Raw genomic sequence first — 138,545 nt, forward strand, 5'->3', positions numbered from 1 at the left:
TGTTTCAACGCTGATCACATACATTGTCACGCCCCAAAATTGATAAACATGGTTAACATGTAATCAATAGCATCGTGAGAATCATTAGCATATAAAACAGCATTATGTCATAAGCATTTATATGCATTTTGAATTTTGGAAAAATTGCTTGAATTGACACTTTGTGAAGGAAGTTCAAAATTCATGTTGAAACTGTGCTGGGAGAAGTTTTTATAAATTACTAGGTTCCAAATTATGAATTTATATTATTTTTCCAAGATTTTTGGAGTTTATTTTCTTGGGTTAAAAGTTAGTGCCAATTTCAAAGTTTGCTGATTTCAAATTTAAATTGCGACCAAACAAAAACATATTTTCGTGATATTCAACTTGCAGTATGTTCGTGGTGATTTAAGCGTTCCAAAATGTATTTTTGAGTAATTTTTGAACTTGGGGAACTATTTCTTTTTGAGCAAAACATTTGAACTTGGAGTTTAAAACCGTCTCACGCGTGGGCCCCACCCATCAGCGTCTTCTCTCACCTCCAACCCCTCTCTCCTCCACTGGTTGGGCGTGCAGGTGCCACACGCCACGTCGCTGCCAGCCACCGGCCGCCGCGGCCGAGTCACGCGAAATCCCTATCCTACCCCGCTCCGCTCCTCCGTTTAAACCCCCTGGCCGGCTCCTCCCTTCCCCTTCCCCATCCCAAATCCTACGTTCTTTTTCCAGTGCGCCTCAACCACCATTGCCGCTCGGCCCAAGCTCGCTGCCGACTGGAGAGCCGTCGCTGCAGCTCACCTCCGTCCGTTTCCGCACCGCGCGCACGCCTTCCTCCACTCGGCGGACCTTCCCAGCCACCCTAGCGCCATCCCCCTCGCCTCCTCACGCAACGCCGCCGCTGCCCGACCTCGCCATCTGCCACCGCCTGACCTCGCTATCCGCCACCACCCGCCGCTGCTCGCCGCCGCCCCACCCCCGGTCGCCCGTTCGCCAAGCTAAAGTATAAAATGGATACTCCTCGCCTTGGGGGAGCTCACCGGCCGATTTCCCCTCGCCGGAACCTCGCCGCCGGCGAGGAATCGCTGGTCAAAGGTCGCTGGCCGGCCATATTGACCTGGCCAGGTCTCTTTTGATCTCAGGCCCGCTTGTCAGCCTCTGCTGCTAGGTGGAAACGCGTAGATCCAGAGTTTCCCGAGGGCTTTTGTGCAAAAATATTTTGAAGATTTGTTTTAATCGGCTGAGATCTTGTAAAACGTGTAGAAAATTCTGTAGATCTCGGGAAAATGTAAAATTTGTTTTGTTAGTCTCCTCTAGTTTAGATCTAAAATGTTGTTTTGCATATTATTATTATATAGAATTAGTTATGCTTTGTTTTTGAGAAAGTAAGTTAATTGATTAGTAAATTCTATACTGCTCTAAAAATGCCAAATTAAATTTTGTTAAACTTCTTATGAAATATGCTATCAAATGGTGCAGCTTGTTCTAATTAATATATACTATTTGATAGGATTTTAGTGTGAGTTATTGTTCTTTGTCTGCAAGCTTGTTTAATTCATAACTTTTATTTGAAAAGTGATAAAATGGCAAAACTATTTCTTTTAGCCTTATTTTGAAGTGATTTGTATGGCTTTTAAGATTTAACTTGTTTAGAGTAGCTGAAAATTTTCATGCTCATAAATAATTCTATAAAATTAATTTTGCTGCAAATCCAACTTTCATGATTTATTATTGATGTTCTCTGTATGCTCAAATTAATTCATCATTTATGCTTGCTGTATAAATTTCTTGTTGATATTCTTACTTAGGTTTTCTTGCTTAAGTGCTAGTGATGCTTGGTTATTTTTGTTAATAGCTCGTGTTTGTGTATCATTGCATGTTGTTCATTCACTCTTCATTGCATATCATCTCATGCAAAAACATGGCATCATGCTAACATACGCATCCATTCATCCGAAACACCAGAGAGCGAGCCTGTTGAGTCCATCGAGATCATTGAGCCCGAGCCCGGTGTCGAGTTCATGGTTGAGTCGGAAGAAAACCAAAGCAAGCAACTAAGCATGTTCTTTTTGCCCACCTAATTTGATTTATTTTAGTTATCTCATTTGGGTATCTACGGTTATATATTATATTTATTTATTGCATTATTGTACCTATTCTTATGCATTACCCTTCCTTGATTTGTTATCCATATCCTTGTCACATGATAGTTTGGTTAACTAATTAATTTGACTAATTGCTTAGCCATACTTAGATTATGCTATAACTTAAAGGGAAAGAATGGGATAGGATCACGCTACACTCACTTTGTTATCCTTAATCATATTTGTTTGGTTATGATTATGTTAGAAAGATGGTTTCGTGGTTTGAGCGGAATGGTAAGGCCTACAGAAAGGAGTCTTGGAGGCATAGTCCGCCCGAATCATTTAAGGACCATCCGTGGATGACTTAAGTTTTGAGAAATTTATCGTGCTACCACATATTCAATCATGGTAAGGATTAGCCTCTTACCTCCTTTGTTTTGATCATTGAGGCACGGTCCTAGATGCATGGCTATGGGGCTATGTAGAGAGGTCTAGAGGTGTTCCGGATGGACCTAGGTGACTCTCCGCGTAAGCTAGGCGCGATTCTCAATAGTTGAGGCTTGTTGGGAACTGTTCATGCGAGTACCCCCTCATCCAACTTGGCCGGTTGATTGAGCCACATGGTCGTTGCGTCGTGTGGGTAAAGAAGTATACCCTTGTAAGGTTAATAATCAATTCGAATTACCGTGCTCTCGGTTATGAGCAAGCTCAATTTCCTACGAACTCTTCGTAGAGGTTTCATGTATGATGGTTATGGTTTCATGTTACCTTTTTTTATCAAGCACTTGTTCCTTCGTTAATCAACTAAAATTTGTGTTGGGTTAGACAAGATTAATTAATTTTGACTAGAGAACTAGTTATTAGAATGATCATGCTTATGCAATAATTATTTAACTTTAAAGCTTCACCCTTGCTGAGCCTTCTTTACATGATCCTTGTTTTATAATCATTTTATAATCACGTAAATCTTGCAAGTACCTTTGTACTCATGTTGCTATAACCTTAAGTTGCAAGTGAGCTGGAGCTTGTGTTTGGTTATTTCTATCCCGCCATTTCCGGTGTGGGAGAGGAGTGAGTTATTGTGGTCACAATGGTGTTCTTAAGCAAAGATGCCGTTGTCTAACCGCGCTTTAGTTGTTTTATATGCTGCGTAGTTAGACTTGTGTGAGAGCATGACGGAAATATCAAACTTAAATTTATATCTCTTTTAATATTATTCATAAGCCCAAGATTTGTAATGTGGAGCTTGAACCTTTATTTTTATATTTGAACCTCCCTTGTTATGAATTTGTAATTCTTAATGTTGAACCTTATATTATGTAAAATATACTTTCTATGGATCTTATGGTAAGGTGCAAATTATATGACGGTACGTGTACTTATTCTTGAGCATGTGGCAAGCATGTACCGGGACTATCGGATTTGATATCATTTTAGATGAATGAGGTGTCGGTTGTCAAAGCCTCTAAACGTGGGTTAGCACGTGGCAACATTCCTAAGCGAGTACGTGCTGACTCTAATCTTAAGGATGATGACCTCACGATGATGACCGATGGTTTGCTTAAAATGATATTAAATTAGGTAATTTTTATATACATATTTTCAAAATGAAGCAGTACTTCACACTGGCTTTCCTTTCCAGATAAACACATAGGACTAGATAGATCGCGTACAGGACAAAAAGGGATCACGGCTATTACAGATTCGATACACATGAGCATCCTGGATTTCTAGGAAGGCAGCAATGCAGCACGGCGAGAATTTAGATCGACCTGAGCACATGGAGACTATGCAGACGGGTCCGGGGACAAAAACATCTTCAGCTTCATGCCTGATGCTGCCAAGGTCGTCTGCTAGCTTGGACCCGCGCGGTGAAGTCAGGACGGACAACGGAATGGTGGGTGGTTGCGCACGGCATGGCCGCTACCGGTGCTGGAAGTGGAGGAATCGACGGTGGCGGCGGGGGAAGACGGCGGAGTTGGGTTGCTTACGGCCGCGTGGGGGTTGTTGGGTTACCGGTTCTCTGGCCCATTACCGAGATGTCACGGGTAGAGCAGGCCTTGGAATCAATCGGCCGAACAAGTTGGTCTGTTGCACTCAAGGCCCACTCGGAGGCTTGAATTTCGGCCCACGCGTGCTGGCAAGCAGCAAGGGGAGGGATGATGATCCCCGTGATATCTTTTTCTTCCATAATACGAGGACGGACGGGCCCATGCGCACGGACGGCTTGTTTATCGATTGTTTGCGAAAATCACCAGAGAGAGATATGGATGCTAAAAAAACGAGAAGAGGGAGAGTGCATATTTTTTTTATACAGTATAACTTGGACGCCAACAACATACGCACACTCACCCTATAAACACACGTACGCAAACCCTATCTCTATGATCAACTTCGAAGACTTAGCCAGCAAATTCTCGAGAATGACGAAGTCACCACAGACGTCTCGCTGTCGATCATAACGTCGCCTGCCACTGAAAGCATAAAGCCATTAAATTTTAAAAAATTTGCTCCCACGGAAAGTCGAACCCACAACCTGAGATGCTACTCTTGTAACTATTAGGCTACAGACTCTTTCGCAGGAAGAGTATATATATATGTGCACCAAAATAAGAAATCTTGATTAGCAAGCCCTGCATTTACTCATGCATTTCAAATTACAATTACGTCTTTTAAAATTACTACAATTAAGAAGCACGGGTGACTATACAGCTCTTACTAAAATGTAACGAGTTACTTCCTCCGTCACACAAAGACCGTTTATTTAGCCTTCAAATTTTGTCCTACAAAATATTCTTATAGATTGTAGTAAAGTTCATTTAATTAAAGCAATATCAAATACCAATAGATTATTACATAGAGAAGGCCATCGAGCCAATCAAATGCTTAAGTAGATGTTACTTTTCAGGTTCCAATGCATTTGTATTTATTAAGGATCTTGGGAACGAAATAATCAGCACGGTCTTCAATCACAACTGCTATAGTTAATTAGAGGTAACATGGTTATTTTTTAATATGTCGGAAATTTTCTAAACGAACATGGAGAAAATATTATATAGCTCGTACTAAAATCTATCACCAAAGTGCGTTACTAGGAAGAAGAGGGGGGAGGGGGAATTCGCTGTCTCGATTTTTCCATAGAATCTTATTACCGATCCAATACGTTTTTTTTTAATGGCTTAGAAGTTACTCCCTCCGTAAAATATAAGATGTTTTGATTTGTCCTAAATTAAAGTAGTCTAAGTTTAACCAAATTTATAAATAAAAATATTAACATCTAACACATAAATATTTTATAATGAATCTAATTATTGTAATTTGATGTTTAAAATATTACTACTCTTTTTTATAAATTTGATCAAATTTAGAATAGTTTGATTTAGAATAAATTAAAATACCTTATATTTAAAACAGAGGGAGTAATCTGTTGATCAGATGACGACGAGACATGATAATGTTGTACCAGCTACAGTCCACGCAACGAAAAAGGCTTAAGAAAGACGCAGCAGGTAACCAAATCTGACAGCGACAGCCGACACGCCGCCTGCTCCCACACACTATCGACGAGCGAGCACCGAAGCCCGGCGTCACCCGAGCTCTGAGCGGCAACTTTCGCGTTGTCACTCTCACTGACTCCATGACTCGCACACTGACGAAGTGACGAGAAGTCGATCGAGCTAGGGATGTACGCAAGATAGAGCAGCAAGCTTCTTGCTGCCCAGCCCCAGAGGGCAGAGCGCGACGATCTCCCACTCCACGCCTACAAAACGGCACGAAGACGATCGAGCAGCCAAGCGGCATCAATTCATTCGCACAGCCTCTTGCTCATCTGCTCTCCGAATCTCCACAGTTGTGTGTTCCCTCCTCCTCTGATCCTCCATGGAGAACATGCTCCACCTGACCCCGGCGCACGCGTCGTCGATCCCGGACGGCTTCCTCCTGCCGGCCGACCACCTCCGGCCGGCGACCGCCGCTGTTGCTGTCTCTCTTCCCGTCATCGATATGTCCCAAGGCCGCGACGAGGTCCGCCGCGCCATCCTTGACGCCGGCAAGGAGCACGGATTCTTCCAGGCTAGTTGCCCTCCAGGCCTTTCCTGCTAATTTACTTCCAGGGATATTAGTTATTTACTAGTCCCAACTCCCAATTTGCATCACCTGCAGGTGGTCAACCATGGCGTCCCCGAGCAGGTGCTGCGGGACATGGAGGCGGTGTGCCACGAGTTCTTCCAGATGCCCGCGGCGGACAAGGCGGAGTTCTACTCGGAGGACAAGAGCAAGCCCAACAGGCTCTTCTCCGGCACCAACTACGAGACCCTCGGCGAGAGGTACTGGCGGGACTGCCTCCGCCTCGTCTACCCCTTGCCCTCCGGCGACACCAAGGACTGGCCACACAAGCCGCAGAGGCTCCGGTAAACCATGATCATTCAACTAGGCCGACGAATGCATAGCTTAACTTGATCAGATTTGATTGCCTTCAGCTGTTCGACATGCATCATCGATCTGCATGCTGCAGGGAGGTCGTCGGGAATTACACCGCGCTGGCAAGAGGCCTGGCCATGGAGATACTGCGCCTGCTGTGCGAGGGCATGGGGCTCCGGCCTGACTACTTCGTCGGCGACATCAGCGGCGGCCGCGTGGCCCTCGACATCAACAGCTACCCGCCGTGCCCGGATCCGAGCAGGACGCTGGGCCTGCCGCCGCACTGCGACCGGGACCTCATCACCATCCTCCTCCCCGGCGCGGTCCCCGGCCTCGAGGTCGCCTACAGGGGCGACTGGATCAGGGTGCAGCCCGTGCCCAACTCCTTCGTCGTCAACTTCGGCCTGCAGCTCGAGGTCGTGACCAACGGGACGCTCAAGAGCGTCGAGCACCGCGCCGCCACCAACTCGGCGGCGCCGCGGTTGTCCGTGGCGACGTTCATCGTGCCGCTGGACGACTGCGTCGTCGGCCCCGCCGAGGAGTTCGTCGGCGAGGGCAACCCGCCGCGCTACCGCACGCTCAGGGTCGGCGACTTCAAGCGCATGCACAACGTCGTCAACCTGGGCTCGTCGCTGAACCAGATTACCAACCTCAAGAACAACCAGCAGAAGGAGATTTGAAGCAAATTAATTAAAAACCAGGGCAACTAGTCCTTGACAAGGATTTGCCTTAATTAAGCTTCCTCGATCGATCGTCATGCCAAGCTTATTTCCATGTCCCTCAAGTGTCCACGTGTATCTCTCGGTCACATCTCTATCTAGCTGCTGAGCATGTGATACGTACGAGAGACGACGACGGCACGACGCAATAAAAAAAAAAGACATGCAAGTTGTGTGCTATTGTTTGTTATATAAGAGTCAAGGTGTTAAAAAGTAAATAAACACGAATTACCTATATGGATACCTATATGGATCATTGTCAAATGTCCTACTTATTATATTACACACACTCTCATTTTTATACGGCAGTTAATATATATGGTTGGATTACATTGGCCAATTCACTGTAGTAGTGCTTCCAAATTAAACTTTTTAAAAGGACAATTTAAAAAATACAAGTGCGCCCAAATTTTTCAAGATCTTAAAAGTTTAAAATTTTAAGACCTTACGCTCTCAAAAGCGACTATTGCTCCAAATGTAGTAATACTCTATGTAGCCAGCTTTCATCCCCCAAGGGCCTATTTGGCGGGGCTCCGGCTCCTTCAAAAACGGCTCCAGCTCCGGCTCCGAGCGGCTTCTCTGGTGGAACTGAAACCGTTTTGGAAAATGTTTGGCAAAACAGTTTCACCCTATTTTTATAAATGGATTGAAAATGTCAAATGTCCAATATGCCCTTAGTTATTTTTTATTTTTCCTCCCATTCTTTTCGCTTTTATTTTCTTTCCTTCTATTCTCTCTCATTCTTATCCGTCCTCCTCCTGTGCGCCTCCTTCTTCCACTGGCCGGCGGCAGCGGCCTCCGCCTGCGTCTCCTCCTCCCGCCGGCCTTGGCCCGCGCCTCCTCCTCCCGCCGCGCCCCGTCGCGCCACTGCCTCCACGACGACCACAGACTGCGCCTACTCCGTTGTGGCCGGCGGCGCCTAGCCTCCTGCCCCGCCCCGCCGCGCCACGGGCTCCGCGTCGGTCACAGGACGCGCCCCCGCTGTGGCCACTGCCGCCCCACCCCGCCGCAGCACGCGAAGAGGCCGCGAGGAGGTGCAGCGTGTGCGCGGGGGGGGGGGGGGGGGGGGGCAAAGGTGCCAGGCGAGATGGAGAAGCCGCTCTCTAGAGCAGAAATTCTGGGGCTCCACCGCCGGAGCTGGATGCATGCACCCCGTTTGGGAGGGCTCTAGCATAAGCCGGTTTTGGAGCCGCTCTTGGAGCCCTGCCAAAGGGGCTCTAAGACCAATTCCAGCAGGATTACCTATCTCTTAACCCAAATTAGGGGAAAATCGCGTGGGACCCAGCACTATTGGTACTGGGCCGAAGCCCCGTTCCCAGCGGTGTCTCGCTTCCGCCTCCCCATCCGGCTAGCGGCGGTTGCTTCCCGCGCGCGGGCGGAACAAGAAGGCGGGCGAAAGAAGGGACGCGCGCGGGCGGAAGAAGTTTCTCGGCCTGATCTGGATGCCCCGACAGCCGAATCTCTAGCTCTTCCCCTTCTTCGTTCTTCTCACGCTGAAGGTATGTCTCGGTGCCCTCCGTGCCCCCCCTTTTTTTTCTGATTTGTATGGGCTGCTATCTCGATGCTCTCCGTTGTGATCTCCGTGTGTATGGATCTCCGTGTGTATGACTGCAGTCTTGCTGTTCTTTCTTGCAATACTTGGTGCGTGCTCCTTCTGCCTGAGAGGGAAAACCTTTAGGTTTACAATGACATGGCTTCGAAAGCTTTGCGTGAACGCAGGGTAGGGACTTCCAGAGTGTACGACGATGTATTATTGGCGACCACCATTGCTTGTATCGGCACAGAGGAAGAAGAGAACAAACCTAACCCGCGTCGAGGTTCAATTGTAGGACACCGGACATTGCACGAGATAGATACAGTGGGTATTGCCGTTTGATGGAGGACTATTTCGTTTCCAACTCTGTCTATGGTGAAAACTTGTTTCGCCGTCGGTTAGTGTCCAACTATTTGCCCAAATTGTGTACCTTCTCTTCGTCCTTATCTTATTATGGTTTCATTGTCTTCACAGGTTCCGAATGACAAAGAATATGTTTGAAGATATTAAGGACGCTTGTGATCAAGCAAACCCATACTTTAATGGAGACAAAATGCTGCAGGAGTTTGGGGCTTGGCTCCAGTGCAGAAGGTAACTGCTGCTTTGCGCATGCTTGCATACGGAGGTCCAGCTAATATGTAACACCCTAAGGTAATTTTCCCTAATTTTAATGAATTTATTTGGGCTTAAATAAAATTTCTAGGGTTTTTCTCTAATTTATCTTGCATTTAAAGTAATTTTATAACGCAAGTAATTAAAATTTAATATAAGATCAACTTGTTTGTGCATTCATGCTGGAGCATTATTTTATTGTGTTGAGTGTATAGGGTTTGAATTCAAATTCTTTTGAATTCAAATATAATTGTTTGAATGGTTAAGTGTGGGAAAAGACAAGGAAAAGAAGAAGCAAAAGAAGGCAGCAAAAGCTCTTGGGCCGGTCCTTTCCTCGCGGCCCATCTCTTTCCCCTCTCTCTTTTTCCCTCCGCAGCCCAGCAGCCACTTCCCCCTCCCTTTCCCCCGCGTGGGCCGCGCCAGCCCAGCTCTTGCCGCGCTCAGTCCAGTCGGCCCAGCGCACGCAACCTCTCCCTCGCTCAGCCCACGAGCGTATTGCCCCTTCCCTCGCTGACGAACCGGACCCACCTGTCATCGCCCTCCTCCCGCACCCCCGTTCCCGCAACGGCCGCGCCGCTGCACGGCCGAGATCTCCGGCTCTTCCCCGCCGCAACCATACCCCGAGATCCCTGGCCCTGCCCTTCTTATTCCCCTACGCCACCCCTTGGACCCACCTCATCCCACCAGCGCCGCCCCAAAACCCTAGTTGCGCCCGCTGCCTTGCCTCTGCTCGGAGCAGAGCCCCCGCCGCCGCGGGCACGCCGCTCCACTGCACTCTAGCCCCGACTGGACCCCGCAGGAGCTTCGTCCGAACACCAGGAACCTCCCCGAGGCCGCCTTCTTCGACTCCGGCCTACACAGCAGTCGGAATTTTACGGAGACCCGCCACCGCACGACCTTCAAGCCGCCGGTGGAGATCCAGGGACCGGAGGGACACGCCACCGCCCGAACCGCAAGCTCCGCTCGAGCGCCGCCGCGATCATCACCCGGAGCTCGACGCCGACCCTGCTTTGCCGCGCGTCCGGTTAATCCCGGCCTCGGTGAGCCACCTCCCCACCTACACATCGCCGCCCCACCTCCCCTCTCCTTTGCGCTAGTTGTTTTGGCCCGCCTGCGTGCCCGCATAGTCCTGGCAGCCCGATCCGTGATGGATGCGTAAGATTAGATCGCGCTGAGAGTAGATCAGAACCGCAGGATCCAGATCCAACCGTCCTGATTAGAACATACCGTTTCAGCCAGCCGTTTTGCTAAAGAGCCCCTGTTCTTTTGAAGTATAAACCCGCAGTCCACCCCGTAGTTCAAAAATAATTGCAAACAAGTCCTTTTCTTCCTGTTTGACCCCCTGAGCTTTCTAGAAATTGTTTCTCAGCCCTAGTCTTGGAGCTTTTGCAGGCTAGCCCCTGTGTCTACCCTTTAATTAGGTTTTAGCCCTCAGTGTTTGCACAAAACCCCCTAGTTTTCCTGTTTTCTTACAGGAAAGCCCCTGGACCTTGTTTGAGCCCTAGATTTCGCGTCTTAGCTCCGTTTTAGGTGATTCTTGCGCTCACGCGATCGTTGTAACGTGTAGAATCATTCTAGCATGGTTTGGTGTGCTGTTTTTATGTAATATTGTACTGTTTCTTATCGTTTGTCCTTGTTTGCATGTATGTGTACGTGTTGGACCATGTTTTGGCGTCGTGATCGTGAGTAGACGCGGAGCCTTTGGACGAGTACCAGGAGCAGCCATCTTCCGAGCAGTTCGAGCAGCAGCCGGGAGAGTACGAGGAAGGCAAGTATAACATGAATATCCTATCACTTTTAAATACAATTTCAAACTGCATGTTAATTCTGTATGCCTATAAGGATTTCCTAGCCACCTTTATCCTTATATATATATCCTTGGGTTGCATTGTGGTTAGTTTTGCTAGGTGCTGTGCTCTCACATATGTTGGTCCTTTTTAATTAAATCTGATTAATGGATATATGCAACTTAATTCTGAGAGTGGCCCTCTGTGCTGTGTGCTTGAGTGGCTCACATCTCCTTAAAAGATATTTTGTTAGAAACATGGTTTAGGGGGCCAGCACGGTGCATAGTGCTTGGTTGGCCACTCTCCATAAGGACCGGTTCATAGAGCGACAACCTGGGACAACCGCGCAACCACAAGACTGGAATGGGACGGTCTTGACTTACTACTTAGGTCGTGTTGGTTCGGGAGTAACTTACCTGCGTGGGCAAGAGGGGTGGTAAGCTTCAATGGTCCCTGCTCCTCCGGCTTGGTCTGTGCTGTGTGTCTTGTACCCCCGGAGGTGGGCCCATCGTCGCTGATCCAGAATCCTTAGCGGTTATACCTTACCAACGTGATCCTTTGTAACGGTCTCGTAGTGTGCTTGCTAGCCATCTCACCTAAGGAAGTGTGATGAACAACTAGCGCAGCTCACGACTTGTGGGTAAAGTTGTGCAACCTCTCGAGAGTGTAAAACTGATATATCAGCTGTGCTCGCAGTCATGAGCGGCCCAGATCCTCCGTCTGATTAGTGGGTTGTACCTTTGGTGGTTTGGCTTGGTTTTCAGTAGTCTCATGATTAATTCTGATTAATTATTATGTAACGGGGGTTATGGTAATTCATCCACTTGTAGTAATTAGCTTTCATAAAAATTGCCAAGATTAAAAGCTAATGCAGTTGAGTCAGCTAACCCTAGAGCCTCATAACTCGTGTTATACTTGTTGAGTACAAGTTGTGTACTCACGGTTGCCTCTTCCTCTCTTCTGTTCTCTTTGGGACATCTTCGACTGCTGCTCAGTACCAGGCGACGTGGAGGATTACATCAGCGGACTCGACGATTTCTAGGCGTTGTCTCCCAGTTGACGTCCCTGTGGCGCCCCGCTCTTCATGTATTTATTTTACGCTTCCGCATTCCTTGAACTGATTCTTGATTCAGTTGTAATAAAGATATTCATTTTATAATTTATACTCTTTTATTCGTGACATGCGTTGTGATATCTTGATAATCTGTTGTATATATGCGTGACTTGATCCTGGCGCATATATGATTGCTCGATTTATGTTCTTATAAATCGGGTGTGACATAATAGCCTAGATGAGTACCTTCAGATGGGAGAAAGCACCATAATTGAGAGTGTCAACCAGTTTACACGGACCATTGTTGAGCTATACGGTCCTAGGTACTTAAGGCAGCCAACAAGAGCTGAAATACAAACGTTGTTGCAAGTTGTTGAAGCACCTGGATTTCCAGGAATGTTGGGTTCGATTGATTGTATGCATTGGGAGTGGGAGAGTTGCCCTACCGCTTGGCATGGTCAATATAGAGGTCACTTTAAAAAACCTACCCTTATTCTTGAGGCAGTTGCTAGCTACGATACATGGATATGGCATGCTTTCTTTGGACTTCCGGGATCATTGAACGACATCAATGTGCTACATCGTTCACCAGTGTTTGACAATCTTGCAGCGGGTAATGCTCCAGAGGTTCAATTCAATGTAAACGGTAGGGAGTATAACATGGGCTACTATCTGGCAGATGGTATATATCCCCCATGGGCTACTTTGATCAGTGGTATTCAACAGCCTGGAACTAATAAGCACAAGGAATTTGCGAAAAGGCAAGCTGAATTTTGTAAAGATGTGGAATGGACTTTCGGTATTTTGCAAGGACATTATGGAATCATCAAAGGGCCAGCGAGCCTATGGGATCAGGTCGACCTAAAGTACATTGTTGATTGTATCGTCATACTACACAACATGGGTATCGAGTACGAGAGAGGATTGCCTCAGCTGCTTGCAACGGACTATGAAGGTGCGACGGATCCCAGATTGGGCAATGACAATACAAACGTGCCGGAGCTAGCATTGTTGATGGAGAATCACCGTAGGATCCAGAGCCGACAAGGAAATGAACAATTGAAGCTTGATCTGATCGAGCATATTTGGAGCAAGTACGGAGATGCGGCCAACAATTAGTTTAGCTTATGAATGGATTAATGTATGAAACAGGAAGTCATGTCGCATTTCCAGTCTGTTTAGATTATTGTGTATGTGTTTCAATGACCATCAATATTTGTATCGATTCTTTCTATTCTGAGATTTGAGATTTCAATCATCTGGTTGAATGACATTCTTTTGCTAGAATCAATTTGTTCAGGTTTGAAAACGACATTGATGCAGTGGCTTGCCAAATTGATTCAGGCCTGGAAATGACATTAGCTGTAGCGTTAGCATAGGCTTCTCAAATTTTGTGTCAATTCTCAAATTTACACAGGTTACTGCCTGGAATTCATCATATTTACACAGGAAGCGCAGCTGCCATTTATAACAGGTTTTTACAGGTTCGTTGTAGCAGGTTCCTTGCAGCAGGTTTTTACAGGTTGCACAGAAAGTTCAGTTGACAGAGAGTTCAGTCACAAAAATACACCTAACAGCAACACTCAGGCACCTTCAGACAAGAATGTTGACAACAGAATTCAGTTATAAAATACAGCTAACAGGAAACAACAAATGGAAAACAAGCATTGTTCTCACGTACAGAGATCTGATACAAAGATACAAGGCTGCCAAGCAGCCCTCCCTTAACTACATGGCTGTCAAGCAGCCCTGACTTAACTAAGATCAGATGAACCCGCGCCACTTGCAGCCCTCGCAGCAATCTCCTTCTGCTTCCTAATGTAGTAATCCCTGACCCATGGTGACATCTTCTCAACATCAAGACTCATGACCTTATCTTCTCGGTCTTCCTTTTGCAGGTTCAACAACTCAGTTGCTATCTCAAGTTGTTTTTCCTGAATCGAAACATGTTTCTCCTGCAGGGCAAGCTTCCTCTCAGCACGTGTAGCAATCGCCTGGGCTTCCTCAATGGTTGCAGCCTCTACTCGTGCATCATACTTGGACCTATCTTCATGAATCTTTTGCAGCACGTCTATGTATGCTGAGCTACTAGAAGAAGAGCCAGCAGGGCTAGTGCGCAACCTTTTTTGCCTTGTCTCTTCCAATGGGCCGGGTAGAAACATTGGAACCCCCAGTCCCCTCTTGGCCACTAGCCCCCGGTGAATCCTGAGTCACATCATGGACAGAAGCCTTGTTCTTGGTGCCTTTGTTCCACTCCTTCGCTAACCAATCATTCCATTTGGCTGAATGGCGAAGAATTAACCAACAATGGATCAGCTTGAATGGGCTTCCAGCGATACCTGCATACATTTGCAGAGCGTCCTTCACCTACACATATATAATATAAGGTTAACAATCTCACTGCAGAAACTATGAACTATGAACTATGAACTAAAGAAACTATGAAAGAATTACCTTGTCATCTTCACTTTGACCACTTTGATTGCGCCTAACAATCTCACTATAGAAGCCACAAAAGCGGGCGGTGTCTTTCTGGATGTCTCCCCACCTATGTTGCAGAGAACTGAGAGACCTCACAGTGGGATTCCGACTAACTTCATTGTAATAATCAGAAATTCTGGTCCAATATGACTTGTATGTCTGATTGACCCCAACTGCAGCATCCTTTGACACATTCAGGTAGGCAGAGCACAGTGCCTCATCTTCATCTTGAGCAAAATTCTTGGACCTCGACACAATACCTTTCTTTTTTCCTCCAGTAGCCGCCATACTTGCGGCCTCTCCTGACTGAAATAGAGGACCATCGATCGATGCACATATATGAATATTTCAAACCAACAATGAGAACTACATATATACATACTTGGGCATCCTGCTGTTCAACATTCACAGACACATCCGGAGGGGTGCCATTCATAGCAGTGAGGTCAATGGTGGGTGTGTAATTCACTTCACCATTGAACTGGCCCTGAGAACTAAATTGGCTCCAGAATTGATCCATGACGATTCTACAAAAGGCACTAGCACAACATAATCATGTACACAACCAGGGAAATCACCTAGATCTGAGAGAAAAATCACTATTTTTTTGGGGGAAAGGGCAGAGCAGTGGGCATGCATACCAGGGTGCGGCTGCTTCCGGACCCGACGAAGAGTAGGGGTTGGCCTTTGGCGCTTGGCACCAGCCTCCTCGCCGTCGACCTCCCGGCTGATGAATCCACCGAAACCTAGGACGCGAACGGGTCAGAGAAGGCGGCGCGGTACAACAGGGACGGCGCGAGTGCGGAGGAAGCAGGAAGAGGTTGCCGTGGGGGAAGAGGAGGGAGAGGCGAGGGGGGAGCTCGAGCGAGTCGCGAGGAAGACGAGCGTACCAGGGAAGAGACGAGCGAGACCGTTGGCGAGTGGAGAGGTTGGGGGAGAGAGAAAAGCTCGTAGAAAAGGGGGGCCGCTCGGGGGGGGGGGATGCGGTTTTTGGGGAGACGATGGGAGATCTGCTGGAGGAGAGAATAGTAGCAAATCTCCTATAATTTGGGATAAAATATTGGATGGGGGATCTGCTGGAGTTGGTCTAAAGCTGGTGTTAAGCGCCACATGCAATTTTTTGTACAGAACATGTCTGAGCGTATTTTTCATTAAAAGGAGAAGTTGGCTCCACATGCAACTTGGAGAAGGGAGTTGCTACTATCCAGCAATTGGTTTTTTTTTAGCCTAGATTTCAGTCGGTTTTCAACCGATCGTAAAGTGACATGTAACATCGTAACAACATGGTAGAAAAAAGAATCGATTGGGAACGATACATGAAATAATCAGTCACAAAAATATAAGGAAAGAAAAGAGAGAAATGTGATTGAAAAGGAGGTATGACATCAGTCAGATTCTTCCACAGACCGTATGCCTCTGCTATACCTTTAAGCATTGAAGCTACAGGCTACAGTTCAATTGTTGTTTCATATGTAGGACGATCGAATAATGCAGTGCACGTCTTTCCCAAAAGGTTTAGATGGCACATGGCTAGCGTACAATGCTGGCAGCTTATTCGTGGTTCATCAGCTGACTGCTCGGAGAAACAAGGTACACTTCTTGTAGCAGGTACAGAACGAAAATGGCAGCACGTAACAAGAAGTGACCGGTGACCCGACAAGGACAGCCGCCGGCGTGCAATAATAGATCACGCAAGCCGGCGAAGAGATATCGACGAGACGGCGAGCGGGCAAGCACTCCACGGCGCCGCGCGAGCTTGAGCGGCAACACGTACCTTGTCGCTCTCTAGCTAGCTGTTCATCGACAAGTCATCGATCGAGGTCGGCACGCCGGAGCGGCCAAAGCAGCACCACTGTTCCTTAGCTTGTTCCGACCCTCTAGCTGCATGCTCTCTTCATATATTGCCTCCGATTCGATCAGCATCCATGGAGAACATGCTCCACCTGACCCCGTCCCACGCGTCGTCGATCCCGGACGGCTTCGTCCTGCCAGCCGGCCACCTCCGGCCGGCGACCGCCGCCGGTGTTGTCTCCCTGCCCGTCGTCGACATGTCCAGCGGCCGCGACGAGGTCCGCCGCGCCATCCTCGACGCCGGCAAGGAGCACGGCTTCTTCCAGGCTAGTTTCATTAATTGCTCCCAACAATCCGCATCATTTATATGATCGATCCTATGAATTGACCGGCCGGGATGGTACGAACGTGCTGCCTGCACGGCAGGTGATCAACCATGGAGTCCCCGAGCAGGTGCTGCGGGACATGGAGGCGGTGTGCCACGAGTTCTTCCAGCTGCCGGCGCCGGACAAGGCGGAGTTCTACTCGGAGGACAAGAGCAAGCCCAACAGGCTCTTCTCCGGCTCCAGCTACGAGACCCTCGGCGAGAGGTACTGGCGCGACTGCCTCCGCCTCGTCTACCCCTTGCCCGCCGGCGACACCAGGGACTGGCCCCACAAGCCACAGAGGTTCCGGTAAGCCGGAGTCACATACCATTTATTAGGCCGACGAATGGCTGGCTTTGATCTGACTGATTTTTTCTTCTTCATGCACATCATCAGGGAGGTTGTTGGGAATTACGCCGTGTTGGCAAGAGGCCTGGCCACGGAGATACTGCGCCTGCTGTGCGAGGGCATGGGGCTCCGACCAGACTACTTCGTCGGGGACATCAGCGGCGGCCGTGTGGCCGTCGACATCAACCACTACCCGCCGTGCCCGAACCCGAGCAGGACTCTCGGCCTACCGCCGCACTGCGACAGGGACCTCATCACCATCCTCCTCCCCGGGGCGGTCCCTGGCCTCGAGGTCGCCTACAAGGGCGAGTGGATCAAGGTCCAGCCCGTGCCGAACTCCTTCGTCGTCAACTTCGGCCTGCAGCTCGAGGTAAGAGATGACCACATCCGGTCGCTTCGAATTGTTCATCGTTCTAGCTTCGAATTGTTCTTTCTCGGTCTGCACGCAGGTTGTGACCAACGGGATGCTCAAGAGCGTGGAGCACCGCGCGGCCACCAACTCGGCGGCGGCGCGGATGTCGGTAGCGACGTTCATCGTGCCGGCGGACGACTGCGTCATCGGCCCCGCGGAGGAGTTCGTCGGCGAGGGCAACCCGCCGTGCTACCGCACCCTCAGGTTCGGCGACTTCAAGCGGATGCACAATGTCGTCAATCTGGGGTCCTCGCTGAACCAGATCACGAACCTCAAGAACAACCAGGAGGACGTATGAAGCAAACTAAACCTGCAGGACACAGGTCCTTGGCAAGGATTTCTTTTCCTCGTCAATCGTCATGCTAAGTTTCCATGTCTCTGAAGTTGAAACTCTGAATCTCTGATGTGGCCACTGCTATCAGTCACATCTAGGTATAGATGGCCAAACGTGCCGCACGGCACTATATAGCACTAGCACGGTTCTAGCACGGCACGAATCGGCACGACATGACTAGGCACTAAACTTTAGTCGTGTCGTGCCATGCTGGCACTGCGTGCGGGCTTCTTGGCCTAGGCACGATACGACTAGGGTTTAGTCGTGCCATGCCAGCCTGCCGTCCGGTAGCCTCCACCGCCGTTGCGTCGTTGTCGGTGAGGTCATGGCGCCGGTGGTGCGGGGAGGCTGCAGCCCCGGCAGCCGAGACAAAGGATTGGGGAGGCCACAGCGGCAACCAGGATGGCAACGACGCGGGAAGGCCACGGCGACAGAGGCTGGGATGGCGGCGGCGTGGGGAAGGCCATGGCGGCGGTGGCCAGGACGCGATGGCGCGGGAAGGTGGGAGGGCGGTGTCACGCGACTCGGGGAGGAGGGTAGGCCGCCGGCTAGGGAGGGGAGGGCGGGGTGCGCGCGAGGGGAGGGGAGGCGCTTCGCACGCGACCGCGTGAGGGGAGGGGAGGCGCTTCGCGCGCGACCGCACGAGAGCGACGGAGAGGAGGAGAGGGTGGCGACCGGCTGTAGGAAAGGGAGGGAGGAAGATTAGGGTCTGAGACAGAGGTGGAGAGTATATATATATGAGGTTGTAGGCTGGGCCGTGCCTACCGTGCCGGCCCATTAATCATGTCGTGCCCGTGCCGGCACTGCGTATTAGGATTTCGGCCCACGCACAACATTACGATCGTGTTGTGCTGGCACTAGCACTATGTGCATCGTGTCTGACCGTGTTTGTATAGTATTTTTAGTGTCGTGTCCCGTGCGGCCCAGGCACGGCCTGTTTGGTCATCTATACATGGAATTTTTTTAAAAAAGGGGTGCCGATTTGGAAAATTTCCAAAAATGGGTACTTTCCCGCCCGATCAACGCGCGGGAGGCGTGGGGCCGGACACCTCCCGCCCATCCAACGGGCGGGAGGTGCCAAATCTTTTTCCAGACCCCTCCTAAGGGCCTCTTCGCGAATAAAAAACTTTTCTTATTCGCGAAGAGGCCCCTCCCACGGCTGCAAAGGCATCCCGCCCGCCCAACGGGCCGGAGGTGCCCACAGTGCGGATTTATATCTTTCTTATTTTTTGTTCAAATTTATGTTTTACAAACTATTTAAAATTCATACTTTTCAAATATAAGATTTATTCGCCATACTCTTTTGTATACATATAAAATTTTAGTTCAATTTTACGAAAAAATATTACGGTATCTAAAACTCGTATGAAGATGGTTAAGCGATAACATTTTGCAACGTAGAATCCAAATATTACGATAGTACGATACATCAAGCCATTAAAAATAAAATAGTATGATACAAAAAATAGTTTAGATATACAGTGTCAACCGAATCAGGAGTATCTACTTAAAAGACATCTAGGCCCCTAAGTGGGTTTTGGTGATAAATGACAAAGCACATGTATATTTAATCGTGTTATTAAGCATGTGTGCAGATGCTAAGGATGACTGAGCAAAGCGTATAACGAAGCATGAACCCTCAAAAAGGATATGAAAAGCGGTGTTCTTAAGTGTACTAAAAGACTAGATTTTATTTTTGAAATTGAGTATAGGAACGCCGTACTATCAAGAGGAACTTTGATCCACAAGCGTGGACATGGTAGTTGTGCTCAAAAGAACCTACAAAAATCATGAGAAAAAATCCTACCACTTAAAAAGGACTTCCTGTGAAATTCATTGTCTAACCCGGAGTGTCCGAGTTCCAGTCCGGAATGTCCGGACAGAGTGTCCGGAGTATCCGGACGTATACCCGGAGTCTCCGGGTTACTGTTACCGGTCCGCAAAACTCACTGGTCCGGAGTCTCCCGACACCCCTCTCCCAACGGCTAGTTTCTGGGTGAGGGGGTATAAATACCCCCCCATACCCCCTCATTTCCCTCTCTCTTGCCCATTTCGACCAGAACTGCCTATAAGCTAAAGAGAGCCCTCTCACTTCCCATTTGCTCCATTCTTGAGTGATTTTCTTAGGGGATTAAAGTGAGATTATTGCAAGAGCTAAGATTTGTGCAAGTAAGCCATGATTCCATCTCTTGAGCACATCATCCAAGTCTGGCCCGTGGATTCTAGTTTGTTACTCTTGGAGCTTCAAGCTTCTAGACGGCTAGGTGTCGCTTGTGATTGCGTGATTGAGTTGTGAGCATCACAGCAAGTTTGTAATCATCATTCCTCTCCGTGGAATTCATAGTAAGTGACCTTGGGTTTGAGCGTTGGTCTCACCCTTGGGAGAGGAGCATAGGGGTTCTTGAGCACCGTCTCTTGAATTCTTCCTCAACGGAGACGTAGCTCCTTTGGGAGTGAATTTCGGGAAACAAATTCTGTCTCACTCGTGCAATTCCAGCTTGTCTTTGTGGTTGTTTGCTTGTGAGACTAACTTTTTAGGGTTTTAGGTCGATCTACTATTACACAAGTCTCAGAAGTAAGACAACTGGTGAGAAATACTCCAAAGGTACCACTAGTCCCTCTAAATATACTGGATCTAATTTACAGCATCATTATCTTTATTTTTGTATAGTTTGTTTCATACCCGGATAGTCCGGACATTATCTCCGAAAACTCCGGACTGAATATCCGGAGTATTCGGATATCTGTGTTACTAACCGTGTTCAAAGTGTTTTAAGTTGCAAATTAGCCTATTCACCCCCCTCTAGGCATCTTGAGGTCCTTTCAATTAGTATCAGAGCAAGGTTCTCCGTCTTTGAAGCTTAACCGCTTGGAGAATCGAGATGTCAAGTGACACTTCATCCAAGGCTCAAGTCGATCCGATCGTTGAAGTTGAGAAGGAGAAGACGTTTGAAAAACCTAAGGACAAGAAAAAGAATAGGCGACAAGAAGAAGAAGAAGATTTGGAAACAACCGATGACGAGATGTCATTCCAAGAATGGAAGGCATGGAAGAAGAAAAAGAAATTGCAAAGAAAGAAAGAAAAATCCAGCACCAAAATTATAATCAAATCAAGTGATGACTCGGACACCGATTACAAGAGAAGATCCTCAAGCTCATCAAAAGGGAAGAAAAGAGTCAACTATCATCGAGTGGGTCATGACTACATCTTTCAAATCTCAAGTGAACACAATGCCTCAATACATATGGAAAAGCCACCTCATTTTGATGGAACGGGTTATAATTAATGGAAGACCAAAATGTTCGGTTATTTGAGTGCAATTCATAAGGATCTTTGGAAGATCATTGAAGTAGGTTGTGAAATCTCGGAAGATGGAGAAGCCACAACACCGGTGCAAGCATATATCTTACAAGGAAACTATCAAGCATTGAACATTCTTCATTCATCCGTGAGTCTGGAAGAGTTTGACAAGATTGAAGATGCTCTCACCGCCAAGGATGCTTGGGATACACTCCAAGTGAATCATCAAGGGTCAAGAAAAGTCCGAGAATCAAGAATCTAAGACTTTGGAAGATGAACTAAGCCTATTCTCCATGAAGAAAGATGAAACTGTCAAGGAGATGTATAACTGCATGAAAAAGATCACCAATCAAATCAAGTCTCTTGGTGGAGATAAATGGGGTGATCGTGAGATAGTGGACAAGCTCTTGACCGTCTACATGGCTAGGGGTGTCACATTACCTAGTTTGATAAGAGCAGAGAGGGGTTTCAAACATTTCACCGCCGAGAATGTTCTTGGAAGAATTGAAGCTCATCATGATCAATTAAATAGGGTCAAGATAAATCAAGATTTGGCCGATCTACAAGAGCAAGCTGCAAAGAATAATGGGTTGGCTCTTCAAGCTAAGTTGAAGGGCAAGGAAAAGGCTACCCAATCTTCAAAGAATGATGACTCTAGTGATGGTGAAGATGATGAGCTTGATGATGAGCAAATGGCCTTTTTTATCAAGAACTTTAGAAGAGTTCTAAGCAAGAGCAACTTCCGAAACTTTGGCAAGAACAAGCATGAATCAAGAAGAAGATCAAGCAAGCCATGTTTTGGTTGCAAGAAAATTGGGCATTTCATTGCGGAGTGTCCGGAAGAAAAGAAAAAGAACAAGGACACAAAGGAGAACTCATTCAAGAGGGATAAGCCAAGATACAAAAAGCATGTCGGTGAAGCTCATCTTGGTCAAGAATGGGATTCAAATGAAGAAAGTAACTCCGACAATGAAGATGTTGCAACCATGGCAGTCAAGACCTTATCCTCACATCAACCAAGCTTGTTTGAAGATCTCACCGATGATGAAGATCAAGGTCAAATCATGTGCTTGATGGCAAAGAACTCAAAGGTAATATTCCCAAATTCATCGGATGATGAAATAGATGAGGAAGATGAAATTGCTAGTCTCATTAAACAATATGGCAAAAGTGCGGCAACTAGAATAATGAAATTAATAATAAAACTAGATGACCTAGATGAGACTCTTGAATCACAAGAAGAATTATTTAGACTTGAGAGAGAAAAATCCGAAACTCTTGAAAAGCACCTTACCAATGAAAGGAAGGAAAATAAAAGACTTGAGGAAACTCTAAAAGCCAAGGATAGCATACTTCTTGAGGTAGAAGAGTCATTTACTAGTGAAAGAGGAAAGTGAATGACTTAACTAAAGAACTCTTCTTAGTTGAAGACACTCATGCTAACTTGAAGAGAGGCAATGAGAAACTTTAAGAAAACTTAACAAGCTTGCAAGCCATTCACACGGCACTTGAAGTGAAAGCTAATACTCTTGGAAAGCTCCTCCAACACTTGTAAGTCATCAAAGTCATCTAGCCCTTCAACTAGTAATGGTTGTGCACGATGCTTTAATGTTGATATTCAAACTTGTGCTACTAACCATGTCGAAATGCAAGCCATGAAGAAAGAGATTAGTAGGCTCACTCAATTAGTGTAAAAAGAAGCACCATCTCACAAGCAAGTACTAAAGATAAATCCCTCACCAAGGGTAGGTGAGTTTGAGAAGCATACCAAGAGATTTGGATCGAAGTACTTGAGCAAATATGGATTTGAGAAAGGTAAGGGACTAGGAAAGAATGAAGATGGTGCATCTCTAACCATCTCTTATGTCAAGAATAATAAGAAGGCCGCCTTAGGGGCAAAAGGAGGTCTAGTGAACATGACTACTCCCATCCACAAGAGAATTAGTGAAAAACAAGGGATAAGTCATATCAAGTTTATCAAGAGAGACATAACATGTGATGAAGGTGTTAAAATTGTTGCATCCTCATTAAAGCAAGACAAGTTCCAAGCACTTAAGACACAAAAATCATTATCTCAAATATCATCTTATGCGGATTATGTTTTAACTAGGAACCATCGTAGTAAAGTGGTTGCTATATTTTTGGGTCACCGCTCATGGAACACTAAGGTGAAAAGCTATGTGTGGGTACCCAAGGTGCTTTTGACTAACACTCAAGGACCCAAATATTGTTGGGTACCTAAAAGGAAGGAATAATCTTGTTTTGTAGGAATACTTCTCCGGTGGATCAACATGGGTGATTGATAGCGGATATACAAATCATATGACCGGAGAAGGAAGTATGTTTGAAACTTTGAAGGAATCCAATGATGATCATTACATTACTTTTGCCGGAAATCAAAAGAGAAAAGTGCTTGGCACCGGTAACATTGATCTAAACTCAAACTTTTCTCTTTCAAAGGTTCTCTTAGTTGAATCTCTTGGGTATAACTTGTTGTCCATATCACAACTTTGTGCGTCGGGGTTTCAATTGTTTATTTACTAACGAAAGTGTGACCGTCATTAGGAGAAGCGATGGCTCCGTTGCCTTCAAGAGTGTACTCAAGGGAAAGCTTTATTTAGTGAATTTTTCACAAGAAAAGGCTCAACTTGATACATGCTTGGTGACAAAGTCTAGCTTGGGTTGGTTGTGGCATCGCCGACTAGCCCATGTTAGGATGAGAAATCTCAACAAGCTCCTAAAGGGGGATCACATTCTAGGACTAACCAATGTTGTTTTTGAGAAAGATCATATTTGTAGTGCTTGTCAAGCCGGAAAATAAGTTGGTGTTCCTCATCCATCAAAGAGCATCATCACCACCGTCAAGTCATTTGAACTACTTCACATGGATCTCTTTGGCCCGGTGGCTTACATAAGCATCGGTGGTAACAAATATGGCCTTGTTATTGTTGATGATTATTCTCGTTTCACGTGGGTATTCTTTTTACATGACAAAAGTGTAGTGCAAGATAAATTCAAGAAATTTGCAAAAAGGGCTCAAAAATGAATTCGAGACCAAGATCAAGAAAGTGAGAAGTGACAATGGCACTAAATTCAAGAACACCAACATTGAAGAATTTCTAGAAGAAGAGGGCATTGGCTATGAGTTCTCCGTTCCATATACTCCACAACAAAATGGAATTGTTGAAAGGAAAAATAGAACTCTCATTGAAGCCGCAAGAACAATGCTTGATGAATACAAGGTCTCGGATCAATTTTGGGCGGAAGCAATCAACACGGCGTGCCATACCATCAATCGTATTTATCTACACAAGATTTTGAACAAGAGGGCCTACGAGCTTCTACTTGGTAAAAATCCTAACATGTCTTAATTTAGAGTTTTTGGAAGTAAGTGTTTCATTCTTAACAAGAAGCCCAAGAATTCTAAATTTTCACATAAAGTTGATGAATGTTTTCTTCTTGGTTATGCCTCAAATGCTCATGGATATCGTGTCTTCAACAAAACCTCCGGTTGTGTTGAAGTTGCGTGTGACGTGATATTTGATGAATCTAATGGCTCTCAAGGGGAGCAAGTTGATGATGTTGTAGGCATAGAAGAATCACCAAGCAAGGTGATTGAGAAGCTAGCCACTGGTGAAATAAAGTCACAAGAACAAGAGGATCAAGATGATGATGATGTGTTGATGTTCAAAGGGTCATCTACATCCTCTTCCGCAGCGCAACCCGGAAACTCCGGTAATATGTCCGGAGACTCCGGATCCCCTGTCCGAAGTATCCGGACAGAGAACCGGAGTATCCGGGTAACTGAAGATGAATCTTCATCTCCACATCAAGATCAATCTCAGGCTGAACAAGAAGTTGAGCCAATACAACATAAAGCTCAAGTTCCTCATCCAAGAATCCATCAAATTATTCAAAAGGATCATCCCGTAGATAACATCCTTTGAAGCATACGTAAACGGGTAACTACTCATTCTCGTTTGGCAACCTTTTATGAACATTACTCATTTGTTTGTTCCTTGGAACCACTTAAGGTAGAAGAAGCTCTGGATGATCCGGATTGGGTGATGGCCATGCAAGAAGAATTGAACAACTTCACACGGAATGAAGTCTGATCCTTAGTAGAAAGACCCAAGCAAAATGTTATTGGAACAAAGTGGGTTTTTCGGAACAAACAAGATGACCATGGCGTGGTGACAAGAAACAAAGCAAGGTTGGTTACCCAAGGCTTCACACAAATCGAAGGTTTGGGTTTTGATGAGACTTATGCACCCGTAGCTAGGCTTGAGTCAATTTGTATCTTGCTTTCCTTTGCAACTCACCATGATTCCAAGCTATACCAAATGGATGTGAAGAGTGCTTTTCTTAATGGACCAATCTCTGAATTGGTATATGTTGAGCAACCACCGGGTTTTGAAGATCCCAAATTTCCTAATCACGTCTACAAGCTTTATAAGGCGCTCTATAGGCTTAAGCAAGCTCATAGAGCATGGTATGAATGCCTTAAAGATTTTCTCTTAAGGAAAGGCTTTGAGATAGACAAAACCGATCCTACTCTTTTCACTCGCAAAGTTGACAAAGAAATTTTTGTATGCCAAATATATGTCGATAACATTATATTTGGTTCTACTAATCAATCTTGGTGCGAGGATTTTAGTAGGATCATGACGAAGAGATTTGAGATGTCCATGATGGGCGAGTTAACCTTCTTTCTTGGATTTCAAATCAAGCAACTCAAGGAAGGCACTTTCATTTGTCAAACCAAGTATACTAAAGATATGTTGAAGAAGTTTGACATGGAGAATGCCAAGCATATCAAGACACCCATGCCAACTAACGGATATCTCGATCTAAATGAAGATGGCAAGGCCATAGATCAAAAGGTATATCGCTCCATGATTGGATCCCTTCTTTACATTTGTGCATCTAGGCCCGATATCATACTTAGTGTGTGCATGTGTGCAAGGTTTCAAGCTAATCCTAAGGAATGTCATCTTATGGCTGTTACGAGAATTCTAAGATATTTGGTTTACACTCCGTACCTTGGCTTGTGGTATCCCAAAGGCTCCACTTTCAATCTACTTGGCTACTCCGATTCGGATTATGCCGGTTGCAAAGTAGATAGGAAGAGTACATCGGGGACTTGTCAATTCCTTGGCCGGTCCCTTGTGTCTTGGAGTTCTAAGAAACAAAATTCCGTTGCCTTATCCACTACCGAAGCCGAATATGTTGCTGCAGGTGCTTGTTGTGCGCAACTACTTTGGATGAAATCCACCTTCAACGATTTTGGTTGTAAGCTTAGTAAGATTCCACTCTTGTGTGACAACAAGAGTGCAATCAAGCTAGCTAACAACCCTATAAACCACTCAAGAACCAAACACATTGATATAAGGCACCATTTCTTGAGAGAACATGAGACCAAAGGAGATATCATTTTGAGTCATGTGAGCACCGATAAACAACTAGCCGATATCTTCACTAAACCACTTGATGAGCAAAGGTTTTGTACCTTGAGGAGTGAGCTAAATATTTTGGATTCTCGTAACTTAGTTTGAGATCATGCACATGTTTGATTGCTATAGAGAAATCTCTTTTGAAAAACCTAGTAGAATTGCTAGGAGTGTGATTTTCAAAATAATTTGAATCTTTTCTTGCTTACTTGAGACTATTGTTCCCATTGTTGATTGTTGGCTAGTCTCAAGTTAAGTGAGCCTCTCACTTCACTAGATTTATCACATCAAAATTCAATCCTATCCTTCATTGAAATCCTTCTCAGATTTAGGGGGAGCCGGATATTCCGGACATATGTCCGGATACTCCGGATGGTAAAACCATCCCATATATACCGTGGGGGGTCGGTCAAAACGCTTCTCTCTTCTATTTTCACTGCCACCGAGCCCTTCTTCCTCTCCACTGCCTCCCTCTCGCCCAAGGGGCGATTTCCACCATCCTCTCCCATAAGGATTGCAAATCGTTGAAGGACGTGCACTCTCCCGTCCGGAATCTCCGGAGAACGCACTGCATTTGAAGTTTCCCGCGTTTTCAACTCCATTAAGGTATTCAAACTTCAAATCACCCGATCTCTCAATGTAGTTGATGAAATTGGATATCCTTTAGGACATTATCTTCCCTCATGTCTAGCAGCTTGTGCCCCAAATTTCATTCAAATCCCATGGTTGAATCTTTAGATTTCTTGAAAGTAGGGTTTCAAATTCGATGCCCGGAGACTCTGGATATTCTGTCCGGATACTCCGGACAGTGTGGCCGGAGTATCCAGACATATACCCGGACTCTCCGGATTCTCAGAATTCCAGCCAGCACATCTCTTTTCTATTACTTCTCGATTGCTCCTAATCACTCAATCCTATGTCTAGGCTATGGGACGAGACCGTGCACATGCTTCTACTGGACAGAGATGGCAAAAATGCCGACATGATCCACAAATTCAAGAGGAGGAAGTTTCACCTCCTAGTCCTCCTCCAAGGGAACTGCGTCCACATCATCGTCCTAGCAAAGAGCCTGCAGGAAGCAGCTCACAAGCTCATCCACCTCGTCAAGCCCCATACATGATGCCAAGCATGGCTGTGCCTCCTCCTTCACGGGCAAATCCATCAAGACGGGGAATTGCTTGGGAAATCTGCCCTCGCACACCTCCACGTCTTCAAATCGAATATCAAGAAGATCAACGTCAATATCCTAGGTGCCCGAAGCTTGCCCGTCCTCAAATTCTGCCTGAGTTTACTGTTTCCATGGGAAGAAACTACTTCAAGCAAACAGTGGCACTCACCAATGCATGCAAGGAGGACGTCTACAAGTATGAGAAGGCGGAAAACTTGGAAAGGAGATTTTGGTGTCAGTTGCATCAAGATTTCTACTCCTCTGTTGTCATGCGCAAGGGCAAGGCCCCTATTATCTCCTGCAAGTATGTTGACTGGGCATATTTTGAGAAGATCAATAACCCATTCTTCAATCAAGACATTGCAAAGTGCAAGGGATTCTGTCTCTATGACATCATGGGGTTTCGGTACGATTGGAATGAGGAGATACTTGCTCAATTTCACTCCTCTCTATTTTATGATGCAAGGTAAATTGCCTTCTTTTGGACCACCGAGGGAGTGAAGTATGGGGTAGATTACATGACATTCTCTAGGCTTCTTGGACTTGGCTCAGAGGATGAGAAGAGAGATCCAATTCATGTGGAAAATCAGTTGAAGCCAAATCAGCTACCGGCTCTCTTCTACAATCCGATTCTAGCGGAAGCCGGCAATGCAAGCACCCTCCAACCCTTCTACTACACAATGAATCAATTCTTTCATGCCACCATTGATGCTAAGGATGGTGATGCTACTGCACTTAGATACTTCGCTTGCAACCTTCTTGCCCGTGTCATGCCCGGTGGGAGACCCTTCTCCATTATGGACTTTATTTGGAATGAGTTAAGGAGGACGATGAATGATCCCTAGAAATTTCTACCATCTGCTGCTTATATCATGTATATGATCGAGAGGGTTACCAATGTCACTTTTCCTAAGGACTGCAAGCATGCAGCACTTTATCTTCGTCCTCGGTCCGGTGATGCACCGCACGCTCTCCTCTTCATGCCGGTGCTACAAGAAACCCGAGGTTTGACCCACCTCCATCTTATTTGGGTCCATCATCTTCTCGCCGTGGTCACCATGACTCATTCATCAAGAGGGCACTGAAGAGCATTTTCTGCATGTGCAAAACTGCAACTCAAGAAATCAATGAAAACTGCTGTGACATTATTGAGATCAAGAGTCACTTGGGGCTTCCGGCGGATCCCTACCATGAGTTGCCCGAGTTTGATGACCCATTTGCCGAATGGGATGCTGCGGATGAGGCCGCCATTGCTGCTGCTCATGCTCCACTTCGTCGCCCACGTCAACGCACCCATGCCCCTACTCGCTCTCGTCGCTCTCCTCCTCGCGGGCAAGAGATTTTTTATGAAGAGGAAGAGACCAAGGAAGAAGCACCCCCCAACTACCGCGAGATCCCCGACTCGGATGAGGATGAGGATACCTCCGATGAGGACGCCCAAGATGATGATGAGTAGAAGACCTCCTTGCTCTTTTTCATTTCCTTTTTGGCACTTGATGACAAAGGGGGAGTGAAAATGATCATTTATGTACTCATTTGGGCTTTGTATCAAACTTAATGTTATCTTATCGTTTCGCTTGAACAATCTTCATGTAAGGACTATGTGGTGTGAGAAAACTTGTAATGTGTGCTACTCTGTGTTGATTATCAGTTTGAAGTTTGTTTTTAAGGCTGAAGTGATAGTGTGACTCTTATTTAGACTGTGATGCAATGTTATTTTTTCTGTGTTCTGTGCTGATAGTCCGGATACTCCGGAAATTCTTCCGGATACTCCGGACACATGGTCCGGAGTCTCCGGACATATACCCGGAGTCTCCGGGTTCTGTTGTCAACACAAGTTTTTTCTTGATTGAATAACATGACATTTGCATTACACACTATCTCAACACATACTTGCTCACCCCACTGTAGAGTGTATAAAGAGCTTTCATATCGTTTTCTAATATGCCAACCTTGACTTTAGAGAAGTCAATTTGAAATTCAAATTCATGGCATACATTAAGGGGGAGCTCTTTACATGCTTAAGATTACATCTTTAGGGTTATCAAATGAGATACATGTGGGTTGTCATCAATCACCAAAAAGGGGGAGATTGAAAGACATTTAGGCCCCTAAGTGGGTTTTGGTGATAAATGACAAAGCACACGTATATTTAATCGTGTTATTAAGCATGTGTGCAGATGCTAAGGATGACTGAGCAAAGCATATAACGAAGCGTGAACCCTCAAAAAGGATATGAAAAGCGGTGTTCTTAAGTGTACTAAAAGACTAGATTTTATTTTTAAAATTGAGTATAGGAATGCCGTACTATCAAGAGGAACTTTGATCCACAAGCGTGGACACGGTAGTTGTGCTCAAGAGAACCTACAAAAACCATGAGAAACAATCCTACCACTTATGTCCGGACAGAGTGTCCGGAGTATCCGGACGTATACCCGGAGTCTCCAGGTTACTGTTACCGGTCCGCAAAACTCACTGGTCCGGAGTCTCCGGACACCTATGTCCGGAGTATCCGGACATATACCCGGAGTTTCCGGGTACCTGTGGCAGAACCAACCTGAATTATACCGGCTCAAGTACGCGAGTCCTCTCTTGAGGGCTACCTCATGCTTCAAACGGTATAATCATTTGGCCTGTCGGGTAGCGTCCCGATAAACCACCGAACACAGGATCCAACAAGGTACCTCGCACGAAGGCGAGTCCAGAGATATAAATGCCATTACACTTCACATCACAGGCGGATATATTACATATGCATATAAAAGTAACATTAGTGTCCAACGAGGGACATTATTACAAAACAGTTTAAGTTTTAAGTCACAACAGTGGAGTTTGAAAACACGAACACTGTACACGTCGTTATTACGGATATCATGCTAGCCCTGGCATGATATCACTCGACGAAACTGTGTTGGCCGGGGACGGATCCCACTCCACGGACCAACCATCAGGTAGGGGGTAGGGCCATTGTGTAATGAAAGCTGGCTCATCAGGGAGATTACCTAAAGTAAATAGTTACAAAGCAAGGTTGAGTATGCTAATACTCAGCAAGACTTACCCGCTCATGGTATACTTAGCCATGTATCTAGACTTATGCAGGCTTTTCAGGGTTTGGGTAGAGTTTTCAGCTGAAAAGCAACAAAGAGTAGATCCTTATTTTCAACTTTTAGCTTTCAGATTCTAGTTGATTAACCAATCTAGGTAAGCACCTATAATTACTCAAACATGGTAGAATCTTTATTCAATCATCATCTTTGATAATCACAAAGTTGCTCTTGTTACTCTATGTGGCAAAGGGATTAAGCAGTCTCAATCTCCGCGAGAAACGGACGATTCCTGAATAAAATTTCAAAACCTTGCAAGGGTAAACCTAACACACACGCTTGGAACACCAAAGGGTCGTTCCTAAGCAACCGTTTACCTTTCATTCCGTCTCGTGGATCAGAGCCACCACAAGCGACTGCAGGACCATACGCACTTCCAAAGTGCAGGACATACGTCTATAGCGCGACTACAAAACCCGTACTCCTGGTTGCCCAGCAACACGTATTCCTACACGTCGAACCAAGTAACCAAACGAACCAAATACATGTGGTGGGGGGTATGTCCACTCCTCGGGCCGATTGGTTACTAGGCTTACCGCTTACCATATTTCACGGCATGTGGCTAGTACTTTCAAACGCTTAACCACCACTACCACACACCGCGGCCTTATCCAGTTCAACAACACAGACGGGGTATCACCTCAACCATGATACCTCATAAAACTCCCGTCCGTCATCCTTATAATGATAACAGGAATGTAAACATTAGAACTCCTATATCGCACGAGTGACAGGAAATCACTCGACTTCTACCGATCCTATAAGCATAGCGGCTAATCGAACTCAAGTTCTAGTGTTCAATACATCGGTTCCTGGAATTATGCAACTAAGGTTTCCAAACAACTCCTAAGAACTTAATGCATAGAAGTATATATAAATAGTATAATGTGCAGTGTAAATAAAGTAAAGGTTATGTCCGGGGCTTGCCTTCTTGCGTAGGATTGGGAGTGGTAGGGTCAAAGTTATCCGAACTTTGGTTCGGAGCTTCAATTAAACCTTCGACGACGTTCCCGGGATCTTCAGCGGATTCCACTCCTTGTTCCAGAACCAGCTCGTAGTCACCGTCGGCAAGAGCGGTCGAGTCTATACGAGATGCAGAGTTATAAGTTATGGAATGCATATACTTTTATGTTATTTCAAAATAAAGTTGCAATCCAAACAAAAGAACATTACATTTCGACAAACAACCTAACTATCCTGTACTGGGCAGTCATTTATCGAGTATTAATTATGTTATCTAGATACATTAAATAGCAGGGTTAATTATGTTAAATTTTCTAATTAGTGGCATGGAGCAACAGGTTGGGGTGATGCCCAATAATTAAATTAAATCATTTCATCTATTGCTTGTACTATTTATTTATGTGAATTCCATATTGATATTAAATTATGTACTTATAATAACATGTTCAATTGTTTTAGTTGTTTCCCACCTAACCTTGGGTTGTAAATTTAGCAAAAAGACTACACAATTATAGAACAACATCAACAAATACTTTCATGATTTTAGAGCATTTAAATTTATGATATTAATTATACAAGATTAACTTATGCATTAATTAAAACTAAACTCATATACTAAGAAATATCACTTAAATGATAGAATAATTATTTTCCTTAAATTCTACATGTTAAAGGAAAATTAACCCAACTGATTTCACATTTTTATCATTTTTCAATCAATTCCTATACATTTCCTAAGCCCATAAGTAACTAAACTTAACATTTAAATTAAAGTACAAAACATACAGAAACTGAAGTTTATCTCTTAAGTAAAGTTGTAGATCTTTAACTAAGGATTCCAAAAAAATTTTGTTTACATTTTTATGATTTTTCCCTGAATTGATATAGAATTTCAAAGTTGACAGCATAATTACATAAGGGGGTCCTTCGGGTACTATTTGTCTGAGTCTAAGGGTGTGCAAATAGCCCCCTGGACTTTCAAGTCTTCTAACACGAGGTCCTTAAGCTGAAGGCAGACGCAGAGCAAGGGAAGGACGGCCGTGTTCCGGCGAGGCAGGTCACCGGCGGCGAGGTCCAAGGGTAGGAGAGAATGCAGGAGCTCACGAGGGTTCTGTTGCACCTCGCGTCGAGGGCTGAGGTGGTCGGAAAGATGGATCTTGACGAGGACCCGAGGTGGCAGCGGAGAGGTCACCGTCGACGGCAAGGCTCCGGCGGTCAATGTCGGCAGGGGACCTGCGCACGAGAACCAGTAAGTCACGGGGAAGGTGTACGTGCAACCAATTGGATGAATACGTGCTGGATCAGAGGTGACCGACGGAGACAGAAGCGGCGGCGGCGAGGAGAAAAGCCGGCGAGCGTCGGGAAGTCGATGTGTTGGACTAGAGGGCTAATGGATGGGTCGTGGAGCTTCACAGGGATGATGTAGTGCTGGCTAGGGGGTTGTGGTGGCGTGGGAGAGCTCGGAGTGAGCTGCCCACGGTGAGACCGAAGGCGGCGGCGGCGGCGTTCGTCGGAGGCGAAGCTCCGGTTGCAATCGGAGGACAACTGATGGTCGAGGAGCACTAGTGAGCTACGGGGAAGCTTACGCAAGGGTGGATTGGGACGGAGGAGGTCTGGTGATGGCTGCCCATGGGAATGCCGTGCGCGGCCGGAGCAAGAGGAGACGGCGGCGGAGGAATGTGGTTCGGGCGCTCGGAAATTGGCACTGGAACTGGAGGAACAGGATGTAGGGGTGAGGGTAATGCTGTTGCGCGCGAGAGACCGAGAGTTAAGGCGCTGCGGTGAGCTCTCCACGGCGACGAGGAGGTGGCGGCCGGCGGAGGCTCGGGGTAGTCGTGGCGCGCGCGCGAGAGGGCAGCAGGGGAGAGGAAAGAGGTCGGGGCAGGGAGGAGACGACGCGTGGGCACGTGCAGGAGCTGCAGGTGGAGCTTGGGGTGCGGCGTCGGCGGTGAGCGGCGGTGGCAGGAGCAGAGCAGAGGGGGAAGCGGCGGTGACAGAGGAAGAAGAAGCAACAGGTGTCAGTAGGACTTGTTTGCAATTTCCAAAAAGTTCAGGGACCTCTCGGTAAACTAAGATTTCCACTGCTACACAGGTCAAATGAGAAAATGCTCAAAATAAAAGTTTTAGAGTTTTCAAACTCTACAACATTGCTTTAGGGCCTAGGTTCAGAAACTCAAAGTTTACAGCTTTTTATATTGCATTTTGAAACAAAGATGGAATTTAAATTAACTTTGTCTTTGCCCACCTAAATTTGATCAAATTTTGGGCATGTTTACAATTTTTCTGGATTGTCATGATTACTTGTATTTTTACACATTAATCCTTAAGTAAATCTGAATTTTACTTTTATACTTCAATCATTTCACATATAAACCCTTATATCTTTGTGTTAATTACACATAGGTCCTTAGTTTCAAACAAAAGTCTATTTTTCTTAGGTTTTTACTTAACTTTCATACTTTTCTTCTCTATGATCATTTGGACTTGACACTTAATAGTACTTTCACCCAAATACACTCAAGTACTTATATAATTCATAAATTACAAATATACCCCTAATTCTCTGTACAACTCATATACACCATAGCCTGCCTACAACTCACTAATACCTAGTGTCTACATCTCTAATTATCTGAATGTTACAGTACCCCTCTCCCAACGGCTAGTTTCTGGGTGAGGGGGTATAAATACCCCCCTATATCCCCTCATTTCCCTCTCTCTTGCCCATTTCGACCAGAACTGCCTATAAGCTAAAGAGAGCTCTCTCACTTCCCATTTGCTCTATTCTTGAGTGATTTTCTTAGGGGATTTGTGGCAGAACCAACCTGAATTACACCGGCTCAAGTACGCGAGTCCTCTCTGAAGGGCTACCTCGTGCTTCAAACGGTATAATCCTATTGGCCTGTCGGGTAACGTCCCGATAAACCATCGAACGCAGGATCCAACAAGGTACCTCACACGAAGGTGAGTCCAGAGATATAAATGCCAATACATTTTACACCACAGGCAGATATATTACAAAAATTATACAAAGCATCAGTAGTTCCCACTGAGGGGAGATTATTACAACACAGGTTTAAGTTATAAGTTAAAGCAGCGGAGTTTAAAGCGTAAACATTGTACACGTCGTTATTACAGATATCATGCTAGCCCTGGCATAATATCACTCAGCGGAATTGGTGTTGGTCGGGGACGGATCCCACTCCACCGACCAACCATCAGGCAATGGGTAGGGCCACGGTATAATGAAAGCTGGCTCATCAATGAGATTACCTGAGATAAATCAACAAAAGCAAGGCTGAGTATACTAATACTCAGCAAGGCTTACCTGTCTCATGGTATACTTAGCCATGTAACTAGACTTATGCAGGCTTTTCAAGTTCTGGGTAAAGTTTTTAGCTGAAAAGCAACAAGGAGTAGATCCTTATTTTCAAATTTTAACTTTCCAGTTCTAGTTGATTAATCATTCTAGGTAAGCACCTATAACTACTCAAAACATGGTAGAATTCTTAATCAAACATCATCTTTTATACTCACAAAGTTATTCTTGTTACTCTATGTGGTAAAAGGGTAAGCAGTCTCATTCATCGTGAGAGGCGGACGATTCCTGAATCGAGATTCAACCTTGCAAGGATAAACCTAACACACATGCTTGGAACACCAAAGGGTCATTCCGATGCAACCGTTTGCCTTTCATTCCGACTCGTGGATCAGATCCACCACAAGCGACTGCAGGACATACGCACTTCCAAAGTGCAGGACGTACGTCTGTAGCGTGACTACAAAACCCGTACTCCTGGTTGCCCAGCAACACGTATACCTACACGTCGAACAAAGTAACCAAAAGAAGCAAATACATGTGGTGGGAGGTATGTCCACTCCTCGGGCTGATTGGTTACTAGGCTTACCGCTTACCATATTTCACGGTATGTGGCTAGTACTTTCAAACACTTAACCACCGCTACCACACACTGCGACCTTACCAAATTCATCAAAACAGACGGGGTATCATCTTGACCACGATACCTCATAAAACTCCCGTCCGTCATCCTTATAATGATAACAGGAATGTAAACATTACAATTCCTATACCGCGCGAGTGACAGGAAATCACTCGACTTTTACCGGTCCTATTAGCAAAGCAGCTATTCGGACTCAATTCTAGTGTTCAATACATTGGTTCCTAGAATTATGCAACTAAGGTTTCCAAACAATTCCTAAGAACGTAATGCATAAAGACATATATAAATAGTATAGATTGCAGTGTAATAAAGTAGGGGTTATGTCCGGGGCTTGCCTTCGCTGGTGGGGTTGGGGTTAGTCAAATTAATATCTTCCGAACTTTGGTTCGGGACTTCAGAGAATTCCGTGACAAAGTTCCCGGGGTCTTCAGAATAACCTCCTTCTGGTTCCGAGATAAGCTCGTAGTCACCGTCAGCGAGAGCGGTCGAGTCTATATGAGATGCAAAGTTACAAGTTATGGAATGCATATACTTTTATGTTAATTCACAATGAAGTTGCAATCCAAACAAAAGATCTTTACATTTTAATGAACAACCTAACTATCTTGTACTGGGCAGTCATTTATTGAGTATTAAGTATCTTATCTAGATACATTAAATAACTAAGTTAACTTTACTAAATATCTAACTGGTGGCATGGAGCAACAGGTTGGGGTGATGCCCAATAACTAAGTTAAATCCTTTTATCTATTGCTTGTATTATTGATTTATATGAAGTCCATATTGATACTAAATTATGTACTTATTATAACATGTTCAATTTGTTTTTAGTTGTTTTCCACCTAATCTTAAGTTGGAAATTTGGCAATAAACTACACTATTATAAAACAGTACTAGAAAAATAATTTCTTGATTTTAGAGCATTTAAATTATTCATAAATTTTTATGAACTAGAACTATGGGTCATGAATTTTTCTTTGAATCTAAACTTAAATTCATGGCTGAGGTTACATTAGGCCTCTGACTTTCAAATTTTTATCTTAGATTACTCTTATTGTAACAAAGCTAAGATAAATTTTTCAGCCCTAAACATGAAGGAATACATTTGGAATTAAATTAAGTAACTTTTATCAACATATAACAAAAAGTACTCGAAATCCAAGCAAATGAACAGTAAAGTACTCAAACTTTTTACACAGAGCTATACATAGCACATACAGTCTAAGTTCAAATTTCAGCTATAACACATGTCTACAACATGAGATATAATTAAAACACTTATTTTCTAATATTTAATCTACATCAGAAAATATACACCTACAGCTCAAACTTCCTAAATAAAAGTAGTCGAGTTTTACTTAAGGATTCCAACAAAATTTAGTTTGCATTTTTATGATTTTTTCCTGAATTGATATAGAGTTTCAAAGTTGGCAGCTTAATTTACACAAGGGGGTCCTTCGGCACTATTCAACTGAGTCTATAGCCTTACAGAAAAACCCCTGGGTTTTCAAGTCTTCTAACCCGAGGTCCTTAGGCTGGGGACTGAACCAGAGCAAAGAAAGGGTGGCCGTGTTCCGGCGACGGCGGTCACCGGCGGCGAGGTCCAAGGGCAAGGAAGGACTCAGGGGCTTACGGTGGTCCTGTTGCGCCACTTGTCGAGGGTTGGGGTGGCCGGAAAGATGGAGCTCGACTAGAACCCGGGGTGGCAGCGGAGGGGTCACCGTCGACGGCGAGGTTCCGGTGATCAGCGTCGGCAAGGAACCTGCGTACAAGAACCAGCACGTCATGGGGAACGTGTAGGTGCAACTAATTGGAAGGATTCGTGTCGGAGGAGAAGTAATTGGCGAAGACAGTGGCGGCGGCGGCGAAGTTGAATACCGGCGATCGTCGGGAGGGAGATGTGCTGGGCTACAGAGCCAACGGACGGGTCGTGGAGCTTCACAAGGATGATGTGGTGCTGGCTAGGGGGTTGTGGTGGCGCGGGAGTGCCCGGAGCGAGCTGTCCACGAGGAGCAGGAGGCGGCGGTGGACGGTGGCCGTCGGAGATGAAGTTCCAGTGGAAATTGGGACGCAACAGAGGGTCGTCGAGCACTAGTGAACTACGGAGGATCTTGGGCAAGGGTGGATTGGGGCGGAGAGGGTCTGGTGCTGGCTGCCCACGGGCGTGCCGTGCGTAGCCGGAGCAAGAGAAGACGGCGGCGACGAAATGTGGGTTGGTGGCTCACAATTTGGCTCTGGAACTGAAGGAATAGGACGTAGAGACTAGTGTGATGCTGTTGCACTCGAGAGACCGAGAGTTAAGGCTTCGGCGGTGGGCTATCCACGGCGACGAGGAGGTGGCGGCCGGCGGAGGCTCGGGGTCGTCGTGGCGCGCGCGCGCGAGGCCAGGAAGGGAGGGGAGCAGAGGTGGTAGAGGCAAGGGGCGACGCGTGGGCATCTGCAGAAGCTAGAGGTGGAGCTCGGGGCGCGGCACCGGCGGTAAGCGGCGGTGGCAGGAGCGGAACAGAGGGGGAAGCGGTGGTGCCAGAGGAAGACGAAGCAGGGAGGTGTCAGGGGGACTTGTTTGTGATTTCTAAAAAGTTCAGGGACCCCTCTGTAAACTAAAATTTCTCACTGCTGCAAAGGTCAAATAAGAAAATGCTCAACATGAAAGTTGTAGAGTTTTTCAAACTCTACAACATTGTTTTAGGGCTTAGGTTCAGACACTCAAAGTTTACAACTTTTTAAATTGCATTTTGAAACAAGGATGGAATTTAAATTAACTTTGTCTTTTCCCTCCTAAATTTGATCAAACTTTGGACATGTTTACAATTTTTCTGGTTTGTCATGATTACTTGCAGTTTTACACATTAACCCTTAGGTAAATCTAAATTTTACTTTTACACTTCAATCTTTTCATATATAGACCCTTATATAATTATGTTAATTACACATAGGTCCTTAGTTTCATACAAAGTCTATTTCTCTTAGATTTTAACTTAATATTTGTACTTTTCTTCTCTATAGTCATTTGAATTGGACATTTAAGAGCATTTTCACACAATTGCACTTAGGTACTTATAAAATTCATAATTTACAAATACACCCCTAGTTCTCTGTTCAACTCACAATCATACATACAACTCACTAATACCTAGTGTCTAGATTTCTAATTACATGAATGTTACAGGATTGAAGTGAGATTGTTGCAAGAGCTAAGATTTGTGCAAGTAAGCCTTGATTTCATCTCTTGAGCAAATCATCCAAGTCTAGCCCGTAGATTCTAGTTTGTTACTCTTGGAGCTTCAAGCTCCTAGACGGCTAGGCGTCGCTTGTGATTGCGTGATTGAGTTGTGAGCATCACAAGCAAGTTTGTAATCATCATTCCTCTCCGAGAAATTCATAGTAAGTGACCTTGGGTTTGAGCGTTGGTCTCACCCTTGGGAGAGGAGCATAGGGGTTCTTGAGCACCGTCTCTTAAATTCTTCCTCAACGGAGACGTAGCTCCTTTAGGAGTGAACTTTGGGAAACAAATTCTGTCTCACTCGTGCAATTCCAGCTTTTCTTTGTGGTTGTTTGCTTGTGAGACTAACTTTTTAGGATTTGAGGTCGATCTACTATTACACAAGTCTCAGGAGTAAGACAACTGGTGAGAAATACTCCAAAAGTACCACTAGTCCCTCTAAATATACCGGATTTAATTTACAGCATCATTATCTTTGTTTTTGTGCAGTTTGTTTCATACCCGGATAGTCCGAACATTATCTCCGGAAACTCCGGACTCAATATCCGGAGTATCCGGACATATATCCGGAGTATCCGGACATCTGTGTTACTAACCGTGTTCAAAATATTTTAAGTTGCAGATTAGACTATTCACCCCCCCCCCTCTAGGCATCTTGAGGTCCTTTCACTACTCCGCCTGTCCCGGTCCTCGCGCTCTCTTGTTCCTCCCCCTAGTCCTAGGCCGTCGGCGTATGTGCCCCTCTGAGTACGTGAGTGCATCTGGAGCACGGTGAGGACAAGGTGGAGGAGGCGCCGGTGTGAACAGGTCATCCTGGGTCTGTAGAGGTGGAGCGTCATACGTCTGGGAGGGGCCAATGATGTCTGGGCCGCCGCCGCCGCCCTCCAACTCCGACAAACTGACTCAGCCACCGTCCCAGTCCGGCACACCGAACAGACCACCGTGTGCAGGAGTTCCCATTGACCATACATGCTGAGTAAATCCCTGAGAATACGGAGCAGCTGGTGTTGAACCCGGCGGGAGAGACGTTCCTAGAGCATAGACGCCAAACGTCTGAGACTCCATTCTTGCAGGAGGAGATCCCATTGCTGTCGAGTGCATCACTATAAAAACAAACGAAATTAGTCGTGTAAATCAAAGTTGATCGAAATGTCAATTATAAAGGACTTACAGCTCGAACTGGCGGCAGTACCGCTAGATGTTGCATGCGGTGCTGCAGAGGTCGATGGGCCAGCTGTGTACACATAGGCGGACGCATGAGATGAACTGGAGGCCCCTACGTCGTCTCTGCTGCAACATGTCAGTGCACGTAACGCTCGCGTCAAGTTGTCATGATCCGACGAAAGCTCTCTTTGTACTGTGCCTCCGGTACACGTACTCCACAGTCAAACAACTTGATCTGAGATGCAGCTTCAACCTCCGCGCCGTATATCAGATCGATCTGCATGAGTAATGGGAAGCAGAGTAATATTGTTATCGATTTTTTAAAAAAATATTTAATAATTGAAGTTGCGAAAGACGTACCGCGCCACGCTGCGCCTGATCACGGTACAAGGTATACGTGTCCGAGATGGTCGGCGGGTGATGATGCTCCGCGTCATCAATACGTGAAATAGTAATGTACGAACACGTGCGAGTGAGGTACCCGCGGAGGTATGCGCCGTAAGACGCCTCTCTGTGTGGCTGCGGCTCGTCCCACACATCGTCAGGTGCGTCTAGCCACACTCCTACGTAGTCTTGCAGCTTGACAACCCGGTTGACTTCGTTGCCATGATATCCCCTGCGCGAATATCTGTTGCAAATATTTGGAAGACAATATTATTTCATGATAACGGTTATATAATTAGTAGAAAACGAGTTATCACAAACTTACTCGTGTACGCTGCGCGGCACGGCCTGGAACACTCGGGGTAGGAGAGGGAAGTGCTGTCGTCGCCCGAACTGCTCGACGCAGTACGGCTCCACGACAATATCGAATACTAGGTTCGCCTTTGTGAGCCAGTACGCCTCGTCACACGTGCACAAGGAGGACAACCCATACGGCGCACGTATCTGGACATTCGCAGCGGTGTACGGGGTCTAGATGACATCCTGTGGCCGCAACCGATCAAATTCGGACACGAACTGCGGGTATGCTTTTCAGACCTGCTGATGTACCCAGCTCATCTGTAAAATTATGCAACTGCGTTGGTACTTTGTATATATAGAAATGTATAACAGTAAATTAAAGAGTTTACCCGTCGATCGGTCCAAAGCGAACCCATCGTGGGTCTGTCCTCGTGCCACAGCCCATTCATCTCGGGCGGATAAGACTCCTCGCTGATTAGGAGGCGTGCTATGGCGAATCGCTCGTACGACCATAGCTGCAGCAGAAGTGAACAGCCTGTGATGACGGCAGTCCTCTCTATCTTAAAACAGGCCTGACAAAGGCCTCGGTACGTGGCAGCAAGCACTGCCAATCCCCAGCTCCACCCAGATACCTGGCCCGACTCCACATAATGGTCTGTTAAAATTATAAATACACATCCAGGTCTGATACAAACTCAACGCGGTAAATATTACACATAAGCAAATAACATTCAAATAAAATTACAACTAAATGATGCCTGATGTCATAGTAGCACTCAATCGGCGACGTCTCCCACTCCTTGCACTCGACCGTTTTGAACTCTCGCATAAGAGAGAGACCAACACTTAACAGTTTTCTTCACCTTATCAATTGACTGGTACCTCGCACCCTGGAAAACTTCGTTCTCCCTGCAATCCCAAGGCACGCTGGGTCCCTCATCTATGACAAGATGACTGAAGTCGCTGCTCACCCATTCTTCAGGCACATCCTCATCATCATCAGATGAATCGGCATTCATTGCTTCATCCAACTCACGATCGTCGTCTCGCAGCTGTTCAACAATACGGGGTATGTTCTCCCCCTCATCAGCCACACATTGAGGTGCTGCGGTGCCACCTGCCTCAATGTTTGGCTCCTCAACTTGTTCATCAACATCTTCATCCCCGCAGCAGCTTCGATGTTTATCAAAGACTTCTGGTACACACTGACAAGGAGTACCAGTGGCCATTGCCAATGACTTGCATTTTGCAGATAACTTAACCAGTCATCGTTGCTTGCAAGTGGCATCAGCTCCCAGAACAGTGTGTGTCTCCTGTTTAGTTCTTAATCCGCTCATTAACCAGTTGCTTAGGGATTCAAATATCCTCTCGTGCGATCTGATAATTCCTCTGATCGCACAGTTGAATTTACTTAAATCTACCCTATTCGGCCCATAAATCACATTTCCTTCTCCGTAATATATACTAAAAGTACTCTTCTCGAAAGACATATCTGTCAATTATTAATAAACTAGTTATACTACATATTAATACACAGCGACCCTAAGTTTCAGCGATTCCCAGATTATATTTTCCAGATTCTAAACTATTCAGAATATAAATTATACTAAAAATAATTGAAAATACTAAAAACTATTCAAAATATAACTACCTAAGAAATATTTCCTAGATTATAGTTATTTTCAAGTAATTATATGACTAGAACGAGAATATACCTCCAAGCCGATGTGTAAACGGGGCTTCGCCGCTTCCTCTCCTCTCTTCCTCTCCTCCCTTTCTTTTTTTCTAATTTTTGCTGAATAAAATGAGAATTTAGGGGGCAGGTGGGAGCTTATACAGGGGGAGGGGAACCTCCCGCCCGCCCAACAGGCGGGATGCCCCTCCGCACTGTAGGGGCCCCGCACCTCCCGCCGATGGGCGGGCGGGATGTCCCCGCGGCTGCGTCAGGGGCCTCTTCGCGAATAAGAAAAGTTTCTTATTCGCGAAGATGCCCTCGGGAGGGGCCTAGAAAAAGATTTGGCACCTCTCGCCCGCCGTTGGATGGGCGGGAGGTGTCCGGCCCCATGCCTCCCGTCCGTCGGTCGGGCGGAAGGTACCTCTTTTTGAAAATTTTTCAAATCGGCACTCCTTTTTTGAATTTAATTTTTTAAACTCTTTTTTAAAAAAAATTCTCTATACACGTAGGCTCTGGAAGCTGCAAGGGTGGGCCTACTGGGCCTGTTGGTCCAGCTAGTAGTAGCGGGGTGGGCCAAACACTTAGGCTATTTACTTATTCAACCCATCTCCCAGATGTCAGGCCCGCCAGCAGTAAGAACAAAGTTTTGTATTTTTTAGATGATGGAATATAAATATATATCCTAGCTGGTATAAAAAGAAGGATAACTTGACACAAAAAATATCTAAAAAATATGAAGATCTCTGTGGTCATCTTCTTCAAACAGTCAAACCCCATTTTGCTCCTATGAGCATGATGAGAAGGAAGTTCATTAGAGGCAATAAGCATAATCATGATATATAACAAACTACATCTAAAAGTCTGACCACTGAGATCTGACTACCAGATCAGACTATCTTATAAGCATCAAGTGGAGTGAATCCTTGTCTCGAGCTGCAGTACATGGCGGTTGGTTGGTGTATCAGAATTCAGAAGTCGTCTGGAAGACTGGAAATCCAGAGTGTAGTTCGATAAGCGAACAAGAATTGATCCCACGTTCACACCACTTGCCGACGATAGCTGAGCTCTATGATAGTATAAAACTTGAATTTTATTCTCTATAAGTCAACTCTTCTAGTTGCTGATCTATAGCGCTGACTTTGTGAGCAAATGGTCTTGGTATACGTGTTGTATGATCAGAATAAGGTGCCTTGAGGTCTCTGCGTGCGCACTCTTAACCCTTTTGAGCGACCCGAGTAACCAAGTGTGATTTCTTAGGTTGCAAGTGGTAATTTTGTTTAAGCATTGACTCATGAATCGTGAGAATAATCTTTTCCCTTTAGTCGTAAACGGCAAGTTGTCATTGCAGTGCTAAAGGAAAAAAAAAGAGGGAAACCTTGGCGAACAGCAATAGAAGCATTCATTTTAAACCTTGTAGTTCAACACAATGTTATGTCAGCCACCCAGAGAAAATTAGTAACCTAATTAAAACGATCGGTTGGCAAGAGGGCTGACATCAGAGTACTGTATTGATTTTAAAGATTTCAGTTCAACGAAACATGGACCGGCAGCAAAAACAATCACATGTCTTCTCTTGCTTCATCTTCAACTGACATGAGTGCCTGCAGAGCAGTGCTCATGTTGGGCCGCTTGCCTCTATCTTCCTCCAGGCATGAAATGGCGATCTTAAGCATCGCCTTCGCTTGCACATGATCGAACTCACCATTCAGTCGATGATCGATAAGATCCTTCACCCATCTTTCCTGATCACCGGTTTCCATCTTCTCATGGACTGCCTTCACAACCATCCTAGTAACCATGTCAGCAAACTTAACCCCATGGATCATCCATTCTGAAATCCTAACCCCCTTCACTAGCTCAAGCAGCACCACTCCATAGCTATACACATCAACCTTTTCCGTGATCGGTAAGCTGGACACCCACTCTGGGGCCATGTACCCCCTGGTTCCCCTGATCCGGGACAGATTCGCATCGGAACCGTCTCGGTTTAGCAGTTTCGCCAACCCGAAATCGGTTATCTTAGGCTCCAAATCCTTGTCCAGAAGTATGTTCTCAGGCTTCATGTCACAGTGGATGATCCATTCCAAGCACTCACTGTGAAGGTACGCCAATCCTTTCGCAACGCCTAAAGCGATCTGAAAACGTTGATTCCAATCAAGAACAGTATCTGATGCCTCCCTGTCAAATAGCATATCTGCAAGTGACCCATTTTCAATGTGTTCAGAGACCAGAATCCTGTGTTTTCCCTCAGAGCAGCACCCCCACATCCTGACCAAGTTCATGTGGTAGATCCTTCCTATCACACTCAGCTCGGACTGGAACTCTTGCTCACTCTGGCTCACGTTCTTGAGCACCTTGACGGCCACTACCCTGTCGTCCTCCAAAATTCCCTTGTACACGACGCCGGAGCCGCCGCTGCCGATCACGTCGGTAAAGTTGCCGGTGGCTCTCTTGATCTCCGAGTAGGTGTACCTCTGGAAGTTGTTGGTGATCAGCTTGTAACCTTCCTCAACTGCCCACACCCTTGATGGCCTGAAGAGTCCCCTGCTGGAGAAGAGCCAGCAGCCGAACCCGATGATGACCGCCTCGACGACGAGTATGGCCGAAAGAAATCCGTACAAGTACGGCCACACTGGCTTCCCCACGTCTCTCGCGCCATTATTGGTGGAGACATGAAGGAGAACCTCTGCACTGCCATTGCCGGTGTCGCACCGGGGGATGTCTTCATCGATGGCAAGGGCGCCACCGTGCCCCCGCCATTGATGCACTTGGAACTCTGGCATGTCAAAGTCGGCTGGAACCTTGATGTACACGGTCCCCGGCAAACCCGGGAACGTCCTGCCGTTGAAGAGGACGCTCTTGAGGTAGCACTCCATGTTCTGCTTGTGCTGGAACGCCACGCACGCGCAGGTGCCCAGGCACCTCTGCGCGCACTCATCGAACGGAATGATCTCGCCGTCGTTGAGGTCGTAGCCCCAGAAGTCCGTATGCGGCAGCGCCACCAGCTTCGTCGGCCGCGAGCAGTCGTGGCGGAACACCGGCCGGCATCCCTTGGTCCAGTCGCCGGGGTCGGCGCGCTCGTGTCCCGGCGCGCAGACGCACGCCGGCGCGGGCGCGTAGAGGCACACCGAGTTGGCGCCGCAGACGCCGTGGATGATGCAGGGGTTGCCGAACGCCATCCACGCCACCGTCCACGCCCCCGTCGCCGCGTCAAGGCTGTACAGCCTGAGGTCGCCGTCGGCGTCCAGCGTCAGGCGCCTCCTGACGCCGGCGCTGAGGTCGGCGGCGACGAAGCCGGCGTCGTCGCTGGAGAGGAACTGGCCGATGGCGTCGAGCGCGGCCTCGCGGGTGAAGTTGTAGATCTTGCGCTTGTTGGCGACGTAGTTGTTGTAGGGGTTGGGCCAGTAGATGCTGGAGAAGTTGTGGTTGTCGTAGAAGAGGGAGAGCATGGCGTAGTCGCTGAATCCCAGGCTGTAGTAGCCGGCGGCGAGCAGCCTGCCCCTGCCGCCGCGCGACACCAGGTGCCTCGCCGCCGTGAACCGCTGCGCCGGGAGCAGCGTGTCTGTGGGGCTGTCGAAGCTCTGCCACAGCGTGTTGCCGCCGGCGTCCTCGAGCACCAAGTTGCCCGTGTCGTGGAGCCGGGCGCGCGACGCCGTCTGGGCGCCGCCGCTGGTGGAGTTCCACACCACGGCGCCGTCGTAGTCCGTGAGGACGAGCACGCCACCGCGGCGGTCAAGGGCGAGGCGGGCGCCCCTGCTGTGCACGGGGCGCGCGGGCGCGGCGGTCCAGACCACGGTGCGGCCGGTGGCGCGCGCGAACCAGACGGAGACGGTGAAGACGGTGGGGGACACGTTGTAGAACCCGCAGGCGAACGTGCCATCCGGGGACACCAGGAAGTCAGTGGCGTGGTCCTCAACGGCGATGGCGGCGCCCCGGGTGAGGCTGCCGCGAGCGGCTCCGGCGGGTGGCGATGCGTGGAGCAAGCCGACAGTGATCAGCAGCAGTGTGGACGCGACGGCGATGGAGCTCATGGCTCATTGATTGGGGCGTTGATTTGGACTGGATGGTATTCGCAGGTGATCTTGCTGAATGATGTCGTGGAGTAGCTTGCTTATCTGAAGAAGTTCAGGTCAATGGTTTACGTTGTTGCGTGCCACGCTGCCTAGAAGCAAATTCTTTACAGGTAAGCATCGCAGTAAACTATCGCTGATGGTGTTCTTGGTTCGGATCTGAGGTGGGAAGGCACGTGGTTGGTTCAGTGGTTTGTTGCTGCATCTCATGTCTGAAACTCTGAAGCTAACAGTTTAACGGAAAATTGTCAGGAGAAGAAGAACGGCGTGGCTTTTGGGGATGCACACCACCTGTCGTGACTGCAGTTTGTGAGCAACATTCATGGGTGCAAAGTTAGACCATGTTTGGATCCAGCAGCAGGTCTAAACTTTAGCCCCGTTATATTTAGTTGCTAATTAGGAGTATTAAATATAGATTAATGATAAAACTAATTGCATAACTCCTAGACTAATTCGCGAGGCGAATATATTAAATCTAATTAATCCATAATTAGCTCATGTGATGCTACAGTAAACATGCACTAATTATAGATTAATTAGGTTTAATAGATCCATCTCGCGAATTAGCCCTAGGCTTCTGCAATTAGTTTTATAAAACACGCCCTTAGTCGAAGAAAACTCTTTATTTCGGCACCCTCATCTAGAGAGTTTGACTTTGTGAAACAGATTATCTGAATGTTCCTGTTATTATTTATGATTGATATTAGTTGCCACGGGGACTCTGACATTGCTTCCAAAGCAAGAAGCAGACTCTAGATTGCTTAAGTTAGAAACCGTGGAAGTAATTAACAATTTTGTTACTATCAAACCGGGTTTCAAGGATAAAATCAGATGCTAACCGCATGTATGCCATGGAGGAATGAGCGATGTCGTGGGCACGAAGGAGATGAACAGGCACCGCATGCAGTCGGGCTGGTTTTGATAGTGGTGGGTTAGTTGTTTCAGCGGCATAGGCTGGACTGGACTGAAAACGGCCCAATGCGCATAGGCCAGTTGATTATAGTAGTAAAACACATGAAGGCCTGTTTTTTTTTTCTTTTTTTGGGTCATGAAGGCCTGGTTGGTTGCTTGTTTGGGCATATTTCACGTGCATGCTAAAAAGGCCGAAGGGAACAAAATGGAAAGAAAGGAAACATGCCAGTGAAAAGAGAGAAAATATGGGAGAAGGGATGAGGAGATTGAAGGCTCTAGCTGGAATAAATGGGTTTTTGGCCATAGGAAAAACATTTGTTGAATTATTTTTTCTAACCTTTTGTATCTTTTTAATTCCTCAAAGAAAACTACATATTCATAAAAGGGTAGTGAACTTGGAATTGGAATATTTTTTTTTTCCAAAGGAGTGGAGTCGCAATCTTTTCTTGGTTCATGCCTCGCCTTCCATGCACACAATGTGGGCCAGCTAAGAATTCTTTGTTAGATGGAATAATTTAGACAGCTCGAAACCGTATCTTACCAAGTGGAAAGATGCCTTGAACCTTTGGAGCACATCTGCACATGTGATTGTGGTCTAGCTGAGCACCTTATCTTCTTTCTGTTCCATATCGATATATGGTCCTTTAAATTCTTTACATGTTGTTTATTTAGTACATGTTTTATGTATGTATTACATTTTTTTTGAAAACATTTACTCATACAAATTTAGAAACATGACCAAAACACATTTTTTACGATAAATATGTAAGTTTTCTGGACGTGGTGGTCAAACTGAAGACTGAATTTGGGGAATGAATGCCCCATATACAGAGAACGAAAAATTTAGAACCTAGGGTATACATGACAAATCTCTCTCTCTCTCTCTCTCTCTCTCTCTCTGAGAAACGTAAACCTAGACACACATATAGACACGTCTTTTAGTTCTTAATTGAGCAAGGAGAGTCCAATATACATATATTTCTTTTGTTGTGTTGGTCACGACTTACAAACAAGAGCGACAACGTTGATGCTACATGGAATGCTACATTAGATACTAGAAATCAGTAAAAAAAAAAGACTTGATGCTGCTATATCAGGAATGCACGGATTCGCTTTTTCTTTTTTACGACTCCCGCCGCACATTATGGAGTCTAATTAACAAAGCAAAACCACTAAACAAAGCTTAAAGCTTGGAATCATTCACCTTAGCTTCTGGGAGAAGTCAGATATTGTTACGTGAAAATTTGACGAGCATATATTCCTCCCCATCCAAAGTATTGTCTCTTTCCGGGCCTATAAAGCCATGACCCAGCAGCACTGCCGTTTCTACACGATCCGCGATCGAGCCACCCAATTTTTTTGACATCGTGCCGTAAGCAAGGAGAGGTGTAATAAGCACACTGCTTTTCCCCTTTTCTAGTAATTTCTGCAGTATTTGTTTGTTTGTCTTATGACTTGTTGTATTTTGCACTCTCTTTTTCACCTATTTATTGAACATACAACAGCACAGAATTAATCCTGGCCTTCTCAGGAAAGAAAAAGATGGCACCAGCGATCACCGTGCTGCCCGTCGCCGATGGGCCGAAGCTCAAGGAAATCATGAAGACGAATGCTGAGAGTGGCAACAAGTTGGTGCGTTTCTTCTCTCAGCTCTGAATCTCTGATGGAAAAGAAAATATATGATGATGAAGCTCTGCTTTAATTTATGTGTACGTGCTCATGGGCTAGCTTCTCGATCCATCTGCTCATCACTGTATCATCTCAATTCTCAGCTGGTGCTGGAGTTCATGGCGCCGTGGTCAGAGCCGTGCAACTACATGAGAAATGTGCTAGATGGAAACCCCAAGGGGATAGGCCTTGCAAACGAGTTGCAAGACTATGCTGACTTTTACGAGCTTGACATCACCAAATTCAGGGTACTATACGCGCGCGAGTTAATTCATTATTTGAACAATTGATCAGTCCGGGCTGATGACTGTTTTGGATGCAGCAATTTGCACAGCGCATGACAGTGGAGGCCCTGCCGACGTTTCTGCTACTCAAGCAGGGCTACAAGATTCTGGGCCGCGTCGTAGGCGTTGACAAGGAAGAGCTCAGGAGAAGCATCAAGGAACACGAAGACAAATCACCTGGGGGCGGCCTGGAAAAGGTGAACCCCGAAGAAGATATAGATAAGCCCCTGAGCTTGTTCTCAAGTCCGTATGCCTTCTTGAGGGCCAGGCTAAGATCATTCTTTTAGATCTCTCTGCGTCATGAGTGTAGCTAGCTACACCATAAATCTAATATACTGTGTATATATGCATGGTTTCTGTGTGTGAGCATGCATATGGGCATGTGCCACCAGCAGCGCCTCTGGTACCATGCCCGGTCCGATAACAAAAGATGCATGATTATCTATCACGAGTTCTTACTGAGCTTCTGCTGCCAATTTTAGCGTTTGTTTCCGCTTCTCTCAGCCACGCTTAGATTATAAGCGAAGGGAAGATCTTTCTCGCTTCTCGTAGTTCAAATCTCTGAAACGGCCTACCACGGAAGCGAAAATAAGCGAAACATTTGGTGGGATTATCGCCATAATCGGAACCAAACTGGACAACCTTGTTGTCGACATTTGATGCACACCAGCACAACAGCATATCAAATGGCAGAGCATTTTCTAGTCTATTTGGGATATTCCTTGAGGGGAAAAACAAATTGAAAACTACGAGCCCGCGTGTGTTTCAGCTTGTGATTGTAAAAATTGTGATTCCACAATTGCAAACATGCACAAACAAACAGTTAGGTTGTACTATTAGATTATAAGAGGCAAGCAAGCTGCAGACGGTCGACTGATGGATGCATCCAGCGGAAGGAGAGAAAAAACAAACAAATTAAACAAGGTATGGCATCAGAGGAGCAAGCAAGCAAGCCAGAGAAGTAGAGAACAAATTACAGCACATGCACATCGTTCAAGTCCCTGTCGCCGGCATCTGAAGCTTGTCCGGCATGCCCCTGCACACGTACATCGTTCCAGTCCCAGTCGCCCTCTTCTGTCTCCGGCATCTGAAGCTTGTCCGCCAAGGTCTTTGCCCCCTTGAGCGAGATGATGAGCCAGACGACGGAGAGGAACTCGCCTCCCTCACCCAAGCTCTTAGCATGGAGGTAGCCCCTGCACATGCTGGCCGAGTAGCAGAGCATGCCCACCCACACGCGGTACATCAAATGCCACTGGGTTTCCTCCTCGATGCGCATCAGCTCCTCTGCGAGCTTGCAAGCCTCATGGACGAGATTAGTGTACCTGTGTTTTGAAGCATTAGCGGCTGGTGTGGCCGCCGCCTCCTGGCGCTTGATCTTCATCAGGTCTTCGCCATCTAGGTGTTGCTTTTTTTGGAGCTTGAGCTTGATGTCTTTGGCGGCTTCATCATCGAGGATGCGCTCCATGTCTCGCTGGGCCCGAGTGAAGAGATGCTTCCTGCTGCCGGTCATGAGCATCTCGGGGCGGAAGTTGAGCAGGTGGGCCATGTAGTTGGAGATCGCCTGCGTGCACAGCTGACGACGGAGGTGGAGCTCCTTGTCAGAGTAAGGCCCCCTTTGCTGGTGAAGCCGGTCTGCATGCACTCCGTTTGCGTTTGGCACACCTCCATCTGCATGCACTCCGTCTTGCGGTGGCAGCATGCGGAAGCAGAGATCTGTGGCGATGTGCCAGGTGAGCACGCTCTTGTCGAACGATGTCCGGAGGCTGCGCTTCATGCTGGTGCTGCAAAACATTCTGAGATCGTCACCTAGAGCCCAGTTTGCCCTGGCTTCGCCGGAGAAGCTCCTGTAGGTGGAAAGATCGAGGCCCTTCACCTGCTCAACCTTGAGCAGATCTATGACTAAGAACCCCTTCACCATGCTGTACAGCTCGCGACGCTGCCTGAAATTAAAATATTCCTCGCTGAAGCCGACCTGGGTGGCGCACTTGAGGAGGCACCCGGTGCACGGCCGCATCCTCCGGAGCACCGAGTCCACGAGGTTGTACTCGGGGATCGTCTCGCACAACGCCGGGACATCTGCGATCAACAGGGACAGATGTAGCAGGCCGCGGATGCACGCCGCCAGCAGGTCCAGCGCGGCGGTGAGGCAAATCAGGATGTACGTCATCTTGACGTCCGTGCCGTCGTAGCGGCCGTGCTTGTTGGGGATGGTGGCGAAGAGCGCGATGGCGGTGGCGTGCAGGGAAGGGACCAGCAGCAGGTGGTAGGCCATGTACGCGGGCGTGGTCACCACGTTGGCTCTCGTGTAGATGAGCCCGAACGCCTTGCGGAGCCACCTCGAGACGTCCGCGCCTGGATCTAGACGCTTCAGGGCTTGTTTCAGATCATCCGCGGCGGCGTACAGAGACAGGTCCGAGAGTATCATGTGGACCTTGTCCCTTTCCGACAGCTGACGATCATCATCACTCTTCGCCGCCCATCGCTTCTTCAGCTCGGTGAAGCAGAAGCCGCCTACGCTCCGGCTTGGCTCTTCTAGCATGGATGACACGTCGGCCAGCCTGTTGATCCTGGCCCTGTAGAGGGCCCATGGCTTCTCGCAGAAGCTGAGGAACCCGGTGATGAAGAGCAGGATCGCCGACGCCAGCAGCCTCCGGTCGCTGGTCCTGGGCCACGCCTTGTAGAAGGCGTACACGGCCACCGTGACCTGGGACACCAGGGTCACCGTGTGCCGCGTCCACAGCTCGTTGTCCTCGATCTCGTAGGCCGTCAGCTCCTGCTGGCCGCCGAGGTGGATCAGGAGGATGGGCGCCCACAGGACCTCCAGGGGGCTCGCCTGCTCGCCGCCGGTGGCCCTGGCGTGGCGGTTGAAGAGCGTGGCGAGCGCGTAGATGGCCAGGGCGTCGCTGCTGATGTAGGCCAGCCAGATCCATGTCCGGAAGCACCGGGGGATGACGTACTTGCGCATGGGGGCAGCCAGCAGGAGGAACCACTGGAGGATGAGGCTGCCGAGGACGAGGACGCGAAGCTGCCACTTGTCCCACCAGATCATAGCATCCGCCAGATCAACCATCTCTTCTATTAATTTTTCTATTCGATCTCCTCGTGTGTTTGTTGTGTGTCACAGATCGAAACTCGATCACTATATATGTGGACAACTAGAAGTTGGCAGGAGCCCTTGTTGTAATAAGCAGGTTTACAAGGTTCCCCGGCCTCCGGCCGCTGCTATATATCTTATCGACCATGGTTTCTTGACGAATACACTTCATGAAGCAAGGCTTTACTAAGCTCACTTGTGGTGACATACTCTCAGCTCCGTTCTAAATATAAGGAATTTTAATTTGTTCTAAGTCAAACGGTTCTAAATTTGACTAAATTTATAAAAAAGAATAATAATATTTTGAATACCAAATAAGAATAATTAAGGATTTATTTAGAGCTGTTCCACTCCAGAAAATTCAGCTCCACTTCAAAAACTTGATGCCAAACACATCCGGCTACACGAACTTCGGCTTCAAAAAAACATGATTCTAGTGGTCAGCTCCATAGATTTTGTGGATCTCGTCGAGAGGTGCTCCAACTCTATTTTTATACCTTCTTACGGAGTTGTGAGATAATTATCCACGTTTAACATTTGTCAGAGGAAAAACGTTTCGCAAAAAAAGACCGGACGCCTCCCCTCCTCCGAACTTTCTTCTTCGTGCGCATCTCTTCCTGTTTCTCACCCATAACTTGCATCTAGAGCACCAGGCGCCGGCTTCCAGGCAATCGGCAGCCAATCAGGCACTGGCCTCACCACACCTGACAGCCAGGGGCTCGGCAGCCAGGGTGCGCCCGGCAATCAGGGGCTCGGCAGCCAGGCTGCCGGCCACGTCGCACTCGGCAGCCAGGGCACGGGTATCGGCGCGCCTGGCAACTAGGATCTCGATGGCCAGGGCGGCAATGGTCGTGCACCGGCTTCTCGTTCTACTCGTGCAGTGCTACAAAAGCACCATCCAAAAAGAAGGATCAAAGGTACCAGTGCAGAACGTTGAACAGTACCCGAGCGATGATCAGCACCGCGGGTACTGTAGCAGCAAAAAAGAAACCTTCCAGCCAACGTACATCGATTCACCATGGGTAAAACAGGCTGTTCCCACCGTATCCTACGATTATAGGAGCTAGGATTCTATTATCAGCTAAACAGGTTCATCAGCTTCATATTTTTCCTACTTGAGCTGCTCTACGGTGGAGTTGGTGGAGCGGAGCACTCCCAAACACGCCCTAAATCCATTATGAAATATACTTTCATAATTTACTTATTTAATATATTATATGTTAATACTCTTCTCTGTAAATTCGGTCAAACTTAGACTATTTTAACTTAGGATAAGTAAAAATCTTATATTTCAGGACGGACGGAATAACTTCATTAATACAAAGCTCGTGTTGGTTTGGTATCTGAGTGCCTTCGTACAGTCCTATTCTAACATCAAATTAAACAAACATTTATGGGAGTGTTTGGTTGGAGAAACCACTTCATTCTAGATGGGACAATATATCAACATAAGTCGGTAGGATGGCTTGTAAAAGATGATGTGGTGATGGATCAGCCCATTTAAATTTCTGCAAACCAAATGAAAAATTAAGAAACAAAAAGATAAAAATGGCACCCTCCCTTAAACCAAACACCCCTTATTTGCACGGACTGAAAAGTAGGACTAGCCTTAATTAGATTGCCAAAAGAGAAAATTCAAATCCACAAATGAAAAGAAAAGGATAAAAAGGCTTAGCTCTACATTCTATGCATCTTTGTCACTTTATCATGCTGCCCTTTGCGTGCTCATGGTAATGTTCTATGTCCTCATCACGTGTAAGCAAATAATTGCTATCCCTGCCTTTTGCTGTCCCTAACTTTGCCTTTTGCTGTCGCATGTCGTTCCTGTCCCTAACTTTGCGTGTTCGGCCCTGCGGTGATGACGACCCCGCCATTCCCACAAGATCCCATGAAGATCATATTGCAATTTCCTTCTAAACAGTAAACACCCCTCTTAAGCTTTGGTTATAAAAAGTAGGAGTTACTCCCGGCAAGAAGAGCTTCCTGCCACACTCTTTCGGCAGTCTAGAGTACCGTAGTTGTAAGTTAGGTTCTTCGGAAGTTCTGATATAAATTCTATTGTATTCTTACTTTATATTAAAGAACTTGAGCATTAGAATAAAAATAGATGTTTTTTTTATGGTGCACAATTAACAACCACTTAGTGGTATATAGTACTCGAAGGGATCATAATATCATTAATAAGAGTAATTTTGTAATTATTTATAACCTTCCATCCGCAATGAGCATGAATCTTCTTTGCAGCACTGCATAACAGCATAAGCATTCCCTCCACTCACACGTGATGAGTGCAGTCGGTGCCACACGTCAGTGAGGAGAGTCTGAATCCCAAAATGTAGTAAGAGTTATTTGCACCCTGCCGTACACGCGACGACCACAGCAGTGAACCGAAACCATAAATGGGCCATGTCATAACGATGATTTGACTGGCTGGCTGCAAATACCACAAACAGTGTGTAGCAACCCAAATAAATTTCTCTACATAATTAATGCTTTATACAAGTACAGTGTCTTGGGAACCTGAACCACATGTACAGCTCAAATTGAGCAAGCCCGAAATAAAAGTAAAAGGTAACAGATAATGGGAACCCAAAGAATTAAAGTAATCACGAAGCTCAGCTATACAGGCGGCACCAATTGTCAGGAACCATTTGCGAGAACCGACGGACATTCTAGAGTCTAGCACAGACTAGATCCACAGCAACAAATTGCGTTCCGCTTAAACATCATGCGCTTGCAGTACCAATCATTCGGCTGTGATATTGTTAAGCATCGAAGCAATTTTTGCCGTCTTATAATCATCCCTGAGCTGAATGAACCTGAAATGTAAATCAAACCTCAAAGTCAGTCCTGAGGTCCTAACAAAACCATGAATGATTCTGGAAATATCATTAAATGTTCTATGCAGACACAACCTCAAGGCATCCTTCCGGATGCTTGGGGTTCCTTCGAACAGCGATGCTAAACTTTCTGGAGCAACAATGAAGACATTTGCCACGCTGCAAACATAAGATCCGAGTAAAGATTAGTGACAAATTGGCACAAACATCATGCCAGAAACCCCAGATGCAAGACTTACATTCCCAGCAGTTCAAACTTCTCATCTATGGAGGGGGCATTGAAGCTTCGAACAAAGTCCCCATATTCAGTTATGTCACGTTTCAACCGCAGGCCACCACTACAATAAAACAAAAATGGCACTACGAAGTCAGGCTCTGCCAAGATAACCATTTTGTAATGGCTGGCATGCACACCAGTCATTACTGCATTGCATGCTCTTAGTCTTGATGTTCCTCAACTCAAACTAGATATGACCACTCCATCAATCACAACTTTGATAAATATGCACATTTACGTAATTCATGCAGGATGATCTATGAATTAAAATAGCAACCTGGACCTGATCATTGGGAGCCACTTTCATCCCTAACACAATAAATCTGTATCAAAAGAACAGAAATCTAAAAAGCAACCAGATAGTAGGGACTGCGCAAACATAGTCAAAACATTCTTCTTTGGAAAAAAAAGAGGTTTGTGCTATTGCGCCAATTATGGTCTCAATAATTGCCATTGCTTTTGTAATATTTGGACTCATGCCATCACCGTGTCAAACTCGGCCCATTTATGCCACCACCAACCAATTTTAGTGTCAAAACTTGTTTGATTCACGCCACTCGAAACGATGGCATATATGGAACAAATTTTACACGGTGGTTGACGAAACATTCTCTTATAAAATTAAGTTCCTAAATTTACATAGATCACAAAGGAAAATGAAGAGAAACTATCCAAAGTTGCAATCCAATCAACTCAAGGTTGTTTACTCGATCCTTGTGCTCAATTTATCATTTTAGAAAGATAATCGATGAATCCAATATTATCGAATCGAGCAAATAAAATATGGATGCAAAATATCACAGGAGTAACAAAATATTGCTCAAGAGAAACTGAATTGAAAACAGTTATGAACCAGAAGCCAAAAAAAAGGGTGCAGAAATTTATTTGTTTGGAAATGGTAGAAGAGTACCTGGGACTAAATGTGAACTTCTGCCAATGATTAAGCAGCCCCTTATGCAAGCGATTTCCCTAATGGCAATAAAATAATGCATAGAATATCAGAACCAGCAGTCACCATTACCAATATGAATATCAGCAATAGCACACATGCACGCAGCAGTTAGCTCAAATGCTTAAATGTGTTCACTTTTAATACATTCCTTTAGTAAACTGAGTAGTAGGTCCTGAACTTGCAGATCAGGCAAGTCAGTAAACTTGGTCCTGAACTTGCAGATCAAGCAAGTCAGTAAACTTGCAAAACTAGTTATTTGGTTCTTCAAACTTGTGTACATGTGTCTGTGAGGCCCAATTTCCAAACACGGTTTCAAGGCTTCTCCATTTCATTAGAGGTTGTCTTGGCAAAGTGCCATCAATTTAGTTACTGTATTTCAACTGACACCTTATGGACGAGTCCGAACACAAGATCACACCGTGATTGCATCCACTGCCCAAGCATTGAAGCATCTATGACAAACTTTGGGCCAGTCACAGCCATCTGCCAGTCATGGGCAGTTGATCCTCAGTAAGTGTTCTGTGCAAACAACTGAGCAAGCGCGATGGTACTTGCGCATCAATTTGGTATGCACATGTGAGGTGGAATGTTTGACAGGCACACAAGCAGTTGACGGAGCGACACATCAATAACTGGTGGAACTCAAGCAGCCACATCTCCTGCCACCTACACCATGTGTGCATCCTTATCAGCGACACCGAGGGTGTGCCATCAAACATGCCATTAAGTGTATGCCATGAAGCCAAAAGTTTTTTCTCAGCTTGCAGAAGGAACAGCAGGCAGCTGCTCATGGGAATTCATGAGCAGTTTAGCGGAATGGCATCAGTATCAGCCCACACAGAGCACCACATCATTTGCCCTCTAGAGAGGGGTGTCGCCACCTCTATGCTGCGTCAACAACTTAATGCCAGCATATCCAGTTGAACCACATTTACAAGTTTAGGGACCTAAATATATGTTGTACAAGTTCAAAGACCTGCTTGAGCCAATCGTGCAAGCTTAGATATCTAACAAAAGGGCATACACCCAGTGCTGAAAACTCCCACACAAGGAGGGGTCCAGGGAAGGGAATTTCTAGACAGCCTTATCCCTGCATAATTTGGAAAGAGGATGGTTTGAACCCAGGATCTCCAGGACACAAGTGGAGAGTCTCTACCACTGCACCAGGCCCAAACTTAAATGTAATCTACTTTATATCTTCTGTACCCCACATAAATCTGATATGGTTACTGGTGGATGAAGTGTGAAGAAGGCTATCATGTAACTAGGATTTTCTACTTGCAATAAAGTACACAAGACCTAATGACAAAAGCACTGCTGTGCAGTCATGAGAAGGAATAATAGATATTTTGCATCATCACTCTACTACAATGCAAAAAATGGAACATTTCCAATTGTGTCTTGTAGTATATCGCTTCTCCATAACCCTGTTGCTTGCGTGGCTGTAATTCACCCAAAAAGAACAGTAAATCAAGGTCCTCTATTGGTAACATACCAGCTCAGTCAAAAAGGACTGCTTGTTGAGACCTTCAAGGGCATTGAATGCAACCTCAAGAACACGAGAGAGGTAGGCTACAATTCTGAAATAACCAAGAAACATAAGTTAGTTATATTGGACCATGCTAAATATTGAACATAGAACAAATCACCTTATGCAAGCATTAGTTGGCCGATGATCTGGGGCAGCTCCATCATCTGGCGTCCGATAATCTGTAGCCTTCTGTTCTGAAGACAATAATCTTTCCACCTACAAGGCCAAGCCACAAGTATTGCAATTATGCATCACCAAATATACAGAATGGCTAGTAACATGAAAAAAGTGACTTCTGTGATTCAACCATTGAGTAACAAGGCACAAACAGCTAGTAATGTGGTCTAACAAAATTTACATAAGGAAAGGAGAAAATGTGCACACCTCAGACATAACAGTATCAATACATAGTAACAGTCCTTTGTGTGCAGCAGCCTCAACCACAGACACTGCTGACCCCATATCTTCACAAGCAGATGGATGAGCACCATCGACAGGCAGGAGTAGTCGAGATATGGTATTTGAGAAGAACTACAGACAAGGAACAGAAAAATTCAAACATGGTTCATTGACTTCATTTCCTAGCAGACAACGCTGCAAGTTTAAAAATAATTATCAGCACAGATTACCTGCTGAAGAATAGCTACGCTACTAGCACAACGCTGCACGGCAATCATGAAGGACCTAAAGCTACTCTCACCAGCAGAAGCTGCAGCCTCTGCCTGCAAATATTTCAAATACAGATAAGTCTCCCATATAATGATAATTTTTGGACAGAGCCGTATTTGACTGCCAAAAATGAACCGCAGACTGAAGAAAAAGAAAGAAGACTTACCGCAGAAGCAGCAGCAGCCGCCACTCTTCTACTAACACTTGACCCGATGACGTATCTGTCCCGCATAGCTGCAGCCTCATTTAAACTCTCTCTAGCACGATCAAGCCCTTCAGTCAAGTATTGGCTCACCTATGGCAACAAAACTTTGTCATCTGGGAGGAATTAGCTTCTATATTGTTTATATATTAGTGGTTCGTGGTTCTTTACTTACTTGATCCAGCAAGCACGCAAATATGGATCTCACGTTAGCTGCAACAGTAGTAGGCTGCAAAGATGTCACTTAGAATTAGTCCAGGCAGAACAGCGGTTGACAAGATATATCATATATGGAATTATTTACAATTTACACATAAGACAATATTCTGTGGGTTTTTCCTTGAACCAGCAACATCTGACCGTCATCATATTAAGGAGAAATAAAGAAGCAAGTACCATATGAAGAAAAAAAAAAAGAAAACAGAAAAAACACACTACCGGCTCAGATTGGCACACCTATTGCTTAAAATTCATAATCGAAGACTTTAGGATTTGTGGGGAAAAATAGTTGTAGAGTGAAGACCTTCTGAACTTTAAATAACATGTGTATTTACGCTGGTGGCATCTATTCATCACACAAGATATTCAAGTTTAACAAATATAGAACATTTTTGCCAGTTAATATAGTCAAAATCAGCAATGAAACTCTAAATGAAACCATCAAGCATAAGAAATCACTATACACAAGTACAAGTAATGAATCAGGAAAGAAATAGCTAGGTGGATCGGTCCAACCTGAGAAAACAACAGTGTGCATCTGGCTATGGCTTCCTCATTCCAGCGGACAAATTCTGTTACTACAGTGACAGATATCAGTTGCTGTGGTGATGCAGTCAAAGATGAGCCTTTTGCACGTCCAATTGAGCCAGTTGACTCAGATTGTTGCTTAGCCTCAGCTCTCAGTTCAGCCATCTGCACAGCAGCTCAATTTTATAATGTAGATACTTGAGTTTTTTTTTACAGAGAAACAATGCTTGCAATGGTTACATTTTATAATACACATATTTATAACCTTTGACTGATACAGCTGCCTGAGTGATGCCTGCTCAAATTCTGTGTACTCGTCTTTGTGAGCAACATATATGGATTCAGTGAGACCTAAGGAAAGAAAAAAAAAAAGAGGAAATCATAACGACAACCAACAAATCTGCAACTGCCTTACAAAATGTTAAAGGATGGTATCATTGAATTGAACCACTTAAGTTGATGAACCAATAGGCCATCCAAACCAAACGACTACTGCATCAGAAGTAATTGAAATTGCTAATCATACTACAAATATGAATTAAAGTTTTGATGTAATGCTACATGCCTATTATCTAATACATCACCCGTTATTCAGATCCATTATACAGATAGAATGTGGTAAAGACATGTATTCCTTTTAAGAAAAATGCCAACATAATTAAGATTCAGTCAAGGATCAAAAGTAGTACTATAACCATATGAACTGTAGAATGATCAAAAGTTGCATGGATTTATAGCATGGAACAATAAAAGATGAAAAGAAGAAAAAATGTATGAAATACAAGAGATACCTTCGATATCCAAATCCCCACAACCAATAGACTGCGAATCCTTGGCCAATTCTTTTGTTTTATCATATGCAACTGCCAGAACTCTTAGATACTGCCATTTTAGTTTGAGATCAGCAAGGCATCATACATGATGTGGCAAAAAGCCACAATGGAAATATGATCGAGCACAACACTTACTTGTAGAAGGCCTCCTTCTTCTAGAGGAGGCAAACTAGCAAGAGACGGCTTTATCAGAATTCTATCAAGAATAGTTGTTACCCTTTGTTCTAGCACTCTCTGAAATGCAAATTACAAGAGTAAATCACTCAATTTATTCTATAAATCACAGCAATCATACAGACTCAGAGTGCCATTTAAAATACCTACCTGCACAAGTATTGCCATGACCTCATTTGGAGAAGGAAAAACAGCAGTTATTGTAGTTGCCTCTCTCCTCACAGTATCTGAACAGAAGCATGATATCTTAGATTACCAAAAGTAAAATCAAAATATAGCTCCAAAACAAGTACTGTAAATAATATAGCCCATAAATACCCGCAATTTCCTTGTACAATTGAGCTAGACCATCCCCAATATAATTGGAGTCAGCTTGCAGCCCCTCATCCCCCAGAACAACTTGAATATCAGTGTTCATAATTTCAACATCAATAAACATTGGCCGTGTTGCAACATAATGTTGCATAGCACTGGTTCCCCGATTGAACTGTAATCAATGTATCGTGAAAACTATATATTAGAAAAACAAGTAAGCCCTTGAAATTAATACAGAAAATTAGATAGTACTATAGGCCTGCATAAAGTAGCACCTACCCTTAGACTTAACAGGGGTACAAAAGCTAAACCCAGGACCAAAAAGCAAGTATATATTCGGCCTTAACTAATAAGCTTAATTTCCTTTCTACAAAAGTTACTCATGTGGCTCTTAAGTTTGCAGAGGTTTATAGTTTAGTTTTATCCAATTAGCCTTTCAGGCATATCTAGCAAGCAAGTTGCCTATGCGTTGTTCAAGCCCAAACACAATTTCAAATGCTCACAATTTTCTAACTGACAAGTCCTAGCTCACCAGTACGTAAGGCCACTAAAAACCTCATACCTATGTTTTCAGCTACATTTTGTATTAAAAAAACTAATAGCTCAACAATTTGAAAACAAGATGGTCATTTCATTGGCCTCCGATAGTCAGCTCAAGAACTCAATTGCAAATATGAACCAGGTGATTTTTACATCTATGCTGGAATTCATGGAATTCTACACTAACGACCATGAGAGGGATTTGCTGCTGCTGCTGCTAAAATTCAGTGAGCACAGCTAAAATGCACTCCATTTGAATCTTTCCCTTCAACCAAGCAATCTGAGCATGATGCAGTACTCTGTTCCTTGCATAAATGCACACCTGTGACAATATTTTAGCACATTCTGCCATTGTAGACAACTCTCGTCTCTGTGATGCAGCATCAAACCGAGCCAATAATCTATTCTCCAATTCTGCACAAAAGATAATAATTCACCACCACATACTAACAGAATCTCTATAGAAAGGCTGAAAGGAAACAAACTGACCATTACAATAGTCTTGGAGATTTGCAACAGCAACCTCCAAACCACGGCTTGCATTTGCAGAACCTACAGCTGTTGTTACACCATGTCTACCAACATCCTCCTCGGCAAATGATCCTACATTATGAAAACATGCAACTACTTGAGCAATATGCTATACCTTAATGTGCGAACACACTAGAGTTCATTGACATCATGAGAAAATGCTAATACTACTACTTTTCTTGAAAGAATCCTGCTTAGATATTATAAATGCCCAGCAATGCTGCTAAAAAAACAAGAATCACCGTATACAAATTAGGAAAATACATGCAGATATCAACTTAGCATGGTGTTTTCCATAAAATATTGATCAACTAATGTGTTAACCTGCAGAAGGAAAGAAAAACAGCATAAGAATTTGTCACAGCTCAGTTATAGCTTACGCAATTTCTGTGCAATTGAAGCAGCCTCAGCAACACGGCTGTCGTCAGAAAATAAAGGAGAAAGTTCCATAAGGTCCCCAGGTGTGCTGTTGAACTCCATCAGATACTGCAATAGAAGCATATTTCAATTTAAGTTAACAACCTGCAAAAACATCATCCCATGGAAATACTTAACATACTAGCATCAAACAAGTACGTTACCTTGATGAGATCTATAGTCTGACTAGCAGTTTCCCTCTGGGATTCTGCGCTCTGAAAGACAAGAGAAGCAGAAATTAAACATAAAATTAACAAAAAAAGAAACCAAACCTAAGAGCAAAGTCATAACCTCAGAATCATATAATATGTACAATATTTACAGGCATCAATCCTGCACAGAAGAAATTACCTGTAAATGATCACCGATTTTTGCAGCTGTTTGACCAACACTGGATATGCGGGAATCCAATCTAGCAAAGCTATCAAATAATCCATCCACACCTTTCTCGAGCTGAAGAGAACAATAAAACAATTAATAAGAAAAAGAAACATGAATCACTTGTTCGACATCATTTGTTAAATTGTATACAAGAATATACTGATCAAGAGGTTGGTCGTCTTCTCTCAATTAGTTTGAATGGTCATTCTAAGTTGAATTTCATTAGGACTTCTGGCCCGATGTTCTTAAAGCATTAAGCCAAGCCGTAGCGACCTATCACACTCTTATCGTCTAGGCGCTTAAGGCGAGGTGGCAAGGCGGGCAAGGCAGACACCATACTCACAAATAAATTAGAGAAGAAAAGGAAAAATAAGCTTATGGGCCATAACCACAACAACAGATGAGCCCAGTAGCCTACCAAATCCCAACTCATGCCAAAAGCCCATAAAGAACCCCTCCCCCTGCCACCACACATACCCTACCCTCTTGAGTCTTGCCTCTGTGCCGCCTTTCCAGTCCCCGACGCCACCACCCTGCAGAAGCAACGACGAGCAGATGAGGACGCCACCCCAAGTGCCTCTGCCAGCCATGAATTGGTCAGTTCCCCCTACTCAAACAGAGACCCGTCACCACCCCCTTCCAGACCACTACCACCGCAACTGAGCAGGGGCAGACCTGTGCCAGCAATTGCTCTGGAACTAGTGGGCAGAGCTGTGGTAGCAATGGCACTGGAGCCGGCGAGTATGGGAAAGAAGGAAAGAGAGCCGCGCTGCCTGCTGGTTCACCTCCTTGCTCTTTGTTTCTTCTCCGTGCCCCCTCTTCACTCCCTCCCTCCCCTTTTGGCTAGGCATCGGGGATGCCTTGCCCCCTGCGAGCGCCTCATCACCTAGGTGACGCCTTGCAAACATATAGCACCTAGTGTTTCCAAAGTTTACCTAGTGTTTCCACCTAGCATGTATACAATCCCAACCTTGTTTAGGGTTGCCAAGTATTAATTCAGTAAAGGCCTCTGCCCACCAAAATGGGCTTCAACTAGAGCCTCTGCTCAACAGGAAAAGCCCAACAACTAGAGGGCAATCTGCCCCTGTCGTATTATGTTTCGTAGTATGTTAAGATGGAGACAGGGGGGAGTGTTTTCCCTTCCCATGGCTTCTCCAAAATGAATACATCCAATGCATAGCAACTGTCGACTGAGGGCTGACTATTTGGTCAATTAATCAACTCACTCATGTGGTCGTAACTTTCATTACAGAATGCCATTTCTATTGGTCATTTAAAAGATAAGAACAAATGGCCTCCCTTGTTTAAACCCTATTCCTGAACCAGAAAGGTGTACAGTTAAATGTGACTCATTGAATATGGCAAAGAGTAGGGTCAGTTCATCGATTTTCCTTCATTATATAACGAAAAGGTAAGGGATCTCTTTTCTGCAACTGAAAAAAAATCTGCTCTGCTGATTTGATATTTGCAGAAAGGGGTGAACAGAGTGTGCCAAGACATCAAATTATTCACAAGTGAAACAGATTTCTTATCTGAGGATCCCACATGAGGAAAGAAATAACAAAGGCAACAAGACATATACGTGAAACAACTCTGTTGGATCTGCAACTGTCATCTAAGGCCACAATTGAAAGGAATTTAAGCTTTTCTTTCTGAGCAATAGGTTTCCTATAGTTCTTTCTGTTCCATGTACACATATCCGTTTACTTGTCATTAATTATTTTCCTAGAACAACACCTACTGCAATAATCATTGACAAATATAAAAACCCTGCAAGCATGGTAACTTACCTCCCCGAGCGTCTTGCGATGCTTCGCGTCCTGCACCGCCACCTCCTTCTTCAGATTTTGGAGCCTCTTGTCAATCTGTCAACCAAAAACCAGAAAACATTGGACCATCAGTGCAGACAACATCGCTAGCCAGCCAACCAACCACTCAATTCAGTCAGGTAGGCAGGCCGTGGCAGTAGACCACAGCCAGCATTCACAGCGCCACCGGCAGGAGGGGGCGGGAACGTGACGGACCTGCTTGCGGAGGTCGACGAGCTCCTTGCACGAGTGCTTGAACAGCCCGAGAAGCTCGTCGACGGCGGGGAAGACGGGCGGGGCCGCCCCGAGAACGGGCGGGGGCGGGGGCGGCGCGGGCGCGGCGTCGTCCTCCCCGCAGTACTCCGGGAGCAGCTCGTCCACCAGACCCCCGAACAGCGCGTCAAACGAGAAGTCCCCCTGCGCCGCACGCCGCAACACGGTCAGAGAGCGTCGCGGCGGAGACGGCCGAGATCAGAACCGAATCGGAGGGACGGGGACGGGAGCAGGGGAACCTACCTTGAAGTCCTCGAGGTCGAGGGTGAGGGGGAGCGCGGCGGCTGGGTCGGCGGGCGTCGGCATGGCGGGGGCGGCGGAGATCTGGGCGGGGGTTCCCTTCCCTTCTCTCCTCCGAGGCGGGGCGTCGGAATGGAATGCCGGCGGTGTCCCCTTCCGTTTGTTCGATCTGGAGGCGGGTGGGGGCGGGGGCGGACGGGACGAGAAATGTAAGAACGGAACGGGACGGGACGGAGGCCGCTGCGGGGAAGGAGAACGGAACGGATCTAGGACGAGTTGAACGTTAAAACCTGCAACCGCGTTACTGCAACGCTACACACATTGGGCCCCTCCGTTCTGGGTTCTAGATTTTTTTTCCTTATTTGATTTTATTGTATTTCTATCAAGAGAAATTTTTTTTCGAAACATAGTACACATGCAGACGGTTACGTACAAATATGCATACTTAAAAACTAGGCTCAAGTTTGTTTGTAAGATGCACATTTGATACTCTTAAAAAATATAAACATGGAATATGTATGTTTTAATCTTTCTGTACTTTTCATCCCTTATGCACTGCTCTCTCCGTTTCATATTATGGATTATTTAGTTTTTCTAGGTTCATAACTTTTATTATACATCTAAATATACACTATATCTAAATATATTGTAAAAATATATATCCAGAGAAACTAAAATGACTTACAGTTTGAAAATGAGGGGATATTTCTTTCCGTTTTGTTGTTTTCATACACACATAATCAGGTTTGGTCTTGACATTGTGTATGCTTTATGTCAACGTATCCTCCGGATTTGTGAATTTTTTTATATATTACTAAAACTATAAAGAGTTTTTTTCAAGATTATTCACGATTTCACCGAGAAGAGAGCCCACTGCTACATGCGCTTAATGGATTTAATGAGATGGGCAACACTTTAGGGTAGTTGAATGAAGGCGCTTGATTAGGTGAATAGTTGTGCCAGCTTCGTTGTCAAATGTTTCTCAAAAAAACTTCGTTGTCAAATGAATCGAAAGCTATTAGGTTCTGAATTTGGCAACGGTGAGAAATTTCGTGTCAAAACTCAAAAGCCGCAAAACGTTAGCTCTCATAATTCCTTGGACCAAAAAAAAACTAACGATTTTGACTTTTCAGAGTTATGAGAGTTTGACTTTTTTATTAGAATATGTTTTTTAAATCAGTTAGATTATAAAAGTATTTTTAAGATCCTACGCATGGGCTATTTGTTTTTTCCAAACTAAATGTTTTCAAGAATTTGAGCCTCTTGTCCATATCATCAGGTGTTTATGACCAAAGAGAGTACAGACAAGCTATTTCAAAAGCACGATGTATCGAATGACTGGATTTTCCATAATTTAACTTGCCCAAAATGCTCAGTTGTGAATTTAAATGACGCATGCTTAACAGAACATTTCCATTTGGTTTTATTTTTTTCGCCAACACCATTTAGACAAACCAATATACATTTACAACTTCCTATGCCAATATATAGATACACTGTCTTACATTTGAGTCAAAACCTAAACTTGCGCTGCACTCCCTGTCAGGTATGCAAACAGACTGGGTGCACTCCACAAATGCACGACTGCATAACAAGGCACGACCGCATTCGTCGCAAAAGAATACACAAATGAACACAAACATCTGAACTAGAAATTTCACTCCCTCTCCTTGCGAGGAACTGAAATTCGCGCACTGGGCATGAACACTAAAACTGGACGACTTGACAAGTAAAATCGGAGTAAACACTGAGAGAAAAAGGGACAAGCAAGAATTTACAAAAGAATGGCTCGTCACCTTATCACCCTCCAATAAAGAGCAAATCCACCACTACCACAATCTTTTGTAGGTCGCTGATGCTGATTGAAACAGGTGGCTGTAGGTTCGTTTCGGTGTTTCTGACTTGCGTGCAAATAATAAGTACCAACCATGGATTTCAACTACAATCATAAGTGTCTTGGTACCTTGGGTTGATAGGAAACTCTACATAATTGCACAGTTGCACTTTGATTCAACCTTTGGAGGCTTCATGCTGTCGGATGTCCTTAACAATTCAGGAACTGGTTGCACAGATACAGGATCTTTAGTGACAACTTCCAACTTGTCAGTTTCTGTTACAGTTCCACCTTCTGATCTTTTACGATGTCTTGACATTCGTCTGTTGGGTGGCTGCAGTGAAGTATCACCCCTTGAAATGGGCTGTTCTACCATGGTAACTGTTGGGCGAGGAGCAGAAGCAAGTTCTGATTGTTGCTCTCGCTCCAGCCCAATTGTTGCTGCCCTGTATGCAATGTCATGAGCAATGGAACTGCAGAAGAGAATTGTATCAGTAGCCTCTTCCAAAGTGAAGCATCTCTGAATTTGTTCCCTTGATCCCCGAACTGTAGCCAGTGATTTTTCTACAGGTCAGACATAAATCAGTGTTAATTAACTGACAGACACCAAACAAGACTAAATCAAATTCAAATTGAAAATGTGCTGGACTTGCAGCATAAATACAGGGAGGATAGACAGAAATGTGTTACTGACCTTAGTTGGTAGACTTTTAAGCACACAAAAATTGCATTAAACTATTGATACCAAGTGTTAAACAAATGTGTGGTGTGCATGCTATCTCTGCCCATACAGCTCATCCCTCCCTCTCATTAGATTGTACTATGTCCCTTGAGGCTACATTACACACGCATTAAATACAGCCGTGAATAATATTTGGTCTGATTCTAGATTTACACAAGCTTAGCAAACAATACTTTTCTAACCATGTGTTATTCTTTAATAAAAGACGGCCCGGCCTTTACATGGATGGCAGCCTGCATCTGCCTTGCCGCGCTAACTAACCAGTCAGAATCTTTTTTTCTTCATCACTCTAGTGTGAACCATGAATTTGGTTGCAATACAATCAAGGATACAAAAACCAGATTAGTCAAGTTTACTGGTCCAGTTCAGTATGGCCAGTACCAGCTGGTTACTGGGTCTCATTCCAGTTACCATTTTTTATTTTGTTCTTGTTTGCACTTATATCCTCAAAATAGTGAGTTTGGTTTTTTGACAAGCACTGACACTAAGACAACTTAAAAAAAAAAAGTTATGCAACCACGTTTTACTGGCAACAAAATCACTATGAAAAGATGCTGCTACCTAACTCCAATGTCTAAATCTTGAGAAAAGAAAATAAGTGCTATTGAAAAAAAATGGGAAGTCACTGGAATGCCAAATGGAATCTAATCACTGAAAATATGTTTATCAAATGGTTGTACATGTTCATAAAAAAATTGCAATACGCGCCATGAATATGAAAGCGTGAGAGAAACACAGAACTTGTGGAGCTAACAAGTGAATATGAAAGTTAGCAAGTCATGAATACATACCATTACCAGGAAGCTCCATTGTGCTATCCTCTGTTGCAGAAATCAATAAATCCTCCTCAGAGATCACAGACACACAACCATCATCTAACCTATTTGCCTCATTAGAAGATGGAACTGCTTCATACTGCGTTTGTTGATTATCAATGCCACACTCGTCAGGATGTTCTGGTGTGCCATCTGAACAGCACTGAGTGATGGCAGATGTACCTTCTTCAGTTTTTTGTATGCAACTTTCCTCTGGAGGCAAAGACAGTGGGATATTGCTATGCATTTTCATATCTAATGAACATGAGTTCGCACTTATGTTATCTTTGTGAGCCTTCCCACCTGTACTTCGGTTCTGAATTGCTACATCTCCAAATGAATCACCATCGTCATTAACAATAGCCTGTGCAGCGGACCAGCACTCTATAGCACTTGAGAGAGTGTACTTACACGACTCATCAAATTCCTCAGTATAATTCATGGTTCTTGAAGCACTGCTTTCTGAATTGTCAGTTAGGAAGCCAATATCTACAATCGCATTACTCTGAGGACAAACTGAAACTGAACGATTGCTGGTTGACACATCTGACATGGATGCAATGCTTTGGCAACTCACAGTACTACTTATTTGAGACCTCTCAAAGTCATAACGATTACTACTTTTAAGGCGCTCCAGATGTACTGATTGCCTTGAAGACCCTTGATCAATGGAAGAAGCAGCTGACGAGCTGTCCCATCCAGTGGTACGCTTCTGTGTACTGACACTATCCCTTGTATAATAGGGTTCTGAACAAAGAACATTGGTAGCAGATAAGGGTCTCCCTTCTACAACAGGCCATTTGTTGCTGCTTGACTTCTGCAATAAGAGTACTGAAATCCCAGCACCCTCAGTATTTTCAGCCTTCAGATTTAGATGCTCAACTGATCCCCTTTTATGAGAACTGTCAATGGTAAGTGTATCAGAGACAAATTTAGTGCCTTCATACATTGACTCCAGCAGGCATTTCGACGCCTCGTTGCGGTGCTTGGTAGTTTGGTCTCTTAAAATATCACACTCAACTACAGATGTTGGTTCTTTTTGTTGACAGACAGTTACGCTACATTGATGAGGTGAAATATCAATGCTATCTCCTTGTGGGGAGTCTCCAGTATCATGTGGCCTCAAATTTTGAGCAACATTCTCCCCATGTTGCTGTAACAGCAACCTGTCAGTTGTATCCATTGTTGACTGAGATTGAAGACACTTTTGCGGACAACCAGCTTGAGGTTCATCATTCGCCAGCTGACTGTCAAGAGATAACTTCTTGATATCTTCAATGCAATCTGAGGCTATATGAGGGTTTTCCCATGCAATGCAAGGTTTAAATTTTTTAGTTTTGTGGTCCTGTTGATGTCCTTCTTCCATAGTCTGTGTCTTGGGGTCCACAAAAAGAACCTCATCTACTAAAGCACATTCTTCACAGAAATTAGCTTCTTCACCGTCTTCTATTGCATTGAGTGACTTGCCGCACCTAGTGCATGTTGCCATTTTAGTGTTTCCGACCTTAGAACTACTTACAACATTACATGAAGTCTGAGCTATCCTACTTCTTTCCATATTGAGGCCCTCTATGGTGCTTTCTGCATATTTTACTGAGCTCGGAGATTCTGGGCCACTCTGAGTAGTTGATAAAGTGCACTGATGGCAACCGCGTCCTTCATTCAATCCATCCAATTTATCAATTATAGATATATCCTCATAAATTACGGAACTAGGAGTTGCTTCGCATTCACCAACTACATCACTCTGTTCTTGGTCATTACCCATACAAGGGCCAAAAGTGACACCGTACTCAGAGCTTAGATTACTGCTTGTTGCAAGTGAGGAATTGTGCGACAACATAGACGAGTGTATATCATCTCCTTTGACAACACCAAATGTGGTGGAAGGAACACTTGATAGAAGTGGCCTGAACTTATCTTGAGGAGTTTTGCGATGGTCCTAGAAAAGGAGTATATGTATAACATTTTGTTATATCGCGGACAATCCAAAAGGAAGGCATCAAGCACGAGAAGGGGTTCTCACTGCACAAATAAATCAGTCTAGGTGCGTAACAAATGCAGTTCTACAAGAGAAGCTATATTGAATTATGAATGACTACAGAACAACTTATGATATGTAATAACGAACAAGGTCATTTGAAGCCAGTATTACAACTGATCAAATATAGCGCTGGCCACAAAATACCAGCAAAGTACAAAACATCTCTGTTTTCCAAGGATCATGCGAAACAAAGGCAATGACAACGTAGTTTCACGCAAAGTTAAGTATCTTAAATATAAATGTGTGTCATCTTGCCACAACGAGTAAAAACGATATTAGTAAAAAGGAACAAAATAACTATGAACAGCAAGGTTTTTCAACCTTTACTAAGCGCATCACTAATTGGCTTCGAAGGAGGATCCTACCATGTGGTGCAAAAACAAATATTACATCGTCGTACCAAATATGAAAGAAACAGAACAATGCTTACCATCAACCAAACTGCAGAATCAAAGGACCTCTTTGGAGCAGAACTAGGGGAGAAACTCTTGGATGGCTTCTTAGGTGATGCAATAGTTCTGGATTTCATTACTGACAAGTTCTTTCTTGCAGCTGTGCTACCGGAGTAACTATTTGGTATAGATTGTGTGGACTCTAGATCATCTTCAGCAGACGATGTTGCAGATGCTTTGCTGTACGAACTGAAATGATCTCGGTCATTGCTGTGGGTAGAACTGGCTCTTCTCGATGGAGTAGGAGACATAGATTGCCTTCTACCTCTCCAGTTCATGTCCAATCCACTGAAAGATGAAGGAGATCCACCCCTTGAACGGGATAATGGACGATCTGACAGAGAAGTGCGTAGGTTCGGAGGTGCTTCAAAAGAGAAACCAGGATGACTTGACTGCCAACCTTGAAGTTTCGGTGAAGATGACCTGTGACTGGCTTTAACTGGCGAACTTCCCCTTCTTCCGTTTGAAACTGGGTCACTTGAACTAGTACTCATCCTCCTTGAAGCAGGACTTGGTGACCTCCGTGGAGGTGTTAATGTCTTAGAAGCTGGAGTTGAAGACCTTCGTGACGGTGTTGCTGGTTGTAAAGTAAGTGGCGGGCTGCATCTTGAAGATGAATTTGATGATCTTGTCCTAGTCAACACAGTGCTGCTACATGAGCGTGGTGAAGGGCTAAGCCTACTTGGGCTTGCACTGCTTCTGTTAGACCTTCGAGTATTTTCCATCTGTGTAAAATCAGAAAGGAGATATTCACACCTGATAGGTAGGTCTTGTCAATTGAAAATTCTGAATACCAGGAACCTGTCATGAGGTAAGCACTCACGGTGGATGATCTCGAAATTGATATCGGCTTAATCTGCGTCCTGCCCCTAAGAGCCATACCAATGCGCTGGTCTTCTTCATCATCCAATGAACGAAAAAGTGGGGTCTCTGGTGGAGTCAACAACCTGTTAAGCGAAAAGTTAGATGGATGGCACGTAATGGTTTACATCCAACATATAAAAAGCCAATAAAACTATAGGCAAGTTGCAATGTGGGTGGTTTAGGCCCTGAGCCTTGAGACATGAAGGAGATACTGAGTTGAAACTCAAATTCCATAACTTGATGACCAAGGTAAAGCCAGACCCAGCCGCCAGCCCTGGACTGCGGGCCCCTGGTTCATGTGCTAGCTGTAGCTGCCCCAGTGCCCCTGGCCCCACCCCACATGACACAAGAACTATAGGTAAGTGGAGTTTTACTGTTTTAGACAGGACAAAAGCCTTAGAAGCTAAACCAATTATGTGAAAGGTGCAGTTCTACAAGCGGCATAGCACACCATACTGTTGGAGCCTTGCAATATTTTCTGTGTCCACTTCAGATACAAAAATCTAAAACGAACTGACAGAGAAAAAAAAGAGGAAATCTAGGTCAGGAAGCTTCTTGAGGTGTACAGGAATCACACATCAATCAGAAACCATTACTCAGCAGAGACGAGAATGTTTGGCTATAAAGCAACTACTCAACAACAGAACAGCACATGCCATGTCTGTGAAAAAGGGAGAACTCAATTGTCCATATAAACTCACTGCATGCCAAGAATGAGCAGAACTAACAGGTTCTAACAATCAGTTATTACTTATTAGTACTCAGATTGATAACCACTATTCGTTGATCAAGCACCTAGTATTGAAAACGTGGACTAACCGGTCTAATTATGTGGCCTAGCCAGCAATTATAAAATGACAGGTAGTCTGGTAGAGGCATCCATTCCTTGTATGTGGCATGGTAGAATATTTTTCAGTAGACAGAATAAAAGCACCAATTTTACTGAAAATCCAGAACATTAACATAATGCTTAGTAATGAATAATAAAAGATCCACGATGTTTGGTGGGCCTACAGTACAACTGTAGTGCTATGGTTGGTCTGGCGCACCCAATGAACTCTAAACATAGGGGTAGCACAGACTAAGCTGCTGCATAGCTAGTTTCTTGCACATCAAATAATCAGTGTGTGAGTTTGATACGATTCTATTACTTTCCATGCATTCATATATCATTGTTAGGTAACCCCTCTCCCTAAACAATAGGAGGAATCAACAATAAAGGGCATGGAGGAATTATCAAGGAACATTCCCCAGTCACTGTCTCTCCTGCGGTGAGCGGTGTTCTACTTTCGGTATCACAGCTCCAGGTTGATGGCGAAGACCACCACTCTCAAATCATGTGTTTAGCTCTCAAATTACTTGATTCTAGGAGTATGCATTTGATGTCAAGGGTAAGATGATGAGGATCTATCTCATATCCTGAACTACATACACCAGTAAGCCACAGCATCAAATTAACCAGAAGACTGAGCAATTTGTAATTCGCTGCTTAACTACTCAACATGAGATGACGAGAGCCAATCTGTACTAAACATAACAGACGTATTAAGCAAGAGATATGAACCTCACATAGCTCAATAAACTATATTTGTTTAAACATATAAAATTTGTTGAAGCTAAACAAAATAAAATACGTATTAATCATGGAGCAAACCAAAGAAACATGTGCTATTAAGTGTACATACCAATCGTAATCATTTCTTTCACCATCAGCATTAAGCAAATCATGGCTTTCCCCCCGTGCAGCTATGTTGACACCAAGCTTTAAATCCCGAAAATAACTCAACTTTGCTGATATGCAGGGCCAGAAATAAAGAACAACAGTAAATATCAATCTTATAATGAAGTTCATACTTGGAAGCACAATGTTTCAATAACTGTAGGCAGATTACAAGGATGGTATTTATGAGCTTACAGATCGATTCATCAAAATCCTCTGCTGGTTCCAGTAAGAAGTTGTCCCTCTCGTGTTTCTGCATATTGGTGAACAATATGAGTTCGTCATCCTTCGGTTTAGCAGGCAGAATGCTTCCAAAACTATGCCCCCTTTTGTGGGAAAACTCTTTAAGAGATCTCCTAGGTGATGGTGAGGGGGGCATCTCTGTAGTCTTTTTAGTCTCTCAAACGGCACGTAGGTATGCTCTTTTTTTCTGAGATATCAGACTGAGACTAATCCATTTGAAATATCTGCAAAGATGATTTTGTTAGTACAGAAATAAAAAAAATTGCACCCAAATTCAAAGGGCATTTGACGTGTATCACTTGTACGGGACTAGTTGTGGATATACTGCAAATGAAGGGCAAAAATATGGAAAGTAATAAAAGAAGCCTGAGTTGTGAACTATGCATTGCCCAAAGTAACCAATCCATCACATCGCTTCACGAAATTATCCAACCAATAACTACATGCTAGCATAGTTACTACCTTCCTAGAGAGCAACCAAACAGGATGAACCAAACAGAAAGGGCCCAAAAAGGACCCCAAAACTTAAAGCTGCCCATATTTGCTGCAGTACAAAGCCCAATCTGCCCAATCCATCACCTTGTGGATGAAAAGATACACCCACCCAATCAAGAGAAAGTAGCCAACCCAGTGGCAGGTCTCCAAAACTGAGCCGGACAACAAGCCAAACAAACATCAGACCATTGCAAAAGCTCACATTCAAGCTCACTGTTTTGCAATTCACAACGGCCCTAGCTTCATCTAGTGGATCCAAGGAGCGAAATAATCTACTAACCTCAGAATTCAAGAAACCCTCAGGAGGGAAAAGAAAAAAAAAGAGAAAGCAAGATGCCACATTCAATCCAATTACTTATTCCCCCAAGTAGCACCTTGCCATCAACAAAGGTGCCCGTAAAAACCGAGAACTACGTACACACTTCACTGAACAACATCCTAGCGCAAAGCATCCACTCCTAATCTAGCACACTAGCAAACCCAATCCTTCTAGTTTACCGCGCTGTATTATCAGAACCAGAACGGAGGAGGAGCAGCGACATCAACGACGACGAGTTCTCCAAACTCCGACACAGGGGCGGCAGAATTCGAGCAAAATGCCACCTCTTCCACGAAATGCGACCACCAATCGCATCCCGACTATAAACCCCCGAAAATTGAGCTCTCGAAAGGCGAGCCCGGGAAAATTTTTGGGAGATGAACTACGGATTGGGGACCCGGAGGCCCCATTGCGCGAGTTAACGTCGATCTCGCGCGCAGCAGGAGAGGAAGGAAGAAGCTCGGGCAGGAATCGCTCACCAGAGGAGGAGGGAACCAATCCACTCCCGAGCGGATCTCTCCGCACTCCGCTGGACGGACGGGCGGGCTGAAAGGGGAGGAGCGAGGGAGCCGCGGCGGGGAGGGGCGGGCCGCGGGCGGAGTGGAAGCGCGGAGGGAACGGCGGCGGGCTGGCGGGCGCTGGGAGTGAGAGTGTCAGGCTGCCGATTGCGTCACCAGATTTTCTGCGTGTTTTTTTGCTCGGGAGGCGTGGGGTTCCCGGTGCAGCCGCTGCAGGACACGTACCTAGTGTGAGCTTTGGCTTGGGCCGAAGCAGGAGGAATTTCACGTGAAGGTTTATACTAGACTCGTAGAGGAAAAGGTTAAGTCTGTCGGTAATCAATAAAATATTCACGTACAAACAAATGCAAGGTTCTAAGTACGTCGGAGACAGTCTATGTCGAGATACTCCATGTGTACTTGATTTTGACGGGTATTTAGTCTATGGAGTGTTTGGATCACGTTCAAAAGTGCTAAAATTTAGTGCTAGTGCATCCAGATAAGAATGTTGATGGATAGCCTAATCTTTAGTCAAGATTTAAAAATTCTAGGATAGGTACGAGTGCTAATAGATGCTAAAGATTAGCGTTCAACTTTAGCTCATCCAAATAGATCCTAACACTAAAATAATAGGATTGTTAGTAAGCTTTTTTATGTTGAAAAAAATAAAGCTTCATATAGAAAATATATTGGGCAATAAATTCAATATGTGAGAAGGATATGGCATGAAGCAGACCCAGGAGATTATTTAAGACAAAGCAAAGTGGTTATTGAACCAAATTTAAATTATCTTAAATGAGGAAGTCACGATTGTATTAGGATTGACAAATGTGTTATGGGGATAATAGGTTTTTTCGAGTGATATTGTGGCCCCATAGTTGGAGAAGTTTTTTTTTTTTTTTTGTGGAGAAAAGTCCGACAACTACCATTGTAAAACTTAACGATCCATTATTTACCATTATTCTGCTTTAATTAGGTATTTAGGTAAACCAAATAGTAGTGACTCGATTAAATTGGGATAACATGGGAGTTCTCAGATTTCGACTCTGGGTATTAGAATTATGGGTGCAGAACTAAATATGTCAACTTGTCACGCACAGCCCAGCATGGGAATTGTGCATCGTGTTTTTTTTTTAGGGGTAGAAAAACTTCACTAAGTAGAAATAGAGTATGAGTTACACACGCCATCCTGGGAATCAAGCAACCACACATGCATCCCTAACGAGTTGTACAAACTACTCCTCGCCAAAGAATGTGCGTCAGAGTTTGCTTCCCTTCTCTCGTGTACGAACTTCCTCTCCTTATACGGCCACAAATTCCCAGTGCAGAGCCCTCCATGCTTCTCACTGCATTAGAGCAGTCGCTGGCCATCCGAACACGACGGAGAGAGAGGTCGTTTGCAAGGGCCAGAACCTCTATGCACGCCAACACTTCCATTAGTCTCAGGATCAGTAATTCCCACCATCACAATTGACGAAGCTCCTAAGAAAGTCCCCATCTCGTCTCTAGCAACAGCAGCTGCCGATGCCAGACCAGTGTTCTTTGATGTAGCATCGGCTTGTCAATGAGCATGCGCTCCCTAGTCTGATCGGCCCAGCTTACACCAGGCTAACGCACACCACCACAATCAAATCACCGGCCGAATCTTTGCTGTGTTCTATTTGAACAAACAAGCCCATGTTGAAAGATATTGACACAACAAGCCACGTGCATTGCAAGAAAATAGGCTATCAACACAACACCTCCTCTAGTAGTTTCTTACACTTTGGACAAACGGCAATGACAGACAAGGGGAAAAAAAGAACCAAGAATTTACAAAAGAATATCTCGCAGTGCATTCTGTCACCTAAAACACAGCAAATGCACCATACGAAAATAATCTAGCGGAAGACCTGCGTCGAATGCCTTCTTTGATGATGTAACAGGTGAAGCCATGCTTCAGCTCTGCGCCCACCTTGTGATATGAAACCTGCGATTCCATCCAACCAGTATCTCCAAAAGCTCCTTCGATCTTTGACGATGGAGTTACTTACATAATTATACAGTTGCACTTGGACTCCAGCTTGGGAGGCTTCATGTTATCAGAATTCCTTGTGATGCCAGAAGCAGAACGTACAGGTGAGGAGTCCTTAGCAACAGCATCTTTCTCCGTAGTTTCTGTTGTAGTTGTTTCTCCTTCCAATCTTTTCCTTTTAACCTTCCGATTTGGAGTCCGTCTGTGAGCCAGCTTTGGTAAACTATCTTCCTTTTGACCAGATCTTCCAACGATGGTAACAGTTGGGCGAATAGAATCAACACATTCGGATTCCTTCTCGTTTTCCAAGGCAATTGTTGCTGCCTTGTATGCAAGGTCGTGGACAATAGAACTACAGAAGAGAATTGTATCAGCAGCTTCTTCTAATGTGAAGCATCTCTGGATTTGTTTCCTTGATCCGTCTACTGCCTCACAAGATTCTTCTGCAATTCAGAAAAAAAATTATGTTAAATGCTTATATTCACCAAATAGCATAAGAAACATTATTGGTTAGTTATGCAAAGAAAACATGGCAGGCAGCATATCTGTGAAGATACTTCAGGGCCTAGCAACTATTTGATATGAAAAATGTACCAGGTCATCCTTGTATACCTCTAGCTGATAACAAAAATCTTTTATATTCTCTAGAACCACAAAAGATTAAATTTATATCTGTACCATCATTGGCATACAATTCGAATTCACTTGACAAGACGGAAGCATCTAAGCATAGGCAGAAGTCAGCAGCAGCAACCCATGCTACAAGCACTCGATCAGAGAGGTGCATGTAAGCTAGGAGCTAGAAGGTTTTCAACTCAACTGCTCTTGTGTTGCAGTGTGCACAGAGAAGAAACATAATGGCAAAAAATCATGAAGTTGTTCTTTGAACTAAATCACTAGAAAATAACACATCCCACTTGTAAACTCTTACATTAATGATATTTTATGTACCAAACCTTTACTGAAATGATTAACACATCTACTTAGACTGACCGCTTACTTAATCCCAGAATGACTGACTACTTGGGTTTTCCTTTTCTCTTTGGTTCAAAGAATAAATCATATTCACAAAAGTGCTCTTGTATATAAAATATCAGTGCATTTCATACCACAAAAAACTATGTCCAAGACAAGGCAAATAGAGGGCCAATGAAAGATTACAGCAGGTAACATGTATGCATCATTGAGATAGGTATAATTCTTGGAGGTGGAAAAGAGATGAAAATCCATACCATCATTAGGAAGTTTCATTATGTTAGTTTTTTGTTCAGAAATCAACACATCCTCCTCGGAGATGGCAGACATGCAGCAATCATCCAATCTATTTACCTCATTTGAACCCTGAACTGCTCCGAACTGCACTTGCATATTATCAAAGTTGTTCTCATCACTTGGATGTTCTGGAGCACCATTTGTATTGCACTGACTGATAGCAGAAGTATCCTCTTCATTTTCTCGTATGCAACTTTCCTCTGGAGCTGATGACTCTTGGGTGTCACTTGGCATTTCAGTATCTGACAAACACATATTTGAACTGAAATGATCACTGTCAGCCATCCTGCCTGTACAATGGTTCTCAATTGTTGCATCTCCTTCTACCATGTCTATAAAGCTCGAGGTGCTCAAGTCAACAAGGCTGCCATCATTAACAATAGCCTGTGCAGCAGACCAACACTCCATAGCACTTGACAAAGCATCCTTACCAGAACTATCATATTCTTCAGTAGGGGTCACTTTTCTTGAAGCACTACTTTCCAATGTGTCTATTGGCAAATAAGTATCTCCTACTGCATCACTCTGAGGGCAAAGTGAAGCTGAAGAACTACTAATTGACATATCTGACACAGAAGCAATGCTTTGACGACTCATAGTACTGCTTATTTGAGACTTCTCAAAGTCACCCCTCTTACCGCTCCTAAGGCGCTCAAAATATATGACTGATTGCCTTGAAGACCCAAGATCACTAGATGAAGCAGCTGAGGAACTGTCCCGTCCAAAGCTACGCTTCATTATATTGACACCATCTCTTGCGTAATATGGTTCCAAACAAAGCGTATTGGCAGAACCCAGGGTCCTCCCTTCTACAACAGGCCATTTATTGCTATTTGACTTCTGGAGTAATAGTACTGATATCCCAGTGGAAGTATTTTCAAGCTTACGGCTTGTTGATGTCAGTTGATGAGAGTTATCACTTGTCACGGTTTCAGAGATAGTTTCACTACATTGGGACAACCCATGATTGTGGTTGTCTATTTGGTCTCTGAATAGGTCATGTTCCGCAGATGTTAGTTGTGTTTGTTGACAGTCAGTCGCACTAGATTGATGAAATGAAATATTGATGTTATTTCCTAGTGCGGAGTCTCCAACATGTTGCTTTGTATGTTCTGCGTCAATCTTTCCCTCCTGCCCCAGCATCATTTCCTGAGGCGTGTCCACCATTGAGTGAAATGGAAGTGCCTGGTCCAGGCAGTCATTGTGAGGTTCATCGTTCACTAGTTGATGATCAAGAGAGACTTCATTCCTATGGTCTATACAGTCTGGGGCTACAGGAGGATCAGACACAATGCAAGGTCTCAAATTTGCAGCTTTATCATCCAGCTGGTCTGCTTCTTCTATAGTTTGTGCGATAGAGTCAGTGAAAATATTCCCAACCTTTGAAGCACATATTTCGCAATAGTCACCCTCTCCATCCACATCCATCACATTAAAATACTTCCCACATCTCACGCAAGTTGCAGTTTTACCATAGCTAACTAGAGAACTATTAATAGAATGGCATAAGGACTGATCACATGTTCCGCTTTCTTCCATGTCGAAGTCTTGTCTATCACTTACTTGATGTTTTACTATGACTGGGGAGTTCTCCATAGATTTCGTGCTCTTGTAATGAATGTTTTCTTCATTTAGTCCATCCAATTTATCAAACATAAATATGTCTTCATGACCTCGAGAGCTGTCACCTGCTTCCCACTCATCAACCAAATCATGTTGCTCTTGGTTGCCATGCTTATAAGAGCCAAAAATGGCAGCATGGTCAGAGCTTGCATTGCTGCTAGTTGTCAAAGAGGAATTGTGTGAGAACATAGGCTTGTGCACATTATTTCCATTGCCAGGGCCAAATGTGCTGGCAGGGACACCAGATAGAAGTGGTCGGAACCTATCTTGTGGAGCTTTGCGGTGATCCTGAAAAGGAAGATCATGTATCACATCTTAGTTCCCTGTTTCAACTTGGAAAAAAAACACAATAAACAGAAGTACAGGCTTGATTTACTGTAAAGGTAACACTCACATCATTGTTTAAATGAAACCATGCAACGGTCATTCTACCTTATATCACTGACTACATGCGATGACCCCTGATTGATCCACATCATCAAGAAAATAAACACCATCTGATTATTTTTATGACAAGAATCTGAACCATACATAGTAGGTTCACATTAATCAAGTAACTAACTGCTCAATGTAACCACTTCCTAATCAAAGGATGCCTGCTGGCCCGCAGGCACCGTTAAAAATACAAAGAAACCTGATCTAAAATAATTTTGACAAATATATCATTAAATTTTGATTTGTGCATTCCAAAGACCTCATACGTTTACAAAAATATTATAGAATGGAAACATACCAAAAAGAAGGTTTTTAAGACCATAGCACTGCAGCAACACATGGAAAGTACACCTAATTCCTAATTTACTATATAAACATAGTTTTTAGTAGAGGTTAGAAATGATTGTTCCAAGTATCTTCAACAGAAAAAATGAACTGGCTCACCAAGATCACGTTACACGAGACAAAAATTAATGTAGGCAAAGTGTTAGAATTCACAAAATGGACTACTAATTACACACTAGGCGAGATGCTTGTAAAGACATGAGAAATATTATACTATTGTAACATAAAAGCAGAGAAATGCTTACCATCAACCAGAGTGCAGAGTCAAATGACCGCTTTGGGACAGAGCTAGAAGTGAAATTTTTGGACAGATTCTTTGATGATGCAATAGTTCTGGTCTTCATCACAGCCAAGCTCTTTTTCACAGCTGGGCTACTAGAGTAGCTATTTGGTACAGACTGCATAGAGTCCAGATCATCCTCACCAGATGAGGTTGCGGAAGCTTTGCTGTAAGAGCTCATTCGGTCCCGTTCAATACTGTGAGATGAACTGGCTCTTCTAGATGGAGTGGGAGACATTGATTGTCTTCTACCTCTTGAACCCTTGTCTAGTCCATTAATAGATGAAGGAGATCCACCCCTTGAACGGGAAACTGGACGATCAGGTAGAGATGTGCGAAGGTTTGAAGGTGCGTCAAAAGGGAAACCAGGGACATTTGATTGCCATCCCTGCAGTTTTGGTGAAGAAGATCTGCGATTAGGTTTCACTGGTGAAGATCCTCTTGTTCCATTCAAAGTTGGGACACTTGAACCAGTACTCATCCTTCTTGAGGCAGGACTTGGAGACCTTCGAGGAGGTGTTAATGTCTTAGCAACCGGAGGGGTTGAAGATCTTCGTGACAGCGTTGGTGGTTGAAGAGAAGGTGGTGGGCTAGAGCGAGAGGCTGAACTAGATGATCTTGTCCTTGCCATAGAGCGTGGAGATGGGCTAAGCCTACTTGGGCTTGCACTGCTTCTAGCTCTTTGAGTATTATCCATCTGAATATGAATAAAATAGAATAAAATTGTTAGGTAATGGATGCAACCTTATACAGTTCTCAGAAGAAATTTCTGTGGACATAAAGCACTTACTGTGGATGATCTCGAAATCTGTATGGGCTTGGTCTGAGCTCTGCCCCTAGAAACCTGAGTGACAGATTGGTCGTCATCATCTAATGATCGAAAAAGTGGAGTTTCTGGAGGAGTTAACAACCTGTTAATTGGAAAAAGCAATGAACATCAAGTAATTACTGTGTGCCAAGATATAGCTGCATAGAATTACGGGCATAGGAGGTATTGGGTATTGACAAATTTCAAACAAGGAAAGGAAAATGTACAATCAGTGTGCATACCACTCACAATCATTTTTATCACCATCCACATCAAGCAAATCGTGGCTTTCTCCACGTGCAGGAATGCTAACACCAAGCTTTACTTCCGAGAAGTAGCTCAATTTTGCTGATGGAAAGAAAGAAAGAATTAAAAATGGTAAGTAATAGAAACAAATAAGTAATACTATGGGACTGTATAAAGAGGGAGGAGAATGACATTTATAAGCATTACCGATTGAGTCATCAAAGTCCTCCGATGGTTCCAGTAAGAAGTTCTCCCTCTCAACTTTCTGCATATCAGAGAACAAAGGGAGTTCATCATCCTTTTGTTTTGCAGGCAGCACACTCCCAAAACTGTTGGCCCTCTTGTGATAAGTCTCCCGTGCCGGCGATCTCGATCTCCTCGGCGAGGGTGACGGGGGCATTTTTCCTGGCCTCTTAAGCCTCTCTAACTGCTAATATGATATCCTTCGTTCTGAGACCGTAGAATGCAGTCAAATTCCATCCAGATCAAGTGGAGCATATACCATGACCTGCAATACATTGGAGCAATATTACACAACCAGAGAAAACCCAAAATGCACCAAAGCAAAAGGAAAAACTTATGATAACTGTAAGAGGTATAGAGACAACAAAGTAATCCTTAAAACTGCAAAGAAATGGAAGGAAATAGAAACACATTCTCATCATGAATACTCTATACACGAATCCATCCCACCACCATCAGAAACAACTCACACAATTGCACTCAAGAAGTAAACATGCCAATACATTCATAGAAAGTAACCAGACAGAATAAACCAACAAAGAAGGCCCCAGAAAGCCCATAAAAAGTTGAAGCTATCTCTTGTTTCTCCCTCTCAACGTACCCAAATTGCCAAATCCATCACATCAGGATGAAACAATCCACCCAAATAGGAAACCTAGGTAACCCAATGAGGAGCTGCTGGCATCCAACCTCGCTGTTTTACAACCGGCAGCACCTCTCGTTACAACGAATGGAATAATGAATAAAACAAACACAACCCAAATAGTAAGTCTTCAAAAGAGTACGCAAGAATCAATCAATCGATTGGACATGTTCCCCAAAGCAGCTTATGGATAACAAAAATGTCACGAGAAAACCTGAAAGCGCACATTCAATTAAACTATCAAGCACACAAAGGTCCCAAATTTTTACTCTTTCAACTTGGCATTTCATGGCATCCGCCATCTGCTATCCCGTGTTAGAGCTACATCACCAAGACAGTCGGAGTAAATCACACTGCAGGGGGTGCGTCAGTGCCATGAAGTCAAAATTAAAATTTAAACAGCAAAAGTTGAGCCCAAATTCGACATTGCAACGCCTCTCCATGAACCCAAATATGAAACTGCATCAGCCACAGCACAAAGTACAGCTCCCCAAATAGAGAAGTAGCACTAGCACAGGAAGAGCAGAACCGAAGCAACAACAGGGAGCAAAACAAAGCGCACGGGAGATAGATTCAAATTAAGCAACCAGTCCGAAACCGAATCTAGGGACCTGAGCCACACAGTTCGAGCTCAATTCTACTAGTTTCCCTCTAAAGAACAGCAGCAAACAGCAACTTGCTCCCAAACCCGCAAACTCCAGCAAATCCTGCGCCAAAAAAAAGTGTTCGAAAACTGAGAGCACCGAATTGGACCCAGAAGCTATCAGTATACGAAAACCAACCCCCCAAAAATCATCCGAAATGGCGCTAATTCAGCGAAAACCCAAATCCCGTGCACTGCATTTCCCTTCCCGGGAGACCCACACAAAATCACAACAAAACCACCACCTATAGTTCACACACGCGGAAAAAAAAACACGAAAAAAAAAAGCAGCTCAGGACGCCGCGCCTCCCACCCGCATTCCGCCGCCGCCGTCGCTCCCAGCGCCCCCCAGCCAGACGGAAACCCACTCCACCAGCCGCGCCGGCCCCGCGCCCCACGATCTCCCGCCGCGGGCGCGAGCCCCGAGGCAGATCCGGCTCCGGGCCCGAGCCGGGAGCGGGGATCCCAGTCCCGCCGCGCGCTCCTCTCCTCCCTCCTTCCGCGCTCGCCCTCGCGGCCTCCGGTGCTCGTCGCTGCGCTCCCGCTGCCTGGGGGGCCGTTGCCGCGGGGAGAAGCAAAGCGAGCTCGCTTCGTTTGCCGCCTGCGCTCGTGTGCGCTCGCTGGAGGAGGAGGGGGAGGTGGTGGTGGACTGGGGAAGAAGTGTTTTTTTTTGTTTTTTGCTGGCTGATTTCCTTTTTGGTTTATTTGGAGTTAAGAAATGGGGAGATGGATTAGTTGACGATTAGCGGTGGGGTGGCATGATATGGTGTGGGTGGGCACATTACGATTTTACCCCTAGGCGAGGGTGAGAATTACGTGGTTGGCCGGTTGAACAAGAAGGTGACGGTAATCTATCAATTGGGGTCGTTGAAATGTTGATTGTTTTTCCTAGCATGGCATAGCAAATTAGCCAGTTTTGTTAGCCAACGACCATACAATGCAGCCACAGGTTTAGTTAGATGAGATGATTGAGATTAGAAGCCTCATAATAGCACTATAGTCTAAGTGTTGTTTATTAGGCTAGACGATGGCAATTAGTTATCGCATTAATAAAATCAGAGTTATTGGTTGTTGGAAGAAGGTAGGACATAGATCAGAAAAGGTCAGATGCTGATTGGGGAATAGGATTCTTTTTTATAAGCAATGGAATAGGATTGAAAATCCTCCCTCACTATATTGGTGAATGCATGAAAAGAACAATCGACGCCTTAACACTAGTACTGATTAGCACAATGATTGAGGTACTAATTGAAAAAGGTGGGATAATGCAGATGGTACTAGAGAAACCTGTGGCACCCTAGTGCAGATTCAGGTGAATTCCACATTTCATCTAAACGACAAAATCTCTAACAATAACAGAAATCTACTCTTAAAGTAAACCGTGCAGACAAAAGATAACTGAATTACCACCCCAACGTACAAAGAAGAGGCCAATCCTGATGTGAACAGAAAGCGAAAGGCCCAGACGCAACCACCAGCACCTCAACTGAAACTTCCCAGAAGCGTTTTGCCCCCATACTGGACGGACCATTATGCCCTCACTCACCTCTCCAGCCACGGTTTCGCTTGGGATTAGATGGACTAGGAATGGTATAGAATCCGCTGGTACATCAGCGAAGAATTGCCAGATGATTTCCCATTTCTCAATGGACAGCCACTCCTAGTCTCGATGGAATTGGCAGCTAGCATCGCCATCGATCGGCAGCTACCGTGGGAATCGGCAGTTGGATTGCGGGCACAGGAGCGTTCCCGTGCGTACCAACCAGTATCTCCTCGTCCTGCTCCCTCGCGTATTGGCAGCGTCCCTGGCAGCAGCCAGCAGCCAGCCCCCCGTGGGCCCCGCCTGTCATGCACAGTACATGTACAGAGTAGTAGTAGGCTACAGGCTGATCCACGCTGTCTAACTGCGACAGGAATATATGCTGTCGTGACCTGGGTTCCCCTCCTCTTTTCCCCGACAGAACAGAGATGCCACGGTACCGGCTCGATCCCGTGTTCCAGGGACAGATTTTTCATTGGTGTACGTGTAATCCAATTCAATATTAATAAGAATACACCTAAAGAAAAGACGAAAAGGAAAAAGCTCAAAAAGGAGTTGAGAAAATGGTCTACAGTAGTGGTCTAAAATTACTGAAAACGGAAGTTGATCCATCACACTCATGGTTACATCACGAGAGTTACGCAAAGGGATATGCAAGTTATATTTATTTTTATCATTGGATCAAAATTCTAAAATTTAATAAAATGAACTAGGATGGTTAATTTAAAAGAAAAAATGAATTAGGCCCTGTTTGGGACAGCTGAAACTTATTCAGAAGCCAGCTGGTGGCTAGCTGGGCAGAGAAGCAGCTGGTTAAAGAAGCAGCTGGTCACAGGCCCGGTTTGGCACAGCTGAAACTTGTTCATAAATTATTAACAATTAATATATCTAAAATTAATCATAATTTACTCTTAAATAAGATAATGATACAATTAATCATACAATACAATTAAGAGGCGCGGGGGCGAAGGCGGAGGCCGAGGAGGGCGCGGGGGGCGGGGGCCGGCGCCGGGGCGGGGGGCGAAGGCTGGCCGGGGGCGGGGGGCGGAGGTAGAGGCGGAGGCGCCGGTGGGGGGGGGGGAGGCGGAGGCCGGGGGCGGGGGCCGGCGCCGGGGCGGGGGGGGGCGGAGGCCGAGGCGCGGGCGCCGGGGGCGGAGGCGGAGGCGGAGGCCGGGGGCGGGGGCGGAGGCGGAGGCGCGGGGGCGAGGGCCGGCGCCGGGGCGGGGGGCGGAGGCGGAGGCCGGGGGCGGGGCCGGCGCCGGGGAGGGGGGCGGAGGCCGAGGCGCGGGGGCGGGGGCGGAGGCGGAGGCGCCGGGGGCGGAGGCGGAGGCCGGGGCGGGGGGCGGAGGCGGAGGCGCGGGGGCGGGGGGCGGAGGCCGGCGCGTGGGGCGGAAGCCGCAGAAGCTGGTCCGCTCCCGCTGCTCACCGACGCGCGTTTTGTGAAGGAGGTGGGTAAGCGCTGCCGGGGGAAGCGGTCCAGAAGCCCAGCGTTTGGGCAGCCCACAGCTTAAAATTGATGAGAAGCTGGTGGACAAGCTGTGCCAAACAGGGTTCTAGAATGATATGCCATCATAATTATTTAGTTGCTCTATAAAATACCATTGAGTATCCACTTGCATCCATAGTTACATGGTAGAAACACAAAACCGATCACTATATATCTTTCTAAAAAACCGCATGAGTAAAACGCCTTCACTTCGAAACCCAACAGCAGCCAACTAATCAATCGCCAGAAGAAACACGGGAGACGGCGTACGAGGGGAGGCGTGTCGCGCGCAGCCGGCCGTCGGCCGGCGTCGCTGGTCCGACGCGGCGGTAGGTGAGCAGTTGCCGTTACCCGGTTCGGACCTCCCTCCTGCTCGCATGAAAGCTCCGTGAGAGGGGACTAGCTGTTTCCTGGAGCTTATCCTTGTCCCCAGCAGGCAACATCAAAATGCACTATGTAAATTTTAGCCTTTCTTTCCTGTCCCAACTTAATTGAAGATGGCTCATCTCGTTTCAGTTATGCAACGGCGAAGCAAAAGGTATCTCCCCTCTGCTGTTTCCGACAACCTAAAAAAATAGAGAGAATAACTTCACCTTCCCAGCTTGAACATGACTCTGAACCTGCGTCAAAGGTGAAGTTGAGGCCTGATCTCAGGTTCAGAGTACGTAGGTGCCACTGCTGCCGACCGCTTCAACTTTCAGTTACACAACGGCAAAAGGTCACCTAGCAACTTCTCGTTTAGGTGCACTGCACAGCGTATGTATGACCCTGAAAACGAAACACCTGCAAGTATTTGGTCACATTCTCCAACAAGCAAAGCCCCTTCCTACTCATGTTCCAGCTTGAACGTGGCTCTGATCCTGAAGATCATCAGGCCTGAACTTCAGAGTTAAAACCTACTAACCATGAGAGATAATGACCACGCACCACCACATACAGCAGTCCTCACCATGACGGACGCCGACCATTTTCCTCTCACCCTTTTGAAGTCTGATGGATCGACGCTGACCGGTTTTGAGTTTCAGTTACACAACGGTAAAGGTAGCCTAGCCACCTCTGCTTCTAGGTGCAGAGGGTGGCCACCTAATAAGAAGCGAAATACTTGACCTGCAAGTATTTGGTCACGCTCAGCAGTACCATCTCTCCACAGCACCAACCAAACGAGCATGCATGCATATCCTTTTCTGCTCATCTCTTTGGATTCGCTTGTATTCCAAGTATATCAACCGTTTGTCGCAAGATAGACCGCATTTCCCTTTCTTCATTTAATATGAGGTCGCACGATTAACTAAATAAAGTGCATTGGTCGCATGGAAACCAAAGTTGCATCGCATGGCGGCAACATTTTTGAAAGAATGGAGGTGGCATATAGCCGGAGGGAGATAAAGTTGAGCGCTAAACTTTAGCATAACGTTAGCATATATTAGCACTCATGCTCCGCTAAAGCTTTTATGTCTTGGCTAAAGATCAGCTCACCTATTAGCACCCCTCTTTGGATAAACTAGTGCTAAAGTTTAGCACTTTTATCTATTAGCACTTAATCCAAACAGGATCTAAATCTCTAGACGAGTACCTTGTGGGTTGGTATACTGTATACTAGTCCGCTGTTTGCAAGGTCCATGGTTTTCTAGTACTGACAGCTAGTAGGAGCTGTCAACAGAAAAACGAGGATAGCGACACTAGTTGTTGTTTGTGTAGAGTTATACAAATCAAATGGCATGGAAAGCTAAAGGGCAACCGTATTCTCTATTAGAAGTTTCAAAAATTTTAATATGTACGTACTAGCTAGCTTGTGAAACACATAGCCATTGTTTAACTTTTCAGTTCAACAGAAAATCCCTAAACCCACAATAACTTCCTCTATGAGGCCCTTCATCCTGCCTTAGAATAAGGTGGTTGAGTGCGACGGCGAAGACTACCGTTGATCGGATGTCGACGGTGCAGTGCAGTTCATGTTCTTGTTTTTCCTTTAAAAAGGAAAAAAAAAGAAAAATGCAGTGGAGCTTAATGCATGCTGTTAATCAAGGGCAGTGCCAGCAATTACTGCAAACTCCAGGGGGTAATCATTCGAGCGCGTGCAGAATGGGATTTGCCAGGCCATGGAAAGGGACACCGCGGGAGCATCTGGCGTTCTCATCTGGAGGAGTCGATCAAGGAGAACAAAAGGCAGAGGCAGCGTGGTCCGTCGATCCATCACTTTAACTAATCATGCGCTCACTCAACAGCAACCGCCCACCTGAAAACCTCCCAATTAATTAATCAACCCAATCAAATCGATTAATTAATTAATTAATTATTATGCCTTGCTTCCCATTGGCCTCTGCAAGATCATCCTCTGTCCGGCTGCCTGCGAGGCGCCAGCTACCAGCGGCTAATCCATTCCAACACCCGCATCTGCGTGCGTGCTCAACAGACATGCGCTGACCTTGTCAATCCACATTTTTTTTTCCTAATGTCAGTTTGTGCTGCAACAAAATGGAGCAGTACGGCAACGCAATCATTTCTGTTAATCATTTAAAAAAATATCGTTTCTGTTAAGGAGTATTTACTTTGCGTGCTGATTATGGGAGGTGCTTAGATAGGTGGATTAAAAAGCACGTATATACTGGCACCGAATATAGATTATTCCAAGAACAATTCCACTAGAAGATGAAGTACACCACTGGAAGAACCAAGTAGGAAAGACTACTGAACTAGCCAGGTTTGTTATGGGAGACAAGTACCAACCACTACCAGTGTGTACATTACTCCTTTGCAAAGGCAAGAATTTACACTGGTACTCTCCACATGGAGGTCCTTTACATTGTGCGCTTTTTTCTCCCAACTACGAACGTTTCAAGCAAGGACAAAAGGAGCTAGGTTTGTTGCTCACGAGTCAGTAGCACATTCGAGGTAGCCTTGAAACTTGCAGTACCTTGCTATAATGGTATGATGAGACCTTGGCGGGAACTGTTGGGATCGATGTAGACTCTTTACTGGATGATCATGGTACAATCATCTGTAACTTAACAAGCCGTTATAGGGATCGTTCTAATTAGATGGGACAACTCGAGCCGATTTTTATGGGCATGCAACCCTCACGGGGAGCATGAATCATGAACGCAACCATCCTGCCAAATGGCGAGGGAACGAAAAAAGCAAACGCTTCGTGAAAAATGCAGCATCATCCTATTACCACTCATGAATGATGCAACACCTTAAAACGTAGAAATGGAACTCTAACAATGTCGAGTTAGCCTAGGTTGACATGTTCCGGCGCAACAAGCGACCAGCCAGCGGAAGCGAACCTAGCTTTGATGACTTGTATCGCAATTCAAAATTTATAAATCAATTCTAAATGCATGTAAAAAATTATTATGCACCTGTGAAGCAAAAAAAAAAAAACAAAGAAAGGAGATGGACTTAGGAGATGCTAGCTGTCGGTTCGGTCGGGTCGTTAAACTGGTTACATCTTTTCCCGAACCACAAGTCAATGACAAAAGCGGTTTGTTGGTTGGTACAATGTAGAAGATTCAGCAACCAGTTTTGTGCTTGGAACAGTGACACATTTTGGATTCCGAGTTCCTACTCTTTGAGCTGCCGCTAGCTAGCTGCCTCTCTGTACTGATGCTATTGCTACCAGATAGCACTGTTGGAAAAAAGAGGGGGAAGGAAAGGAGGTTGTTGATTCGTATGCAAGAAAAGAGGATTGCCTGAGGTGCTACGCGGCTTCCATTTACCTTTGCGCCGATTATCATTCAGTGTCGGCAGGATGGTGTATTCATATACGAGCACACGACCTTTGTATTGGGACAGGATTCAACGACAAGACGAGCAAATGTCGCGAGATCCTAATCATATTCTAGTTAGGGGAAATCAAAGATTACACGTAGATTTGTTTACTTTTGCAACTATTGATTTTGCGCTATTTTCATGCATTTTGTTGGAGCGAAAATTTCTCAAAAAGTCACTCAACTTCTTTCTTCCAGGAAAATGCAGATGTTTCCATTTATTTGGGGAACTGAATATGGTGGTGGATTCGAAGAGGAAGCCCAACTAGCACAAGCCCACAAGAAAGCCAGCCGGCGCCGCGGCCCAAACAACCCACGAAGCCCATTATCTCGGCCGCGCTTCGCCCCCACAAAATTGCCCTCCGGCTCCGGCTGCGTCCGCGGCGTTCTCAGTGGGTTTCCGTTTGCAGGCGTTGTAGATGTAATTCATTTTTCGCATCTAGGGACGGGAAAAATTCAGACTTGTAAGCGATAAATAGAAACAAAGGAACCACTTCCTTTTTTCAAGCTTCTCATGGACTGGACATTTTGACCCTATTATGGATGAAACCTTCAAGACTTGAAAAGGTTGTGAAAAAGAAATACTGAAAATTTCATATTGTAACTTGCTACTTGCACGAAAGTGGAGGTATCAGTGTATCATAAGGATGCAATGAACTGACAGACACTGGTTCGTCGGTCGCAATACCATGTGTAAAGTTCTTTTACATCAGAGCGACTTTAGTCCATTACAGATAACCCCGAAGTAAGCGGAGGAGTTTTGGAAACTAAAGGATGTCCCAAAAGGAGAAAAAGGAAATCGATCTCACGGTATCACGGATCATGGTACCAGATCATCGAGTTCAGATGCTCTTCATGTGTTTCTGCGACAGGTTCCTCCGGCGTGTCTTCACTAGCGAGGTCTCCAACTCCTGCAGAGGATTAGGATCATTGTGACTCAATAGAAGAGAAGATGAATTGAATTGAATTTGAAATGATATAAACCAACATGAAATCCTAGTAGCCCCTGGCGGCTGACTAGCAATACACAAATCCATCTCAAAATTCGGAACACATGGAGCGACTAGTACTGTAATTAGGGATGCAAGTTATATATATTTTGGATCATCGGGTCGACCTAAAAAGTTAATAAAATGAAATAGAATGCCATTCTATTTCATTTTATTAACTTTTTAATTTGGGAGGAGAAATGAACCAGAATGGTATGGCATGACATCGTAATTAATTAGCTGATCCAAAAAATACTATCGGGTACCTACTTGCATCCTTAACTGTAATCCAACCATGCACTTGAAGTTTTGAACAGAACATGTGACTTTGGTCTGTAAACTTTATAATCAAATGCTCCAGATGAAGACATACAAGAAATGCTGCCTATTCCAGGAAATGTTGTAAAATTATTGCTCACCACATTTGGATTTCATTGGTGAGAAATGATATAAACAAACATGAAATCCAAATGTGGTAAATCCAAATGTGGTGAGAAAGCGTATAAACTCTCTGCATTGGGAGTTTGGCTGCTTGCCAAGCCCACACATCCATGCGCGAAGAAAGAGATAAGTTTGGCAACTCTACCACTACTGAGAATCTGTAAATCCTTCAGCAGAGAATACAATGGCCGCAAACTTCTTTACTATCTCTTTCCCATCCATGGCTACCCGGTGTTTCTTGACAATAGTTTTGTAACAAGAAGTATGCTCCATTTGTTATAAAGTGGAATAGGAGTTCTCCACATTTTGAAGAAAAATAATAAAGCAACCCCGTTTGATTTCTGAAGTATTCCAAGATGATTGATGATATCAAATTATCTTGATAAAAGCAAGGAATGTCTATTTATTGTATGTTTTCCTATTATCAAGCACATTTTGTTATTAGCTAGGATCAAATCTACCCAATCAGATAAACAACTAATTTTATTTCAAAAAGATAAACAACTAATACAAGCTAGGAAACCAGTAATCACTGGTTTCAAGGTCAACCTAGTAATGTGTTAATTTTTGTTTTTTTAACTTTCACTAATTACTTTGAAGTAGTCATATGTCATCTGAAGGTATCCAAACCAGCCAGTATAACAATCCCGTGAAAACATCAGGATGTATGGCTGGTTAATGCTGGCGTTTGGAACCCTGCCGGCAGAACATTTGCATATTATATAATCACTACATAAGATCAAGGCCCACTAAATGCTTGTAAGATCAAGGGCCCAAAAAGATCTTGAAGCTTTAACATGATTTTACATAGAACTCATTTCCCCACTATACAAAAGCAGAATGGAAATGAAACAAATATGATTTTACATAGAAAATTCATGCACCCTAGGAAGATTGGAACACCTGACAACAGCAGATTTTATTGATATTTAAATCCTACCAGAAGAAGCATTAATGTTACTAGTGCTAAAAGCCTAAAAAAATTCAGGTTGAAGATGACAAACTATTGTCAAGTTCCATTTTCACAACATGAAACAGATCAAACAAATGTTCAGTGAAGTACTGTACTGGTGTTAGGAACCAACTTTGAATTAGAAACATAATATACCAGTTATCAATAATTAGAGACATAACATACCAGTTATCCACGGAAACAACAATAAAACACAATTATAAGTTAGTACACTTAAAGAAACTAGGTCAGATGATGCACTGGTGAATGCCTAACGGTTGCAATGGTGAGTAGTGAACTTTGTAGAGCTTCGTTCTAGTTCCATCATTTTCCTACATTCTTTCTAAAGTGCTAGTTTCCTCTATTTCTAATATCAAAGTAACATGGGAATTCTCTCTGGAAAGTACTAACCTGAACAGAAGTATTAGGAGACACCTCTTTTGACCAAATGCTTTCTAAATCATAATACGCTCTTGCCCTTTCTTCAAGTGCATGGATGATTATGCTTCCTGACATGACCAAAGGTTTTACACATGTATTGTAAGGAATAAAACTTCGCCATTAATCAATCATCTAGAACTTCGGCAAGTGTAGAGCTGAAATGATACAAGGACAAGCCATGAAACTGAAGTTTGGAATCCAATATGCTCTATTTTTTTGGAAAATGTGTTACCAACATCAAATTTTGGCTTCTACTTCTTATGTTGCCATGAAATTCCATAGATTACTACTGTAATGCTACCTGATCTATTCTGTCATTGCTGTATAATCAAGACAACAAGCACTGGAAACGTAGCATTGATAATCAAATCAAACACATTAACCAATGCTCAGGCTACACCAGAAATTCACATGTTCAGTGCAGTTTTTCGGTGAAATTGTACCCCAAAATGTAATTAGATTCTCAAAAATGATTTCAAGATCCATAAAAAATTTAATGACCAGCATTTTATACTCTAAGGGGAAAAAATGAGTCACAAAAAGGATTGTTGCAATTCCACTGTTGAATTTCTTACTTGAGAAAAACTAGAGTGCACCAGCATGAAGCTGAACCTCAAAGTAAAATATTAGCTAATGAAATTCAAACTTGGTTGATTTTTGGAAACATATAGGAAGTAAGAGAAAAATAGCAAGTAACAAACAACTGAAAACGAAAGTTGAGTTCACTTGGTAAATAAGGAAAAATTATCAAATGAGAATAATGTACACATAATCAATAAAAATTACGACAGTACTGAAAAGATAAAAGGTTCAGGGTGGAGCATTTCATCATAACTATACTCCAGTTAATTAAATTACATGGTCATAGTTACACACTCACACCACAATAAATTGGGAGAAAAATTCATGCTTTGTGCCATCAACCAGATGAGAGTATTAAGAGACCATTTTAAATGCAACACATCTTTAACAAAAATTTATAATTTGCTATACTTAAAAATCACTAAGTGGAAAGGATAAAAATATGAGATGTTGCTGTTACCTGAATCAATGACAACCCACTTTCCACCTTGCTGGCCTTCCACACTTGGCATCAATTTTCTATCAGAGCCCTTCTGCTTCTGCTTTATCTGTAACAATATAGGAACAGACTCAATACAAGGTCCATATACATATTTTCCATGGCAGCCTGTGGAATTTCACCATGTCGTCAAGCCACTGAAGGGGAGACTTAAAGAACAAACATTGCTACATGACAGCATAAATACATAACAGAACAATATTTTAAAAAACATGATCAGATAATAATCATTATAAAAGTAATCAAAATGGAAGAGAATCCAGTGGAGAAGAATATTTATATATTGTGAAAAAATTGTTTCTTCCCTTCAGACACTTGAATAGCAATGGTCTTTATGTCATCCAAAATCACACTTTTAACTTATACCACTGCCAAATCTGGTTGCATCTCTTCTGCAACTGGTGTCAGTCAAAGGTGTAGTCAAATAAGATGCATTAGAGAAAAACTACAATGACTCCTTTTGACTTCATATCTTCCTCAGCATAAGGTTGATGTATGGCAATACATGCCAAGGGAGACATCTGCGTAACATTCTGAAAAATGGAATTGGAGCCTGGAGCAGTTCAAAGGGAATTATATAGATCTGAGGTCTAGGTTTTGTGGTAATAGTATACTTTCTAATGTCTAGCAGATAGTACCAACAAACATAAAATTTCTTATATCAACGAAAAAAATCCTATCACCCAAATTGTACTGCTGATTCTGGAACTAAGTCCAGTTGCTTAGTGAGAAACGTTTCTATCTCACCCATGAATGCACATCCATCACTTTGAATTATACTAATCCCAATCCAGTTACCAAATAAAATGTATCACCCCAGATATTATTGATGTGGGAAATAGTGAATTTATGTGGTACAAAACTTAAAGAAACAAGCAGGATCCAAACAAGTCAATTTGTAACAAACCACCATGAATTACAATGGTGTGGTCAGCATTGCAGCTGAGTCGGTGTTTAGCGAGCAAGACATCCAACTTACCCACGAGGCCACAAATGTGAAACAATCAATTCGATCTACACCCATCTCAATCTGATTGCTGAATGAAACCATTATAAAATCCTAGATGTTACTGGTACAGGAAATGGTGGACTAACGGCAAAAAACTGGCCAAGAACATTGCAAGTTCCTAATCTTACAATCTAAGGCAGCATAAATCACCAAGAACCACGCTGGTTGTGAAAGTCCCAGGCTAAACGAGGAACCTCCCTTTCGCTCTTCTACAAGGGGAGGAAGGGGAAGGGGGAAATTCAGGGGAGCACGTGCCTTGTACAGGAGCGCCTGCGCGATGTTGCGGACGTGCCAGTCGGAGCGGCCTGTGGCGACGACCATGTAGTCGGCGCATGCGCCGCCGTGCAGCCCGCCCTCGCCGACGGGGAAGACGCGCACGTCGCCCGCCCGGACGTCACGCAGCACCTTCTCCACCTCCGGGAGCTCCAGCAGCGCCGCCGGCTGCGGCCGCGCGGGCGAGGCGGCGGAGGAGGAGAGGAGGCGCGGGAGGAGGTGCTTCGGCGAGCGCCACCGGCCCAGGGCACCGGATCGCATGGCGGGGAGCATCGGCGGCGGCGGCGGCGGCAAGGTTTTCGATGGCCTCTTTTCCGTTACCAAGATCGGGCTTTGCGGCTTGGATGGCGCGGCGAGCGGCGCTGAACGGGCCCCGAACCAGGGGCCTTTATGAAAATTGTAGAGTTCTTTTTGCAAATAATCGAATCGTGATTATTAATTGCGATCCGAACTAGGGGGTCATATAAAAAATATTAGGGTGTACATAACAAATATTAGGATTGTGATTCATAATCGCGATCCAAATTAATGGTTATTTGCAAATACTGTGGGGTATTCTGTAATTATTCGGATCGCGATTATTAATTGCGATCCGAATTAGGGGTTTATATGAAAATGTCAAGGGGTATTTTTCAAAAATCCGAATCGGCATCCAGTCCTCCGTCGCGGCTCGCCGGGGCGCCGCGCCTGGCGCCGGCCGTCCCCTGGGTAGGTCTTCTTCCTCGTGCCTGGCTCGCATCCGGCCCAGCTCGCGTAGACCGGGTACTCTCTCGCCTCTAGGCGGCGGCGGTAGAGCGAGGGATCCCCGGAGATGCCTGCATCTGCTGCGGTTGCGCCGGCTGCGGAGAGGCTACAGGCGGCGGCGCAGGATGCGGCCAACTCCTCGTCGCGCTCGGCCGCCGCCTTCTCCGAGCGGCCCAGGATATTACTGGATTCTCCGAGCAGGCGCAGGATAATCACCAAGACGCGTTGAAATCCAAAGAAAATATTTGCAGAATCTCATCACCTTACATTGTTAGTGGCTGATGCCAAGTATGCAGTCTGGACTCTGGAGAAACCTGGTGGAAGAGAAGATATCTTACCCACATTGCACCGTTACTAACAAAGCAAGCAAGGAGGATGACGTAGTGTATTCCTTTCAATCCAAGCAAAATCCGTTACAACTTACAAGAAGACAATGGCAGATGCATTCCGTGGCAGCTTTATTGGACAGCAGAAGTACAGCAAATTAAGAGAGAGAAAAAATGAAACGATCGGGCACAGCAAAGAGCTAGGTGCTCGGGGCGACGATCTTCTCGATGGCCTGCAGCGCCTGGATAGCCATGCGGAGATGGTAGGCGAGCTCGGTGGAGACTGCGGAGATCGGGTTGGCGAGGATCTCCTGCTTGACGTCCTCGTTGGCGTTGGGCACCGGCGCCGTGGGGTCCTTCTCGAAATTCTTGGCCTGCTCGCGGTAGGTGTCCATGCGCGGCGTCGCGAAGAGGCGGACGTCGCCGTCTTCGTCGCAGCCCCTGGAGCAGTAGCGCTGCCGGCCGTGGCTGGTCTCTGAGGCGAGGGCGTAGGGGCGGCCCTTCGCCTCGTAGAGCTCCGTCGTCTCCATGAGCTTGATCAGCTGCATCAGCTCGGCTCGGAGCGAGTCCACCAGCTTCTGGCCGTCGGCCAGGCTGTCCAGCACGATGTCCTCCAGCGCGTTCTGCGCGTCAACCAGCTTGTACCGCGCCTCTTCGAGCCCGCCTTCGTCCGCCAGCAACCTTGCCTGCCTGATGGCCTCGGCGTGCTGCCGCCTGGCGATCTCGGCCTGCACCTGCCGCGCCTTGCTGCTCGCGCCAGGGGCTTGAGATGGGGTCGGGGTACGCTTGATCTGGATGTCCTGCGGGACCTGGGCCTCCCGCGGCCTTCCCTGGGCGGTGAAGCTGTGCTGGGCCTCGGCTAAGGGTGCGTCGTACTCCTCGTTTTCGGTGGCGCTCACATCCTTAAGCGTGAGGGTGATGACGACCCTGCGACCTTCTCCGGCGAAGAGGGTGCCGAACGTGATGGTGACCACGCCGGTGGCGTCGTCAGTGGTGGTCTTGTAGTCGGTGCCGGGAGCCACCACTATGGTGTCCACATCACCCTCATCCTTCTTGGGCGTCAGGGTGAGCTCCACGTCCTGCGCCACCACGGTGAGGAGGCCACCCAGCAGCTGCGAGAAGGGAATGCTCACCTTGGACCCGTCCGGCACGGAGCTGAAGGTCCCGCCGGCCGATCTCTTGGCAATGTCGCTCATCAGCTGGTGGTCTGTGTGCTGGCCGAAACCAAACGAGTAGATGGTCACCTGGCCGGGGTTGACCTGCCTGGCGTCGCCGGCGTTTTGGTGCCCGTCGGACATGAGGAAGATGTTGGCCGTGCGGGCCTTGGTGTGGACACGGTCGGCGAGCACGGCCAGCCCGATCTCGAGGCCGGCCTTGATGTTGGTCGCGCCGCGGGCCTCCAGGCCGTCGACGAGGGCCTTGAGGTCGTTCTGGGCAGCCGTGGTCATGGAGCGCAGCGGGTTGAGCCTGGTGGCGCCGTCGGAGAAGGTGACGATGGAGAGGCGGTCCACGGGGGTGAGCTTCATGATCACGAACACCATCGCCTTCTTCATGCTCTCGAGCTTCTCCTCGGCCATGGTGCCGCTCACGTCGAGCACGGCCACCAGGTCCAGCCCCTCCCTCACGACGGTGGAGGATGTCGCGTTGATCTCCACCTCCGCGGTCACCGTGTCCGCCGTCAGCGCCGCATCGTCCTTGAAGTACTTGACTTGCTTGATCGTCACCAGGCCCTTGGTCATCCCTACACCCATGAAATGCAAATCATCCCATCATCTTCTCTGTATCCATCCATCTATACATATAAGGAGTCAGGGGGATGATGGGCTGTACCAGTATTGGAAGCAGAAGGCATCTCATCGTCGTTGAACGCCATTACCGAGCCCTTGCTGCTACAGCTAGCAAGGAGGGGTCGAGAAGGAGGGTGGGGGAGATGCAGAGGGGGAGAGAAGGGGACGCCTTGCCTCTACTCTGTCTGACTCCAATGAATGTGCATCCCTAAATATACACATCCAATTCTATAGAAATTCTAATTTTAAATGCATGACCTGGATAGATGCTGTGACTCACTAAGAATTTGTTTACAAGTCCCTTTAATAACGGGACCCAGAAGAGTCCGGCCAAGGCTAAACAAGAAGACTTGACAAATAGTAACATGGTTTATGGCTCTATGCTAGCGTCAAGTCAAAAACAAAGCAAGCAAACATGACCCAGACATGGTCGTCTCTTTCTTTAATATCAAACAATCATACACCCTTGATATTAAGTCGAGACGTCGAGTACATGAATTTTACCGGCCGATGATACAAAATTGTTAGACCTAGCTAGGCACCAGCTAACTGTGTTTTAAACAGGATCAAATGGCATCACCGACCGTTTTTAAACATGTGACAGAGAAGTTAATATAATGAAATAAGACATTTTAAAGAACTAATGCCGACTAACACAGGATGCTGCAGGCCTATCTCTTCACAAGTTCAAAGGCCGTCTAGAAGAGGGAACAATAGATACAGGCCACAGAAAGGACACATAAAAGACATCAACCTTTTTATGTCATGCCTACATGACAATAGATGGGCTCAAGAGATGTAGTCATTATTCATATATGCATACCCAATGACTTAGAACGGGGTCAGTCAATTTTTTCTTTCTTTTTTTATGTCATGCCTACATGATAGCATGCATTCCCTAAGAGATGACTTCTATAATCCCTGATGGACCCCTGATGGCATCATGATACAGCCATCTATGACATAGGTAGGCTGCCGTCACACATGATTGCAAATAAGCTAATTTGATGTAAATTGAATAAACATCTTGACTTAGAGTTGGGGGTCTATGAGATTAACATGATGAGACGGATCAACAACTTCTGCAATAATATCCCATCAAAATCAAATGCATGATAGGATATTAGGATGACCAAGAAATTATTGGCGAGGGATAAAAGTGTATTTTTATTTGAAAAAAAATGAATTGAACCACAATACATTATGCATCACCTCTGAACTCTGAAGAAGAAAAATGTTTGGTCGATTTCTGATGACCTGAAAAGTTTAATTTTATACTAATAATGAATAGTCAGAATTAATGGCACGAACTACTGATCCCGGCCGAATGCATGGTTTCCTCCTTCCTGTAATTGGGACTTGGAGTGACGATGCTCATCAAGCTAAGAGGCCTATAGCCTGGGGAGAAATTTCAGGCTACAAATATGGCATCGACACGGTTCATCCGAGCAATCGACCAACACAGAGTACAAGAAAGGGCAGTAGCCATCGCCACCGAATCCTTTCTTAACTTCGGTCGAGGCATCGCAATGGCCGAGAGCCGCGGCAGCATCGCCTTCTTCACGACCTACAGGCCGGCGGTGCCGTTGGACATCTTCTCGTGCCCCGCCAATCCGGAGCTGTCGGCGGCGCACAGCGAGGCGCACCTCACCGACGGCGTCTCCTACAACCAGAACTGCCGCCCCATCCCCGCGGCGGCGCTCAGCGAGCTCCTCACGTTCCTGGGCAAGAAGAACCCCGCGGTGGCGTCCAGGTGCGGCGCCACGCCGGACGACGCGGCCGCGGGCCGCGTCACCGGCCTGGTCTTCGTCTCCGAGAGGGACGACGGCCTCGAGACCCTGCACGTGGCCTTGCGCTTCAACAAGCCGCCCGGAAAGGTGCCGGTGGTGCTGCGCCTGGCCGACATCTACGGCGCCGACACCTTCGGCGGCGCGCGCATGGAGGACAGCGGCTGCATCGCCGGCGGCTTCGAGGTGGAGGATGGCCGCGCCGTCGGCCATTCGCTGGTCTACGTCTCCACCAAGGAGCCGGTGAGAGCACGGCGCACCCCATGGACCGTCGTGTACAAGACCAACCTCGCCGACGGCAGGACCGAGCGCCTCACTCCACCAGGTAAGCCGTCAGCTCTCCATCGGCCATGGACATGGAGCACTGCTGCGCGCCGCCCCGGTGCAACATGTGATGAGTGCTTTCCCGGCCCTGCAGATCAGTACGACTTGAGTCCGGCCGTGTCGCCGTCGGGGAAGATGGTGGCGGTGGCCAACTTCAAGTTCCACAGGTGGACCGGCGAGATCGAGCGCCTCAAGACAGACATCGTGGTCATGAACGTGGACAGGCAGGCGCAGGGCGGCCTGCGGCGCAGGGTCCTCATCCGGGACGGCGGCTGGCCCAGCTGGGGCAGCGACGGCGTCATCTTCTTCCACCGCGGCATCGACAGGACGCTCGCCTCCGGCGACGTCCAGACGACCTGGGGCGTGTTCCGCTACGACATCGCCACCGGCGAGACCGTCCGGGTGACGCCGGAGGCCTTCGACGCCGTGACTCCGGCAGCCATCAGCGAGACCAAGGTGGCCGTGGCCACCATCCGGCAGAAAGCTAAGCTCAACGATGCTCGCCGCCGCGTGGAGGCGCAGTACCGCCACATAGAGATCTTCGACGTCGCTGCGCCAAACGAGCCGGCGCGCATCACCCAGCGGATCTGTCCGGAGGCTGACTACTACAACCCCTTCATACTCGACGGCGGTGCCCGCGTCGGTTACCACCGTTGTAGAACCACCTGCAATCTTCAACAGGTTAGTATGAGGAATTGAGGATTTTTTTATATTGAATGGCTAAATAAATTGAATTGAAAGTGTGCAAGGGCTTACAAAAATTATTTGAGAACAGTTGGAGAAGCAAGACCTTTTCAAATCTCTCAAAGTGTGAATATATGTGCATGTTAACTTTCATGTAAATATTAAATATATGTGCATGTTATATCTGAATTTGCCAAAACAACCTACAATTTGGAACGGAGGGAGTAGTAAACAAAATTATAATTCAAATATCTCTGGAAATTTCTGCACACTTAGACACATATACTGTTGACTGGTATAAGCAATTGGCCGGATTTATATATCTGTCCCTGTATGCAGGAGGGAACTAATAATAGTGTCTCAAAGAAATTCCACAAGCTACAATCTCCCAAGTCACACGAGGATGTGGGGCTATTCAGGGTCTCCGGTGTGTTTCCTACTATCTCCAAGGATGGCTCAAAGCTTGCCTTCGTTGATAACAGTTTCAAAGCCGTCTGGCTTGCTGATGGCCAGAACTTGCATAAAGTCTACGAGGTAAGGAATAATAATCCAAACAATGAAAAATTCCAAAACAATAAAATAAAATTTCTTGAGATTGCAATTTCGTGCTTGGTGTGACTGTAACTAAAATAGCTACTAATTTAATTTGCAGAGAAAGAGTGATAACAGCATCTTTTCGACAGTGTGGAACCAGAAACCAGAGAAGGACACCCTGTACGTCTGTATAGGGCCGTCCTTCGATGCTGCCAAGCCGCTAGAAATCTATGCCATCTCCGACGTCTCCAAGCCACACAGCCAGCAGGTGGTGCGTCGTCTCACAAAGGGCGAGTTCAACAATGCCTTTCCCTCGAGCAACCCGGAAGGGACCAAGTTTGTGTTTCGATCAACAAGGGATGGAGGGGATGAGAAGCACAAGAATCTGTACATCATGGAAGACTCTGACATTGGGGAGTTCAGCGGAGGCACGGCGACACGTCTAACCAAGGGTCCCTGGACTGACACCCACTGCAGCTGGTCACCTAGCGGGGACTGGATTGTCTTCTCCTCCTCCCGTGACAGGCCGGCCGATGCCCCGAAGAAGGACATACTAGACCCAGGCTTCTTTGCCATCTTCCTGGTGAACGCCAATCATCCTGATGTGGTGGTGCGGGTGATGAAGAGCTCCGATACTATCGCGGGGCATGTGACCCACCCCATGTTCAGCCCGGACATGAGGAGCATCGTCATCACCGCCGACCTTGCCGCGGTCTCCACCGAGCCCATCTCGATGCCTCAGTTCCTGCACTCGGTTAGGCCTTACGGCGATGTCTTCACCATTAACCTTCGTGATACGGACGACATCACGAAGAACAAGGACATTGAGGAGTTCCACCGTATCACGCACAGCCGCTACGAATATGCCACACCGGCATGGACTAAGTTTGCCATTGATGACCCCAATAACCAGTGGAGCGAGCTCATCACCAAGAGCAGCGCAGGTTTTGGGGTAGCATGTCCGCGTTAAGGCGCACTGTTGAGCATGATTCTGTTACATTATTCATACCACCATACCTGGAAGATGCTAAAGGGTTGTTTGTTTTCTTTTTATTGTCTTCTGTTATGTTATGTTTGTTCTAATTGTTCAGCTACGCAATCAGTTCTTTTTTTGCTCGTAACAGTTTCATGTTTTTATTGTATTTGGATTTGAATAACCTTTGGTAATTTTGGCCTAGCGTCGTCCTTCGAAATGTGGGGGTGCAAAGCAACACGCGGACGGCGCGCCGACGGTTGCCAATGCGTTGATGAAAAAAATTGAACGAGAACTGCGTTGCTGCGAGCGTGGCCTTGTGATCGCGTCTAAGCACACACACCGAACCAAGCGATAGCCGGCACGCCCATTGGCGGACTTACATATAAACGATGTGTAATTTTTTTTGTTATAATAAATATGTGAAAAATACGTGAAAAATAATTTTGCAGTTTATTTTAGTTGTATCATAAGTTCAGGTGATCGAAAATATCTTTTCAGAGGTTGCCCAGAGTCGAAGCGGCTCCTGCCATGTCCACAGGTGGCTCAAAATTTGAGTAAAATGGGGCGTCTGAGAAATTCGTTTTCATACTAGTAGCGTGCTTGTAATATTCAAAACAAAAGTTAACATATGTCTGCTTGGGATGACCGTGAGTCTTTTCTTACTTTAATAACTACGAGGCAATAATATATGACGATAAGGCAGGCATTATCCCTAAGAGACTTGTTCCATCGTCAAATAATACACTTCAGAATATTTGCAAGTTCGGAGGGGTCACATGGATGCATGTGAACGAATACGTCGTTGTAATATCTGATTGGATCACTGATGGCGTCACAATATGACGTATTCTTTCCTGGTCCATTTTTCTATGTAGTAGTCTTGATCAGATTAGTTCACATGCACGCACGATCCAGTCATGCATTAAATGGTAGTTCACACGTACGCGCGTCACCAAAAAAACTAACATCTTCATCGCCGCCTTGTAATAAAATAAAGGTCTATGATAGCCTTGTTTCCATTAAACTAATAAAAGACTAACCCCTTGGTCACTTATTAGGGATTAAATGATAAGATGAGCACATGCATAGAATGTTTATAAGAACAAATGACACGGCATCGAAGAGATAAAGCTATGACTCCTTCGTGACCAAAGGGTTAGTCTTCTCTTAATTTAATGACTACAAGGCAGTCATAATCCTTCAATATTGGAAGGCATCCATCTCCAAGATGCGAATTCCTTCAAACAACGGGTCTGTTGATGATATGCATAACTGTGAACTACCAATTAATGCTTGACTGGATCGCTTTCATCATAATATGAACTAATTTGATCAAGACTACATAAAAAAGAGGACCTTGAAAGAATACACCATCCATGACATACATAGGATGCGGTCACATAATTTCAGGTAAGTTAATTACTGAATCAATCTCTCTAAGCAGAAAATATTATAAGAAAAATCCTGAAGGTACCATAAAAAATAGATTTTTTCCCTTTTCCCTACTGCTCTGATAAAAAGATGGAATATTTTTCTAAATATTGCACTATAAAGACTTGTGGCCATCGGAAAACTTTGTCCAATATGCAAATCCTCTTTGAGTTAACTAGGCTTGGTTTTACTGGTAGTGAACTTATCGAAGTTGCAGGTGTTTTTGTGAAGGTAATCACATGACAATGCTTTTTACACTCCCGGAGACTCTTTAGTAGAGAATTCATAGATAACATGCTTGCAGTAAGTTAACTTTATAGTTTCCCATTTTATAGCACTTCTAGATGTTAGAAAATAATCCTGTTTTTAGCCAAAGGAATGTTAATATGCATGTCATGTGATAGCTATGTTTATAAGTTTTTGTTATGCTGATGAATAGATGCATGCATATAGTTCAGTCAATAGCAATGCCATGTTCTGTGCCCCCTAGATTACTATAAATGAAATGAAGATCGATTGCAAAACGTAGGAATGCTATGTTCAGTTAATAGCTATGTTTCTTAGTTTTGTGATGCTCAACAATATATGCTGAAGTAGGAAGTGCAACACTGGCTGATGGAACCATAAATGGCATGGAGGGTATGGAGAGGCTGTTTTCTTTTTCCAGTTTTTCTTTTCTTGTATTGCCTCGTCTTGCATTTCCATGTGATTCTATCTGAATGACTTGATCAATAAATTAATATGCTGAAATATCGCACCTTTTTAGTGTTATTGTTGGATATTGCATCCCAGTATTTTTTGCAATTTCTATCTTATACTGAAGCCTACATCTAAATCCCTAACATGTCTTAATCGACAAGTCTGCAGTCAGATCCCAAGGAAATGTGGCCTAGTCCGAAATGTTTAACTTTCCTGATCTTGACTTGTTAATTGTAACAGCCTGATACTGTCATATCTACCTTGCCTACATTACATATGCAAACCCTGCTTGCACATATGTTTGTATTTTTTTCTTCTCTTCTTCAGATGAGGCTCGAAGGAAGAAGTGAGGAGTCATCCAAAAGCCAATGTACGTACCAGATCTGCAGATCAACCTTGTGCTATAGATTGTTCATGTGATGAAACTCTGAATTTACCAAGCATTCGAAGCTCCAATAAATGTTATGTTATCGATCTGAATTTGTGGAACTTCAGACGTGCAGTATTGATTTTTAATCTATCATAATCAATGGATGTTTCTGTGTTGTGTTTGTATTGCCCAACAAGCACTTGCTCCAAAAGAATTTCGTTTCCTTTGTTTACAGCAGTTGTTAAATGTTTGTTCCCAGCAAAACACATTAATTGGAATTCAAAATATCGTTACCTAAAGCAACCAAACAAATGAAATCTTGTTAAATGTACTGCCTCCGTCCCAAATTACAATTTATTTTGATCTTTCTATATATATATATATTTGCTTTGTACTTAGATGTATCACTATATCTATATTTATAAAAAAAATAAGGAACCTAAAAGTATCAAAACGAATTGTAAATTGGAACGGAGGGAGTAATAGACACCTCAACTCTCTGATTCCATTACGGTTACCATTCCTGGTCTGGTCGGAGCCAAACAAATGGATTAAAAAATTTCCTATCCAGTAATGGGGCATGAAATCCGTATGGATTAAATGATATAATTAACATCAGGGTTTTACTCCACTAAGATTTATTTGAAGCAAAGCTGTTTTCGAATTCAAATAATGTGAATTGGAGATGAAACAACAAGGACAACAATACGTTTACACTGGGTATCACGCTTATGGGAAAGGTAGGTACGGCAACATTAAGAAGAAATCAAAGGAAACGAGTATGTGCGTGATTGGATAGGAAATAATAAGACCGCAGAGCTCCCTAGGTGCTTGGGGCGACGATCCTCTCGATGGCTCGCAGCGCTTCGATAGCATTACGGAGGTAGTAGGCGAGATCGTTGGAGATGGCGGCGAGCGGGTTGGCAGCAACCTCCTTCTTGACGTCCTCGTCGGCGTCGGGCACCGGCGCGCTGGGGTCCTTCTCGAAATTCTTGGCCTGCTCGCGGTACGTGTCCATGCGCGGCGTGGCGAAGAGGCGGACGTCGCCGTCTTCGTCGCCGCCCCTGGCGGAGTAGCGCTGCCGGCCGTGGCTGGTCTCTGAGGCGAGGGCGTAGGGGCGGCCCTTCGCCTTGTAGAGCTCCGTCGTCTCCATGAGCTTGATCAGCTGCACCAGCTCAGCTCGGAGCGAGTCCATCAGCTTCTGGCCGTCGGCCAGGCTGTCCAGCACGATGTCCTCCAGCGCGTTCTGCGCGTCAACCAGCTTGTACCGCGCCTCTTCGAGCCCGCCTTTGTCCGCCAGCAACCTCGCCTGCCTGATGGCCTCGGCGTGCTGCCGCCTGGCGATCTCAGCCTGCACCTGCCGCGCCTTGCTGCTCGCACCAGGGGCTTGAGATGGAGTCGGGGTGCGCTTGATCTGGATGTCCTGTGGGACCTGAGGGTCTCTCGGTCTTGCCTGGGCGGTGTAGCTGTGCTGGGCCTCGGCTAAGGGCGCGTCGTACTCCTCGTTATAGGTGGCGCTCACGTCCTTGAGCGTCAGGGTGAGGACGACCTTGCGCCCTTCTCCGGCGAAGAGGGTGCCAAACATGACGGTGATCACGCCGGTGGCAGCGTCGGTGGTTGTCTTGTAGTCGGTGCCGGGGGCCACCACTATGGTGTCCACATCGCCCTCGTCGTTCTTGGGCGTCAGGGTGAGCTCCACGTCCTGCGCCACCACGGTGAGGAGACCAGCCAGCAGCTGCGAGAAGGGCAGACTCACCGTGGACCCGTCCGGCACGGAGCTGAAGGTCCCGCCCGGCGATCTCGTGGCAATGTCGCTCATCAGCTGATGGTTCGTGTTCTTGCCGAATCCAAACGTGTAGATGGCCACCTTGCCGGGGTCGACCTGCCTGGCGTCGCCGGGCTTCTGCTCCCCGTCGGACATGAGGAAGATGTTGGCAGTGCGAGCCTTGGTGTTGATGCGGTCGGCTATCACGGCCAGCCCGGTCTCAAGGCCGGCCTGGATGTTGGTCCAGCCGTCGGCCGTCAGGCCGTCGACGAGAGCCTTGAGCTCGTTCTGGGCGGCTGGGGTCATGGAGCGCAGAGGGGTGAGCCTGGTGGCGCCGTCGGAGAAGGTGACGATGGAGAGGCGGTCCACGGGGGTGAGCTTCATGATCACGAACATCATGGCTTTCTTCAAGCTCTCGATCTTGTCCCCGCGCATGCTCCCGCTGATGTCGAGCACGGCCACCAGGTCCAGCCCCTCCCTCACGGTGGTGGAGGATGTGGCGTTGATCTCGACCTCCGCCGTCACCGTGTCCGCCGTCAGCGCCGCATCGTCCTTGAAGTACTTCACCGCCTTGATGGACACCAGACCCTTGGTGCTCCCTACAGCCATGAAATGCAAATCAATCAATGATCATCGTCATCGTCATCGTCATCTCTGTGTCCATGCTGACAAAGAGACTGTACCGGCGTTGGAAGTAGGAGGCTTGTCATCATCCTTGAATGCCATTACTAGTGAGCCTGGCTGCTACGACTAGCAAGCAGGGAGGGAGGGAGAACAAATTGAAGGAGAGCACACTTGTATCTGATGAGTCTGACGGATGCGCATTCATCCCCATATTTATACAAATCCACAGTGCTGTAGGCCTGTAGCAAATGCAGTTTGGATGACTTGGTATAACTTGCTGCGTTTTTTTTCAAGACCATTTGATTAAATGGACCCAGAAGACTCTGCTAAGCTCAAACAATAATATGACTTGACTAGAAAGCCAGAGTAGACATTCTCACCCCTTAGTTCTTTTCTCAGAGGCTCCGTTGTTACCATTCCATTTTTTATATATGTATAAATCTGTAAGTATTTTATTTAACTTTTCTATTAGTTTTTGTTTCAGTGTCCATGATTTTGGAGTTCTTTTATGACTTTCAATATCGTTTTCACCTCCTTAAAAGAAAAGAAAAATACTACATCATATCATAGCCCTAGCTTCTTGTAAATTTTCTCTTCATATTCATATGAGTCCGAAGAAGATGACTTAACAAATAACCAAATAATTCCAGCAAGGATCCGGAATTAGTGGAGGACATGGTGTTTTGTAGATATGTTCTATTTAAATTTGATGTCAGATCATCGATTGTTTTTTTACTATGTGAAGAGATAAGTTAATACACAGACCCGCTCATGAATTAAAATATTTCACAAGATACTTACCAAATTTAATTAATTAATTTTTTTCATAAGCCATGTTAATTTTAATTAATTTAAATTAACTAAAATCTTTCGCAAGCCATGTTAATTACAACTAATGCGCTTAATGGACACTAGTGCCACTTCTTCTGAGCACTAATTCAAATTTTAAAGGCTCTCAACCCCTAGTTGTAGTTTTCCGGTCCTTCATCAACACGGCTGCTCCTTATAATGTTTGTTTCTAAAAAATTACTTTTCCACAGGTGAATCCTTGTGAAAGATGTATCTATGATAATCACTCCATTTATGAACAAAATTATCTTATCTTAAGAAACTGTTTGTGGCTGCTTGCGATGGTCTAGAGTACTTAGTCTTTTCTTACCTTATTAATAACTACAAGATAATAATGATAAGGCGCGCATCACACCTAAAGGACGACTTCCATCAAACAATCAATACACCTCACATTAACTATTTGCATGATGGTCACATGGTTACATGTGAACTACATTTTAATCACTGATTGGATCGCTGATGGCACCACTACGTATGAACAATAGAGTCATGCATGACACATATAGGCTGTCGTCACACATGAGTGCAAACAAGTTACCACCCCCTGTTAGTCCCTGATTAGATCCAGCAGGTCACGTCACAGGATAAGATATTTGATTAAGACTGCATACAGAGCTAGGTCTAGGAAAAATACAGAAATAGCTAGTCCAACTTGTTGGATCCAATCAGTTGGACTATTTGTGTTTCTTCAAACTAATTGCAACTAAACGTCTAAACCTGGCACATGCATGTGTACGCAATGGACATGCTGATGATTAGAACTAGTCACCTACGAATTGATTGAAATGATGACATGGGCACATGCATAGAATATTGTTGAGAATAAATGACACGGCACCGATGATGTAAAGCAAAGACTCCTCGGAGTGACAAAGAGTTCGTCTTCTCTTAGTTTAGCGACTACAATACAGTCATATATAGTACGTCCTTTGATATTGGAAAGCATCCATCCTCAAGCTGTGCTAGTCAGTCAAACAATGCTGGCCTGTTGATGACATGCATGCATACCTGTGAACCACCATTTAATGCTTGACAAGATCCACTTTCATCACAATATGAAATAATTTGATCAAGACTACATAAAAAAGAGGACCCAGAAAGAATACACCATTCATGACCTGCATAGGATGTGGTCACATAGTTTCAGATAAGTTAATTACCTAGTCAATATCTCTAAGCCGAAAATGATTTAAACGATCAAGCTACCATAAAAAAATGGAATCTTTTTTCTTTCCTTCCTGCTGAAAAGATGGATTATTTCTTCTAAATATTGAACTTCTGGCCATTGGAAAATTCTGTTCATAAATATAAGAATTTCGAATCACCTAATTCTACCTCAACCACCACACATTTAATTATTTTTTCTTTTTCACACGCCAATCAAAAGTTGCCATTCTTCAATGGTGCTAACCAAAATCTGGCCTAGAGCTTGATTGAGAAGCATAAATATATATTTTCCCTTCCTCCATAAATTGTCCTAAAAATCTTGAAATTCCTTATATTTGTGGAGGGATGGATCCGAGTAGTAGTTAGAATTACGACATGGACTCATGCACATAATGTTCTTAAAAAAAAGTTGGCTGGCAATGACCTAGCGTTAGCATTTTGTTATTAGTTTGATGATTACATCGTAGATATTTGATACATGGATTCCATGTAACAATGCAAGTTCATTGGTAACATGCATGTATCTGAAGAAGTACACAAGATCTCCAATCGGTTTGGCTATTTGTGTTTCTTCAAATTAATTGCAGGTAAACATGTCACAAGCATGTGCTCGCAAGATTACTTGAATAATACAAAATAGATATGCTGACAACTAGAACTGGCCAGCTATACCCCGATGACTAAACTGATGATATAAATTATTTTGAAGAACTAATGACGCGTCACCAAAGAGATAACTCAATGACTGCTTGGAGTCACCAAGTGTCAGTCTTATCTTAGTTTAATGACTACCAGACAGCGACATGGTTTAGTCCCAGGATAAGATATTTGACCAAGACTACATACATTATATGGCAAGTGCATATCATACTATAGAAAACATTGTAAAACCATCTCAACCCGTGTTGGACAAACTTTTCTTCAATTGGTGCGTTCACGGATATCATCATCGTTCCCATCTATGCAGTCTGATCAGAATTAGACTATGCGAGCAGCTACCAATGCATCTATACCCACCATCTCCTATTTGTCTGGCGTTTAGGCACTAAAAGCTACGTTCCTTAATACAAATTAAAGCGGCTGATTCTACCCGGTATCTTATCTTACTATTACTAATTGGAGGCTCGGATTCTAGATGGATACTTAAAAAAAAATATAGGAATCTTAGAAATTCTCGTAAAAATTAGAAACATCCGGCCATCAATTCGACAACTCTAATATAATAGTCATTGGATATGTTATCTTTCCTAATAAATTACCCGCCTCTGCTATTATAAAAATAGACTAAAATAACCCCCTAAATATATATCTAAATTACCCACCTCTGCCATTATAAAAAAAATCTAAAGTAATACACTAATCTTTATGTAAATTACCCACTGTCAGACCCGGGGCCACGGGACTGTGTACATAACGTAGTTTAAACAGACTTAAGAGATAAAGCCTGTCTTATCTCTTATTTATCTCTTATTTATCTCATTTATCTCTTATTTATCCCGTATGAATAGGAGATAAAGCTAGTCGGTACAGAGGGAATCTACTCGAGTTGTATTCGGTTATGATTCCTTATCTAGTATTGGACTAGGATTCTTATAATTCTGACCTCCCGGATATATAAGGGGGGCAGGGACCCCTTCAAAACAGATCATCAAGATCATTCTACACCCAAAGAAATATGGACCATCATACAAAACGTAGGGTATTACTCACCTCGCGGCCCAAACCTGTCTAAATCTTGTGTTCCTTGCACCTTCGAGTTCTTGATCTCGGCATCTCTTCACCTAAACTTACCACCTTGGGTATACCCCTCGGTGGGCAGCCGGTAAAACACCGACAGCTGGCGCGCTAGGTAGGGGAGTGCATCGAAGATCCACCGGCGAACTCGATGGCATCTTTTCAGTTCACCAGAAGGCTGTGCTGGCGTCCACCGTGGGGCACCTCGACTTCGCGAGGACGATCGGCGGCCCGCCGACTACTACTTCGACTACTCGCCTCGAATTGACAACTAGTCGGAATCGACTCCGAATAGTCGAGCTTCATTAACAAATCGTCACAGCTCCATCAACGAGCTCCACGACTTTATCGACATTCGTCCACGAATCAAGCTAAGTGACTTATACCTTTTCCGACTTGTTTTTCACAGGATCTGCTACTTTTTGGATACGCCTCTCGACGGGCATAAAACCCTCGGGGGCTACACCATGATCGGCTATCTTTTTGGTATGCCTCTCGACGTGTATGAAACCCTCGGGGGCTACAACATGATCGACTACTTATCTGTGTACGTCTCTCGATGGGCATGAATCCCTCCAGAGCTACACTTCGCCGACTACCTATCTGTGTACGTCTCTCGACGGGCATTGAAACCCTCCAGAGCTACACTTCGTCGACTACTTTTGCGCACTGCGCATCCTCTTTGTCGTATGACAACTACTTTCTGCTCGTTGTCTCCTCTTAACGGTCGCTAATCTACTTGAGTAGCACATACCTTAATCCGTAAAACCTCGGCTCTTTTGTCACACCTAACGCCTCTACGCGTACACGAGACAAAGATCTCATACACGCTATGACCAATGGCTAAAACAGGACCAGGTGCTTAAACGTAACAGGTGGACTGCTCGGGAGATTCAAATGGCCTAAAAAAGAGCTCGACACAGCAATTTTTACACTGAATGAATTTTGGTGTCTTCACATTATTACTGAGTACTACTAGGTATCTTCGCATTATGCTACATAATTTATGCATTGTCTTTTTTCAGATCAAGCTTCGGCAACAATCCTCCAAGCAGCACGGCGTGCTATCACAGTTCCGCTAGTTCCTAGGCTCGGGGGCTGGGCGATGCACACTACTCGACATGGCTCCTTCGGCTCTCCTGGCTCGTAAGCTCGGGGGCTGGACGCCACAAAACTACTCGAAGACGACTCATATGAAGACTGAGAGTGCAGAAGAAATCCTAAGTCACCGCGCGGTTAAATAAACCAGCGGGAGGCTTAATTTCACTATGCAGAAGGCGAAGAGTGTTTCTCAGGATTTCAGAGTAACACCAATGCCACGATTCTTGGAACCTTTTTCCCAAACCTAGGAGATTTGGGTTCAAGTTTCGGGGGCTGCGGGGTACGTGGCATCGACTATTTATTTTTTTAAATTTATTTGAAGAATAAGTAAGGAAGATTCAAGACTAATGCGACCCTCAGACTGATTCTCCGATTCAACCTAAGACTCGGGGGCTACTCCATATGGAGTGTGATTTTTCAATCGCACACCATACTAAAGAAGTAATTCGGAGCATGAGCACCTCATAGCTTCGATGCAGCCAAGTAAGTACTCGAAGAAGAACTTCAAGACGGAGCTTCAAAGAAGCCGAAGACTACTTCAAAAGTACTCGAGAAGCCTGCAATACTCAGCTACGAAGAGCTCGGGGGCTTGTCAGACCCGGGGCCACGGCACTGTATACATAACTTAGTTTAAACAGGCTTAAGAGATAAAGCCCGTCTTATCTCTTATTTATCTTATTTATCTCTTATTTATCGAATAGGAGATAAAGCTAGTCGGTACAGAGGGAATCTACTCGAGTTGTATTTGGTTACGATTCCTTATCTAGTATTGGACTAGAATTCTTGTAACCCTGACCTCCCGGATATATAAGGGGGGCAGGGACCCCTTCAAAACAGATCATCAAGATCATTCTACACCCAAGAGAATACAGACCATCATATAGGACGTAGGGTATTACGCACCTCGCGGTCCGAACCTGTCTAAATCTTGTGTTCCTTGCACCTTCGAGTTCTTGATCTCGGCGTCTCCTCACCTAAACTTACCACCTTGGGTATACCCCTCGGTGGGCAGCCGGTAAAATACCGACACCCACCTATGCCATTATAAAAATATGCAAATAACCCCCTAAATTTGCATATAAATTATCCAATTTTATCATTATTAAAAGTTAAAGTAACCTCTAAATCTGAATCTAAATTATATAATTATAACAAAATATTAAAGTACACCAATATAAAATTCTAAATTACTATTTCTATTATTATTAATATTATTATTTTTATAAAAATACTACCCACGATATGTGCATCATGTATTCATGTATGATGAAAAAGATAAGAATACAAATTCACAAATAAATAATTTAATTAAATATATATCAAACACGCATGGAGATGTGATGGAAACTAAAATCTACTGTAACTAGATAATGATATTTAATTAGAATATTTAATAGATGAAAGAGGGCATGGGATAGATAATTATAATTACTAGCTATAAGTTTTAATTTTATATTAATTCTAATTAGCCCGTGCGGGAGCACGGGTTGATAGGCTAGTAATCATTAAATTGTGTGGTACGTGTGTCATAACCCAGGGCCAGCAGATTGTCAACCATGTAAATAGTATGTGTAATTGTGTATCTGTAGTAACCCATGCGACTATCTTGTCAGGCCGGGTGTGCCTCACAAGACAGCAAGAGCCTTATATGAAAATAGAAACTTATCCAGCACATACATGAATTCTCTAGGCATTGAAAAGTTTCAACAACACTTAGTCTGAAAGAGGAGAAATCAACGCCGCTGCACCTAGTGTCTTCTTTTGCTAGTGTATGATTTTGATCCATTAAATTTTTACATCGGCAAAAAAAAAACAATGACTCGAATGCTGCTAGGTCGAGGTCGTCTTCTTTTGCGAGAGTATGATCTTCATCCATTAGTTCTTAACAACGGCAGAAAAAACAATGACGACGACTACGGTGCTGCTAGCTCGAGGTCAAGCAGGCCAACTCCATAAATCTGACATCCTCTGAGCTGAGCTGAGCACACAACAAGTACAAGCAGAGACACCGATCGATCGAGCGAGCGAGCTGAAGGAGGAGAGAAGAAGTCGATCGCTTGCGCAGGGCGATGGGTGACACCCGCGGCAGCATCGCCTTCTTTGGTACCTACAGGCCGCCGGTGGAGCTCGACATCTTCTCGCTCCCTGCCGATCCGGCGGCCAAGGCGTCGGACGAGTGGCCCCTCACCGACGGCAAGTCGTACAACCACAACGGTCGGGAAATCCCGGCGGCGGCGCTCAAGGAGCTCGTCTCGGTCCTGCGCAAGGGCGACCCCAAGGCGGGCGACGCGGCCAAGGGTCTCGTCTTCGTCTCCGAGAGGGACAACGGGCTCGAGACGCTGCACGTGGCCCTGCACGCCTCCAGCGACGACGAGTCGCCGCCCAGGGTGCTGCGCCTCGCGGACATCTACGGCGCCGACACCTTCGGCGGCGTGCGCCTGGAGGACAGCGGCTGCTTCGCCGGCGGATTCCGGGAGGGCGGCCGCACCGTCGGCCACTCGCTCATCTACGTCTCCACCAAGGACCCGGTGAGAGCCCGCCGCACCCCGTGGACGGTCGTGTACAAGACCAACCTTGCCGACGGCAAGACCGAGCGCCTCACTCCACCAGATCAGTACGATCTGAGCCCGGCCGTGTCGCCGTCGGGGAAGAAGGTGGCGGTGGCCAACTTCCAGTTCCACCGTTGGAACGGCGAGATCGAGCACCTCAAGACCGACATCGCCATCATGAACGTGGACCGGCAGGCGCAGGGTGGCCTCCGGCGCAAGGTGATCATCAGGAACGGCGGCTGGCCCACATGGGGCAGCGACAACGTCATCTTCTTCCACCGCGGCGATACGAAGCCAGGGACGATCAACACCTCCTGGGCTGTGTTCCGGTACGACATTGCCGCCGGCAAGGAGGAACGGGTGACGCCGGTCGGCATCGACGCCATGACTCCGGCGGCCATCAGCGAGACCAGGGTGGCCGTGGCAACCGTCCGCAAGAAGTCACTGCAGAACATCATGACCGCACCGCGGGAGGAGGCGCAGTACCGCCACATCGAGATCTTCGACACCACCGCGCTCGACCGGCCGGCCCAAATCACCCTGAGCGCGAGGGGAAAGGCTGACCACTACAGCCCCTTCGTCCTCGACGGCGGCAGCCGCATCGGCTACCACCGCTGCCGGACCGACAAGCTGGTCGTACAGAATGGAACTGCTGTCGCCCAGAAGAACTTCGAGAAGGTGCAGACCCCGGCGTCGCACAAGGACGTGGGGCTGCTCCGGGTGGCCGGCGTGTTCCCGAGCTTCTCCAAGGACGGTTCCAAGCTCGCCTTCGTGGACAACGAGTTCAAAGCGGTGTGGGTCGCCGACAAGGAAGGCCTGCACGTGATCCAGAAGTTGAAAGGCCAGAACAAGGTGTTCTCGACGGCGTGGAACCAGAACCCCGACAAGGACACCCTGTACATCTGCGTCGGCCCGGCCTTCACCCGCAAAAGCGTTGTGGACATCTACCGCATCGTCAGGGACCAGGCCACCGGCGAGTGGACGGACAAGAGGCTCACCACGGGCAACTTCAACAACGCGTTCCCGTCGAGCAGCCCCGACGGGAGCAAGTTCGTGTTCAAGTCGACGCGCGACAGGCTGGGCGGCGACGGCGACAGGATGCAGACGAACCTGTTCGTCATGGAGGACGCCGACCTCGGGGAGTGGGGCGAGGGCACGGTGACGCAGCTCACCGACGGGGAATGGGTGGACACCCACTGCAGCTGGTCGCCCAGCGGCGACTGGATCGTCTTCGCCTCCTCCCGGGACAAGGACCCCAAGGCGCCGGGGGGACCCCTGGACGCCGGCTTCTTCAGCATCTACCTGGTGAACGCCGGCGAGCGCGCCCCCGACAAGGTGCCGAAGCCGGTGCGCGTCGTCCACAGCTCGGACACCTTCATAGGCCACGTGAACCACCCCGTGTTCAGCCCGGACATGAGGAGCCTCGTCTTCACGTCCGACCTCGCCGCGGTGTCCGTGGAGCCCATCTCCATGCCCATCTTCATCCACTCCGTCAGGCCATACGGCGACATCTTCTCCGTCGACCTCCGCGACAAGGACGACATCGCCAAGAACAAGGACATCCAGGAGTTCCACCGCCTCACGCACAGCCGCTACGAGTACTCCACGCCGGCGTGGACCGAGTTCGCCGCCGTCGACCCCAACGAGCAGTGGAACATGCTCAAGACCATCAGCGACAAAGGCTACAAGCCGCAGTGCCCGTACCTGCACGGCAAGGACGCGGAGGGGTGGCAGCTCACCGGCCACCTCACCATCCTCAACGGCTCAGGGGAGAAGCCCGGCACTTTGAAGAGGTGCTGCTAATTAAAGGTGTTCGATCGGCTGCTGCTTCGTTATCCATTGTATCGTATCGTTTGATTTCCTACATGCGGATTTTCATTTGAAGTTTCTTTCTGAATTTCCATTTCCAAAAAATAAAAGGAGACGGGGAAGCAAAGCTCTGCTCTGCTCTGCTCGCTCGCTGTTTTAGTTTTTTTTCAAGGGATTATTGTCCGTTTCACCTTTATTTAACTACGTGTTCGAGTTACAAAAAAAATGAAACCGAAATGTTTTGAGCTATATAAACATACTTTGATGGTCAATATATATATTTGTCCTGCAAAATTTTGACCATGGAGGTCCTCAGGTCCGGTGGAATTGGCCGTTCTGATACCGCATATCTCTTGTGCAAGATTTGTTCTAATAGCATCCTCTTTTAATCAACAGTTGTATCGCTTTAGATACAGCATATAAATGGGACTAGGCATGCTAGGAATTCAACTGGAGCTATACGCATATATACAGGAGTGCGCTTCATATAAGTCATCTTACTATTACTAATTGTATTACAAATTGGATGCTACTTTTGAAACATCCATGCGAAGCCACCTAAGATCCTAAGTGAACAAGAGAAATCCTAAAAACTCTCATAAAAAAAATATTGGCAATCAATCCGACAACTGTAGTCATAATAGCTATTGGGTCTGTCATTTTTTCTAATAAATTACCCACCTCTGCCATTATAAAAAATAATCTAAAGTAACCCTCTAATGTTCATGCAAATTACCCACATATGTCATTATAAAAATAATATCAAATAATCCCCTAGGTTCGTATATAATATCTAATTATATTATTATTAAAAGTTAAAGTAACTTCTAAATATGAATCTAAGTTATATAATTATAACAAAATCTTAAAGTGAACCAATATAAAATTCTAAATTACTATGTCAATCATTATTAGTATATTATTTATATTATTTCTTATATAAAAATACTATCCATGGGGCATGTCATGTATGGGGGAAGATATAAGAATACTAATTTTTACATTGTTCACGTAGCTTAAACAGATGGTTCAATTAAATACATATGGAGGTGTGATACAAAATGAAAAATATTGTTACTAACTAAATATATTACAACTAGATAATGATGAGTATGTATTTTTAGAGTATTATACGTTAGAATATTTAATATAGATGAAAAAGAGCATGTGATAGATAATTATAATTGTTAGTTATAAATCTTATTTTTAGAAGTATAAAAAGAGCAGAAAAGTAAATTTGATCTCGTGTTTCATCATTTGCTCTATCTCTAGTCCCGTTTGCTAGTTCTAGAAGTTTTAGATTCAAAGAAAACTTGGCAGAGAATCAACTTCCTGATGGTTAAGCAGAGTGTGCCATTAAAAACATACTAATCTAACTAAATTATCCAACTACAATACAAAGGGTCAAAGGGTCATGGCTGATTGAAAGTATCCAACCGATAAAATTAATCTATTTTTTATCTTCTTACCTTTCGCCCTTTATCCTACAATTCGAACTCTTTGTGTTCTTCTTCTCAAATCTCCATGGCATAATAAGGAGGCGTTCTTAGGTGGCATACCGAACAAGAACGATGCAAGGTGTGCTTCCTGACATGCATGGTCCTGCCCAAGGCACCGATCGTTTGATCTTGGTCATCAGAATCTGGCAAAACCGGAGGCTCCGGTTTCCGCGAGCGCAGAAAGGCATGGCTTCTGGTTATCACAACTGATTTTAGGTGTTCGGTTTACTGGGGATCAGATTTAAGCTCACCTCAGTGGTTAGTTTGGATTGTGAGCGAAGTTATGAGATTTGATCCGGCTGCAAAGAATTTTGTAGTAAATATAAACTAAGTCAGTCTACTCCTCATGATCAAGTAATGTGAATCAACATTCTACCTTAGCTTCTCTTTCCTTCCTTCCGTATTTTGTACCCTACGCCTAACATAGGCGAGGTAATCAACCTCAAAGAACGACCGCAAATCACCGATACCTAGAGATGGTAAAGGATTTTAAATTTTAGCCTAGATAATTTAAGAGGCGAACTCTAATCTAATACAATTTTGAGCTAAAAATATATAAGCGTCAAGTTGGATTGTAAAGAAGCAATAGGGTCATGATCTGTTACGACCCCTAGGCAATACCACCTATGCAGCCTATAACCCCCTCCACTCCACCACACCACGAAATTATTCTTGTTACATTTCAATACGCATTACCATAAAAAACTCATTCTTTTATTGATGCATTACATATTATTCAGTGTGCATTATTACATTTAACTTAGGGGAGCGAGCAATGAACCCCCACTAGTTAAACAAGAGAAAATAAGTTGATCCCAACAAGCTATGGATATTAAATAGGTTGTAAACCAGATTTTGGTAAAAAGTTTGCTGCTGATTATTGGCCTGCTGCACAGGCGCCGCAGGCACGCACAGAAATCACACCAAAGCGCGGCCAAAATAAAGCACAACAAATTGGCAGGGAAATTAAAGACACACACACACACACCCTATTGGCGAGAGCCTGGGATCGATGAAGCCCAAGTAACCGCTAAGAAAGAAGACAGAGAGTACATCATTGATTTGTTGGACTTCTTAATATTATTAATATAAGTCAAACTCAACATGGCACACGCATGCATGCATGTACGTAAAATATAATTGATGACGCAAGCATGCTGGCCAGCCAACCACCTTGATGATGAATGATTACTAGAATGAAGACATGCGCACGTGCGTATAACATGCTTTAGAACTAATAATGTGACCGTTGATTGATACCAAATTAAAAGAAAGTCTGCTGCTTAACTTCAAGTAATTAAGCAGCAGCTTAGTTACAGGAGTAGAGAATCATAGGCTTTTAATATTACAAGGCCGGCATCATATCAATCCCTAAGCGACGATGACTTCCGTCATACAATGCGCGTCAAATTTAGTTTCATGTTACTAGTCATATTCATGATTGCATCTCCATTCACATTACAGTATGAACAATTTACTCAGAATATACACAAAGAAAAAGAGGACGAGGGAAGACTATGTCCTGCATGACGTAGCAATATTGTCATCACATGACATGAAATAAAATATGGCACAAATAAAATGGAGAAAATAAAACTGTGAAGCTAAAACCCATGGTATAATCCAACTTTCTTGATGTGAGCCAAAACCAAAATGCATTAGCCTTTTTCGCTAGGACAAGCTTTTGACCAGCAATTACTCTATTAATATTTTTATCAATGTGACAAAAGTATAACTAAAAGAAAGTGAAAGTACTCTTGAAAATTTATCTAATAGAATCAACTTAGTGCCACAAAACTTGTGTATTGATTAGTGTAGTTGTTGGTCAAGGGCTTGTGTCCTAAAACAAAACAAAATAGGCTTTGTAACTTTGATGAGGGGGAGTATCTTTCTTCCACGATAGCAACTAGCAAGGCCTCAAATGCGCTTATTGACAATTTATTTATGTCCACATCATATTACAAACTATTTGCTCAAGACCCCGCATAAAACAATGGACCAGGCCGGAATTGTGGTTCACATTATACCGAGGCTATGTCACATGATTCCAAATAAAATGATGACACTTCCTTACCGGTGTTAGGTTACATCAAGACCCGCCAACAAAGTTTATTATTAGGTTCCGCGTTAAATTTAACACCGGTACAAAGACCACATCCAAGGACGTCTCCAATAGCTTGCTGACTAAGATTACTGCCATGTGACAGAGAGAGAGAGAGGGTGAGGAAAGAGAGTGTGCTAGGTCTTAGTTTGTCTATATGTAGTAACCCGAGGAGTGGTGGAGGAAGAGATAGAAGGTTTGAGAGTAAATGAAAAATGGCTCAAACGTGGGCTCCGCATTACATTAGGTTATGTGTAGGAGTCATGTTGTTAGAGGACCATCTATATTATCAACTATTCATGACATGTCCTTCTTTGCAGGGTGTGACCCCCACCGGCTGATTGTAAAGTTGTTTTATTTTTATTTTCTCTTTTCCTTCTAATAAAACTTTGCGGCAACTCTCTTCTGCCCTTTCAAAAAAAAAAAGAATCTTCTCGGAGACTCGGATGGATACGAAGCCCTTAAACATTGTGTCAGATAAAAGCTTCAAATGTTGTGTCGGATGGATACTTCTTAGCGTCTGAAAAGGTTGGCAAATTTGTAAACCGCATCTAATTTTTTTAAGAAAAATGTACTACGAACATTTGTTTATAACTTTATATATATGTCCACCATTCCAAATCACGAGAAAAAGACCTTGTATTAAAAAAAAACAGAGAGAACAGGAATGATTTTTATCATCCTGGTATCTTGAGGCTGATGACGATATCACATGCGCCCAAATGATTGACTGAATATAAAACGACGACTTATAGGTGTACAGTAGGTCATATAAAAAAACTGGCAAGATAGATTCAGGGCCCTGTGCTTTTCGGACTATTACAATCAAAGGCCACATATTAGAGGGCTGTAAAAATTATGCGTCCGGGAAAAACATCAAAATTGACAATACCATTCTAGAGTCTAGTTCAGAAAAAGCTAGCTTCGAACATCGGTAAGATGAACATTAAAAACTGTTAAACAAAGTACCAGTTGAGAGTGCAACACCCGGCCAGACACTACCACCATCGGCACCACAGTCAACCTATTTTTTATGGAATGTGCTTTTATCAAGTAGAGTTGTTTTACAAAAAAAAAACAAAAGAAAAGGGAAATGAAAGAACTCTGTACAGAGTACAATCACTCAGAGAACTCTGTACATCTTGGAAAGGGAAAATAGTCAATCAAATGTGCATGCACCTTGGCAATAAAATGTGAATGTAGGAGTGTATTCTTTTTTTAGACGGAGGGATTATAGCAATGGCACAACCGCACAACCACGTCCGTTGTTTTCACACTAGACCGTGCATAGTAGTGATAAGTAGTTACTTAGAAACAAGTACTAACATACATGTAGGCATGCAACTCCCTCTGCACTTTCCAGGAAGTTTAGTGTGATGGGTTCATTATTTACGGACACATACACATAGTTATCAATTAACGACCTAACATATGTTCCTTCTTGACCAATGTGCTATAGTATAAATTGCCTACATAGCTGTTCTTCACGGCTTCATCATCAAGCAATAGGTTTAATTTCTCGTCGTCGTCAGTCGTGAAGAACCTTCTGCATTTGGCGCAGAGCCATGTTGTCCTCCATTGTCCCCTCTCATGAACCTCCTGCCAGCGCAAGAGGCAGAGCCAGGCAACCCTCACTTGCCACTACTGCGTCTCCCTACGTGGTGGAAGACTGCCTCGGCTTGCTGCAGGTGCTCAGCGACGGCACCGTCCTCCGCTTCCCGCCGCCGCCTTTCCCCGCCGGCGACGGCTGCGACGATGGCCGGGTGGAGTGGCGGGACGCCGTGTACGACGCCGGCAACAACCTCGGCGTGCGAATGTACCGGCCTCGCCGCCGCGTAGCGGCTGATAATAAGGGGGCAGCGGGGCACAAGATGAAGACGAAGCTGCCCGTGCTCGTGTACTTCCCCGGCGGGGGCTTCTGCTTCGGCTCCTACTCCTACCCCAAGAACCACGCCCTGTGCCTCCGCATGGCCGCCGAGCTCCCCGCCGTGGTGTGCTCCTTCGACCACCGCCTCGCGCCGGAGCACCGCCTCCCCGCCGCCTTCGAGGACGCCGCGGCCGCGCTCCTCTGGCTGCCCGGCCAGGTCCTCCGCAGCCCTTGGCTCGCCGGCAGGGCCGACCCGCGCCGGGTGTTCGTGTCGGGCACGTCCTCCGGCGCCTGCGTCGCGCACCAGATGGCGGTCCGGTTCGGCACCGCGGGGCTCCACCCCCTCAAGGTCGCTGGGTACATCCTCTTGATGCCCTACTTCCTGTCGGAGGAACCGACCCCGTCGGAGCTGAGCGCGCCGGCGACCGCCTTGCTGAGCCGGGAGAGGAGCGACAGGTACGTCCGCCTGGCGATGCCGGCGGGGTGGGACAAGGATCACCCGCTGGTGAACCCGTTCGGGCCGTACAGCCCTAGCCTGGCGGCGGCCGACTTCGGGCGCGTGCTCGTCGTCGCGGCGGAACGCGACCTGGTCAGGGACAAAAACCTCGAGTACGCTGAGAGGATGAAGGCGTTGGGGAAGGACGTGCGTCTGGCCTTGTTCCCAGGGCAAGAGCACGCCTTCTGCGCAATCAAACCACTCTCGGCGGCCGCCGATGAGGTCATACGCCTCATCAAACGCTTCATTTAGAGATGAATTCGCGAAGCGATAATTGGTCTCCATTGTCACGGACACCCAGTTTGAACATCATTTGTTCATCAGATCGTGAGCGAAGAGAGCGCTGAATCCAAAACACTTCAAAGGTTTATGCGTGTTATTATGTATATCTCTTGAATGAAAGGAGAGATATCTCTTGAGTGAATCACGTACTTGATCTCGTTCCTGTTTGTGTGCTCAACTAACAAATCATGCATGGCGCCATGGCCCATTCTTTCTTCTTTGGAGAATTTTGCCACCGAGAAAATTTACAATCCTTCATATATATATATATATATATATATGTTATCGACGTGTCTATGATAGGTGGAACCCGCCGCAGTCACTGATATGATACATGAGGAATTTAGGGTTTAACCATTGAGATGTGAGAGAATTTTCCTTCTTCAGAATAGATAATTGGATTCCTTGGTTACATGATCGAGTTTATGAAGCCATAAGTTCTCCGCATGCCATGGTCCTCTCTTTTCTCAAGATAAACAGTCCTCGTCTTTTGCTCAATGCAAAGCTCTTATTACAGGTGGAAACCAGACAAATAACCTAGTTAACTTTTGTGATAGTTCGATGGTGTAAACTTATCATGCACAATTTATCGCATTCTTTCTTTTAAACTTTTTCTTATGCGGTAATTACAGCCGGTTATCCGAACACAATATGTAAGCGTAGCGAGCTCTTCCCTAATAATGAGGGCCACTTAAGTCATTGTTCTTCAATATTACTAATCTGTCTATGATTATTCATAGGCATGCAATCTCGCGGTAGGGGGGAGTTGATAGACTGATAACATGCATGGACACATCATCCTTTTTTTTTTGGGAAATAAACCAGTGACATATGAATTATCGAAGGAATTATCAAACCGCTTTTGAACAGTCCACTGAAAATTCCATTTTCAATTTGCTAATGTAGGACTTCAATCTCAAGGTCCAAAAATATTTGCTAATCTGAACAGCCCGCTTTTGAACGACTTCAATCTCAAGGTCCAAAAATATTTGTGGGAAATTTCGTTCGCAGATAATTAGTGGAGTACGATTTTAATTGCTAAAAGACCTCTCAAGGTCGTCGTAGGATATTGTCAGGAAGAGTTGACGGCGCGATGGGATGCTGGCCGTGCATGCTCCGACCGGTTAGCTCATCGATCGGGATGATCGAGCTCGCATGTGAACCCATGTGGATGATTGGTGGAAGTGGAACTAGAGCATCCATATTGATATGTAAGTGATTATGAGAAAGACCGTAAAAAAAAGACTAAGGAAGTCTGTCAAAATATATATTATAGTAAGGCTCCGTTTAGATGTCGATATTGGAGGGCTTGGCATTAAATTGGGTTCAATACCAAATCCGTCATGGTATTGAAATGGATCACAATTCCAATTCTACTGTTTGGATTACATCAAATTAGCTTTTGGAATCTTACTAACTAGCCCAATTCAATTTATGTTTGGAAGACAAAGGGTGGAATTGAAATTTATCCGGTGAGAAGCGATTGGAAACGCCAACTGGGAGGAAGAAAGACGAGATGGGGACACCGGCGCTGTGAGGGGGCCGAACCCGCGCCGCCGCGAGGGGGGCGGACCCGTGCCGCTACCGTGGTCGCCACGAGAGGGGCGGACCCATGCGGCCGCCATGAGGGGGCGGACCCACGCCGCCACGAGGGGAGCAGAACCATGCCGCTGCCGCAATCGCCGTGAGAGGGGGCCGAACCCGCACCGCCGCTATGGGGAGCGGACCCATGCCGCTGCCGCGGTTGCCACGATAGGGGGGCATTCACGTGTGTTGTTGCTGGGGAAGGGAATGAGGGAGGAAGGGGCCGGCGGGTGGGGTGATGCAGCTTGAGGGAGGGATAGAGGGAGGAAACCGGTGCGCAGGGAGAAGGTGACCAATTCGGCACAAAACCGAGAGGTAAGGCTCGGTATTGTTGGTAAGGGGACGCGGGTGCGGGGAATACCGCTTATTGGGGTAAGATTCCAATTCCGAATTCCAAGCCATCCAAACAAACAACTGTAATTGAAGTTAGCAAATATCAACTCCAAACGGTGTATAATTGTTTTCGTTTAGAGGCTTTGAGAATGGAAATAAGATTGGAGCCCTAGTTAGTGTATGAACAATCACGACGAGATGGACAGTGAAGTCAAACAAAAATTGTAGCAGCAGATGCAACCAACCGTTCGTGTTGACAGACTTAGTTTTTTTTGCGAATGACAGCTACTTAGTTAATTAATTATGTAGGATAGACTTAGTTAATTAATTATGTAGGATAGAGCTGTTTTGCGCAATTACAGATACGTGTTGACTGATAACTAGAGTACTAAGAATATGCTACGACTCATTTTGAAATCAAGCTAACTTAGCTCGTCTCGTTAAGGCTAACGAGCTGCAAATCAAGTTTGAACCTAAGTGCATGCACTCTCTAATGCTTATAAAACAAGAACGACATGTACTCACTTCCAATCCCAATTCCCAACCATCTTCTTCCTTCCCGTGTCCTCTTCCACACCGAGAAGAGCCCCTTGACCACCATCACCCTAGCTCAGCCACCCACCACGCTCCCTGCACACATCCTCCAGGCCACCTGTCACCCGTCGAGTCGCAACCTCCAATGGCGGTGGCTGCGGTGCACGTGCTTGTGTTCCCGTGGCCTCTGCAGGGGCACATCAACACGTTTGTGCCTTTCAGCAAGGCCCTCGTCGACTCCGGCGTGCACGTCACCTTCTTGCACACCGACCACAACCTCCGCCGGGTGCGACGCACGGCGGCGGCGCCACGCCTCCGCTACCTGTCAATCCCGGACGGCCTCCCCGACGATCACCCCCGCTCGGTGGGCGACATCTTCACGCTCATGGAGTCCATGTCGACGGCGGGCGGCGCCGCCTACCGCGCGCTGCTCCGCTCGCTGCTATCCCCCGGCAGCGGCGTCGGCGAGTTCCCACCGGTGACGTGCGTCGTGGCCGACGGCATCATGTTGTTCGCCATCGCCATCGCCGAGGAGCTCGGCGTCCCGGCGCTCGCCTTCCGCACGGCCAGCGCGAACAGCTTCTCCGCGTACCTCGCCGTGCCCCGGCTGCTGGAGCTGGGCGAGACGCCGCTCCCCGTAGACGACCCCGTGCACGGCGTCCCCGGGATGGAGGGCTTCCTGCGGCGGCGGGACCTTCCACGCCTCGCCCCTGCCGCGGACGGCCACCCCACGGAGAGCGAGACGGCGGCCGGCGTGCACCCCATGCTGCTGACGATGGCCAAGGGCATCGCCGACTGCGGCAAGGCACGGGCGCTCGTGCTCAACACCCCGGCGTCCCTGGAGGGCTCGGCGGTGGCGCACATCGCCCCGCACATGCGCGACGTCTTCGCCATCGGCCCGCTCCACGCCATGTCCGCCGTGCTGGGGCCGGCGGCGGCGGCGGCGAGCCTGTGGCGCGAGGACGACGGGTGCGTGGCCTGGCTGGACGGGCACGCGGACAGATCGGTGGTGTACGTGAGCCTGGGGAGCCTCACCCACATCTCGCACCACGAGTTCACGGAGTTCCTCCTCGGGCTCCTCGCCACGGGCTACCCTTTCCTGTGGGTGCTCCGGCCGGACATGGTCGGCGCCGCCGAGGAGGCGGCCCTCCGGGGAGCCGTGGGAGACGGCAGCAAGGTGCGCGTCGTGGAGTGGGCGCCGCAGCAGGACGTGCTGCGGCACCGCGCCGTCGGGTGCTTCCTCACCCACTCCGGGTGGAACTCTACCATGGAGAGCATCCTCGAGGGCGTGCCGATGGTGTGCTGGCCTTTCTTCGCCGACCAGCACATCAACAGCCGGTTCGTCCACGCCGTCTGGCGAGCGGGGCTGGACATGAAGGACGTGTGCGACAGGAGCACGGTGACGAGCATGGTGACGGAGGTCATGGAGTCGAGCGAGATCAGGCAGTCGGTGCAGGCGCTGGCGCAGCGGGTGAAGAGGGACGTTGCGACGGGGGGGTCGTCGGATGCCGAGTTCAAGCGGCTCATCGGTTTCATCGCCGAGCTCAGCGCGGGGCACCGGCACCAAGACCGGACTCCAGTTATTACCAACGGTGATGTCAGCCACCAAGGCTGAACACACACGTACAATGCTTGTAAGCTGCTCGTGAGAAATCGTGGACTTCTGCGAGGAGTTGCTAATTTTCAAATTTTTATAATTTCAAATTTAGCTATTTACTATTTGTATTTGATATGGACTCTTTTATTAAATTTTATTTTTTATTTTTCTAATTCCGAATTTAGCTATTTACTCATCGTATTCTACATAGACTCTTCAAACTCTTCGGTCATATTTTAATTTTTTTAATTTTTTAAATCCGAAAATAGCTATTTATTAACCGTATTTAATATGGACTCTTGAGTCAATTTAAACCGTTAGATCTTTATAAAATTTAACGGTGCAAATTTTCTCTTTTTTAGATTAACGTGATAATTTTTAGACCCTATTAGCGAACGTGGTGGCTTCTTTTTACACTCTCTCGTTAATATAGTAGATAGATGTCTTTTTTTCTCGTACAACATATTTCCTGACATAGCTATATTTACACGAGAGAGAGATATGAAAGTGATATTTCAGGTCAGCTATAAAATTTGTCTCGACTTTATATTACTCCCTCGAAAACTAAGAGCCTGTTTGGCATATCTCCCTCTACTCCAAAAGCAACTCCGGTTTTTCCGGTGGAAGTTCCTTCGGTGGAGCTAAAACCGTTTTGGAAAATATTTAGCAAAACGGCTTCTCCACTTGTTTAAAACACATAGAAAAGGTGAAATATCCATATTACCCAAATATTTCCTTTTTATTTCTCTTTCTATTTCTTTTCCAATTTTTTTTTCTTTCCTTGACATTCTCTCTCCCCCTTATCCATTCAACCGGCTGGCTCTATCCACGCCTCATCTCCCAGCCGGCCACTGGACACGCTTCTGCAGCTGGCCGCCAACCCACCGGCCGCCGGCGCTTAGGCTCTCGCACCAGCCGCAGGCCGCTGCCCGCGCTCCCGCAACCAGCCCCCGCCCACGGGTCGCCGGCGCTTAGGCTCCCACCCCAGCCCGCCGGCCGACGCTAGCCGCTCCCTGCGCCACAGCCGGCCGCCTCCCACCGTCCGCTGCTGTCCCGGCCGCCGGCCTCAAGCTCCGGCCGCCGCCTCACGCCTCCCGTCGCGGACCGGCCGCCTCATGCTCCCGCTCGCGCCTCACGCTCCCGCAGTCCCGCTCGCGCCTCACGTCGTCGGCCGGCCGCTGCTCGCGCCACCCGCGGAGGGCAAAGTTGGTAAGCAAGGTGGAGAGCCGGGGAGCCAGTTTTTCTGGCTCACGCTCCATCTTCCGGCTCCTCTCAGCGGGATTTCCGGGGCTCCCTTCCAAACAAGACCTAAGATTTTCTATGCATTCGTTACGTTAAAACTAGTCAAAATAGTTACGCGTGATAAATGATGGGCCATAAAATGACACTTCGATTAAACTGGTAGGGCTTTCAGATCGGCCCTGATCTGATAGTTACAACCCTACTTAGCGACAAGATGGCTGCGTGTGGCTGCAAAGACCGAAATAATTCCCTTTTCTAATAAAGCCACAGTGACAGATCAATATCAAGCCCCGACCCAAAAATTGCATATATAAGATTGGTCACCGTACGGCCCCACGAAAAGATCATTAGTGATGAATTATAATGGACCCTCATATGTTGACATTACTTTTGTCATTTTTCAAGTGGTGACAATGTAGAAACCTCTGGGTCTTTAATATTTGGGAAAAATTCAGTTTACATCTTGAACTATCACAAAAGACTAATTTAGTCTAATTCAACTAGAAAAAAGATAATAAAAAGATAATAAGGACCATCCAACTATTGAAACCGGATAAATTTGACCTCGTTGTGGTCTTAAAGGTAGTTTTTTATTTTCTAAAAATTAAAAATATTCAAGTTTAAACTTAAAAAATTATAAGTAATTTAATAGGTGCTAGGTTTTCAAAAAATGTAACATATCTATTGGCACACTGGTTATTCGGATCCAATTTTTTTACGATTCTAGTATTTATTTGCTTATAGTTATATCTATTATTTTTTAGTAAATAAGATTCAAATAGAGTATCGACATATAGTTTACATTTTTAGAAAAATTATGGTATCAGTTTTATATTTTTTCTTATTTGAAATGAATTAGTTTTAATTTTTTTATATTTAACCAGAATTTTTTATTTTAAAAAAATATAAGATCACATTTGGAACCACCCAAGGTGTCAAATTAGCTGATTTCGATACTTGGATGGCCTTCGTCATCTGGTTTTACGATTAGAGTTTGAAAATCGATCAATTGTGCTAGTTCGAGGGTGGAAATTGATTTTTTTTCCCAAATATTTTTCTAATTATTCTTTGTTGAAAAAATATTTTCTTTAGAATTGACATCGCAAATGATTTGTTGCTAGAACTAAGGATAAATCATGACAAAACAATTTTTATGGTCACCCTGAACCCAACTACGAAAACCATTTATTTTCACAGTGGCTAAGTTTCAGTCGTGTTGGATTCCGACCGTGAAAAGCTAAGCAGGGAACCATATGTAAATCGGATTGTGTGGTACCCTACTGCCCTCGGATACGTATTCATTTCAAACAGTAAAATTATTACACAATTCTTACCATATTGCACAATGACTTTTCTCTCATTCCCTCGGAAAAAAAAACTCTCTCATTCAAATAATTAGCACGTATAAGTTATAACCAACAAAGCTTCACGGGATTGCTGCTTGCTTGCATTCAAAAGACAAAGCGTATGGAAGGGAAACAATTTAAGAAAAAGAATTACAAGTAGAAAGGATCATCAGCACAAGAGAAGATCCCCCTCATTATTTCAGCAACACACGTAACCTAATTAAATTTGCGTCTCTTGCACATAGACGCCAATGGCGTCGAGGAATCGCATGCCGCGCGCAAAGAAGCCCACAATGCTGCCGTTGTTCTGCGCGGGGATGCTGAATGGCGTGGTTCCATTTCGTGGGTTCCCAAAAGGCCCGTATGTCCTGACGTTGGTGACGATCGCAAGGGTTCTAATGATGTTGTTGTACGGGCTGTAAGAGCCGATTGTTCCAAAAACTTCCTTGACAAACTCAGAAGGTGCAAGCTCAATCTGCATTGCAAGAACACCAGAGTAGTTTTTACTATTAAAGTAGCAGAACTAATCTTATTGGCCACAATCCACAAATGGTTTGCCTTGGCCTAATTAAAACAGTAAAACCACAATAAAACATGTTTAAATTTTCACTGACCGTTCTGGTAGACGTTCCTCCTGAACCACCCCACCGCCCTGTTGTGTGCTTCTGATCATATTGGTCAAAATATGAAAATTCAATTCCGTCAATAACTCCGCCGTAATGAATTGTGATGCTCTCTAGACGACTCGGTGTGTCTGTTATGTCCCAAGCTACCCCTCCATTTCCACCATATGGCCCCTTCTTGATGACACGGCTCTGGTGCATCCGAATGACACATAATTATATATATGTGTGGTATTTTGGCGTCCAAAATGAAAATTGACGAGAATTTTTTTCTTAGCAATTAAGAAATTAAAGCAATCTGTGTTGGGCTGCAAATGGTGAGTAAAATTCCGCTCTTACCGTCTGCGGCGATCGTTTCAGCACGGGGAAGAATCCGCGGATGGTAAGTTGTATGATGTTACCATCGCTCCTCGGCTCGTGGAACTTTTTGTAGATGACGCCTCTTGCCATGGCGAACTGCCCGGTTCCACCAACAATGGCATGCTCACCATGCTCAACAGATATGCCCATCACCTCAAGCGTTGAGCCATGAAACCTGTACCATAGTAGTCATATTCAGGTAGTAGTTAGTATCATTCACAGCAATGATCACTCTGATAACTAATTCTACATATTCAGCAGATAGCTTGACTAATTATGTGCTTACTAAGTTACTATACAATTATAGTGCATAGAGTTTTTTCTCTTCTTTTTTACAAGGACATATAACCACAATTAACAATGGTAAATAAAAGTTGGTGTTTGTGGGTACCTCTGATTCTCGAACACTATGCTGAAAACATTGTTCCAGTTACCAGCATGGATGTGCAAGCCTTGCGCACGGGCTACGACGGTAGCGCCTGGGCCTGCTCCATCGTATATCGGCCAGTTGTTGACGACGATGGCACCCGGACCGGTAGCGGCATCCGAGCTTGTCACTCCAAACTGGTTCCTGTTTGGATCCAGAGGGGTTTGGAACAAGTAGAGGTTGCTGAAGCTGTACTCGGTGTTCTCAACGGTTACACGGCTTGGAGTGATTTGGAAATTGGCCATGGGTGAGTTTGGGAGAGCAGCAAGAGCTTAATTAGCTAGGGAAGGCTATCTCCTGTGTGAGAGAAATGAAAGGTGAGGATAGGTACTTATATGCTGCAAGTAAGGATGCCTTGTTTCTCATTTCAAGTCTGAAGCCTGTGAAGAGAACAATTATCATTGACAGACTTTCCTCCATAGTCTTTTCATTGCAGGTCCTCCTTAGTCATTAAAATTATCATTTCGCTTGCTCCTGCAGATGCATCAATCCACATGGGGTTCACATGCGAGCTCATCCCTGAAACTAAGAAATGAAGATGACGGCCAATGAATGATGTAAGTATGCATACGATTCCATTTCAACGTCAGAGGGAAACGATTAGCTACAGGTCGGCAGCAAGCATCCATCCATCCATTACTTCAGCAACCACCAGGTCAAGTCTTCATAACAAAACAAACTCTTACGCATGCGTCCTTTTATAAATGCCGTCTTGTTTGGTTCGTGCACGCTATATGCTTCGTAGTAGTGGATCAGCACAAAGCACTACTGTACTTAATTTGACTTGACACAGGATTAACTTAACAACTTCTTGAGGTCGAATGGTATAATCGTTATGAAGACTTGACCTGCTGGATGCAGAAGTGATGCTTCGATGCTGACGGCCTGATGACCTAGCTCGCAGCATGTGTGAACCCAAGTGAGATTGATGGGACGGGAGGATTCAAATTAATTGATATCTTAGAGACTTTAAGCAAGACTGCAATCAAGAAGCTAAGGAAGTCTGTCAAAATCTATATAGCTCGCATGTGTACCCATGCGGAATGATTGATGCAACGAGAGCCAGCAGATTATAGTATTCAAAAGACTTAAGCAAGACCAGAATACATAAAAGGACTAAGAAAGTCTGTAAAGAACTATGGAATTGTTCAGTTTTGCAGGCTTTTGGAGGATGAGAGACCATACTGCCCTAGCTGCAAGCGCTCCATAAAAACCTATGATCGCCTTCCATTTCTCATACACATACAGGGCAGCTCGCTACATAACCGGCGCCCACTAGCCAATCAAGCCTTTCTTCCATCACTCCTCCCAGAGCTCGCCCAAACTAATTAACCCCATGGCCAATTTCGAGATCATTCCATCCCCTTTGCCTGAGGAGAACAACGAGTTCAACTTCAGCAACCTCTACCTGTTCCACACCCCTCCGGGTCCAAACAGGAACCAGTTTGGAGTGACAAGCTCGGATGCCGCTACCGGTCTGGGTGCCATCGGCGTCAACAACTGGCCGATATACGATGGAGCTGGCCCAAACGCCGCCATTGTTGCCCGTGCGCAAGGCTTGCACGTCTATGCTGGCAACTGGAACAATGTTTTCAGCATAGTCTTCGAGATTCAGAGGTACATACAGAAACATCTACGTGTAAGATGTATAGTATAGTAAGAACAGGATTATTAGTGAAGATTTCTGGCTTTGGTATTAGATTGGAGTGAAAACTGAATATGATGCAGGTTTAAGGGGTCAACGCTTCAGGTGATGGGTATCTCGGTTGAAAATGGTGAGTTTGCAATTGTTGGTGGGACGGGTCAGTTTGCCATGGCAAGCGGTGTCATCTACAAGAACTTTCATGAGCAGAGGAGCGATGGCAACATCATCCGACTGACCATCCAGGGATCCTCCCCCCTGCTGAAAGGGTGGTCGCCACCGCCGGTAAGAGAGAATAAATATTTCAGCTACCATTTCCAGTTACCATTTGTAAGAATCCTAGCCAATTTTGTAGAAAACGAAAAATATACCATATAGTTATTAATTGTTGTGTGGATACACTTGCACACCAGAGCCAAGTCACAAAGGTTGGGCCATTGGGTGGAGATGGTGGGGTGGACCAGGACATAACAGACACACCAGGGCGTCTAGAAAGCATCACTGTGCAGAGCGGTGTGGTTATTGATGCGATCGCATTCTCATACGCTGACCAAGCTGGTCAGAAGCGCAGCGCAGGCCCATGGGGCGGTTCAGGCCGGTGTTCCAACACGGTAACTGAAAATCTGAACTCTGAACACTTTTTATTTGACAGACATGTGGTCTGAGGCTCATTGAGCCAAGCAATTTCTGGCCAACAAGGTTAGCTCGCTCTCTGCAGGTTCTGCAAGCAAATGACTCGTTGTTCTTTGTAACAATGCAGATTCAGCTTGCCCCCTCTGAGTTCGTGACGGGCATTTCCGGGACGGTTGGCCTCTACCGCTCGTGCAACGTCATAGCATCCCTCACGTTCGTCACCAACGTCAAGACGTACGGGCCGTTCGGACTTGGAGACGGGACCCCATTCACCGTCCCGGTGGAAGACAACCACGGCGTCGTGGGCTTCTTTGGGCGTAGCAGCAGATATCTTGACGCCATTGGCGCCTACGTGCAACCACAACAATGAACCATGGCTGCTGTGATTTCTAGTTTCCACGCACTGTGTTCCTGCTATTATTAATGAATAAGATGGGGATCTTATTATCATCTTGTGCCAGTAGTGATCCTTCCTACTTGTAATACTTTCTTTTATTTATTTCAATATTGAACGTTGAATGTTGCGCCAGCTGAATTCGTCTTGTGATAGAGAAAAACATAACAGAAGAACTCAAGAACACAATGTTATATTCATCGTTTCAAGCAAGAAGGGAAAAAAAAGGTTCAAGCTGTTGGTCCACACACGGTTGAGAGTCATCAGGCTGGGACCTAAGCATCCCCTCCCGCGACGCCCTGCCGGGGCTCTCCGCGCCACACCGGCGGCGGACAGGAGCCCGCCGCCTCCTCAAGGGCGACATAGGAGCCGATCCCGACGGCCGCCGCGGCGATGGCGAGGAATGATCCGCCGGCGAACACCCCCGCCACGAGCACGGTGCACCTATAGTAGGTGGAGACGTCCCCTCTCGGCCGCCGCTCTCCGCTCTGGTTCCTCAGAGCGCCGACGAGGAACGCGCTCGCCGCCAGAATCGCCAGAAACCTGCGCGCGCGCGAGCGGCCGCTCTGAGCGTGTACGTATCCCGATGCTAGCTAGCTAGATAGGTTGCGCTGCGCGCTGGGCTTACCAGGAGAGCAGAGAAGAGACGACGACGCCGGCGCGGCGGACGTCGCCGGCGCGCGTCCTGCAGCGGTCCCAGCAGCCGGCGGCGGCGGAGAGGACGACCTGGCCGGTCAGCAGCGAGGCCGCCGCCGCGAGGCCGCACCCGAACGCCGGCGTCCTCCGGTACACGCAGGTGGCGCCGTCGTACCTGACAAAAGACTGCACCGCCAGGTCAGTCAGTCAGGGACCCATCGTGCACGTGCACGTAGACGGATGCGTGCGTGCGCGCGTTGCCTTGGACTTGCTGGTCGCCTCGCCGATGATCCCCAGCGCGGCGGCGGCGAGGGCGAGCGCGGCCACCGCGGCGCAGATCACGGCCACATGCCCCTCCACCATGGTAGCATCACGCGCTCCCCTCGATGTGCTGCTCCTCGGAGTAGTCGGGGACTTGTGATTTGTGAAGGATCTTTCGATGGAGACGAGAACAGCAAAGCAATTAATGCAAGTTAAATTACTTATCGTCGATGTTTCCTTTGACTTGGGTTATTATTGAGATAAACGACATGTATGCCTCCTGGACAAAATCGCCATGGTCTTAGGTGGTCTTTTTCTTTTCACGTAACTTTGGTCATCTTCTACTTTGTGAGCATTGAGGTTGGACATTTGACAATGGTGAAGTAGGCAAATTCGTCAAGAAAATATTTTCGTAAATTATAAATGTATAGTGTTCATATGGTTTGCAGTATAAAATCACCGCTGGACACCAAACGATCTCGCAGCTCATCCGGCCCACCGTGTTGTCTGCAGCCCAATGGACCACATGGACTGGGCCGCATTGTGCGCCGGACCCAACGAGGAGTTGAAAATCCCAAAAGCAGAGCAGGCAAGCAAGGGCCTTCGTCTTCCTTGGCTACTGAGCCTGGGAGGCAAGGTAATGATGAGGTGGCAACAGAGACCGAGTACAAGAAGGATCCATGGCAGCTCGTTGGAATGATGAGAGGCTTGGTATCAGATGCAGGAAGCATATCGCGAGGACAACCTAGCTAGCAAGCCCGTAGAAAGAAATGGACAAGGACATAAGTTTGAAAGGAATAAAGCTTTGATTGGAGCTGTCACTCTGGGGGGGTAGACGGAACCTAGATAGCCACGAAAACAAAGAAAAAGTATTCGATCTGTCGCCCTCCTCCATAGGCTTGGTGTTGCTCTTGCTCCTATATATTCTTGGATCATCAGGAGGTTTGGCACTAGATGCCAGCGTCGCCTTCCATGCATATACCTACCCCGTTTGGCCATTGCGTGCGTCACACCATCAGCCAATCCACAGGACGTACGTTAGGGTTTGTTTTTGACGAAATATGTTAGGTTTAATTCGCCAGCTCCATCAAATTTGTAAACCATCTCCTCCTCAATCTCAATCTCTTACTGCTTGTCTGCAGAAAGCACAATACACGATTTCAGATTTTGAGCTAAGTTTCCAGACAAAAATACCCACATGGAGAGAACCCTATATTTTCAGGGCCATCAAAATTTTATGTTCAGTTTCAGTATCGTTATAACTTTTGATTTTGTGCCCCCTTCATGCCATGCCAAAGTCCACGGTTCTTTACTACATGAGTAGGGTATCATAGTCTTAATACGTTCTTTACAGTTCTTAAACCCTCATCCTTAACTTAAAATTATATAAAATATGAATCATGCTATGGAAAAGGTTAAAGTATAGATTAGATGTTGCGGGGAAAATTTTCTCAGCGAAAAAAATGAGAAAACCAATAAACGTGTTTATCAATGGTCACCGGTTTGTCAAAAATTCTCGGTAATTTTAAACCTATGCCCATCCCTTCCCTTCTAGTTCATATATCTTCTCATTTATATGCATTGTGATGTCTTATTTTTCATATTAGATTGTTTGGAGATAATCTAGATTATTTTGTGTCCAGTTTGCGAGATTTTTTTCTAAATTTTAAGCGAAAGAAAAACGGTAGACCGGATAATTTTTTTAAGAAATCAAATAAACGAGTTTATTGGGAACCTCCGATTTTTTTCCCTTACCTATAAAGTTGACCCTTGCATGTTAACGTCGAGATATTGTCATAGAGCCGGTGATCTTTTTCTTTCCCTTTCATCATTCGCAAACTCATGAACAGGTCCTTAATAAGTACAAAACTAGAAGATCTCCTCCATGTTTGTCTTATCTTTCTCTGTAGTTAGGGAAGCAAGTTATATTTATTTTGGGTCATTGGATCAACCTAAAAATTTGATAAAATAAATTAGAATATCATTATGCGTAATTAATTTAGGAGGAGAAATGAACGAGGATGGTATGTCATCGTAATTATTTAGTTGACCTATAAAACACCATTGAGTACCCACTTGCATCCCAATTTGTAATGCTGAGAAAGAAAAATATTCAATTCCGTCGCCTACAGGTCACGCTTGGTTTTTCTTGTTCTTGGCGACATGGCACAGGTGCTCTCCTCTTCCATGTATAAATACCCCCATTGGCCATTGGCCACTGCATCCATCCTCTCCTCACTGCTCGTTTTCAAGCAAGTTTGAGCGCTCTCTCTCTCTATCTCCTAGTTCCCCTCCGTTTCGTGAGAGAGAGAGAGAGGGGAATAAATTAAAGGAAGATGGCTGACCTGACCCAAGACGCTGTGGGCTTGCTGCTGGGCGTCCTCGCGAAGGCGATCGAGAGCGAGTCGAAGTCCAGAAAGGCGTCAAGGGCAACGTCCTATTCATCAAAGACGAGATGGGCAGCATGAACGGCTTCCTCCACCACCTCAACAAGTCCGGCAACGACCACGACGACCAGCAGCTCGCATGGATGAAGCAGGTCCGGGAGATCGCCTACGTCGCCCAGGACTGCATCGAGCTCTACAACATGTACTGCACCAGCCCGCCCCGCGACGGCTTCGATCTGGGCCGTCGCCAAATTCGTCCCCACTACGTGCACGCGCTGCGCAAGCGCCACAGCTTCTCCAAGAAGATCCAGGAGCTCAGGGACCGGGTGAAGGACGTCGGCGAGCGCCGGGAGCGCTACGGCGTCACCGTGCCGTCCGCGGGCGCGGAGCGCAAGGGGAGGCGCGGCGGCGGCGACAAGGAGCAGGAGGAGAAGATCAGCAAGGATAGAGAAGCGTTCCTCAGCGCGTTAAAGCTCCCCAACGAGGAGGATGGTCATGGTCTATCTTTGCCTGTCGTCTCCACTCTACGGAGATGGGTGTCTCCTGCGCCATTTGACAAGGCCATCAGCTTGCTCCCGCGTGACCTTGCGGCCGACGCTCGCAAGATACGCAGAGGTCTCCTCAAGCACAAGGCGGCCGCGGCCGGCACTGACAACTCCGCCGACGTCTGCATGGGGATGGTCCTCCGTGCGCTCCATGCTTTCCGGCAAGGCCCTGTCGGGGACATGGGAGAGCTGCGGAAGCTCACGGCGGACGAGGATGGCGCAGCCGTAGACCTCCCCAAGCGAGCGCTGATCTTCTGCTACAGCGAGCTGTCCACGGAGGAGAAGGGCTGACTGCAGTACCTGGCTGCTTTCAACCGCGAGAAGAGCATCAGCAGGACAAGCTTGGTACGGGGTTGCGCCGCCGAGCGCCTCGTCAGCGACGACAAGGAGAAGGACCTGACCGTGGAGCAGCGAGCCGAGCGCTGCTTCGACGAGCTCCTCTTCCGAGGCTTCGTCTCCCCCGGCGCCGTTGCGGGCGCCGCCGGCAAAGTGAAGAGCTGCTTCATCAGCAACGCATTGGTCAAGGAGTTCATCGAGGAGATGTGCAAGCAGGAGAACTTCTAGGGGCA

At 45.7% G+C, this 138,545-nt stretch overlaps 18 protein-coding genes across 22 annotated transcripts; 8 read left to right on the plus strand and 10 right to left on the minus strand.

Moving 5' to 3' along the window:
* The first annotated feature begins 5,780 nt into the window (after positions 1-5,780).
* LOC112886617 (mugineic-acid 3-dioxygenase-like) lies at positions 5,781-7,444 on the plus strand. Its single transcript, XM_025952565.1, has 3 exons — positions 5,781-6,128; positions 6,219-6,466; positions 6,571-7,444. Exons 1-3 carry the CDS (start codon positions 5,937-5,939, stop codon positions 7,154-7,156), a joined length of 1,026 nt encoding a protein of 341 aa, XP_025808350.1. The 5' UTR covers positions 5,781-5,936; the 3' UTR covers positions 7,157-7,444.
* Positions 7,445-16,588: 9,144 nt separating this feature from the next.
* On the plus strand, positions 16,589-18,017 carry LOC112887730 (mugineic-acid 3-dioxygenase-like). Its single transcript, XM_025953992.1, has 4 exons — positions 16,589-16,780; positions 16,881-17,128; positions 17,216-17,537; positions 17,617-18,017. Exons 1-4 carry the CDS (start codon positions 16,589-16,591, stop codon positions 17,875-17,877), a joined length of 1,023 nt encoding a protein of 340 aa, XP_025809777.1. The 3' UTR covers positions 17,878-18,017.
* A 26,036-nt stretch (positions 18,018-44,053) lies between these two features.
* LOC112884532 (putative receptor protein kinase ZmPK1) lies at positions 44,054-46,638 on the minus strand. Its single transcript, XM_025949934.1, has one exon. It carries the CDS (start codon positions 46,636-46,638, stop codon positions 44,167-44,169), a length of 2,472 nt encoding a protein of 823 aa, XP_025805719.1. The 3' UTR covers positions 44,054-44,166.
* Positions 46,639-48,889: 2,251 nt separating this feature from the next.
* Positions 48,890-49,989, plus strand: LOC112886083 (thioredoxin H-type 2-like). Of its 2 annotated transcripts, none has more exons than XM_025951861.1 (4): positions 48,890-48,975; positions 49,121-49,221; positions 49,362-49,505; positions 49,580-49,989. In XM_025951861.1, exons 2-4 carry the CDS (start codon positions 49,132-49,134, stop codon positions 49,826-49,828), a joined length of 483 nt encoding a protein of 160 aa, XP_025807646.1. In that variant the 5' UTR covers positions 48,890-48,975; positions 49,121-49,131; the 3' UTR covers positions 49,829-49,989. The 2 variants fall into 2 exon arrangements, with proteins under 2 accessions (XP_025807646.1, XP_025807647.1); XM_025951862.1 differs by having other exon boundaries at positions 48,934-49,008.
* A 360-nt stretch (positions 49,990-50,349) lies between these two features.
* LOC112886399 lies at positions 50,350-52,659 on the minus strand (the record flags this gene model as incomplete). Its single annotated transcript, XM_025952297.1, has 1 exon — positions 50,350-52,659. A coding segment is annotated over one exon (2,145 nt), but the record flags the coding sequence as incomplete, so codon positions are not given.
* Positions 52,660-55,087: 2,428 nt separating this feature from the next.
* LOC112886079 (exocyst complex component 5) lies at positions 55,088-65,600 on the minus strand. Its single transcript, XM_025951856.1, has 24 exons — positions 65,369-65,600; positions 65,069-65,269; positions 64,835-64,909; positions 63,015-63,116; positions 62,828-62,878; positions 62,627-62,732; positions 62,205-62,318; positions 62,038-62,129; positions 61,179-61,347; positions 61,011-61,087; positions 60,822-60,920; positions 60,645-60,735; positions 60,119-60,204; positions 59,842-60,018; positions 59,282-59,335; positions 59,071-59,199; positions 58,865-58,957; positions 58,620-58,766; positions 58,354-58,451; positions 58,200-58,284; positions 56,663-56,721; positions 55,715-55,813; positions 55,551-55,634; positions 55,088-55,454 (listed from the first exon to the last, which is right to left on the minus strand). The coding sequence occupies exons 1-24, from the start codon at positions 65,429-65,431 to the stop codon at positions 55,382-55,384; spliced, it is 2,424 nt and encodes an 807-aa protein (XP_025807641.1). The 5' UTR covers positions 65,432-65,600; the 3' UTR covers positions 55,088-55,381.
* Positions 65,601-66,825: 1,225 nt separating this feature from the next.
* On the minus strand, positions 66,826-75,521 carry LOC112886902. Its single transcript, XM_025952923.1, has 7 exons — positions 75,373-75,521; positions 74,032-74,303; positions 73,802-73,907; positions 72,076-72,199; positions 71,231-71,977; positions 68,733-70,698; positions 66,826-67,763 (listed from the first exon to the last, which is right to left on the minus strand). The coding sequence occupies exons 2-7, from the start codon at positions 74,213-74,215 to the stop codon at positions 67,348-67,350; spliced, it is 3,543 nt and encodes a 1,180-aa protein (XP_025808708.1). The 5' UTR covers positions 74,216-74,303; positions 75,373-75,521; the 3' UTR covers positions 66,826-67,347.
* A 1,559-nt stretch (positions 75,522-77,080) lies between these two features.
* On the minus strand, positions 77,081-84,618 carry LOC112884784. Of its 3 annotated transcripts, XM_025950342.1 has the most exons (7): positions 84,256-84,618; positions 82,621-82,921; positions 82,410-82,515; positions 82,150-82,270; positions 81,325-82,056; positions 78,637-80,587; positions 77,420-77,847 (listed from the first exon to the last, which is right to left on the minus strand). In XM_025950342.1, exons 2-7 carry the CDS (start codon positions 82,811-82,813, stop codon positions 77,420-77,422), a joined length of 3,531 nt encoding a protein of 1,176 aa, XP_025806127.1. In that variant the 5' UTR covers positions 82,814-82,921; positions 84,256-84,618. The 3 variants fall into 3 exon arrangements, with proteins under 3 accessions (XP_025806128.1, XP_025806129.1, XP_025806127.1); XM_025950343.1 differs by lacking the exon at positions 84,256-84,618 and having other exon boundaries at positions 77,081-77,847; positions 82,621-82,813; XM_025950344.1 differs by lacking the exon at positions 84,256-84,618 and having other exon boundaries at positions 77,081-77,847; positions 82,417-82,515; positions 82,621-82,663.
* Positions 84,619-91,336: 6,718 nt separating this feature from the next.
* On the minus strand, positions 91,337-96,303 carry LOC112884131 (protein Iojap-related, mitochondrial). Of its 2 annotated transcripts, XM_025949472.1 has the most exons (4): positions 95,907-96,301; positions 94,604-94,691; positions 93,532-93,629; positions 91,337-91,649 (listed from the first exon to the last, which is right to left on the minus strand). In XM_025949472.1, the coding sequence occupies exons 1-4, from the start codon at positions 96,195-96,197 to the stop codon at positions 91,581-91,583; spliced, it is 546 nt and encodes a 181-aa protein (XP_025805257.1). In that variant the 5' UTR covers positions 96,198-96,301; the 3' UTR covers positions 91,337-91,580. The 2 variants fall into 2 exon arrangements, with proteins under 2 accessions (XP_025805257.1, XP_025805258.1); XM_025949473.1 differs by lacking the exon at positions 93,532-93,629 and having other exon boundaries at positions 95,907-96,303.
* Positions 96,304-97,023: 720 nt separating this feature from the next.
* Positions 97,024-98,956, minus strand: LOC112886952 (E3 ubiquitin-protein ligase WAV3-like). The gene is made up of 2 exons (XM_025952997.1): positions 98,825-98,956; positions 97,024-98,735 (listed from the first exon to the last, which is right to left on the minus strand). Exons 1-2 carry the CDS (start codon positions 98,865-98,867, stop codon positions 97,195-97,197), a joined length of 1,584 nt encoding a protein of 527 aa, XP_025808782.1. The 5' UTR covers positions 98,868-98,956; the 3' UTR covers positions 97,024-97,194.
* A 1,354-nt stretch (positions 98,957-100,310) lies between these two features.
* Positions 100,311-103,222, plus strand: LOC112887363. The gene is made up of 4 exons (XM_025953508.1): positions 100,311-100,893; positions 100,987-101,573; positions 101,916-102,110; positions 102,229-103,222. Exons 1-4 carry the CDS (start codon positions 100,311-100,313, stop codon positions 103,078-103,080), a joined length of 2,217 nt encoding a protein of 738 aa, XP_025809293.1. The 3' UTR covers positions 103,081-103,222.
* Positions 103,223-106,192: 2,970 nt separating this feature from the next.
* Positions 106,193-108,153, minus strand: LOC112886654 (E3 ubiquitin-protein ligase WAV3-like). Its single transcript, XM_025952615.1, has 2 exons — positions 108,035-108,153; positions 106,193-107,950 (listed from the first exon to the last, which is right to left on the minus strand). The coding sequence occupies exons 1-2, from the start codon at positions 108,075-108,077 to the stop codon at positions 106,410-106,412; spliced, it is 1,584 nt and encodes a 527-aa protein (XP_025808400.1). The 5' UTR covers positions 108,078-108,153; the 3' UTR covers positions 106,193-106,409.
* Positions 108,154-114,729: 6,576 nt separating this feature from the next.
* Positions 114,730-117,458, plus strand: LOC112886690. Its single transcript, XM_025952658.1, has one exon. The coding sequence runs from the start codon at positions 114,899-114,901 to the stop codon at positions 117,179-117,181; it is 2,283 nt and encodes a 760-aa protein (XP_025808443.1). The 5' UTR covers positions 114,730-114,898; the 3' UTR covers positions 117,182-117,458.
* A 4,894-nt stretch (positions 117,459-122,352) lies between these two features.
* LOC112884533 (probable carboxylesterase 15) lies at positions 122,353-123,421 on the plus strand. Its single transcript, XM_025949935.1, has one exon. The coding sequence runs from the start codon at positions 122,353-122,355 to the stop codon at positions 123,400-123,402; it is 1,050 nt and encodes a 349-aa protein (XP_025805720.1). The 3' UTR covers positions 123,403-123,421.
* A 2,478-nt stretch (positions 123,422-125,899) lies between these two features.
* LOC112887394 (7-deoxyloganetic acid glucosyltransferase-like) lies at positions 125,900-127,651 on the plus strand. Its single transcript, XM_025953553.1, has one exon. The coding sequence runs from the start codon at positions 126,029-126,031 to the stop codon at positions 127,496-127,498; it is 1,470 nt and encodes a 489-aa protein (XP_025809338.1). The 5' UTR covers positions 125,900-126,028; the 3' UTR covers positions 127,499-127,651.
* A 2,480-nt stretch (positions 127,652-130,131) lies between these two features.
* Positions 130,132-131,825, minus strand: LOC112886526. The gene is made up of 4 exons (XM_025952449.1): positions 131,443-131,825; positions 131,031-131,226; positions 130,683-130,883; positions 130,132-130,543 (listed from the first exon to the last, which is right to left on the minus strand). The coding sequence occupies exons 1-4, from the start codon at positions 131,721-131,723 to the stop codon at positions 130,289-130,291; spliced, it is 933 nt and encodes a 310-aa protein (XP_025808234.1). The 5' UTR covers positions 131,724-131,825; the 3' UTR covers positions 130,132-130,288.
* A 793-nt stretch (positions 131,826-132,618) lies between these two features.
* Positions 132,619-134,282, plus strand: LOC112886547 (mannose/glucose-specific lectin-like). Its single transcript, XM_025952482.1, has 4 exons — positions 132,619-133,095; positions 133,207-133,405; positions 133,534-133,731; positions 133,881-134,282. Exons 1-4 carry the CDS (start codon positions 132,815-132,817, stop codon positions 134,121-134,123), a joined length of 921 nt encoding a protein of 306 aa, XP_025808267.1. The 5' UTR covers positions 132,619-132,814; the 3' UTR covers positions 134,124-134,282.
* Positions 134,283-134,422: 140 nt separating this feature from the next.
* Positions 134,423-135,146, minus strand: LOC112884535. Its single transcript, XM_025949938.1, has 3 exons — positions 135,052-135,146; positions 134,776-134,958; positions 134,423-134,690 (listed from the first exon to the last, which is right to left on the minus strand). Exons 1-3 carry the CDS (start codon positions 135,144-135,146, stop codon positions 134,423-134,425), a joined length of 546 nt encoding a protein of 181 aa, XP_025805723.1.
* Between the last annotated feature and the right edge of the window lie 3,399 nt (positions 135,147-138,545).

The sequence above is a fragment of the Panicum hallii genome, chromosome 3, assembly GCF_002211085.1.
Source record: "Panicum hallii strain FIL2 chromosome 3, PHallii_v3.1, whole genome shotgun sequence".
Classification (NCBI taxonomy): Eukaryota; Viridiplantae; Streptophyta; class Magnoliopsida; order Poales; family Poaceae; genus Panicum; species Panicum hallii.

Bases quoted from the DNA above. Each gene is read 5' to 3' on its own strand.
- LOC112886617 (XM_025952565.1), top strand. From the start codon at position 5,937: ATGGAGAACATGCTCCACCTGACCCCGGCGCACGCGTCGTCGATCCCG. The intron at 6,129-6,218 runs GCTAGTTGCCCT...CATCACCTGCAG, and splicing joins AGGAGCACGGATTCTTCCAG to GTGGTCAACCATGGCGTCCC. The intron at 6,467-6,570 runs GTAAACCATGAT...TGCATGCTGCAG, and splicing joins CACAAGCCGCAGAGGCTCCG to GGAGGTCGTCGGGAATTACA.
- LOC112887730 (XM_025953992.1), top strand. From the start codon at position 16,589: ATGGAGAACATGCTCCACCTGACCCCGTCCCACGCGTCGTCGATCCCG. The intron at 17,129-17,215 runs GTAAGCCGGAGT...GCACATCATCAG, and splicing joins CACAAGCCACAGAGGTTCCG to GGAGGTTGTTGGGAATTACG. The intron at 17,538-17,616 runs GTAAGAGATGAC...GTCTGCACGCAG, and splicing joins ACTTCGGCCTGCAGCTCGAG to GTTGTGACCAACGGGATGCT.
- LOC112884532 (XM_025949934.1), bottom strand. From the start codon at position 46,638: ATGAGCTCCATCGCCGTCGCGTCCACACTGCTGCTGATCACTGTCGGC.
- LOC112886083 (XM_025951861.1), top strand. From the start codon at position 49,132: ATGGCACCAGCGATCACCGTGCTGCCCGTCGCCGATGGGCCGAAGCTC. The intron at 49,222-49,361 runs GTGCGTTTCTTC...CTCAATTCTCAG, and splicing joins CTGAGAGTGGCAACAAGTTG to CTGGTGCTGGAGTTCATGGC. The intron at 49,506-49,579 runs GTACTATACGCG...TTTTGGATGCAG, and splicing joins TTGACATCACCAAATTCAGG to CAATTTGCACAGCGCATGAC.
- LOC112886079 (XM_025951856.1), bottom strand. From the start codon at position 65,431: ATGCCGACGCCCGCCGACCCAGCCGCCGCGCTCCCCCTCACCCTCGAC. The intron at 63,117-64,834 runs GTAAGTTACCAT...TGTTCTCTTCAG, and splicing joins ATCGCAAGACGCTCGGGGAG to CTCGAGAAAGGTGTGGATGG. The intron at 58,452-58,619 runs GTGTGCACATTT...TTGGCCTTGTAG, and splicing joins TTGATACTGTTATGTCTGAG to GTGGAAAGATTATTGTCTTC.
- LOC112886902 (XM_025952923.1), bottom strand. From the start codon at position 74,215: ATGCCCCCCTCACCATCACCTAGGAGATCTCTTAAAGAGTTTTCCCAC. The intron at 72,200-73,801 runs GTATGTACACTT...TTCGCTTAACAG, and splicing joins GAAAGAAATGATTACGATTG to GTTGTTGACTCCACCAGAGA. The intron at 71,978-72,075 runs GTGAGTGCTTAC...GATTTTACACAG, and splicing joins CAATTTCGAGATCATCCACC to ATGGAAAATACTCGAAGGTC.
- LOC112884784 (XM_025950343.1), bottom strand. From the start codon at position 82,813: ATGCCCCCGTCACCCTCGCCGAGGAGATCGAGATCGCCGGCACGGGAG. The intron at 82,271-82,409 runs GTATGCACACTG...TCCAATTAACAG, and splicing joins GATAAAAATGATTGTGAGTG to GTTGTTAACTCCTCCAGAAA. The intron at 82,057-82,149 runs GTAAGTGCTTTA...ATTCATATTCAG, and splicing joins AGATTTCGAGATCATCCACA to ATGGATAATACTCAAAGAGC.
- LOC112884131 (XM_025949472.1), bottom strand. From the start codon at position 96,197: ATGCTCCCCGCCATGCGATCCGGTGCCCTGGGCCGGTGGCGCTCGCCG. The intron at 94,692-95,906 runs GCACGTGCTCCC...ATATTGTTACAG, and splicing joins CGCAGGCGCTCCTGTACAAG to ATAAAGCAGAAGCAGAAGGG. The intron at 91,650-93,531 runs GTTAGTACTTTC...AATCCTCTGCAG, and splicing joins CTCCTAATACTTCTGTTCAG to GAGTTGGAGACCTCGCTAGT.
- LOC112886952 (XM_025952997.1), bottom strand. From the start codon at position 98,867: ATGGCGTTCAACGACGATGAGATGCCTTCTGCTTCCAATACTG. The intron at 98,736-98,824 runs GTACAGCCCATC...TCATGGGTGTAG, and splicing joins GCCTTCTGCTTCCAATACTG to GGATGACCAAGGGCCTGGTG.
- LOC112887363 (XM_025953508.1), top strand. From the start codon at position 100,311: ATGGCCGAGAGCCGCGGCAGCATCGCCTTCTTCACGACCTACAGGCCG. The intron at 100,894-100,986 runs GTAAGCCGTCAG...CCGGCCCTGCAG, and splicing joins CGAGCGCCTCACTCCACCAG to ATCAGTACGACTTGAGTCCG. The intron at 101,574-101,915 runs GTTAGTATGAGG...CCCTGTATGCAG, and splicing joins CCACCTGCAATCTTCAACAG to GAGGGAACTAATAATAGTGT.
- LOC112886654 (XM_025952615.1), bottom strand. From the start codon at position 108,077: ATGGCATTCAAGGATGATGACAAGCCTCCTACTTCCAACGCCG. The intron at 107,951-108,034 runs GTACAGTCTCTT...TCATGGCTGTAG, and splicing joins GCCTCCTACTTCCAACGCCG to GGAGCACCAAGGGTCTGGTG.
- LOC112886690 (XM_025952658.1), top strand. From the start codon at position 114,899: ATGGGTGACACCCGCGGCAGCATCGCCTTCTTTGGTACCTACAGGCCG.
- LOC112884533 (XM_025949935.1), top strand. From the start codon at position 122,353: ATGTTGTCCTCCATTGTCCCCTCTCATGAACCTCCTGCCAGCGCAAGA.
- LOC112887394 (XM_025953553.1), top strand. From the start codon at position 126,029: ATGGCGGTGGCTGCGGTGCACGTGCTTGTGTTCCCGTGGCCTCTGCAG.
- LOC112886526 (XM_025952449.1), bottom strand. From the start codon at position 131,723: ATGGCCAATTTCCAAATCACTCCAAGCCGTGTAACCGTTGAGAACACC. The intron at 130,884-131,030 runs GTAAGAGCGGAA...CGGATGCACCAG, and splicing joins TGAAACGATCGCCGCAGACG to AGCCGTGTCATCAAGAAGGG. The intron at 130,544-130,682 runs GTCAGTGAAAAT...CTTGCAATGCAG, and splicing joins GAGGAACGTCTACCAGAACG to ATTGAGCTTGCACCTTCTGA.
- LOC112886547 (XM_025952482.1), top strand. From the start codon at position 132,815: ATGGCCAATTTCGAGATCATTCCATCCCCTTTGCCTGAGGAGAACAAC. The intron at 133,096-133,206 runs GTACATACAGAA...AATATGATGCAG, and splicing joins ATAGTCTTCGAGATTCAGAG to GTTTAAGGGGTCAACGCTTC. The intron at 133,732-133,880 runs GTAACTGAAAAT...GTAACAATGCAG, and splicing joins CAGGCCGGTGTTCCAACACG to ATTCAGCTTGCCCCCTCTGA.
- LOC112884535 (XM_025949938.1), bottom strand. From the start codon at position 135,146: ATGGTGGAGGGGCATGTGGCCGTGATCTGCGCCGCGGTGGCCGCGCTC. The intron at 134,959-135,051 runs GTCCAAGGCAAC...GTCTTTTGTCAG, and splicing joins ATCGGCGAGGCGACCAGCAA to GTACGACGGCGCCACCTGCG. The intron at 134,691-134,775 runs GTAAGCCCAGCG...GCGCGCGCGCAG, and splicing joins GTCTCTTCTCTGCTCTCCTG to GTTTCTGGCGATTCTGGCGG.